Source organism: Helianthus annuus, chromosome 13 (genome assembly GCF_002127325.2).
Source record: "Helianthus annuus cultivar XRQ/B chromosome 13, HanXRQr2.0-SUNRISE, whole genome shotgun sequence".
NCBI lineage: Eukaryota > Viridiplantae > Streptophyta > Magnoliopsida > Asterales > Asteraceae > Helianthus > Helianthus annuus.
This window is the reverse complement of record NC_035445.2, coordinates 155,775,015-155,900,997: the sequence shown is the minus strand read 5'-3', so window position 1 is coordinate 155,900,997 and position 125,983 is coordinate 155,775,015. Positions and strand designations below refer to the sequence as shown.

Genomic DNA, 125,983 nt, shown 5'->3' with positions numbered 1-125,983 from the left:
GTAATGCTGCACAAACTTCGAACCAACCTCTGAGATGGTGGTTCGAAGGTATGTGGAGGTTTCCCATCCTTTAAAGGTGGCTTTTCTTCATACCAATTGTTGAATTGGTGCATGAAGAAGAAAACAAACTTTTGGACCAATCTTTGAGACTGGGATCAAGAGTTGTTGATGCTTGCAAGTGCTTTGCTCAAGCTCTATGTTCAGCATCTAGTTATGAGACGACGATCCCTTTTTTGTTGGGTTTTCGTGTTTATCGTCATAGCTCTCTAGTAACTGCACGTTCTTTGCGGTTACCTCGTTGCGTCATTGTTGGCCATGTTTGGTCGAACAATGTATATTCGTACTATGGATAAATAAACATGGTCATAGGCAAGGGTATGCCCACCATTGTTTATTCTATGCGGCCCATAGTCGGGCTAACAAAGTCATAAGCAGACTTGTTACCGCTGTTCGGACGCTTGTTGTTCGACGAGGGTTTATTTAGAGCGCTGTTCTGCGTTCGTTTTGTAGCCACTTACCTTCCCGCTCCAATACCGAGTTTGCCTTGCAGTAGCATTGTTCGGTGATGTGGAGTGAGCTTGGCTCTTCCGTAGCAACCACTCTGCGGAAGCTACGGTTATGTCCGTAGCTCCTCGTGAGTGTCTGTGGTTTTGCATTACCACATTTGCTCGAAGCGGGTGTGGCTCAGATGTAGCTCTTGAAGGTTCAGGAGACAGGGTTGCTGATGTGCGTTCGCGTGCATTCACTTCCTTCTTGTTGTTAAAGAAGGTGTTCATGTACCCTCTGCGGTTGTGAACCGGACATGAGGGATTTGAAGCTTGAAGAGAATGAAGGCAATGCGGTTCTCCTGTGTCCGAGATGCGGTTCAGTCCAACGGCCAACGTTGGTTCTGAGCATCTGACACACCTGAACGGGCTCGTGTGTGTCATGTCCGCATATTCCACGTGTGCTCGTGGGTAGTGCGGATAGGTATTATACCCCCTTATAGTGTAGAGATATATATTTTTACCTATTTTTAGGGGTATGTTAAAAAACGACATGCGGTATGGGTTATGGTGCGGTATACCAGAGAAACCGCATGCCGCTTATAAGTGGATAATGTAGTCGCTTTTTGTTGCATGCGTGGCTGATCGCACGTGTGAGTTGGTGGAAGTTGGTGAGATCTTCCTGGCATGTGCTGAAATGAAAGGACGTTTGCACTGCCCGAGGCATTAAATGCACTGTAGCGAAGAGTGTAAACGTCTCTTGTGTCAGGCGCGTGGGCGGCCACGCGCGCGTGATAACCGTCAGCGGAAACGGCGCTCGACACGTGGTGTCATACGATTCGCCCTTTTTGAACGTGATCATTTGTTTTCTCCCTCCGCATTAATTGCGATGGGTATATAAGGGGAAACCGTTCGTGGTTTCCCCTCACTTGTTTGAAATTTCAAAAAATTTGCCGGTGAGAGAAAACCTGTTCTCTGTCTTCTCCGACGAAATTCCTTGAAGTTCCAGTGAGGGTTTTGGTTTTTCGACTCACGTTCCTCCATATTTTTGATATTTTCTGATGGCTGAACCGTCAAATCCACACAATGTGGAGGGTGAAAACCCTGAACAGCCGGTAGTATCGGCTGATGAAGACGAAGATTATGACGTTGACGTTCCCGGTGGTGGGTTACCGGTGTTGAAGTGGTCAAAGGGTGGTTTTAAAACCCTGATGGCCACTGTGCAGATGGCCAAAGACTGGAATGCTACTTACCCACAAGTGGGGGACACCGGTGCCGATGCTCCGGCCGGTTATATAACCTTGTGGGCTGATTTTTTCAACGACGGCAACCTTAGGTTGCCGGTGACGGTGTTTGTGGCGGAGGTATTGGAGTATTATCACCTCCATATCTCCCAACTTAGTCCTTTCGGAATGTTCCGAATTCGGAATTTTGAATACACATTCCGTGCCCATGGCCTGCCCATTACAGTGGAGAATTTCCGGCGGTTCTACCAGTTGACGGTGAACACCGGTTTTTTCTCGTTTACTCAACGGCATGGGAGTCTGAAATTGATGACGCCCCCTAAGGGTGTGACAGGCTGGAAGAAGAGGTTCTTCTACGTGAAAGCCTGTGCGGTCTATGCTAGCATGTCTTTCAGGAATGTCAACGTTGGAGTTTCTGATGAAGATATTCCTGTTGCTTCCGCGAAGACCGTGGACTGGTTCTCTAGGCTGCGGCCTATTGAACTCAAGAAGTTGGATAATGATCAACTGTGGATATTGCGGATGATGCTCTCCAGACCGGATAGGAAGGAAAGGCCCGTTTTGCGGGAACAGGGTGGTGGTAAGCTCTTTACACCTTGTTATTTTCCTTATTTCCCAAGTCTTTGTAGTAACTTGCATGCATGTATCAGCGGATGCGGTTGGCTTGTGGAGGATGTTTGAGCCCGATTTCAAGGGCCAGGTTGAACTGATTGCGGTTGAGCTGAAGAAAGGTTTCAACCTTGAAATTCTGAAGAACTTCCGCGTGCCGTCGAAAGCGGTGCTGGATGCCCCGGTTCCGGAGGACGCAAGAGGTACGTCTTACGTGGCATTAGTTTTTTCAGTTTATCTTTTTGACTGGTTCTGTTGATTGTGTTAATCCAGGTATCCTTGCGGATTTGGGGAAGTTTGAGAAACGCGTCCCCAAAAAGACTGTGGAGAAGAAAACGGTGAAGAAGACCGTGCGGGGTCGTGGTAAGGGGAGTGTTGAAGGCTCAGCTGCCCCTTCTTCAGTTTTTGAAGCCGCAGGTACCTATCAATCTTGTTCTCGGGGATATACCGATTACGTCGTAGTATCTGACACCCTTGAGGGTTTGGGTGTTATAGGTAGTGGTGCGGCTGCGGGTGGAACTGCTGTGGTTCCCCCCGTTGTTGGAGAGAAAAGGGGGCCAGAGCAGAAAGCTGCTGGTGGTGGTGAACTGAAAAGGCAGAGACTGCAGACCAGGAGAGTTGCTCCGGTGCAGAAGAAACCTGCGGTTGCTGCTGGTAAGTATATCCCTTTTCCTTGTTTTGTATGTACAATGGGTGGGAAATACTCATTGAATACTCTTTGTATTGCAGAATCCCGAGATGCGGGGTATTCTTTTTTCGACTTCCCTGCGTCTCCTCCGCATACCGCTGCTGCGGGTGCGGGTGTATCGAAGGAGACGGTCGCGCCCAAGGAGCCTACGGCCCCTTTTGTTGGGCCGGTTCGCGATCCCCCCTTGGAGAAAACGGTGGAGACGACTGCTGACCGGATTTTTGACACTGTGGATTCCTCGGACAATCTGATCTCTCCTGATGAGGGTGATGGATTGAACTTGAGGTTTTCAGATGCCGGTAAGCAGAAGTCTGATGCTGAGGTGCGGCAGCAGGATGCTGAGCCGCAGAAGTCTCCTGCTGGGGAGAAGGGTAGCGGCTCGTCTGCTGGTGGTGCGGGTTATGACGGGCCTCCAATTCAGCCTGGGGAGTCTGAATTGGAGTATTACTACCGCACATACTCCCCGGGTCGCAGTATGGTGTATCACCGACCCCCTGGACTGTTATGCAGGGGGACGATATTTCTAACGACCATGCGGCATGTAGGGAGATTCTGGGTGGTCTGGGCACCCCTTTTGAAGTCGAGCGTGCCCGTGTCGCACCCCGAGAGCTGCGTATTAACCAGCTTTCATCAATGCTGGTAGGGACTTCTATTGTGGCAAATGCCATTTTGGAAGATTATAAGGTGCTGGGCCGCCGCGAGGAAGAAGCTGCTCGCATGCGGGCCGAGGCGGAGAAGTTGGTTGAGGCTGCTCGTGCGGGTGCGGAGCAGCTCGAGAAGGACAAGGCTGCTTTTGAGCAGCAGAAACAGACTTCTGAATGGGCTGCCGCTGCCCAGCTGAAACAGGTGCGTACCCTTGCTAAACTTCTTGCTGATGAGCGCAAGAGTTGGAATGAAAAAATGTCCAATGAGCGCAAGAAGTGGAATGCATCGTGGGCTAAGCAGAATGACATTCTGTTTCATGCTCGGCAGGAGTTGACAAATGCCAAGGCAGCGAACGCAACCTTGAGCCAGGAGAAGGCTGCGGCTGAGGCCATTTCTGTTAAAGCGCTGCAGGCGAAGGCCGACGCCCTGAAGGCGCTTGGAGAGGCCAAAGAAGCCGGGGCTCGTGCCTCAAAGGCCCTTGAAGAGGCCGCAGAGAAGGGGAGCCGTTCTTCCAAGGCTCTTGAAGAGGCGAATGCGGAGCGCATTCGTTTAGGCAAAGTTGTTGACAGTCTGCAGGTACGTTTCTTTAACTTTGTTACTTTCGTCCTCTATTGTTTTGAAAATACTTATCGAGTGAACTGTTTGCTGTTTTTGTAACAGGCTGAGGTTCAGGCCCGGGAGGTCGAGGTTACAGACCTTACTGCCCGCGTGTCTGCTGCGGAGAAGCGGGCTGACGCCGCTGCTGAGGCCAAGGATGCCTTGGTGTCCTCTTTTAACCAGCTGGAAGCTGACCGTGAGTGGTTGCGGACTCACGGCATCGCGCGTGTAAGTATCCGTTGCCTTTGCATTTGCTTAGGTTAGTATCCAAGACTTATGATCTTTTTATTGCAGATTGTTGAGGCTATCATGAATGCCCCTGAGACCGCATCTGGTTTGGACCTGGTTAAGGAACGTGCGCGCGATGCTGGCTTTAAGGCTGGTTATAACCGCTGCATTGGGCATATCAATGTATTATCCGCAGGTGGTTATACTGATCAGGCATCCGGGTACCGTGATGTGGATACCGAAGGTCGCCTGAAAGCGGCCGTAGCCTCCTTTTATGATACGCCCCTTGCCTGTGTAGGGGAACTGGACGATTGTTTGGAGGTTGCGGACTATGTTGACCGCTTGCGGATGCTTTATCCGGATGTGGAAGAGGAAGAACCCGCTGGTGGTGCCGGAGGAGATGCGGGAACCAGCGGTACAAAATAGGGTTTAGGTTGGCTATTGTGCCTCCTTTTTGTATTCCTCTTGTATAGGATAGGAACTTTATGTAAATTCATTTAAGCATCATGTTAGGTGCTTGAATTTTTTGAATACAAAGTTTCTTTGTTCAGTTTATACAAGTGTTTTTAATTCTTGCATATCTGAACGTATGTATGCGTAACTTTACCCATTTATGAACGGGGTCAAGTATACTTCATACTTTTGTTGTATGAGTACGCGTCAATTCTAGTATTTACCGCGTTGGGGTTCTTAGAAGTGTGTAAGCTTTGTAAAAACTTATATATCTGGAACTCTACCCATTCGTGGATGGGGTCAAGTGTACTCCATACCTTTGTCGTATGAGTCCGCGTCAATTCCATTGTTTGCCTTTTTGGGCTCAGGAATTGTGTTTAAGTGTTTAACAAAAACTTGTTTATCCGGCCGGATGATCATGCAAGTCTTTTTGCCTTTTGATGGCCTATTACAATATTTGTCTGTGGTTACCACTTTGTATGGGTATCGCGAATGAAGATTTTGCCAATCTGTTTTTGGGATACCGCAAAGTGGAACACGCATTTGTAATAGTAATAACAAACAATAATGTATAAAGTTGCTTATTTATTTATTTGCAAATGGCCTGCGGCCCGATAGGTTACATAGAGAAATGTAAGAACATGGCTTACATATAACAGCGTCGAAGCTGTTGTGCATTCCATGTGCGTGTGATAGGTTCGCCTTCTAGTGTTTGCAATCTGTATGCGCCTTTCCCTAAGACCTCTTTGATGAGGTAGGGTCCTTCCCACTTGGGGGCGAGTTTGCCTGGGCGCTCGGCATTAGATGCCTCATTGTCGCGTAGGACGTAGTCTCCTGGGTTGAAAGTACAAACGCGGACGCGCGCGTTGTAGTACTTTTCAAGTTTGGATTTATATTTGGCCTCGTTGATGGCAGCGTTTTCGCGCCTTTCTTCCAAGAGGTCCAAATCGATCCTGCGTTCCATGTTGTTGTCTAGTTTTTCAATAGCCAACATTCTAGGAGAGGGGAGACCTACTTCTGCGGGGATCACCGCTTCCGAACCGTAGACTAGGCTGAAGGGTGTTTCCCCATTGCTTGTTTTTGGGCTTGTACGGTGAGCCCATAAGATACTTGGGAGTTCATCGACCCAGCCACGCCTGGCCGTTCCCAACCGTGCCTTGATCCCTTCGACTAGGCTTTTATTGATACTCTCAACTTGGCCGTTCCCTTGCGGGTGTGCGACTGATGAGAATATGTGCTCAATATGTAGTTCTTCTAGCCATTTTTGAAATTCGTCGGCAGCGAAGTTGGTGCCGTTATCGGTGACAATGCACATTGGTAATCCGAAACGGCAGATGATGTGTTCCCAAATGAACTTTCTTGTTATCATAGCAGTGGTTGAGGCGAGTGGTTTTGCTTCTACCCATTTGGTGAAGTAATCAACCGCTACTATGATAAATTTAACCGCACCTGGGGCGTCAGGGAAAGGTCCCACAACGTCAATTGCCCATTTCTGAAAGGGCCATGCGGTTGTGACGGGGACTAAGTTGTTTTTTGGCCGCAAGGTTTTTGGAGCATGACGTTGACAGTCGATGCACTTGCGCAACTCTTTGACGGCGTCCAGGTGCATGCCGGGCCAGTAATACCCGGCATTCATGATTTTGGCCACTACCATGCGTGGTCCAGCGTGTATGCCACATATGCCCTCGTGTATCTCTCGAATGAGGTATGTGGCATCCTGGGGGTTGACGCATCGTAGTAGTGGCCCGAGGTATGATTTGCGGTATAAGATACCGTCTCCCATTTGATAATGGCACGCTTTGTATTGTAGTTTGCGTGCTTCCGATTTGCTTTCGAGAGTCACACATGATTGTAGATATGCGATAATAGGTGTCATCCATGATGTTGAACCGTATTGAATGACGTTGACTTGGCGCAGGGGTACCGAAGGATTTTGCAGGATTTCGATGCGTATCTCCTTTACCAAGTGTTGGAAGCTGGTAGATGCAAGTTTCGATAGTGCATCCGCGGACTTGTTTTCGCTTCGATTAATATGGCGAATATTGAACGAAGCGAATTTGGATTTTAGTTGCAGGACTTGCTCGAGGTAGAGGATCATGATATCCCCCTTTGCGGCATAGTCGCCGCGTACTTGGCCTGCAACTAACAAAGAGTCGACGTGGGCTTCCAGATGTTGCACGCCGATTTTGACTGCTAAACGTAGCCCCGCTAACAGAGCCTCATATTCTGCCTCGTTGTTTGTGCTTTTGAATTCGAGGCGGATTGCATATGTAAGTTCTTGGCCGTCAGGGCTGACGAGTCGCAGACCTGCACCCGCCCCTTCGTCGTTGGAGGCACCATCTGTGAAGAGTGCCCATGTCTCTGAGGAGGGTGGCGGTGGTGCAGGAGTTTGTGCTTCTTCGCATTCTTGGATGCGATTCACCGGTACTTCGGCGGCGAAATCAGCTAAGATCTGGCCTTTAATCGCGGGGCGCGGTTTATAATGTATCGTGTGCGCGCCCAGCTCGATTGCCCATTTCGCTAATCTCCCAGAGATGTCGGGTTTGGAGAGGATCGGGCCGATCCTGTAATTGGTTAGCACTGTGATGACGTGGTTTACGAAGTAGCGTCGTAACCGTCTTGAAGCGTGCACTAATGCTAGCACCAATTTCTCCATTATTGAGTATCTCGTCTCTGGGTCGTTGAGCATCTTGCTGATGTAGTAGATGGGTGTTTGAACCCCCTTTCGCTCCACTATTAATACCGCACCCACCGCATTGTCCGCGGCGGATAGGTATAGTATGAGTGGCTCATCCTTGCGTGGTGCGGTTAAAGTTGAGAGTTGTATCAAACACTCCTTCATTTCCCGGAAGGCCTGTTCAGCCTCTGCGGTCCACTGGAATTGTTCTTTCTTTGAACAGCTCCGCAGGGTCTTGATGAACGGATAAGACTTAGCTGCGTGGTTGGCTAAGAATCTGTTGAGTGCCGCTAGCCTGCCGGCTAGCCGTTGCATATCCTTCATCGATGAAGGCGATGGCATGCGCTCGATCGCCTGGACTTTCTCCGGGTTTACCTTGAATCCATCTTTAGTTACGATGAATCCAAGGAATTTGCCTTCTTCCATTCCAAACGAGCATTTCCCTGGATTGAGCTTTATGTTAACGCTTCGCAGAGTTTGGAATGTTCTTTCAATATCTGTGAGCATGGCATCTTCTTCCATGCTCATGACGACCAGGTCGTCCATGTAGATTTCGACACTTTTGCTTATTTGGCCGCGGAAAGTGTCGTTCATCAACTTTTGGTAGGTTGAGCCCGCGTTGCGCAACCCAAACGGCATTTTTGTGTAGCAGTAATTTCCGGTGGGAGTCCGGAATGCCGTTTTGTCTTCATCCTCGATTGCCATTTGTACTTGATGGTATCCTTTGTAGCAATCGAGGAAACACTTCCACCTGAATGGTGCGAGATTATCGACCTTTTCGTCGATTTCTGGAAGTGCGTAACAATCCTTGGGGCAGGCTTTGTTAAGGTCTTTGTAATCGACGCACATGCGCCAGCCCCCGGACGGTTTTTCTACCATGACTGGGTTGGACAACCAAGTCTGGTATTTGACTTCCCGCAGGATGCCTGCGGAGAGCAGTTCTTCGATCTGCTCTTGCATCGCCTGATTTTTAGCTGACCCAAGGTGGCGTTGGCCTTGGATCACTGGCTTAATACCTGGCATGGTATTCAAGTGATGTTGCGCAATATCACGTGGGACCCCGGTCATGTCTGCGGGTGTCCACGCGAAGATGTCTTGGTTACTGAAGAGAAGCTGCTTCAGTTGCGCTTTGGTGGTCGGGGACAAGGCGTGACCCAATGTGACCTTTTGTTCTGGGTATCTCGCGTTGAAAACCCATTTTTCTGGCTGGTCGTTGGGAGTGGGCCTTGCGACCTTGGTCGGACGTACTTCGTCCGACATCATGACGTCCCTGCGGGCATAGATTATCGCGACCCCCAATTCGGTTGGGAAACCAACCGCAGAGTGGGGGACCGACGTAATCATATTGAAATCTCCTTGGGATTCTCTCCCGAGGAGTACGTCATATCTGGAGGTGTGAGGTAAAACCATGAAGTTTACCTCTTCTGTCCTTGTGCGGTTTCCGCTGGAAAGACGCACAGGGAAAGTAATCTGGCCTAGGGGAAAGACAGTTTCCCCTGCGAACCCGGTTAACGGGTAATCTACTGCTTGCAACTCCTCCTGGTCGAACTGGTTGAAGCATTGTTCGTAGATTATATCAGATGTACTGCCCGGGTCGATGAATAGACGCTCGGTGCAGTAGTGTGCCAGTTGGCCTGAAATGACGACGCCGCGCCTATCGCGCGGTCCGCCTCGGACTTGTGGAAAGACGACTTGCTCGTCTTTCCAGTCACATTCCGGCCTTCTTGCCGCTTTTCGCGGCCTGCCCTTGCCTCCGTGGATCATGTGGGTGGAAGCCACGTGCATGGTTCTCTTCCCGGAGGAGGTACCTTCGCCATGAGGGGTAATGCGCTTGGTGGGTTTTTGCCCACCTGGCAAAAGATGTTGCAGTTTCCCCTCCTTTAAGGCGCGCTCAATCTCCAGTCGGAGACTGATGCAGTTGTTGGTGGTGTGGCCCGAGTCCTTGTGGTACTCACAGTAGAGTGTGAGGTCCTGATTTTTCTTGGACTTCATTGGTTGGGCAGGTCGCAAGAACTGTGGGTCCGCAAGGAGGACCTCACTTGGCGACATGGTGATCTCGGTCCAGTTGCGGTCCCGAGATTCTTTTTTTGACGCCCGACTGTCTCGGGCGGGGTTGTAGTTCTTTGGGTCGGACGTGTTGGTTCGCGGGAAGTATGGTTTGGAAATATCGCGATTTCCGACATCCCGGTTGCGTTTATTGTTACGCTTGGACCCTTGTTGGGATGTTTCGGCTTGGGGTTTTGCCTTTGCCACATGCGGTTCGAGTGACCGCTGTGTCTGGGCGTATTTCTTGACCGCGGTCATGACATCTTCCCATTTTTTGGGCAAGCCCTCCTTGCCAGAGATGGTCAAGATCATCTCTCTGTCTTTGACGGCCCGGATGAAGTGGTTTCATGCCATCTGGTCTGCCACGTCACCTATCTCCAGGCACTCTTTATTATATCGGACGACGAATGCTTCGAGCGATTCGTCGTCCCTTCGCCAGATGTTCATGACGTCACACGAATCTCGTTCGTGGCGTCGCTGCTGGCAAAAATGTGCGAGGAACTTGGTACGCAAGTCCTCGAATGAATCCAGTGATCCCACTAGCAAAGAATCGAACCATGCCCTGGCCAGGCCCGTAAGGGTCTGGGGGAAAAAATTACACCAAGTGGGTTCATCCCACTGGCCGTTGATGCCCGCGCCCATGAAGACATTCATGTGGTCGTCCGGGTCGGTCGAACCACTGTATTTCCCAACGTTGAATGGGAACTTTGTCGTGGTGACATGGGCGTTGGCAATCCGAGGGCCGAACTAGGAATTTTCGGCCGCTGCCTTTGGCCTGTATGGTTCGTTCGCAGGGCGTTTTGCCGCCCTAAGATATGTGTTGCGGGGATGACTGGGAGGAACATAGTTGCGTCCTCCCGGTCTGCTACTGGTGTCATGCGAATCACCGCGGTAGCTATGGTCGTCCGGGTCGGTATGACCGTATCCTTCGGTGTATGGTTGTGGGCCCAATCGGCTCTGAATGCCTGGGCCACGTCTGGAGGTTGATCGCCTCCTGTCCTCGCCATGGGGGCCAAGGCGGGTATGTACCGGTCCTCTGGTGTGGGACCCGTATGAGGAATCATCCTCGTTGAGGGTGTGGACCGAACAGTAAGACGATCCCCGTTCTTTGCGTCGGCTTCTTGAAGCCGGGCGTGAATGTATCCTGCCGTCGTATTGTAAAATACGCTCAACAGGGGTGTGCGGTGCTGGGGGAAGCCCAGCTCGTATATTCGCTTCAGTACAAGCGCGGTTGTATGCTGCAGTCAGCGTGGCTGCCTGCTGCTCGTACCAGGCATGAACGGTCATGCCTGGTGGGATCACAGATGGGAACTGTGATAAGTCATGTCCGAACATAAAGGAGGGGCTCCTTTGTGTGGACGTGCCAATGTGTCCGGGTTGGGAGGTCGAAGCATTGACCCCTACCGGGTTTGGGATTGGAGGATTTTGGTTATCCGCAGTGTTGTTTTGGTGATCAGTCATGATCGTGAGAGAGGAAAACGGATGGTTTAGAAAATGCTAAGAGTAGCGGTGGGCGCCAATGATGAAACAATGGTTAACCGGGCAGGGTTAACACACTGGTCTCGTCAAGAAGGGTTAATCCCTTCCTCTCGAGGATCGCTGGCTGGATCACCGGTGGTTGATCTCCTGCACAAGGAAACAAGCCGTGACTCGTAACAAGGAGGATGGGGTGGGGGGTGCTCCTTGTTACCACTCTCCGGCGTGAGAATCAGTAGTTTGCTTGGGAAGCAAAGTAAGATAGTAGTAGTAGTGAGAGAGTTGTGAGAAGATACCTCAAACCTGGTTTGGGGTTGGTATTTATAGCCGAGGAGTGAAGGAGGATGATGATGGATGGACTGACGACGTGCTGCACCTTTTCAGGTGTGTCAGGCTCGTCGGTTATGGAGGTTACGCCACGTCAGTCCATTGCTTACGTAGCTCTGACAGGTAACTGCCATTGGTGCCACTTGCACTGTGGTGTCAGTACCACTTGCTTGAGTGCATAGGATGCGGTGCAAGCCGCATCGCTACGTGCGGTAACATCTGAAGTTACCGCGTCTCCTACTTGTGATCAAGGAATACGCGAGATGCGGTGCTAGCCGCATCGTCGTCTTGCCTGCATCCCTTGTCGTGACGAAAATGTCCGTATGGTGTGGTGTCAGCCGTACCGCTACGTTCATCTTCTTCTATGCCTAAGGTAAGGCTTTCCTGTATTGATAGAAGTGTTCACTGGATGCCGTGCGATGCCGCATCGCTGTGAATACTTCCGTTTTCATACACCAGATGTGATGCTATGTCGCATCACTCTACCGTTCTCATGTCCTATGTAAGTCCTCCTCTGTTACTAGATAGATTGGATTCAACCCTTGTGTCGACGCGTTCCCGCATGGGCACAAGTAGGTTGTTAACTAGTGGGGGTTTTGATAAGGGTAATGGTCACTCGCGGTCGATGCTGACGCGAGATCTGGGACCATACCCCTTCACCAAGCTTACCTTTCGAGCTTTAACACGATGTCAAGGTTGGTTCCTTATCTGGTGACGCCGGAACCAAAAAGAATAGCTCGTTTCATAGGGGGCTTAGCTCCGGAGATAAAGGCTAGTGTGAAAGCCTCTCGGCCAGCTACATTCAGGTCAGTAGCTGATATATCCTTATCCCTCACGCTGGATGCGGCCAGGCTGAGATGAACAAGGATGCCGAGAAGAGAAAGCACGATGATGACGACAACTCGCGTCGATCGAATAAGAAGCACCGTGGAAGCAATGACCACAAGAAAGGATCTGGTTCAAGGAAAGATGGGCATCAGCCTGGGGATAAGCCCAAGTGTAAGACTAGCCAGAAATACCATTTTGGGAAATGCAGACTTGACTCCAAATCCCAATCTCAGTCGATACGTTGTGGGATTTGCAAATCCACGGAACATAAGACCCTGGAATGCAAGAAGCTGAAGGACGCAACGTGTTACAGTAGCAATGAAAAGGGGCACATTAAGACAAATTGCCCAAAGAATGCAAAGAAAGCTGATGAAGGAAAGAAGACTAATGCTAGGGTCTTCAGAATGGATGCAAAGGAAGCTGTGCAGGAGGACAATGTGATCACAGGTACCTTCCGTATAAATGATGTCTATGCAAGAGTACTATTTGATTCAGGAGCCGATAAATCTTTCGTAGACAATAAGTTTTGTAAATTGCTGAGTTTACCTGTTAAGACTTTAAGTGTGAAGTATGAGGTGGAACTAGCTTATGGCACCTTAGAAACCGCCTTAACCATTTTAGAAGGATGTTCCATATCTATTAAGAACCACTCTTTTCCCTTGACCCTACTTCCTTTGAAGTTAGCTGGTTTTGACATAGTTTTGGGTATGGACTGGTTATCTCATAACCAGGCCCAGATTATCTGTAAGAAGAAGCAAGTGGTGATCAAGACTCCGTCAGGTGAATCACTTACCATTCACGGAGATACACAGTATGGACTGCCTGAGCAAGTGACTATGCTCAAGGCCTCTAGATGTTTGAAAAAGGGTTGTGTCATCTATATGGCACAAGTAACTATCGATGAGCTGAAACCCAAGATTGAAGATATCCCTGTCATTTCTGAATACCCTGAAGTTTTTCCCGAAGAACTACCTGGTTTACCCCCAGATAGGCAAGTGGAGTTCAGGATTGACATTATCCCTGGGGCAGCACCTGTTGCAAGAGCACCCTACAGATTGGCACCAACAGAGATGAAGGAATTAAGAACACAACTGGATGAATTGCTAGCCAAGGGTTTTATTAGACCTAGTTCGTCTCCTTGGGGAGCACCAATCTTATTTGTCAAGAAGAAGGATGGATCGATGCGTCTGTGCATCGATTACCGTGAGCTTAACAAGGTCACTATCAAGAATAGGTATCCATTACCCAGGATCGACGATCTGTTCGACCAACTTCAAGGGGCAAGCTACTTCTCTAAGATCGATCTGAGGTCAGGTTATCACCAATTGAAGGTTAGAGATGAAGACGTACACAAGACTGCATTTAGGACTCGTTATGGTCATTACGAGTTCCTAGTGATGCCTTTCGGGCTCACTAATGCACCAGCGGCATTCATGGATCTCATGAACCGTGTCTGCAAGCCATACTTGGACAAATTTGTCATCGTCTTCATAGACAACATTCTCATCTATTCGAAGAACCAAGCTGATCATGAAAGGCATCTTCGATGTATTCTTTCACTACTTCAACAAGAAAAGCTTTATGCCAAATTCTCTAAATGTGAATTCTGGCTTCCAGAAGTCCAATTCCTTGGACATATGGTTAGTGAGTGTGGTATTCAAGTGGATCCCACCAAGGTGGAAGCTGTCATGAATTGGCAAGAGCCGAAGACGCCCACATAAATTCGCAGCTTCTTAGGATTGGCAGGCTATTACAGACGCTTTATTGAGAATTTTTCAAGGATTGTTGCACCCCTAACTTCTTTAACTAGAAAGAATGTTAAGTTTAACTGGGGTCCTAAGCAGCAAGAGTCCTTCGATATCCTTAAGCAGAAGCTAAGCAATGCACCTGTGTTGACATTGCCGGACGGAATAGAAGAGTTTGTAGTATACTGTGATGCATCACACACCGGGATGGGTTGTGTGCTTATGTAGAAAGGCAAAGTTATTGCCTATGCTTCACGTCAGTTGAAAGTGCATGAAAAGAATTACACCACCCATGACTTAGAATTGGGTGCCGTTGTATTTGCACTAAAGCTATGGAGGCACTATTTGTATGGCATCAAATTCGTGATATATTCTGATCACAAGAGCCTCCAGCACCTGTTGAATCAAAAGGATTTGAACATGAGGCAACGACGGTGGATGGAGACTTTGAATGATTATGATTGTGAGATAAGATACCATCCTGGCAAGGCGAATGTAGTCGCCGATGCCTTGAGCTGAAAGGAAAGGGTGAAGCCTATTAGAATCAATGCCAAGAGCATTGAGATAAAGAATAGTTTGAATGAAAGGTTGTTAGCTGCACAGAAAGAAGCTGTGCTAGAAACTAACTATCCTAATGAAAAGCTAGGGGTAACTGAAGAACAATTATCCTATGGCAAGGACGGAATTTTAAGGTTAAATGGACGAATATGGGTTCCAGTTTATGGGGGACTACGAGATGTTATTCTCCAGGAAGCCCACAGTTCCAAATACTCCGTTCATCCTGGAGCTGACAAGATGTACCAGGATTTGAAAGCAAACTTTTGGTGGATAGGCTTGAAGAAGTCCATAGCCACCTATGTTGCTAAATGCTTGACTTGTGCACAAGTCAAAGCTGAACATCAGAAGCCGTCAAGTTTGCTGCAACAGCCTGAACTTCCCGAGTGGAAGTGGGAAATGGTGACGATGGATTTCATCACCAAGTTGCCAAACACAAGGAAAGGAAATGATACGATATGGGTAATAGTTGATAGGTTGACTAAGTCAGCACATTTCCTACCCATTAAGGAGACTTATAGCTCCGACATGTTAGCCCAATTGTACCTAGATAAGATTGTATCTCTACATGGCATGCCTGTGTCTATTATCTCTGACAGAGATACTAGATACACGTCACATTTTTGGAAAAGTTTCCAACAATCTTTGGGCACGTGCTTAAATTTCAGTACGGCTTACCATCCTCAGACGGACGGACAGAGTGAGCGTACAATCCAAACTTTGGAAGACATGCTTCGTGCATGTGTGATTGACTTAGGTGGTAGTTGGGATAACCACCTTCCATTAATCGAGTTCTCATATAACAATAGCTACCATACGAGCATTAAAGCTGCTCCTTTTGAAGCCTTGTATGGTAGAAAGGGCAGAACGCCCGTTTGTTGGGTGGAAGTTGGAGATGTCCAATTGACAGGACCTGAAATAATCTTTGAAACGACGGACAAGATTGTTTCAGATTCGTGACCGTCTGAAAGATGCCCGTGATAGGCAGAAAAGCTACGCAGACTTGAAGCGTAAACCTTTTAACTTCGAGGTATGTGGCAAGGTATTGCTTAAGGTATCACCCTGGAAGGGGGTGATGCGATTCGGTAAGAAAGGCAAGTTAAGCCTGAGATACATAGGACCCTTCGAGATTATCGAACGTGTCGGATCAGTTGCCTATAAGTTAAACTTACCCGAAGAGCTCAGTGGTATTCACAATGTATTCCACATCTGCAATCTGAAGAAGTGTTTCGCTGATGAATCACTAGTTATACCACATACAGATGTACACATCGATGAGAGCTTAAAGTTTGTTGAAAAACCTGTGTCGATCGAGCATCGACAGGTTAAGAAGCTTCGAAGGAAGTATATACCGATTGTAAAGGTTAAATGGGATGCCCGTAGAGGTCCCGAGTACACGTGGGAGGTAGAGTCCACGATGAAAGAAAAGTACCCTCATTTGTTTCAGTAAATCTCGAGGTCGATATTTCTTTTAAGGGGGTGAGGATGTAACATCTCGAAAATTTGCGTCCTATAAAGTAATGACACGTGTCATAAGTTTGCACGTGGTAATAAATACTACAGAGGGACTAAAATTGACAAACATAGAAAGTATGTGAATTTAATGGTTCAAAATGTCAACAAGGGATAAATATACTTTACAGTAACCCTACATGATGCTCATACCTTCAAACGAATGAATCATGGATCATAGGGAACAAAATGTGGAAGAAAGTGAGAGATTACAAACTACAGGGGTTAAATGTGTCAACATGTTTAAGTTATACCTCTGAGTGACCCTTTAACAAACCCGAGGCTTTGTAACGGTAAAATATGCTCACTAGAATGCACGATATAAATTTCATCAAGTTCCGTTATTAAATGAGAAAGTCATGATCAAATTCGCACATGAGGGGTTGAACGCGTCAACATTGAAAGTTAAGACTTTTCAGGTAGTAATAAAGTAACCGAGGACATAGCAAGACGGGTAAAAGCCACGAGGCCCTTATACGTAAATAAGAAAGGCCCAAAATGCAAAGTTACCCCTCCGTAAAACCAAGAGCCAACTGCAATAATTGAAAAAGATTTGAAAAATCTTACAGCAGGTCTCAGGCGGGCCGCGTAAGATATAGCAAGGGCTTGCGCGGGCCGCGTCGATAGTGCGAAGATTTGATTTCTGCCAGTGAGATTAAGGCGGGCCGCATAAGCCTTGTTAAGGTCTTACGCGGGCTGCGTCAGACTCCCAGATGCAGAATACGTGGGCAGCAGCACTGTTTGGTGTTTTAACCGACTTTAAACATTATTGCAACAGCATGGGCGCCCCCTAAATGACCTCTAGGCCTCAGAGACACTTGTTGATGATCTGGTTACACTTGTAGACTTGTGTGTCATGATCTAATGCATCCATGATCACTATAAAAGGCCATGAGATGCAACCGTTGTAACCACACCTTCATTCAACACTTCTGATCATTTCTGGAGCTCAAGTGTCTTCACTAAGCATCTCTGGTCGTGCATAGGACTTCAGTAAGTGTACTTAACCCTTCTTAGTTAAGTTTTTGCTTAGTTTTAGCTTAAAAGTCAATCCGTCGTAATTAACAGTTGACTTAACGATTAATCACAAATGGTCCAGTGATTAGTGATGTGCGTGCAGCGTAATATAATTTAGATGTATATTTAAGCCCTTTTTACACTTTTAGCCAAGTTTTAAATTTATAAAACACGATATTTACTAACACTAAACACACATATGGGCAAGTGCACCCATCGTTGACGTAGTATAGTGTTGGTAAGATACCGAGGTCGTCCAAGGACACAAGAGCTTTTAGTACCGGTTTATCCTCAACGTCTAATCAAATCAAAATGTTAGAAAAGATTTTTAAACTAAGAAACTAACTAAATGCTGAAAATAAAATAAAAATAAAAACAGATAGACAAGATGAATCACTTGGATCTGACTCGTGTATTAGTATAACCTTTGATTATTTTCGCACTTTTGCACTTGTTTAAGAGATTATCTTAGTTATTGTTGTAGGCCCCTCTTTTGAAGGCGACGTTACCCTCAACCCAGTAGTTTGAGTCAGCAAGGATACAATCCTAAAGGGTCGGATTATTGAAAGATAATGAATTAAGTTATTAATGCAAATTATGGTAGGCCCCTCTTTTGGAGGTGACGTTACCCTCGACTAAGTAGTCTGAGTCAGCAGGGATACAGTCCTAAATAGCCGGGTTATAGTATTAATAGTAGTTAACTTATGAGGGGGTCAAAGAGTTTGGATCCCCGCCATCCAATACCTATGGGCATTGAAGGAGATCCTACTAAATTTGACCCAGGTCCCTTGCAGGACCTCTAAACACTGAACAAGGGCAAGACCCTTACCAAACCGTTCCCTTAACCCCCGACCAGGTAGCCAACATACCTCCATATAGACCGTGGAGATATGAATGGTGAAAATCTTTTATTTTATATAGACAGTAAAATAATGCCAAGACACCACGGACAAACGATAAGGAAAAGTCACCTTCAACATAAGCAACTAGTTATTAAAGTCATTAATACAAAACCAAATAAAAAGTGCAAAAGATTAAAAATAAAAAGTATTATACTAAACACTTGTCTTCACCAAGTGATGTAAGAGACTTAGGCAAACATGGCCTTGATTGTCAAGAACTCTTACGATCAATCTTGGATCCCGAGACGACTCACACACTCTATGATGGACAATGGATGATGGTGGTGGATGATGGTGTAGTGATGGTGGTGGATGATGGTGTAGTGATGGTGGTGGGTGGTGGATGAAGTGTGAGAGAGGTGGTGTGCCAAGGGATGAGTTGCAATGAAGCCAAGCACTCCTATTTATAGGCTGAACACAAGCCTGGGCACGGCCTCGTGTCCGCTGCACACGGCCCCGTGCCCGTTTGAAAATCTCTCTCCTCATTAATTGTAATTCGCAATTACAATTAATGCGCCTGCAGTACTTTCGCCACGCCCCCGTGTCCGCTGGGCACGGCCCCGTGGTGGGCAACAGAAGCTTCTATCACTTTTGTCTTTTCTGCCAGGGTTGACCATCCTGGACACGGCCCCGTGCTCGCTGAGCACGATCCCGTGTTGAGCTGGACATGCCCCGTGTTGAGATGGGCACAGCCCCGTGTTCAGCTGGGCACAGCCCCATGCTCAGCTGGGCACAGCCCCATGCTCAGCTTTCTTCTTGTTTTTGCTTTGGGAGATGCTGTCGAGGAGTCAAGCATGCCACGTTTCTTCCTTTTCTTTGTATTTATGTTGGATTTGGCTGCATTTTTGCTTCTTTTGTTCATTTAAGCTCTTTTAACCCTGAAAATACAAAAGGAAGACAAAAGCACACTTTTTCCAACATTAGTACTTAAAAAGGGTTAGTTTTATGCCTCATTTGATGTAATTTATATGTTGCATTTTACACACATCAACTAGTCGAATCAAAGTTAGTTATATGTTGGTAATTATGTGGGCATTAAACCCTTAAAAGGGCACCCTCTGATTCCCACTCTAACTAGTTCAAATGTCGGGTCAAAGTTGCTTAGAAAAAGTCAACAGAATGCTAATTTTCGATTTAACGCATAATTAACAGTGTAGATGGCATGTAACCTGTTTTATCACTCATATAACTTGATAATAAGTATAAGAACTGGTCTAAGCTTGTTTGATCCGACCATTTACTGTTTTGACCCGGTTCGGAACCGAAAGTCGCAAAATTTTGACTTTTGCTTTGACTTCAGTTCTGAACCGATTTGGTATAACTTAGATATGCCTTATTCCTCTCTTAGGACTAGGTTACATGATGGTATAACCCTCTGTGGCTGGTTCGTTATTTGTCCGAGTCGTTTGCACATTTTCCGTTATATGCTTAAAGTTGACCATAATGCCCTTTTGACCTTAAAACGAGAATTTTGGATATGTGAAAGGACAATAACATTAGTTACTGATTTCTAAACATGTCCCTAAAAATTTCATGTCAATTCAAGGTCAAGAATAGGAGTTATGCTAAATAGCGCAATTAAGAAAACTTTTGTAATTAAACGGCGCAATTAACATAAAGCCTATCTAAACCCAAAATTTCGACACCAAACCTTTTACACACTGATGTAAAATAATATTTTGGGATTTTTAAAGATTTTTAATTATTTTTAACCTGCTCATAACCTGCGGTTATGGCGTTGATTCGGTAAATACCGAATATACCCTTTTCGGACCTAAAATGAGTTCTACATAGTATTTTGACACGAATCCAGTTGCCACTAATTTTAAATAGTAAATAAAGTATTTTGAACTTTATAACTTGGTCAGAAAACTCAGATTTCTTGTTTAACCCGGAAATCGCTTAAAACGACTTTATACGCGAATTAAACGCATAGTTTGAGTTTAAAACCATTTTGTCAAGTAAGACTTATTACCTACTGATGTAACTTGTTAAAATAAGTGGTTTTACTGATTTATTCAGACCCGAATATCAGAAGTATAAATAATCTCTTTTATTATCTTTAAAATGACCAAAATACCCCTACGGGGCGTATATTGGGATTAAACTCGTTATGGGCATAATGGAAGGTATCCTACTGATATCACAACCTCTTTAGAGCATATTAACTTAGGAAACCTATGTAGAACTCTTACGGTTACCCGTTACGCCATTTACGCGTTCGGTTCGGTTTAGGTAACTAGTTTACATAAATTAGCCGAAACGGGTCAAACCTTGTTGTCTTTATCTCAAATCCAGAATGTGATTGGATTACCCATATTAAACAAGTCTTCAAACTTGTCGGGTCTAAATCACATTTTATTCCGGTCTTCGCTTAATCATGCGTTCGAACCGTATCTTTCGTTAAAACTAACCGGTCTAAGTTTAAGCTTAATCAAAGACCCGTTAGGATTCTAATAGGTTATTTTAACCTTCGTTCCAGAATAGGAGACCTGGTAAAAGCTACTTGCATTAGCTGTTTGTGAATTATACTTGCGAAGGTAAATACTTTTAACTTATTTCCCTATACGGGCTTGGGGTACGGTATATAAAATACCGCTTGGTCGGGCATTTGATCTTAATCGATTAGTGTTTAAGTATTATCAAGATGACCCGTTAAAAATTTGATTTGTTTGCTTAAAGCCTTTGGGGGGTTAATGACCATGTCCCGGATATCCCTGGCATCATCTTACGAGATGGCCACGACCTAAGCACGGGGTGTAGGCGTACACCTGACAGCTGCATATGAAAAATGGTATCTCACTTAAGGATTAACCTTGTGGGTATTATACCTGTGGTGTGTCTATTAGTCTTTAACCCGGTCTACGGAACGGGCTACTGAACGCAAAGAAACATGTAATTCTTTACAAGTATTATATTAAATAATTATCCCAAGTTATAAAAGTTTGTGCCACGTGCATTCAAATCAATCTTATTATACCTTTTACAAAAGTGTCAGTTGAATGTATTTACCAGTGTAAACTGACGTATTTTCCCAAAAGGTTAACTGCATGTACTAAACGAACTAGGCTGGCTTTCTCCTAGAGTCCACAATAAGTCTCGCAAGCTTGGACGTCAAACTGTTGAACAATGTTCCTATTTATTTTTTGATCCCCTGTGGATTATTTCAACTATTTGTGATACATGATATTACATTAACATTCAGTTGAAATATATCTATCTTTTGCTTCCGCTGTGCATATTATATATTGTGTTGTTTGACTGTATTGTTGCCAACTACGTCACGGTAATCCCCCACCGGGCCCACCGGTGAAACGTGTGGAAATCGGGGTGTGACAAGAATGAAATCCAAGTCCTGAGTTCATACGCCCCAAACAACCTTTATATAGACATTAGGTTGGGGCTATTGACTTGTTCGGGCGGATCACCTCATCCGTACGGATGAGTCACTTATCCGCACGGATGTGTCTCGTCCGTCCGGATGTATACATTACAAAACCAAGCAATTCTAACATTCAAGCCCTATTACATGTTATACTATCCTATAAATCAACATGACACGACACAAAGACATAGACAATAGACATATGTACTAACCATCCATATCATCATCGACCACATACGCCCGTAAAATCAAACAATCTAAAATAAGCAACAAAAAAGTGCCAATTTTGACCCCTAGACTACTACTCCATTTTTACATACTAACACATCCAATTTCTATTGTTCCAATTTTACCCTTGTACCATATATATTATTATTATACGTTTTTAACATATTAATTTTTTTTTACTAATTTAATTTTGTTCAGTAACTTTCTTTCACTGATTTCGTTTTTTAAGAACTATTTTATAAAATATCATTTTGACTTCCTCAGGTTTTTAAAATTTTGAACTTACCTCTTTTGTTCCTTTACTTAAGAAAAACTAATTTTATGTGCGTATTTTTATGTATGTGTCGGCTTAAATCCGAGTCTGTCTACGTTTCGACGTCAATTACTTTTGGAAACAAATAAGGTCGAATATCATATATTTTTATGCTTATTTTACGTGCGTTTCCAATTGGTATATGTTTTGACGTAAATTTTGTTCTGAACCAAGTGGAGTCGAGTATAATACATTTTAATTGACGGTAACACGAGACGAGTAAAATTGGTATTATATTATTTATCTATGCTAAAACTTAAAGTTGATGTTTACCCCTTCTAACCTTAGTTTTCTCGCTTTGCAAAAACACTCATGTTTATGTTTAGTGAGTTTGTCTTATTTTATCATTTTATGGTTTCTTTTTAAAAGCTCTAGTTACTCCTTTTTATTACACATTTTAGTTTTTCTTTTTATACACGTTTTATGTCTCTTTTTATATATTTCCTATGTATGAGTCAGTTCACTTATAATATGTTATGATTGTACGGTATAAATTCGATTTAATTTACGTTTTGATCCAACCGCAATACTTATATATTTTACATCTAATTAAAACAAATACGTTTTAACAGACATTTTCATATAGTTAACGCCAATGTTTTAAAATCCGGTTTTTAAAACATTTGTTAACACATCACATAATACCTGTACTAATCCATACGATGTTTACAACGGGCTCACGACATTTCACCCGCCGGTCATATTACTAGTTTATATAGTATGAAAACTTTAATTAACTTTATATAGGATTGGATTTCGAAAGGGTTAAAGTTTAAATAAGAGAAAATGTCATAGAACAGTAACTAAGTTTTAAAAGTGTTCTAACTAGGTCACTCGTATCGTTTTTCTCCAAATTAGATAACTTAACATTCAAATCGAGTCATGTCCTTTTTTCCACGTGTAAAAAAAATGGAGCATGTTGGGGTCAGATTATTTTAATATATGAAATTATATTTATTAAAAATAAAAACACTTTAATTACATTAAAAATTAAAAAAAAAAAAAAACAAGTTACAATTTAGGTCTTCACGGGAAAAAGAAAAAAATCCACTAACACCACGGTTACCTATGAAATTAATAAAATTTTAATGAAAAATCAACGTTAAGTGACCTGGAACACTTATAAAAGTTACGTAACCGATTGAATGAAATAGTTTTAAAAGTTAATGTTTTATTTATTAATTATTAATGAATATGGATATGGATGGATATGGATATGGATATACGTACAAAAATAATTTGAATGAAACATCTTTCAGAGTCTGTTCGGTTGCCAACTCATATATAAAAACACACCAGAACTCTTTGCAACATCATAACTCAGGCCACTGCAATTTCTCCCCCAAAATCGATATCAAATACGCAATCGTTCGCTTTAAATTTTGCTTCTCTTATTGTTGTTGTTTGTGCGAAATTGATATCATTCGTTAAATAAGGATGTTTCCCGGTATGATGGATCCGGAGACGATCAGACTCGCTCAAGAACAGATGAGTCGCATGTCACCCGAAGAGTTATCCAGAATCCAGCAGCAGGTAATTAATTGTTTTTTCTATAGTTTTATTTAATTGAGAGAACATTTAGGCTTCAGTTTTGTATACGTGAAAACACTTGTGAATTAACGTTACTGCTTTCTACGTTTCGATTTGAAATATTTGTATGTAATTTTGTTGTGGCGTCAGAATTTAGGGGAATTTAACGGAAAAGAGTAAATACTATTCAAGCTGCCGATAAGACATGGAAATTAGGGCCTATATATTCTTCGTTAGAAAACTACAAAATCATAAAACACCACAATTTCAGTCATAAAACACATTCAAAACCCACAAATAACATAGTGAAGATCACTAAAACATAATATCCCAACCCTAACAGTCCATAAAAACTTCAAACACACCATTGTAGAACTATGAATATAAAACATGATAATCAACATAAAACACACTAATGTCAGTCATTCGCTAGTCAAAGCCATATCATCCAAAACACAACACAAAACCCACAAATATGGCGTTTTAGTAATCTTGACTTTGTTATTTGTGGGTTTTAAGTGTGTTTTATGGTTGACATGATGGTGTTCTATGACTTTTTACACTTTGTAGGAAAAATGGACTTTGTAGCCAACTCCCACCCTATACATATATATTGTATATATGTAGTACTACATATATTGCATATATGCAGTATACCATATAATGCTTAGTACTACCATATATGTAACGTAGTACTACATATGTTGCATATATGATGTCTGATCTTGAGTTTTCTAGTTTTCTCATGAACGTATACACATGTCTGATTTTTTTGTACATTTGTGATTGGTATTTATTTATTTATTTATTTTTGTAAATGGCATTGTTTATTTAGGGCAATTGACTTAGCCCTTTAGATCCTAAGGTTGGTTGATATACTTGGTTGTCACATATATCATTCACTGTTTTTTGCGATCGAGTTGATTCAACAATATAGTTTTATACCGTTATAAATAACCCTCTTCATTACAGCTTGTTTTTAAACATAATTCTTTCTATGAATCCTCTTCCATATGATCATCTAGAGGTGAATTAACCTTTTATAGGTTCACAAAATTAAGATAACCATGCTAGTTATTTAGATGATGATTTCTCTTTTCTTCTGTGGATTTGTATCTTTTATACTTACTTTCTTGAAATCTATTTTGTGTTGTGTGTAACTGCAGATGATGTCTAATCCTGAATTGATTAAAATGGCGTCTGATAGCATGAAAAATATGAGACCTGAAGACTTGAAGCGTGCTGTAGAACAGTTGAAGTCTACTCAGCCAGATGTGTTGGCTGAAGTTGGTGAGAAGATGGCAAATGCAACCCCTGAGGAACTTGGTGCTATGCGAAATCGAGCAGATGCAAAAATAAATTATCAATTAAATGCAGCCCATATGCTCAAGCAAAAGGTAATATTCTTGAAGGTCCTATATACAAAACCATAACTTTGGCAGGAAAAAAAACATTTTTATGTTACATTATGATAGTTTATCTTGTAGAGTTAATTACTGTTTTCGTCCCTGTGGTTTGTCAAAAATCACTATTTCAGTCCATTAGTTAAAAAATTGCGATTTCAATTGAAATGGTTACGAAAGTGAAACCACAGGGACTGAAATCGCGATTTTTAAACTAATGGACTGAAATAGTGATTTTTGACAAACCACAGGGACGAAAACAGTAATTAACTCTATCTTGTATATATGCAGAATATGTTATGATGATAGCCTGATGATCAAATGTACATCTTTAAATCCAGAAATATAGAACTTATAATCTAAAACAATCAACTTTATACTTTGGAGAATCATATCAATTAATGTAACATTTTATTTTATTTTATTTTTATTTTGGCAGGGGAATGAGCTTCATAGCCAAGGAATGTTTAACGAGGCATTAGAGAAGTATTTAATGGTTTGAAATTCTAACTTCTTTTTCAAGTTGTTTTCGATATACATATTTAGTTTCATTTGTAAGTTTGCAATGCTAACTAGTTAATCTATTTTTTTCCGGTCGAACAGGCAAAAAACAATCTAAAAGATATACCTGCATGTAAAGGGGAAACTCTTCTCTTAGCTTGCTCTCTTAATTTGATGTCATGTTACTTAAAGACAAACCAGTTTGATGAGTGCGTTAAAGAAGGTATTGAGGTATGGTCATCACTCATCAGCTTAAAGTTTTTGTTTCAAATCATTGAGATATCAGACGTAAATCGTTGACGATATAATTTTAAAAATTGTGAGATATCAGACTTAATCGTTGACGCTCATATACTGGAAAATTTTCAGGTATTGGCAACTGATGCAAGAAATGTTAAAGCTCTTTATAGGAGAGGTCAAGCATATAAAAGTTTAGGGCAACTTGAAGTAAGTTCTTTAAATTGTGGTTATATCGTTATGTTAGCTAAGTTAGAGTAAAATGCACGGATAGTCCCTGTGGTTTGGTGAAATTTCATCTTTAGTCCCTAACTTTTCAGAATTACACTCTTAGTCCCTGTCAGTGGCAAAGCTTGAAATTTTTTACAGGGGGGTCAAAAACGTATGTACCCAAAAAAATTCTATAGAACCGGGGGTCGAAAGCATATATACCCAAAAATTTCTATACGAAAACTACATATATAACACTACTGGCCGAAAAGTTCGGGGGATCGGGCGCCCCTCCCGGCCCCTTCAAAGCATCGCCCCTGGTCCCTGTGGTTTGACAAGTTGTTACTCGGATAGTCCCTAAAGCGAATGAAGGTTACTCGGATAGTCCCTGTGGTTTGACAAGTTGTTACTCGGATAGTCCTTGTCATTTCACACCCACTTAACCAGAAAAACTAACCTCTATCCGCTTTGGGGACTATCCGAGTAACAACTTGTTAAACCACAGGGACTAAGAGTGTAATTTTGAAAAGTTGGGGTCTAAAGGTGAAATTTCACCAAACCACAGGGACTATCCGTGCATTTTACTCGCTAAATTATTATATCTATCAATTTGAAATTTGATGGAATATATGAATCATCAGAACGCGGTGTCGGACTTGACAAGAGCACTTGATGTTTCTCCTGACGATGAAACTATTGCAGATGTATTAAGGTTTATGATCATTCACTAGAAGTCTAGATTTTTCTCCTTGTGCATTTTTATTTTATTTTATGTATTTATAGTTTTTTTCTCTACTAATACAGGGATACTAAGGAAAAGTTAACTGAAAACAGTTACAAGGATACAGAGAGGGGTACTTCTTTTTGCTGAATTATAATTAAATATTGACCAATTCATATTATTCTGTGTCTTCTAAGACTTTCTGCGCATGTTAACAGGCTTAAAATTAGAGGAGATTGCTGATGAAGTCCCGACACCAGTATCTGCAATGTATGAAACTTCGTCCTCAGAATCTTCTTCCGGAAACACAAAAGAAAGTAGCGAACAAACGGTTTGTCAAAGTGAGAACACTAGTGGTACTAGTGTTCTTTCGGCCAATACCGAGCATCTTCAGGCTCTTAATAATGATAAAGATTCTATCAGGTCTGCATCTTTTGTTAACATTTTTTTTATGTTTACAAATAATTAATGTGTTAAAAACTAGAGTAAAGTACGCGGATGGTCCCCGTGGTTTACAAAAATATTGGATTTGGTCTCTAGCTTTCTAAAAGTACACAAAGTGCAAACCACAAGGACCATCCATGTGCTTTTGGAAAAATCTGGGGACTAAATGCGTTACAAACTGCAAACCATAGTGACCATCCGTGTACTTTCGGAAAGCTAGGGACCAAATCCAAAATTTTTTGAAACTACACGACCATCCACATATTTTACTCTAAAAACTACTATAAGAACTACATCGTTAAAATAATATATAGTTTGTTACTTTGTTTCAATTTTAGTTGAGTTAGAATTTTGGAATAGGCCCATTTGATCTGTTGGAGTTGAAACATAACCTAATTACCCAAATCGACTCGTTTTAATGTAAACGGGTAGAAATTGCTACCTTCACTTATTGATGGTTTTTTTTTTTTTTTTTTGGGTAGATCGTTTCAGAATTTCATGGCTCGAGCTGATCCAGAAACTCTAGTATCCTTGGGTGGTGGAAAACATGAAGGGATATCTCCTGATATGGTGAAAACTACTTCAAATTTAATTACCAATATGCCACCTGAAGAATTTCAAAATTTGCTCGAAATGGCTTCTTCCTTCCAGGGGAATAACCCATTAAACAGCTCAAACCGTGGGCCAGGCATGCCAGGTGCCACACCTGACATGCTTAGAGCCGCGACTGATATGATGGACAAGATGCCACCAGAAGAGCTTCAAAATATGTTCAAAATGACATCGTTAACAGATGGCGGTATACGATCAAATGAATCCAGATTGAATACGAATTCAGACGCTCGAGAAAAATGTGAGAATACGACACTTAGTGAGGATATTGGTGAGAGTAGTACTTCTACAGGGGTTTTGAATTCAACAAATGTTTCTCATCAACCTAGCTTCCCTAGTTCAAGCTTTGATATGCAAGAACAAATTAAAAACCAAATGAAGAATCCCGCTATGTGTGAGGTACGCTGGTTATTTCAGATTTTCAGTACGGGTTTAAACGGGGCGGGTTGGGTTGATTTAAAGCACCTTTTTAGCTATTTTCTGTTTTGTAAACTACTAGTGTGTCAATTAAGATTACCAAAGTTATAGTTTTCAATAATGATCTATGTTTCTTAATAAAGTGCTTTTAGGGGCTTTATGCATTTATAAATCACTTTGGGCGACTTGAAAGTTAAAACCTCTTCAACAATGTGAACAGTTATGTTTTAAGCAAATTTTTTTAAACGAACCAAACGTCCGGCGAACAGTTCGTGAACCGTTCGGCGGGAAGTTCGTTTGTGTGTGTTCGTTTATTAAACAAACAAACACGAACAAGAAATTTCGTTCGTTTTGTTAAATGAACAAACATGAACAGAGGTCGTGTTCGTTCGTTTATGTTCGTGAACATTCGGTAACGTCTTCGTTTGTATTCGATAGTTCACCAGTGTTTTTAGTTCTTATATTTATTTAAATACTTCAAAATTCTAACAAATTAAGTATCCAATAAGTGTCGGTGTATTATATATTCTGTTCATGAACGATTGTTTGTGTTCGTTTGTTTCCATTTGTGTTCACGAACATTAGTTTGTGCTCATTTGTGTGCGTCAACGTTCGTTTTTGTTCGTTGCCTAAAATTAACAAACAAACACAAACGAACATGAACAAGTTCATTTTCTTAACAAACGAACAAAAAATCTCGTTCGATAAGTGTTCATGAACAGTTTGCGAACACATATATTTCTTAACAAAGGAACACAAACACGAACAAGGTCTTGTTCGTGTTCGTTTGGTTCGTTTGCAGCCCTATTTGGACCCATTCATAATAAATGGGTCAATTAAGGTTGTAACCTTTACTCAATATTGTGTCTTCTGTATTAAGTGCTTGGTTAAATCATATAATGTAATATCACGTATTATTCTTGAACTTATTTTTATTGAACATTTACAGATGATGTCATCAATGATGAAAAACATTAGTCCCGAGATGATGACAAACTTGAGTGAACAATTTGGCTATAAACTATCACATGAGGATGCAGAAAAAGCGCAGCAAGCAATGTCGTCTTTATCACCTGAAAGCCTTGATAAAATGGTAAACATCATGCTTGATTAACATGTTCATTGTACCCTGTGGGTCCCATGAGAATGGGATTTTTGTTGGGCGAAGGGCATAAAGATTAATGGAAGTGTTGACTATTAGTCAAATGTCTTGAATGATTAACAGTGCTGCTTGTGTTTCAACAGATGAAATGGGCAAACAGAATGCAACGAACCGTTGAAGGTGCAAGAAATACAAAAAATTGGCTACTTGGAAGGCAGGGGTTAGCAATGGCGGTAATTGCGCTCTTGCTTGCAGTTTTCCTGCATTGGCTAGGCTATTTTGGTCATTAAGCAGTAGTATATGGTTTAGTTAAAAGATACAGTATGGAAGTTGAGTAAATGTTCTTTAGGTGAAAATCAATCAAACTGGAACACATGATCTTTGTCATATATCCTATGTACTGCTGGTCTATGCTTCGTGGCACGTGACTGTTTTAAGGTAGTAGTGATGAAGTTCTTTACTCACACTGTGTACACCCATGAGTTGGACCGAAACCGATACATAATCGGTCCACTTGAGTACTCTTAAACTGCCTTGTTGGACTGGTTCAACATGCTAACAGGACTGAAGGTAATTTGGATATTCAAAAGGAAAAGTTGATCTTTTCCTTCCAGAGTCTCATTTAGACCATCACGTGCAAATGTTAAATACACCTACAACTGAGTTCAGTTAGCTGTCAAACCAGATTTATCTCTGAGCGTACAAACGTTTTTTTACCAATACTTACATTTACACATTATTATCAATTTTTACACTGTATTTTTAATACTCAAAATCTTTTTTTTTTTAAATAATCAGTTTCCTATACTGTATTATTAAAAAATAAAAATACTTATGTATAATTTTTAATTAAACGTAATTAAACTTAAACTATTAAACCTTGAAACTAAACACTGCATAAACTAGAATTATACAGAAAGATTAAAGATACGACAGCAACCCACATGTGCACAGTTCAAAGAATATGATTACTTCAATAGCAACCCCTATTATTCGGTATCATAGGCTGTTGAAAAAGAAAATGTATTAGGCTGGGGGTGTGGGGGTTGGGGGGTTTTGCTCGACACGTGGCGATTGTGGGCTTTATCAGACCACCCAAAAAAAGTGTGGTGTGGAAGCCGCATGGGTTAGCGGCGTTGGGGTGCCATGTTGGCTGGCTTTATTTTTTTATATACTTGAGATTTATAAAATAAAGAGTTAATTACTGTTTTCGTCCCTTTGGTTTGTCAAAAATCACTATTTCAGTCCATTAGTTTAAAATTTGCGATTTCAGTCCCTCTGGTTTCACTTTCGTACCCATTTCAGTCCACCTCGTAACAATTTCAGTCCCTGTACTTTACTGCATAATTGATTGAGATGGTTAAAAAAGTGAAACCACAGGGACTGAAATGGTTACGAAAGTGAAACCACAGGGACTGAAATCGCAATTTTTAAACTAATGGACTGAAATAGTGATTTTTGGCAAACCATAGGGACGAAAACAGTAATTAACTCAATAATAAAATACAAACTTATATTGTTTTTAACAAAATTACATAACATCCGAAAAATTTTTGAAAAACTACTTATTAAATCCTAAAAACTTAAAAAAAAGTTGTTAATAATTCTTAAAAAATTACAAAGTTCTATAAATGTTAAAGTGTTAAATTCCGAATTCATGTCGTGCCTCCACTCGATCTTCGCGATCTCCATTCGATCATCGTGGCTTAGGTCCCCCACAGGGACACGGTCGAAACAAGCTTTAAACCGATCCAGCTTCGGTTTTAGGTCACGCCACTTGTGTTAGCAGGCGTTTAAATTGTGGCGATTGTTACCAACGTGTTGTTGGTATTGTTGGAACGTTTGTCCCCAATACGCGGTTTTGGCCGCGTTGTAACGTACGTTGTGCATCGACGATCGAAGTAACTAGCGCGATCTCCTCTTCTTCCATCCAGTACACCATTTTCGGTTTTGTTGTTTAGTTGAAAAAAAAAATGAAAGTTTGGTGTGAGATAGGTTGAAGAAGTTTTGTAAAAATTTGTAGGTGGGGGGGGGTATTTATAGGTAAAAATTTGTAAGGTTTTTTTTTTAAATTGATTTTTACCATTAAAACCGCCATGCCCAACGGCTATGGCTAACGACTATGGCAAACGGTCCAAAATTGAACATCTAATCCTAGCTAGCCAGCTCACCCCGTCCCACGCCTGGCTTCAAAGCGACGCTGGCTGGGCAACGCAAAGCCAACGCTGGCCTGGAGTGGGTTAGCCAGCGTTGTCTGGCTTCCCCCGCCCCATAAACACCCCCACTCCCCACAGCCTTAACCTTATTACCATTTAAATTAAACTAGAGTCGTAGTTACCCGCGCGTTGCGTAGGGACGCGGTTAGAATTCGGAACGTATTGCACACCATGACAATCGATAAATAAATTTATAAAATTAATTAAAATGATATATTAATGGGTTATGCTATTTACGCCGTAACTCGACTCTGAACATCAAAATAATAACAAAAGGTAAAACGTTATAGTAAATAACAAAGGTAAAATTAAGGTAAACGAAAAAAAAAGATAGAAACTTGGTCGATTTTGACGCGCTCGTTATAGCAAAGAAAAAAGTTAAAAATTATGTTCAAAAGAGCATCGGCGTGTTCTTTAAAAAATATTAAAATAAAAAAATCTTTGCCACACTCGTTATAGCAAAGCAAAAGAAAAATAAAAAAAATATGTATAAAACAGTATTAACGTGTTGGTTAAAAAAATTATTTAGGGGTAGAAAAATAATTTGGTTAAAGTAAAAGAAAAAAAACAATAGTTAAACTACATGGGTTGTAAATGAAAAAGTTTACACTAGATTACAAAATAGAATAAATGACAAAAAAATTGATGAAGTTGTAAAACATGTATTAGACCACCCGTAATCGTTCAATTTGTGGTTACGCCAAAAACGCCCAAACAACGCCCCTCGTCGGCCACTGTGGGCGTTATTTTGAATTTTTTTTTGTGTTTGGCGTTGGATTTACAACGCTCTTGCCCGTTTGAAAGTTTGATTCGGTCGAGATTTTTGACCGTTTGACAAATACTTTAAATATATTTTTGAGAAAAATGCCCGGATAGTCCCTGTGGTTTCGCCTTTTTTCACCTATAGTCCCCAACTTTCTAAAATTACCTGAATAGTCCCCAAGTTTTCAATTTTTGTTCCCGGATAGTCCCTAACACGGATGGAGGTTAGTTTTTACAGTTAAGTGAGTGTGAAATAACTATAATGCCCTTAAGTAAAACAAAATGAATTAATTCAGTATTTTTCTTAAAAGATAAAAACCAAACTCATCCACCCACCCCTATCCCCACATAAGTCTGTCTTCATCTTCATCAAACCTTCAGGCCCCCCCTCTCTCTCTCTCTCTAAACCACCACCACCTTCATCTCCACCACCACCATAAAACCCCACCTCTATCACCAACCCATTGCCCTCGTCGCCTTTCACCGCCATAGCACTCAGCCACCACTGCCACAACCACCCCCGCCACAACCACCACAGCGGCCGCCATCATCACCACTGTTTTTAGAGAAGAAAAGATCCGACCAGAGTGGGAGTAGATTGATAAGAAAGAGAAAGAAACAAGTGGCGGCTGAAAAGTTGTTAGAAATTCATTAGGGTTTGTTTATTAATTTATGTTGTGGACTCATAAGATAGAAAGATGAATTTAAATTTATTATTGCTTTGGGTGTTTGTTAAATCTAGTTCAAAATAGCTGGAATACCCCACATGGCAAGACATAAATTTCCCCTTTTCATCCCACATTCCACTTCTTCACTCAACAAATTATCTCAATCGAATTTGCAAATCTTTATTTAAATCAAAATTCAATTTTTTATGCAAATCATCTTCAACGATTCAAGGTTTGTCTTCCTGTTCCTGCTATTTTAATCATTAATATGTTGATTTTTTTGTTGTATATTCATCTATATAAAGATGATGGGTTATAGTGAAGGTCGGGTTAAGGTGGTGGTTATGGTCGCATGGTGTGGTGGCGGTGATGGTTGGGAGTGGAGGTGGTTTCTGATGGTAGGTTTAGAGAAAGAAAAGGATGAGAGGGTGATGGTAACTAGTGGGGTTTGGTGGTGGTGGAGATGAGTTGCAGAGGTGAGGGTGGGGAAGGGCCCACAAGGCTTTATTTTAATTAAATTGTTGTAGTTAATGGTGGGGCTCATAAAATTTTAAATGTTAGTGTTTAATTTTATTTTTTAAGTAAGGGTATTTTTGTAATTTCACACCAACTTAACTGAGAAAATTAACCCCTATCCACGTCAGGGACTATCCGGGAACAAAAATTGAAAACTTGGGGACTATTCAGGTAATTTTAGAAAGTTGGGGACTATAGGTGAAAAAAGGCGAAACCACAGGGACTATCCAGGCATTTTTCTCTATATTTTTTTTTCAACTTTAAACACTATATATTTCCCACTTTTCATTCCATTTTTATAAAACTTTCACATCTTCTCTATAATTTTTTAAAAACTTCTCCACTTTTCACCCACAATCATGAATCCCTTCCGACCGGCATTTAGTGTACCTTCGAGACCCGATAACCCCAACGCGTATCGGCCGAACACCACACAATCCCAACCGAGCTCTAACCTACAAGACATGGATCCTAACGTATTCGCGTACGCTCAAATATTAGCATCGGCTGGTTCCCAACAATTCTTTCAAGTTCCTCAAACTTATCAAAACATGGGTGGTTCGCAAAGGTCTCCAGAAATAATACACAACCCGAACCTGAGCACGTTGTCGAGGCATCCAAACGATCATCGTCGAGAAGGTCTCACAAAAAAAGGAAACAAGCGGTCCTCGTCGAAAAGGAGACTACCTTGCATGGATGAAAGACGAGGAGTACGTGTTGGCACGAGCTTGGCTAGATATATCGGAGGCCCGATGTTGGTGAGTTTTTTTAAAAATTTTATTATTATTCTCGGCCATCGGCGTTTACAAAGTATCGAGGAAAGAAACGCCGAAAACAAAAGGTTTGTCGCGATACAAGAATCGAGACAAATGGAAAAAGATATTGAATTTTTGTCTAAACCCATCGACTATCTCACAGGTGATGCGTTGATCCTAGCCCAAGTGCGTCGGGAACAAATCCGTCAAAATACGGACTCTGGCTTTGTTTCGGTTTTTTTTTTAATTTATTTGTTTCGGGTTTTTTTTATTTGTTTCGGTTTTTTAATTTGTTTCGGTTTTTTGTATTAATTCCAGATTTTTTTAATGTAATGTTTTTTATTTAATGAAATTTAATTAGTTTTAATTAAGAAAAATAATGATTGTGTAATGATTGACGAGACATTATTGCCCGTTATCACCACTACGCCCCTTTGTGAATAACGCCCCTTTGATGACTAGGATTACACGTGTCGCAAAACGCCCTAGGGTGGGGCATTATTCACCCCAACGATTACGCATGGTCTTAGATGTTGTAAAACACTATTCATCTTCTCTTCTTTAATATTATATAATATATAGAGTAGGGTTCGCACGGGAAGTGTGTTTTTCCTAGAAAATCTAGGAAGCGATCTGGTCCATCCGATTGGTGTGTTTAATGGTTGAGATTAAATCAATGGAAATCGTGTAATATTTGAGTTTAATTAATTGATTGTTTTAAACTAGTGCTAATACCCGCGAACTTCGCGGTTTTATCAAATAATATGCGTTCGAGGTGTTGACAAAGAACATTATGCGTTTATAATCATAACGAAATTCTCCGAAAGATATTATTATGGAACTCTCGTGTTCATAAGGTAAATAAAACAACCAACTTACTATTGATATAAATAAAGCACATGCTATGGATATAAGTAAAACGAAAAAAATAAATAAATGATAAAATGAAGTTTTTGTTGATTCACATAAGAAATACAAATAACATGAAAATTAACAAATGTCAACACAGATTGTTGATTCACATTAACAAAGACAAATGTAATATCTCGCTTGGGCTTTTTTTCACATTCCTTCTAAGTCTTGACTTATAGCTTGATCCATGTTGTTCACATGTTGCATCTCTTGCGCATCATAGGCTAGGTGTATTTGTATCAACATCGTTGACCTCTATCGTAAAGTGGTTAGACTCACCCCCTTGCTCGTTGTTAACAACCACCTAATGTAACATGTCAAAAGTAAATAATAATAAGAAAAAAAATTAAAAAAAAAACAACTTACCTTGGTTCACTACAGTAGTACACCTGAAGAATATATAACAAATATAATTAGATTAAGAATAAGTCTCAACTGAGTTTAATCCTATAAAAAACAATTTGTTTTTGACTTTTGACCAAAAAGTCAACTTATAACCAATTTGGTCAACAAACACAATTAAGAAATTAAAAGATCAAACCCCATAACATACTTATGCACATTCACAACATGAATCAAGAATCATGAACAATTTTAACTATAATCAAGTAAATTAACAATAATACCACATTCAGTATTTACACTTCGGATTAGCAAACAAATTTAAATGACTTCCAGCTCAAAACTTTAATGGATTGCGAAAACATAATAACTTAACAATGAAATAAAAAATCACCTATGATATATTTATGCACAATTCAGTCCATGATTCTCTGTTTCAAGGTTGGACTCAACATGATCCTATCGCTAACTAAAGTTTAGTGTGTGATGAACAATTGAGTGCTTAGTGACATTTTGTTTACTGGTGTGGCATCTTTGGTTCTAAGGGCATACTTTATAACACTCAACTTATATAGATATAAATATAGTACCGTATTTATAATTGTATCCGGAAGGATAAAAGTTCAGTTACTTTTTCCTACCACATCCTACCCGACAACTTATAATAGATGGAGATTATGACATAATTACTAACAGTAGGATTATTATACCTTATGGATAAATAGCAATTTCATATAATAATCAACCAAAGCATCAAAGTTCTTTGAAACCGGATATTATTAAAAGACATAGATTAATCACAAAAGCTATTAATATTCTTAGGATTTTAACAGCTAAATAAAAGATGTTCAATTTTGCCTATTTTATTTACATAAATCACAAATGTAGAAATAGAAAGATATGATGTACATACCTTGTTTTATTTTCATCACTCTTTGAGGTGGCTATTTTGACCCATTTAGTTTGAACAAATCAATTTGTATGGAGTTTTTATCTCTAATTGGCGAAATAAGTTGAACGGGTTAAAAGTCACCCAAAGTATATCTATAATGCATGAAACTTTTTAATCATTTAATTATCAGTTAAGTTATTATTGAAACATAAAGGGAATTTAAACTGACTGCACCAATATAATATTGAAAACCTAACTTGATATTCATAACCATTGTATGTTCTAATTGTTCATCACAAGATAATAAGTTAAACTCAACCAGAAAAAAATAATACCTTGACAATAGCTCAATGATTAGCCTTAATAACTCTCTCAATCTCATCCTTCTTCTTAACTACATAGCCAGATTAGATTAGCTGCATCGAAAACCAAAAAATCTATACAAATGACTAAATAAAATAGTTAAAAAAAAGAATCAATTAGGTCAACAATTAAAAAAAAATTCTAAAGCAAAAAACCTTTTAAAAATAAGAAGTATGAAGTGTTAATGTAAGTAATATCAAAGCTTCCCAACTTTGCACAGATGGATAGAGAAATCTCTATATAGTTAATACATCATTTTTATTTGCACAGAGAATGTTCACATCATTCATAAATGTAACCATGTGAGCTATTTATCCCTATAACTATCAATCTAGCTACTCACAAGAAGTGTTTACCGGTTCATTTTACCCCTATAACAATAGCAACTCACAAGAAGTGTTCAGCAGTTTATTATTAATACAGCAAGATTATTCTACATCCTTTTTAACCTTTCTCTTTTCTAGTAATACATCAATATTACTAATGGTCCATCCGATTGGTGTGTTTAATGGTTGAGATTAAATCAATGGAAATCGTGTAATATTTGAGTTTAATTAATTGATTGTTTTAGATGAGTAGTGACAATTTTGTCAATGGCCGTGTTTTAAATTAGATAACCGCCTAGTTCCTAAATTCAAGCGATTTTCCCTCTCTCTCCAAACCCATCTTGGAAACCCCAATCCCTACCAAAAATAACTACAATCATGGAAGAAGATAACTTTAGAAACGATGGAGATCACCGGATCCAATTAAAACACTTCTCCAATCTCCACCATCTTCGAGTTCATCATCACCATTCAAATATTGTTCTTATCATCTCCGTTTTCTTGACGATGTGTTTTAACAGCAAGCAAATTAATACAGTTGTGTTTTAGCAGCAAGCAGATTCATACAGTTGTGGTTTAGCATTCAAATTCATACAGATGTGTTTTGACAGCAAACAGATTCATACAGTTATGTTTTAACAGCAAACAGATTCATACAGATGTGTTTTAACAGCAAGCAAATTCATAATGTTGTGTTTTATCATTCAGATTCATACAAATGTGTTTTAACAACAAACAGATTCATACAGTTGTGTTTTAACAGCAAGCAGATTCATACAGATGTGTTTTAACAGCAAGCAGATTCATACTGTTGTCTTTTAGCATTCAGATTCATACAGTTGTGTTTTAGCATCCAGATTCATACAGATGTGTTTTAACAGCAATCAGATTCATACTGTTGTGTTTTAGCATTCAGGTTAATACAGTTGTGTTTTAGCATCCAGATTCATACAGATGTGTTTTAACAGCAAGCAAATTCATACAGTTGTGTTTTAGCATTCAGATTCATACAGTTGTGTTTTAACATCAAACAGATTCATACAGTTGTGTTTTAACAGCAAGCAGATTCATACACTTGTGTTTTAGCATTCAGATTCATACAGTTGTGTTTTAACAGCAATCAGATTCATACAGTTGTGTTTTAGCATTCAGATTCATACAGTTGTGTTTTAACAGCAATCAGATTCATATCCTGTGTTTTACCATCTTTATATTGTGGGATTTATAAAAAAATTGACTTTAGCCCTGTAAACTGTTAAAACACAGCACCAAGAACATGCTGATAAATTCCAGTAATCTTCTGAACAATGGAATATGCGATGTAATGTGACATGGAATTTTAGTTAATGAACACATTGACTTCCAGATTTGAATTCGAAAATATTAAAAATTCCGAAAATCATGGAATTTTAGTTAATGAAGATACATTCCAAAAATAAAATTAAAATGTGAAATTACATGATAGCCCTTCTACTTAAAATCTCTTAATGACACATGTCCAATTCTTATCCCTTCCTAGACTTTCTAGGAAAAATAGACTTTCCACCCAACTCCTACTCATAATATATAATATATATATATATATATATATATATATATATATATATATATATATATATATATAATAGTTAACTGCCGAAATAGTCCCTGTGGTTTGTCGTTTTTTTCACATTTAGTCCTAAACTTTTCAAAATAGCATGTCTGGTCCCTGTGGTTTGCTCACTTGTTACTCGAGTATTCCCTATACTGGATGGGTGTTAGTTTGTTCAGTTAAATTGATTTGAAATGACCAAATTACCCTTTATTATTAAAACATTAAAAATCCAATTTACTCTTTGTTGTACATGAACTAGGTGTACACCCGTGTGAATACACGGGTTTGTTCTAATAACGATCTGAATCAAATACTAAAAACATATTATAATATATTATTTGAATTCTTTGTGTTTAGTTACATATCTTTATAAAACAATGTTAAAGACAGTATGTGTTAGTGTACATGTTTGATTAGGGGTGTTCAACATCGGATTATCCGCTTTTCGGATATCCGAAAATCGGATATCCGAAAATTTCGGATAGTGGATATTGACATCCGAATCCGAATCCGAAAGTTCGGATATCCGATTTTCGGATATCCGAACTTTCGGATTCGGATTCGGATATCCAAACGGATAATCCGAAATTAAAAAAAAAAACAAAAAAAAATCATTTTTCTGTGTAAAACATCAAATAACATTCAAATTTAAACATCTAAATTCAACCATCTAAAACATCAAATAACATTCAAATTTAAACAGTTCAGTAACCAATTCAAAACAAATCAAAGTTTCAAAACAAACCACAAACATTTAAAACAAGACATAAAATCCAAAAGTAGTTCGACAATTAATCAATAAAAACGATAAACATCCATAAGCGCTTGTAAACATCCATCCCTTTTAAACCTGCAATTCCACCTTTCAAACCTGCAATTTCGCAATAACATAATATATATAATATACACACACAATGTATCAATAATATCAAATCTAGTAAAGCATGTTACCTTATGAAGCAGAAATTGAAAGTATCCAGATGAAGATTTGAAACTCAAAAACCAAAGATTAGCTAAGTATCTACCATCAATTTCTTACTTTTACTGTAGTTTTTTTCGAAAAATAAAATAAATCAGAACCGTAACTTACCGTCGGACAGAAAGCCTTCGTTGACCAGAGATGGAAGGTGGAAGAAGGGTGAGATCGAAGATGGGAGATTGATAGGTGAGACTGCGACCGCGCATTATTTGTGAAAAAAAGAAACCCTAGATAGTGAAAGAAATAAGAATGGTGAAGGTTTGTGAATGCGTGTGGTGTACAGTTAGTTTAGGTTAATGTGTTAGGTAAAAAGGTAATGGATATTATATATTAATTAATATATATCTTTTTTCTATTTTTTAAGTTTCGGATTCGGATAATCCGAATATCCGAAAATTTTTAGAATTAACATCCGAATCCGAATCCGAACTTTCGGATTATCCGGTTTTCGGATATCCGAAAATTCGGATATCCGAAATTTCGGATATTTCGGATACGGGTTTCCGGATATTTCGGATTCGGTTTCGGATTCGGATTCTTTTGAACACCCCTATGTTTGATATAGAAATAAACTTAGTAGTTTATAATGTGCAAAGTTTTTTTGTAACACCCCAAAATTCGAATTATTAAATTCGTTAGCATGTTGCCATGTTTAATAAAACGATATACAATAACTAGGTTAATAAACCTAGTTAAATGCCTATTAGATAAGCTAAATGGTGAAACTTGTGGCATATATGATAGTAAGTTAAACTTGAGGGACTTGGAGTGCCAAACTTGGAAGTTTGGTTTACTAAAACAAAAATCACACACACACCCACACAAGGGTGCGTGAGATCGAGCAGGAGAAAAGAAAAAGGGGTGAAACCCTAGTTCTCAAGAAAGCTTCAAATTGACAAGGAAATAGGGCTCAAATCCGATGCATGAACTCGTTTTCTTGATGATCTAGCCCTAACAAACATGTGGTAAGTTGTATTTTATGATTTGATGATCTTGCTATGAAGTGGGTTATGGTCAATCCATGAAATTGTATGAAATTGATCATGTAGATGTGTTAGAATCACATTATAGAACATGAACTATGCAAGATTCTAAGTAATTTGATGATTTTGAATGAAACCCACTTGTGGTAGTGAAGATGATGATATGGATAATCATGCATGTTCATTAGTTGTGTAAGATTGATGTATGATGTTGTATGTAATGAGTAATGGTCAGTTAATTTGGGTATAGTATGAAAATTACATGATTCTAGTGGAATTTGATGATCTTGATATGAGTTAGTAAGAATTTGCAAAGAATGCTTGTACATAATGTTTTGTTAGTAGTACACCCGCCAAGTGTTCGATAAAATGCCTAAGAGAGCAAAATTTGTGAAATTGTATGAAAGTTATGTAGAAGGTGCTTATGGTGTAGCCGTTAGCAAAATAATAAGTTAAGTATGCTTAAGGTGGAGTCATTATGAGTATTCGGATTTGAATGTATGGTTTGGTAAAATTATGCATTAGGAACTTGTACCTTATGTCCCAATGATGTAATGCTCGCCATATACTTTATGCATTTGATTCATGGTGATTGAGAGCAAATGTGTACGAATATGTGATGCGTAGTTTATTGATAAGTGATAATGTTGGAATTATGTCGTGTACATATGTAAGATGATAATTTGATTGTGCGGATGTCGAACAATGCGGTTGTCGAATGTAGAGTTAAGAAAGCATAAGTATGTGTATATTGTGTAAGCGACTAGGCGATCATATAGTTGTATGTGTTATACGACATTATGTATGAAATTAATATGATGTCATTAATATGATCTAAGTGGTTGACAAATCATGTCGTATGCGTGTTAGTGGAAGTCAATGTAGATAAGAGTTGGAAAAATGTATGTTAATATGAATAAGTATAAATACTAACATTATTATGGCATGACGGCATGAAAGAATAGGAACCACACTAGCATGGACCAAGCATGGAAGGCTAACGGGTCAAGATGAGGCAAGGAAGCGGTTATGAACACGGATGCACAAGGTAAGTGATTTCCGTAATCACTTCTTAGTTCAAGTAAGTAATAAAGTGTTGAAATTAATTAAACATGATGTTTGAGGTTAAATATGTAGGAAAGTCTTTCGTCGTAAATGACGGGATTAAAGTTGACCAAAATGCCCTTGATGGGTATTTTGGGCAAACGATCTTAATAAGTAGTTTAGAAGCAAGTTATTGATTAGTGTGATGTCTTGGACAAGTATGGAAGCGAAGAGTATGGTCTTGGTATGTCATAAACCATTAACGCGCAAATACCCTTAACGGGTCAAAACTAAGTATATGAACGATAATGTGTTAAGAGGATGCAAAATGTCTAAGAACTTATTATTTTATGATAGATGTCACTGGTATTATTAGGTTTATAAGAGTTTATGGTAAAACAAACAAGTTACGTTGAAGAATGCATGAACGGGTCGAATTGTGGGTAAGAGGGTAATAAGCCGATAGTGTGTAAGTTAAGATTTTCCTTAAGGCGGTTATGGGATTTTAAGTTCATTTGATAGGATGTGAATTTACAAGCATGTAGGAAGAATATGTAGTAATACGGTACTTAAATGTGGGATCCTAAAGAATATGTAGCAATAAGGTACCTAAATGTGGGATTCTAAAGAATACATAGTAATATGGTACCTAAATGTGGGATCCTAAGGAATATGTAGTAATACGGTACCTAAATGTGGGATCCTAAAGAATATGTAGTAATAAGGTACCTAAATGTGGGATCCTAAAGAATATGTAGTAATAAGGTACCTAAATGTGGGATTCTAAAGAATACATAGTAATATGGTACCTAAATGTGGGATCCTTAGGAATATATAGTAAAATGGTACCTAAATGTGGGATCCTAAGGAATATATAGTAAAATGGTACCTAAATGTGGGATCCTAAGGAATATATAGTAAAATGGTACCTAAATGTGGGATCCTATTGAATGTATGTACATATGTAGGTGTGTATGTAGGTAGTATGTGTATGTGTATATATATATCCAAGTGAGTATGTACGAATGTGTGCACATATGTAGGGTTGTGAGAAGGCATGTAATAGGTATGTATGTAGACATGTATGTATGTATGTATGTATGTATGTAGGTATGCACGTATGTAGGAACGTACATATGAATGTAGGTACGTAGGTTTGTAAGTAGTTAGGTGTGAACGGATGCATATATGTAAGTATGTATGAAAGTATATACGCAAGTATTCAATGAAATTGAGTATTGACGATAATAATAGTGTGCCTTGTGAACGAAGTGTAACGCAGGTACAATGAGAAAGTCTCACCACGGATTGTACGATCAGATGGAAAGCTGGGATGTAAAGAGTTAACGGAATAAAAAGTAAACGTGAATAAATCTTGTATGTTTATAATGCGTACTAATGTTATGAATTTTATGTAGTGAGCGCAGGTAGTACGAGTCATGAGGATCATCAAGGAATAGAGATCGAGGATCGAGTCACTAGTGAGATTGTACGGGAACGTTGATGTATATAATGTAGTAAACATAAGCTATGTTTTTACTTAGTAAATAAGTCGATTGATGGATTTATGTGAAAGAGTTATGTTAAAGTTAATTTTTAAATAAGTTAAGGTGTTTATAATGAAAGAAAGTTTATGACTTGAACTTCCGCTGCGACTTTTAGTCTAATACGTATTAGGGTCTTACATTTTTCCTACATCTATATGTAAAATCTGATGTGAGTAAATAATTGCAAGAACATCACATTCGCATTATAGTTATGAATTGAGAATTTCAAATTTTATAAGTCACAAGTGAAGCTACAAAACATTCAGAAACAAAAGTCCTCTGTCTCTGTTTCAATTCCATATTGACCTTGAAACCATATCTGCAAGTGGCGTTGAATTTCTTGATTTCAAACCCCAACCTACCTAAAGTTGACAATTACTATCCAGTAAGTTTCAACACAATGTGATTGAAAAATCATATAAAACCATCTAAGTTTCGAGATGTATTAAGGAAAACTGTTACCTGAGATGTAAACGGAAAGAATGTGATGGCTCAATGGTTGTTACTTTGATTAGATGCAATGAGACCTCACAAAAAGAATGTGATGGCTTAAGAATAATTATAAGCTTATTAACAAATGAGACCATATTAATTTAAAATTTAACCTTATGATAACCAAGAAGCAATCTTGATATATTCTGAAACATAAAGCATCCTTGAACATGGGTCATCATCCACGGTCAAATACTAAAAAAACAAATTATATCCCTGCATGGAAAACAAAATCGATAAATTTAAGGAAAAAGGGTTTGAAAGATGATAACCCAACAATAGAGGATCTAATTCTACAGCTCTAATAAATGCAGGGGTGTTCTCAAAAAATGGTTCATAGATGTTTGAAAACCAACAAAGAACAACAAATGTCCACAGTACTGCTTCGTTGGACATTTGTCGGTCTTCAAACATCTAGGAAGCATTATTTGAAAACACACCTGAATTTATCGAAGCTGTAGAATTAGATCCTCCACTATTGCTTTATCACCTTTCAATCACATTTTCCCTAAATTTATCAATTTTGTTTTTCATACCTCGCAAAGCCACCTATCCGGCTGCAAAGAGATTGAAAAACCTTGAAGTATAACATGTACTTAGTTATATGGCACCGGATTCTCACTGATTCAAGAATCTCAATATCACCTAACAACAAAGAACGAATTTACAACCATTTTAATAACAATCCATAATTCATATTATTAACTTCTGAATGCACTAACCGGTTTTTCCTGAAGAATTGTTATCCTGTCTGTTTAATGTGGTGTCAATTGTATTGTTATTCCGCTTCTTCGCTGTATTAACACATTAAAATCTTAAAACATAAAAGCAAACAAAATGTTCAAAAAAAAAAAAACACAAATAGTTAGTTATATGCTACCAACCTTGAAGTGTAGCACCGCAGCTCCACATGTGTACACCAGTTTGTTGCTTATGAAACTAACCGTCATCGTAATCAGCAAATTGCTGTTATCATCAAAACAGGTTTAAGAGAAAAGTAACCTGAATGAAAAACAAACAAACAACATTGAATTCTATAAACATCATCTATTTCAAAACAAAAATCATCACCACAAACAAAACCTACCAAAAAAGATGAAACCTTTATGAAAAACAAATTCTTGAAATTACCAATCATGACTAAGAACAAACAGACCTTTCTACATCTTCAGGCGAAAACCTTTATGTACCAAAAAAGATGAAACCTTTATGAAAAAAAATTCTTGAAAAAAGATGAAACCTTTATGAAAAACAAATTCTTGAAAAATTTACCGGCGTCCTCGAATCCTAGCTAATTAGGCATCTCTGACATTTTGCAAAATCCATTTTCTTGTATAGATGTGACAACAATTATACACGATCCCTTTTCAAAACCTTAATCACCAACACAACGTCGGCGAAGGTCATTCATGGTGCAGTTGCAAAACATTTATATTGTCAAAATACCAGGCTCAGATTGTGCATAAAGATGACAACACCATGGCTGCAAGAGAGGTTGCATGAACAACTGCCATCCTACAACCTTGCTATACCATAATGCTATCTTCATTCAATTTTTGCTCAGATCTACAAAATCATCATAGCCTCATGTTGAAAGGACAAAAAAATGCACTTCGCATTCATTTTTATTTATCATCACAATCAACTCTAAATGATCTGCTAAAGTAATACAAATGATTTGAAAATGTCAGACCTCACGTATATTCGGGCAGACATTTCCTTCATCATGGTTTTAGACTCAGGTGAGAAGCATCTCATCAACATCATTGACTGAGTATCCCTTAGGTGACATCGATATAATTATCATCAACCAAACATCAATTAAACCCAACGCTACCTAGAACAGCCGCGAACGGCAAACGACAACGATTAGGCCATGTTGCATCAACACGGCAGATCTCGCCATCATAGCTTCAGATGACAAAAGGATCTAACATGATCAAAACTAAACCGATCAATTATCAAAACCAAAAAAATCCTAATTGAATGTTAATGTAACAACACATACAGGTTCAGTTAACACAGATAGAATTCAGATGATACAGGATCAGGTAATAATCTGTTTTTTTAGGAGGCAAAATTTGAAGTGCATAGGGAGTTGTTTTGGTCATTTAATGCACTCAGAAGTAATCATATCAGCTCTCTCTTTCTTCTCTATTCAAAATCAGAGGCCACATTACTATTTTTCTTCTCTATTCAAAATCACAGGACACATTTCTGTCTTTCTTCTCTATTCATGGTGAAGATGCAAAACATTTATATTGTCAGACTGTCAGGCTCAGATTATGCAGAAAGATGACAACACCATGGCTGCAAGAGAGGTTGCATGAACAACTGCCGTCCTACGACCTTGCCATACCATAATGCTATCTTCATTCAATTTTTACTCAAATCAAAAAATTATCATAGCCTCATGTTGAAAGCACAAAAAATGCACTTTGAATTCATTTTTATTCATCACCACAATCAACACTAAATGATTTGCTAAAGTAATAAAAATGATTTGAAAATGTCAGACCTTGCTTATATTCGGGCAGACGTTTGCTTCATCATAGTTTTAGTCTCAGGTGAGAAGCATCTCATCAACATCATTGACTGAGTATCCCTTACGTGATAACTGTAACAACTCTCACCAAAATTATTATTTATTAAATTATCTTGTCCAATAAGAAACCCTAATTGAGACCACCAAGTGATTCTGCACAAACCCTAAAATTTTCAGAACAATCAGAATCAGGATCAGGGCCCCTAAAACTCAGGGGGGGATATTCCCCACTTGACGATTATCCTTATAACTTGCTGTCTAAATTGAAATTCTTCGATCCGTCGACTCAGCTGAGCTACAAACACACGTGGCAACCATTTGATGAAATGTGACCCGTCGCGCCACGCGACGCCCCCAGGATGACCCCTCGCGTGGCGCGAGGAAGTCAAATTCTCAGTATAAATAGAGGGGTGTGGGTATTGCATTTCGGCGTTGGAACGACGATAAAACTCAATTCGTACGCCGAGTTATAGTCTGTTTACTATAAAAACACACACGATCACGAGATGCTGCTACGATACAGGGTATTAACTCGATCGTTGCTACGATTCAATGTCCGATCGATTGAAACTATCAAATGAATGTTTAAGTGCTGCTCAAATTGGGTTTATACTTTGTCATTCGTCATGATTCCGACAGGATATTTGAGTGTCGCCCGAACTCGGGCTATACTCTGTCATTCATTGCGAATCCGCTGGGTGTTTAAGTATCACACTTTGTCATTCATTGTGAGGGTTTAATCTCGTGAGTTATCGTAAATGCTGTATTAGTTATTTACCTAATTTCGTGTGCATTATCGCTTAAATTAGGTTATCAGGCTTATCAGTAAACTAAACACTACCCCATACACTTACAATCAAAGTAGATGCTAATTCTCAGAAGAATCTGAATCATGAAGCTTGTTAATTCAATACTGCATGCTTATAATGTGAGTCATTCTCTTTTTATCAACTGTTTTACAATACCTCAAATTATTTTCAAAGGTTATAATTACAGGGATTAAGTCGTGGTTATCTTGAATCACTGGCTAGTGGGGTATTGTGCATTACTAATTTCTCACGGTTAGGTTAATAAGCCCTAACACAGGTTAGGCAAATAAGTCCTAACAGTGATAATCGTCACTACTTGGGTGAAAGGACCCAATAGTGGCATGACCATTGTCACCAGGAAGTGACACCGGCGCCAGATAAAAATAAGATAGTGCCATTGTAATCGCTCTTATGTTGTAATTTATAACTAAGGGTCATTTTACAAAACCTGAATAAACTCACTCAGTATTTCTTGCTGACAAAACCTTTTTAAAATGCGTTTCAGGTAATTACAGTAGATTGGAGTAAGAGTTGGATACGGCACTGAAAGGCTTCAAGAAGTGGCTTGATTTATCAATTAAATTAAATTAAGAAAAGTTGTTTTATGTAATCAAGTTTATATTAAAAGCTACCTTTGTAAAACATGGGTTTATCCCATCTATTTAATAAATAAAATCCGGTGTTTTCCAAACTCTGATATTTTTCCTAACTCACGGTCATGATGAAATTTCCGCTGCAATGTTTTCAAAAATAACCACCGGTACCACTTGGCTGCTCGCGGCTTCCGATTCCGTCCAGGGTGGGTCGGGGGCCGTGATAATAACAATCTAATTATCATCAACCAAACATCGATTACACCCAACGCTACCTAGAACAGCCGTGAACGACAGCTGGCAACAATCTGGCGTGTTGTTGCAACAACACTTTTGTTAACAGATCTCGCAATCATAGCCTCAGATGACAAAAGCATCTAAGGTGATAAAGTTTTACACCGATCAATTTTCAATATCAAAAAAATCCTAAATGAATCTTAATGTAACAACACATACAGGTTCAGTCAACACAGTTGAGATGATACAGGTTCAGGTTAACAAAAAGAAACCCTCTGTTGTAGAAGCAGCCAGTGAGAATGTTTTAATGAAATTTTGTGGAGGGGTCGGTGACATTGTCGAGGGTTGTCAGGAAATGCTATCACTTAGCATTTCCTGACAACCCTCGATAACGTCACCGACCCCTCCACGTTTTCCACCAAAACACTCTCACTGGTTGCTTCTACAACAGAAGGTTTCTTCTTATTACCTTGAACCTATATCATCTAAACTGTGTTTGACACATCCTTTGTGTCTTCCTCTCTTCCTTAATAGCTAAGAACGTGACACGTAGGCAAATCGAGGTCATACTATAATCTCCCTTAATAGAATCCTGAATTGAAACCGTTACATAATTAACCTCTTTAAAATTTAATTTGATCAATTTAATTGATTTGAGATAAAGCAAAACATTTCAAACAACGTCACCTCTAACCTTATGTAATTTAAAGGGCAACATGACTTATCTCAAACTTATCGATTATGAATTGCTCATGGATAAAATCCTTTAACTGTTGGCTGGACATGCAATCCCTAAACACATGAAAGTAAAATAACTTAGTAAAACACATTTGATTTTCTTTTGGGCATATGACGACTTTATTTTTTTAGTTTTCTCTTTCAGTTGCTATATATAGCGAGTGTCAGTACTATAACGAACACAACCGATACCTACCCTGAGTTCCCGCCGCATATCGCGTGGGAAAACCACTAGTTATACATATTAATTTGAATTCGCGATGGATAGTGTTTTCAATTTTTTAAACATTCTTTATAAGTTTTTTAATAAAAAAATATTTATCATTTAGTTTATTTTTTAGTAACTTACTCATGTTGATTTTTTTTTAATACCACAAACATGTCTGGAACACACTTTCTATCGTGAAAATTAATACTATTGAGTTAACATGTTTAGATAAAAAAATAGGATTACCGACCTCCTAAGAAGCAGGTAAAAACTATACAAAGAGTATATATTTTAGTATTGAAACAACAAATTTTAATAATCTTAACTATTAGCTGTTGACTGGTAATGGTCCCAATTTTAAAAATAACAGTGTTGTTTCCACCTTTTCACATATTGTTATTTGCTGTTAGTAGAGATCCATTGGTTTACAATATGTGAAAAGATAAGACCACAACTGGTTATTTTTGAAGTTGAAATCATTGTCAGTCAATAACTAATAGTTGAAATTATTAAAATCCATAATTTTTTAAGTATTTTATTAAACTTAGGCTAACAATTATACTAACACGAGTATATCTTTTAGTATTTTACCAACCTAAAAATAGTGTGAACTAGGGGTGACAATCGTGTCGGGTTAATGGGTTGGCGGGTTACGGGTTGACGGGTTGAAATGTTCAACCCGAACCCTACCCTTATTATTATTTGGGTAAAAGATTTCAGTACTAACCCGACCCATATTAATTCGGGTCAACTCAAACCCGACCCGTTTAACCCATATTTTTAAATGAGTGATATAAGTTGACGATTTATAAACGAGTTGTTCGGTTTTAAGTGGGTTATCGATAACTTGTTAATGGTGAGTATGAGTGTGATAAATAAATAATATAATGTGTCAAATTTAATATTATTATAGCTAACCATGTAAAATAGAAACCGAAAAAACAAAAAAAAAACAAAAATATAAAAGATTTTTTATCTATATAGTTAACGGGTTAATGGGTCAACCTGTTACAGGTCAACCTGAACCCGATCCGTTTTTAACATGAGTCAACCCGAACCTGATCGATTTTTTAAACGGGTCATCTTAGTCGACCCAAACCTGTTTTTTTCGTGTCGGGTTAACGGATCGTGTCAAGAATTACCGCGGTGAAGTTGTTATACTGTTACCTATTTTATTTCGTCATCCCTTTTACCATCTTTCGAGACACGCATCTAGATTTGCGTTTTAGTCCACTCTCTTGACTGTTTTGACCTTTTTATTTCAAAAAGAAAAAAAGAAAAAAAGAAAAAAAGAAAAGAAAATCCTCTACTCCTCGTCACCCGATCATCAAACCCCAATAGAAACAAGAAGCCGGCGATCACTCTTTTATCTCCGTCACTCACACACTTCTCCGGTGGTCCAGCAAACACCAGATTACACCTCATCTCACTCTTTTTTTTCTAAAAAAGTTTCCACACAGTCAAAACCTAATTCAAAACTGAAAGATAAGCGGTTATTAGGGTTCTACACATCTCACTTCGATTGATTCGTGCAGATTGATTCCTATTTGTTCTGAATCTAGAGAACGATAAGGAGTTGTTACTTGTTAGGGTTTGAGTTTTAGTTACTCTCGTTTTCGAGTTTTTGTTGTGATTATCGAACTGAATCTGAGAAGATCTAAACCTAAACCTAGGGTTTGTGTGTTTAAAGTTGATTGAAGGAGGTTTTTGTCGAATTGGAATGCGAATTAGTGAATTCATTCATTTGTTTTCCAGTCTGATCTAGAGAATAACGGTTTTGAATTGGTGAGATTGTTGAGATTTTGAGAAATGGATGTGGATTCGTCGATGACGTCATCATTGGAGGTTGATCGTAGTAGCAGCGAGAAATCGGATAGTAACGGGCCTGCATCCGAGGCGGAGGTGGAGAAGTCGCCTGCTGTGGCCGCGGAGGAGTCTGAGGTTAAGCAGACAAGTACGGTGGGCGGGCCAAGACATGCGCCTAATTATTCTGTGGTGAATGCTATATTGGAGAAGAAGGAGGATGGTCCTGGTCCGAGGTGTGGGCATACTTTGACGGCGGTTGCTGCGGTTGGGGAGGAAGGGACGGCTAATTATATGGGACCGAGACTTATACTGTTTGGTGGTGCAACGGCTCTTGAGGGCAATTCTGCTAACGCTGGGACTCCTACCTCGCCAGGAGGTGCCGGAATACGTATGTTTCTTGCTCTGTTTTGTTTTCTTCGACTAGATGTTGATGTTATTGTTTGTTTTGTCAAAAGAATAGAGGAGTAGAAACGCATAGCAATGAAAAGTTTTGTTGTGTGTTGATTTAAGTTTTATATATGGTAGTTTGTTTTTATGCCAATAATATAAATTTTATGACTTTGGGTAACTATGAAGTTAGATTAGCAAGAAGACATATGTTTTGCTCAAATTTGTAACTGCATTCAGTCTATATGTATACTGCAGGACACTTATATCACTTTACGTTAGGATAGGTTGGGATTTCTAATGTAGGTTTCCCATTCAGTTGATGAATTTTCTTCTATCACTTAGTTAACTTTCTACATAGAAGAACTGTAGAATATGATTTTTGTTTCCATTTATATTGAAAAATCTTTGTGGTATATGATTACTTTCCTCAAATCTTGTTTCTATTTCTTTTTTCATATTACAGGTTTATCAGGGGCGACTGCTGATGTGCACTGTTATGATGTATTGACGAATAAATGGTCTAGGTCATTTTTTTACTTAGCAATCTATTAATTCTTGTCATTTTCTATATAATGTTTGTTCTCTAGTGAGATACAAATGCTCTACAATTCATTAAGCTACCAATAAATTTGCAGAATAACTCCCTTTGGAGAACCGCCTACACCAAGGGCAGCTCACGTGGCAACTGCTGTGGGTACAATGGTGGTTATTCAGGTGTGATAATTTGACAGTTCATGAACTCTATACAACTTTCTGTTTTCTGTTACATATATTTACAATTTTATTAAACGAGCACAGGGTGGAATTGGTCCAGCTGGTCTATCTGCTGAAGATCTCCACGTTCTTGACCTAACACAACAGCGACCTCGGTGGCATAGGTCTGACCGTCTGAACTTGATATATTTGACTATTTTACACATGGGTATATCCATCCATATATTGAAAGTTGTAGTTTTTGCTAATTCGGTTAGTAAAATGTATTTGAATTTTGTAGAGTGGTTGTCCAAGGCCCAGGCCCAGGCCCACGATATGGGCATGTTATGGCTCTGGTGGGGCAAAGATATCTTATGGCAATTGGTGGGAATGATGGTCAGTTTCTTCTAATGTACCGCTTCATGTATGGTGAATGTTTTTGAGTTCTTTTTCAGAGACTTAACACGTTCCCTGATTTGTAAACAGGAAAACGGCCTCTTGCTGATGTGTGGGCATTGGATACAGCTGCGAAACCATATGAATGGCGAAAATTAGAACCAGAGGGAGAGGGCCCACCACCATGCATGTATGCCTACTTATGTTCCTTTCACTTTTTGTAGTCTACTTGTCTGCTATACTATACGTAGTACAAATGTGTTAATATGCCTTAGCAACTTATGCTAAATAAGTTTGGAATCACATGTCTTTTCTTTAGATGAATCTGCTAATTTGGATATTTATAGGTTGCCACTTGTGTCTAATTAAGTTTGTCTCAACTAGTTACAAAAATGATGAATGTGTCACTCAAATGCAATACGGGATCTATTACATTTAGGAAATTATTTACATTCCAATTCGACCAATCAAGTTAATGTTTTTCCTCTTTCTATGTTCCGTTTGGTGACTGTGATTATGCTTATTTGGAAAATTCTTGGCTGCCACTTGTCTAATAAAGTTTGTCAGGTAAACATGTCACAGGGATATAATCATATATACAAGACCTCTAACCTATTACATTATGAAATTCTGATAATTGTTAATAAATAGATGAATATGTTACATCAGCTACATGCTTAGCTTTTTAGGAAATCTTTCACATTCCAATTTGATCAGTCAATTTAATTTCTTTCCTTCTTTATGTTTCTTTTGGTGATTTGAATTCTAGGTGATGATTCCTTTGATAGTTTGAATTATTTATTAGTTATCTTAAATCTCTATTTCTCGGTCATTATGCACTATGCAGATATTCTATATAGAACTTAGTCATAATTCACCATCTACACAGTACACCCTATCTCCCTATTGAGAATTTTATATATATTGGTTGTTTTTTCTGGGCTCTTTGTTTCTTTTTTTACTGTTTATAGCATACTTTTTTTTTTGCTGTTTTCTCATTTGGTTCTTCCATTTTGATGTAGGTATGCTACAGCAAGTGCACGTTCTGATGGTCTTCTTTTGCTTTGTGGAGGGCGGGATGCCAATAGTGTGGTGAGAAATATGTTATAGTTACACCCAAATTTGCCCATATATTTTCCAAACATTAATATTGAATTGACGGAATTACTAAAAAGTAAAAACACCCTGATGACTTGACTTCTCATAATTTACATTTTGTTCAAGATCTTTTGTTTTTTTCCTGATGGAAGTGTTGTAGTAGTTGATAGTTGTAGATTTAGTTATGTATTGTATTATCGCTACAACTGATAATTAGTACATATGCTAATTGCAGAACCTTGATGCTTTCACTTTAAAACTATTTCACCATGATAGATTAACCTGATTTTATTTTTGTTAATTATATCTGCAGCCTCTGGCAAGTGCGTATGGACTTGCGAAACACAGAGATGGTAGGTGGGAATGGGCAATTGCTCCTGGGGTTTCACCATCTCCTCGATATCAACACGCAGCAGTTCGTCTTTTTCTTCCAATTTTTAGTTATAGTACACACACTAACACGCACATGCAGAGTGCTCAGAGGTGTTCATTTGTTGTTTTTTAGGTCTTTGTTAATGCTAGACTCCATGTATCTGGGGGAGCACTTGGAGGTGGTCGCATGGTCGAGGATTCATCCAGTGTGGCAGGTCTGATTTTGGTGTATTTTTCACTCCACTTTATTTGCAATAAAGTATATCTGTTCATCTTTCATTGTATTTTAAAGTATCAAGTATTTGAAGCTGGAAACTGATTTTGGAAATACCGAAACACAGTAAGTTAGTAACCATGTTTTGGTTCTGATAGTCACACCTTAAAGGGCTTACTCTGGAGATATATGGTTCAAAGTAACTGTTTATTGGTGAGGGACAGTCCTATATGACTAATGAACTAGTTGCTAATAAATGAATCAGACTTTAGCACCATAATGAAACCTTATTTAAGATCAACCTGAAAAAATATAGGCTTCATATGTAATAACTGGAAAATAGTAAATTTGATTTTTTTATAAAGAATAGATTGTTGGGAATCAGTTACCAAGGTGTAATTTCATTTTGTTTTTGTTTTTGTATATTATTCTATGATCTTTTCACCTATGCATTTAATATCAGTTATATCACCGATATTATCGGTGATATATCGGTTATCGGTCCCCTGGTGAGATATCGGTGCAAAATATCTGTCAGAATACCGGTACCGATATTATCGGCGATATTGACCGATATTTGACTGATATATCACCGATTTTCCCCATATCTCTACCTTTCTTCTTACTTCGACCATTTGTCTTTCCTCTTATTGCTGCTATTAGTGTTTTAAGTATTAATTGTTAATGTTAATTGTTAGTGTTTTGCAAGTCGCAAAAGGTTAATTTGTTAATGGTAGAAGAGTATACTGAATTGTTAGTGTTTAATTGCTTTATATATAAATTCAGCATGATATTAAAATTACCAATATCCCACCGCGATTACGGATATCTTAAATATCGGTCCTTGACTGTTATCCGATTTTTTACTGTATTAACGGCTTAGTTTTTACATGTTTCTCATAACATTTTTCATTTTTTTTTGCGTAGTTCTTGATACTGCAGCAGGAGTATGGTGTGATACAAAATCTGTTGTAACTTCTCCAAGGACTGGTAGATACAGTGCTGATGCTGCTGGCGGAGACGCTGCAGTTGAATTAACAAGGCGGTGTAGGCATGCTGCTGCTGCTGTTGGTGATTTAATATTCGTTTACGGTGGTCTACGTGGAGGTAAGACTTGTTCATGCAACTTAGGTCAGTTTAATAGTTAGTATTATGGTGTCTTATTTACTCTGTTGGTTCTTTCACTGCAGGGGTGTTGTTGGATGATCTTTTAGTTGCTGAAGACCTGGCTGCAGCAGAAATGACATCAGCAGCATCACATGCAGCTGCTGCTGCGGCAGCCTCCAATGCACAGGCAGGGAGGCCCCCTGGACGGTACGGATTTGTTGATGACCAAACGAGACAGCCTAATTCTGAAGCAGATGCTGACGGTGCAGTTGTACTTGGGGATCCCGTTGCTCCACCTGTAAATGGTGACATGTATACAGATATCAGCACCGAGAATGCTATGCTCCCTGGCTCAAGGTAGTTTTACCAATTAGCAATTTTGTTTTATCTCCCTTAAACCTAGGGCTGTTTTTTTTTATCCAAAACCCTACCCGAATCTGAAGCCACCTGAACAGCCGAACACGAATTAGAGAATACCTAAAAACCCGAACTTTAAATGGGTCGGTTAACGGGTCACTTTTTCCCAACCAAAAACCCGAACAACCTGACCAGATAAACCCGAAACTCGAAACCCGAACATTTATTTTCTTTTTCTCATATATGCGTTTTGGTTTGTAGTGTTTTAGTATTTGGAAGATTAAGTTTTGAGACTTTTGAATATTATCATACCATATTTGAATTTTGATTATATTTTTTTCAGTAGCATGATGAATTGTTATGATATTTTGTAAAAAATAACTTTTTTTTCTATTCTACATCTAAACCCGAAAACCAAGTAACCCGACCCGAACAAACCTGAACCCGAATAAACCAAATCCGAACGACCCGAACTTTATAAGAGTTGGTTATCGGGTCACTTTTTCCTTGCCAAAACCTGAACAATCTGACCCAAGAAACCCGAAAAAATCGTCGAAGAACACCCCTACTTAAACCTGACCCATTTTGAGTATTTTGACACACCCAGTTAATGTGTTAGCTGAAGACAATATAATGAGTTTGATAATGAGCATATCATTGTTATGCAGGAGACTTAGCAAAGGAGTTGAATACTTGGTTGAGGCATCGGCGGCAGAAGCCGAGGCCATTGCTAAAACCCTAGCTGCAGCAAAAGCTCGCCAATCAAACGGAGAAGTCGACCTGCCAGATAGGGATCGTGGAGCTGAGGCTACTCCTAGTGGGAAACAAATGATAAAACTTGAATCTGATGTCATAACTAATTCTGCGCCAGCTGGCATACGGTTGCATCACCGAGCTGTCAGTATCATATTCCCAGTTCATTAATTTTTCAATTCTGCATGTATAACACATCTGATTTTATTGGATTTACAGGTGGTAGTAGCTGCAGAGACTGGTGGAGCATTAGGTGGAATGGTGAGACAGCTTTCGATAGACCAGTTTGAAAATGAAGGCAGGCGGGTTAGCTACGGGACCCCAGAAAATGCAACTGCAGCACGGAAGCTTCTAGATCGCCAAATGTCGGTTAACAGTGTCCCCAAAAAGGTAAGAGAACTTTCCAAACATAATCTGTATGTAAATGTATATTTTCTGTACATAAAAATGATTTTATTCTCTTTTTTCTTTTATGTTTCAGGTGATAGCTCACCTATTAAAGCCTCGTGGGTGGAAACCGCCTGTTCGTCGACAGTTTTTTCTGGATTGTAATGAGATAGCTGATCTTTGTGATAGTTCTGAAAGGATATTTTCAAGTGAACCTACAGTTCTACAACTTAAGGCTTCTATAAAGATATTTGGTGATTTGCATGGGCAGTTTGGAGATCTCATGAGACTTTTTGATGAGTATGGATCTCCGTCAACTGCTGGAGACATAGCGTAAGAGATCCTTCTACTACATCCTTATTGTTCATTATTGCTCCTGCTCACAAGTCACAATTGGGCCTGGGCCGAGACCAGTCTTAGGCCTGGTTTTCCAAAGCTCAGTTCAAGGACCAGTTAATTCTGAAAGCCTGATTTGTGGTGATATATTTTGTAAAGCAAAATCCGGCCCCGGCTTGGTCTCCAAAAAGACCTGAAAACCCTTTCCCTAAAAAAGCCAGATTAACCTTTTTTTTCATATATGCTTGTAAATTAAGTTAATATTGAGTCATTCTTTGGTAAGTCACCTAATTTATATGCATCATCTATCAGATACATCGACTATCTCTTCTTAGGAGATTATGTTGATCGAGGTCAGCACAGCTTGGAAACCATTTGTCTTCTGTTAGCTTTAAAGGTACTACTTGTGGCTCTTACTATTGTGGAAAGTTGAATTAGATTTGGTAAGCGTGATTCACCATGTATGTTGCAATAAATGACATTTGTAGGTCGAGCATCCACACAATGTTCATTTAATTCGTGGGAATCATGAAGCTGCTGATATAAATGCACTTTTTGGATTTCGAATTGAGTGCATAGAGCGAATGGTAATACCGTGTTCTTGCTTTTGGTTATGTAGTATTAGATTTAAGGTTTTCCTTTTTGGGTAAGTGGTCATTGTCAAACAGGGGTCAAGATGGTCTGAAAACCTATATATATATATATATATATATATATATATATTATATATAGGGTTAGGGTAAAATGAAAACTCCTACGAGTTGTGAGAACTTAGAGAACTCTGCCTTACAAAAGGTTTTTCAAAAAAAAAAAAATCTTTTACCAAAAATCCTAAACAATCAACTATTCTAAAAAGGTTTTTTGTTGATTTACACCACCCGTAAAAAACCCTTACAGTTGGTGTAAACGCTGATGTCAGCAGCGTAAAAAGGCTGAAAACACCGCTTCGATTTTTTTTACAGTTGTGTTTGTAACATTCTAATTCACGTGTGTGCATAAAATGGGGGCAAAACTCACATGGGAAGTCGGAGTTCTCTAAGTTCTCACAACTTAAGGGGGTTTTCTCTTGATCTTGATCCTATATATATATATTACCCTGAATCAACAGATTCCTAAGTGAATAGGTCGAACTCGAAGTTGCCACTAGTAACGATCATGATTCACAGGGTGAGAGAGATGGAATCTGGGTATGGCACCGGATAAACAGATTGTTCAACTGGTTGCCACTTGCAGCCTTAATTGAGAAAAAGATTATATGTATGCATGGTGGAATCGGCAGATCAATTAATCATATTGAGCAGATTGAAAACCTTCAGCGACCAATTACAATGGAGGCTGGTTCAATTGTTCTCATGGATTTATTGTGGTCGGTCTTTCTTCCTTCTATTGTTATAAATAATTTTTAATTGAATATGTCAGTACACATGTTCTAACCGTTCATCTTTCTGAACAGGTCTGACCCTACAGAAAATGACAGTGTGGAAGGACTCAGACCAAATGCCAGAGGTCCTGGGTTGGTTACTTTTGGGGTGAGTATTGTTTTATTTTAATTATTTAAAATGGAAAAAAAAATGATTATAAATTACGCATCATTATGACAGCCTGATCGTGTGATGGAATTCTGCAACAACAATGATCTCCAATTGATTGTACGTGCCCATGAATGTGTAATGGACGGCTTTGAACGTTTTGCTCAAGGACATTTGATTACCCTTTTCTCAGCCACCAATTACTGTGGTAAATCTTTTCATTCTTGATCCTGTTTTGGTAATTTTATGATATATATTTAGCGTGTCAAGAATGAGTTCAAATATCATATTAATGATTTAAATTTTTGAACAAAATGATTTAGGAGAGACAGTATGCTTTAAGAGTACACTTTATGTATGCAGCTTTCAATGCACTTATATCATATGTTGCCACCTTTACTATAATTATATAAATGTATTGATTATTTTTCGTTTTTTTTATGTTGTAGGGACCGCAAATAACGCAGGTGCAATATTGGTTTTGGGTAGAGATCTTGTGGTGGTTCCGAAACTCATTCATCCCCTGCCACCAGCAATTTCATCAGATGAAACTTCTTCTGAACGCCATAATACAGAAGATACATGGATGCAGGTACTGTTAAATCTTGTTTGAAAATCTACCATATTCATCACTTCATAATACTGAAATCGATGTTAACTTTCATATATTCTTCGTATGGTGAGGGTAGGAGCTTAATGCAAACAGGCCAGCGACACCAACTAGAGGCCGTCCACAAGTTGCTAATGATTCTGCCTCTGTAGCATGGATTTAGTAGAATTTTTATAGCATACCATCTCTAGAACCACTTGGTATACTTATTATGGTTGGTGCACTTGAGAGATTTCAAGAATCTGCGTAGCCATAAACACCCCAACCAAGCCCCGTTGTTTTGGTGAAACGTTCTGGAAATGAAGATTTGAGATCACCAAATGCCGGTTAGCAAACCGCTTTGTACATTGACAATTGGGGAGGTGTGAGCTATTGATAGTGTTGGTTTTTTTTCATCGTTGGTAGTTTCTTTACATGATTTTTGTTTCTTGGTTAGATGTATTATTTTGTTTATTTTTGTTAAAAGATAGAAGGAGGTGATGAATGTATCATAGATGAGGTGGTGTTGTGTTATGTACAATACATCATTTGTGTGAAGATAACATTTGAGCGAATGTTTCCTTGTTTTGGTAAAACTATTGTGTGGTTTGTTGCATCAAGAAACCCTTGTTTGAGGGTTTAAAATTTAAATGTTTGTTTCATTCCCGCATTGGTGGAAGTTTATATTAGACATTTGACTTTTAGACATTCGACTAAACATGAATGTGACAGAATGAACATTCGGGTAATAGATTATATGGATGAGGTTGCTTGTCGGGTTAAGTCGATTGTAATGTTCGCTTTTGTTCTTAAAACATGGTCGTTTGCGCACTCGGTATAAACTGTCATTTTGTTTACCCAAAATAAGCAGCAATATAATTTTGGCAGCAAAAGAGGTGTCTTGTCTCAGACCGGTTTAATAGCAACAATCGGTCTTTTAGGGGTTTATGGAAGTGATCCAAGGGTCCCCAGTTCTGAAGGATGAGTGGAACAACCACATCTCCTTGCTGGACCAGGTTTGGTTAACAGATGCTAAGGACAGATGGTCGTGGCTGGTCGACCGGGATGGGAGGTTCTCGGGTGGTCTGTGAAGGAGTTTCCGGTCAAAGAGGTTGATTTCAGCAACAGATATGTTATGTCTTGGTGTGAATGGGTGCCTAAGAAGTGTAGCATATTGCCTTGGAGGGCACAGCTAAACTGTAATCCGTCTATGAATGCTCTTAGGAAGAGAAATGTGCAAGTGGGGTACTTGAACTGTGTTTTCTGTGACTTGGAAGAAGAATCTCCGGATCATCTTTTCGTTGGGTGTTTGGTGGCTTCGGTGGTTTGGCAGCACATTAGCGTGTGGTGCCGGGTGGTCACTCCATTTTTGCTTTTTCGGTAGAAGACCTTTTGGAGCTCCACAGGTTTGTCGGTTTTAGTGACATGGTTAAGGAGGCTTTTCACAGTATAATACGGGTTGTCTATTGGTGCATTTGGAAGGCAAGAAATTATAGTAGGTTCTCTAAGAAATCATTCGAGATTGAAGATGTGATTTAAACATAAGTCTAAATGGAAAAATATCTCTTGGATGAATTGGTGTAAGTTTAATATAATCTCATGTAAATCGGTTTTGTGTTTGTAGTGTTGGTGGCGGCCTGTTTTTCGTGCCTGCCTAGGGTTGGCATACATGTCAACTTGACCTGTTAAGACACAGACGACCTATTATTAAATATATAAACTTTACTTCCAAGTTAGTTTTTATTTAAAATTATTAAATTAGGAGCCTCACATATTTCTTATTTAAATTTATAAACGTCATTAACAAGTCTTAATAGGTTAAAACATATTTAACCTGTTAGGACACGAAATTAAACAGGTCTTAATGTGTGGACATGTTATAGACGAAACCTGTTAACTTCATACAGGTTTGCGTCGTATTATCGTGTTCGTGTTGAAAGTCAATTTTGGATAAGGAACTTTTGGGATTGCTTTCTCTTTTTCCACCTCCTTATTTCCTTTTTTCAAAAAGTCACTCCTTTATGACTTTTCCATTTCTCAATTTCGAAAAATTAAAACTTACTCTTCAATCCATTACCCAAACATCATTTTCTAAAAAACTCAATTTCCAAAAAGTTATAAGTCAATAAGTTGTTTTATAACCGATCCCAAACACCCCAACTTTGTTTAGACATGCTTTCTAAGGTTTCTTACCAAACCAAATGTTTGTTTGGTTGAAGCAATAAACATCGATTCTGCTTTCTCTGTTGGAGACTCCAACTGTAACGCACCGCATTTTCTGACTTTACATATTTAGAAAGTTGTTATTTTACCAAACCACTGGGACCATCCAGTCATTTTACTCTAAGTTTAATTTAATCTCATGTTCTGTATTTGTAGTGTTGGTGGCGGCCCTGTTTTTGGTGTCGCGCCTAGGGTTAGCATATCGTGTCAACCCGATCTGTTAAGACATGAACATACCTGTTATTAAATATATAAACTTTACTTCCAAGTAATTATTAAATTAGCAGCCTCACATGTTTTTTTATTTAAATTTATAAATATGTCATAAAGGATCTTAACAGGTTAACATGTATTTAACCTGTTAAGACACGAAATTAAACACCAATGGGGTGGTGGTTTACTAGCGAAGACAAAGTCTTTAAACACCTAGGTTTGGGAGAGAAAAGATCTTGGGTTCAATTCGTGTCGTATTATCGTGTTTGTGTAGAAATTGTCAGCCCTAGCCCAGCCCGACCATATATGAAAGTCAATTGCCTGTGTATGAAAGTCAATTTTCAAATAAATAATTTTTTTGAATGGTCAACGAATCCTTCAAATGGGTTACCCTCACCTAGGGCCGAAGCCCATGAACACTAGCCCGAAGGCACGACAGTGCGGTGAGGTAAAACTCGCTCAGTTCTAGAATTGAACTAGCGATCTCCACCTATTCGCCTAGTCTCTTATCATCACCAGGTGCTGCAGAGAATAATGTGAATGGCAGGAATCGAACTTGGTTCCCTTAAAACACCAAGACTCTCCTTTACCAATCTACCACCACCTCCACATTGACTAATATTTAATTTTTAGAGCTTTGTTTAGACATGCTTTCTAGCGTTTCTTACCAAACCAAAATGTGTGTTGGGTTGAAGCAATAAACATCGATTCTGCTTTCTCTGTTGGAGACTCGGACGATGATGGCTCGCACAATTTCTCATCTTCGTGCTAACATCAGATTCAAAGGTGACTCCTTTCTTCCTCCTTTACAAAACCCTCTTTCTTCTTCCCGATTCAGTCCTCACGCCACTCTTTTAGCTTCTCTTCTTCACTCCATTTCCTTTTCAAATAATGGGGATCGTCCCCAATCTAGGTATCAAAAGGTTACCAACTTGGATCATGCCTTTAACCTGTTCGATGAAATGACACAGAGACGACCCCTCCCATCTGTTGTTCACTTTGCTCAGTTGTTAAATGCTGTTGCCAAAATGAAACATTTTTCTTCCTGTCTCGACCTTTTTAAACAAATGTGTCTCATTGGAGCGCCTGTTAACGAGTACTGTATCAGTATCGCAATCAAGTGTTGTTGTCAGATGTCTCGCACCAATGACGGTTTCGCCCTCCTAGCTTCTTGCTTCAGGCGAGCTGTTGTACCCAATGTCTTCATATTTAATACACTCTTAGATGGACTCGTCGTAGAAAATAGGATTGCTGAGGCAGAGAGACTCTTCAAGAAGCTCATTAAGCAGAAAATTTGTGAACCTAATGCTGTTACATATTCCACAATGATTAAAGGGCTTTGCAAGTTTGGTAATAATGATATTGCCATTGGTTTGCTTAGGCTCATGGATGAAAGAGGCTGTAAGCCTAATACTGTAGTATATAATACCATCATTGATAGTCTCTGCAAGGCCAAAATGATAGAGGATGCTTTCAAGCTTTTCAATGAAATGGTATTTGCCAAAAGCATTCAACCAGATGTCATCACATACACCTCTCTCATTCATGGCCTTTGTAACTTATGTCGTTGGGACGAGGTCTCTAAGCTGCTAAAAGAAATGGTGGAGGATGTAAGGATCTCTCCTGATATTCAAACCTTTAACATATTAGTTGACGCATTTTGCAAGGAAGGTAGGGTGGATGAAGCGGAGGCTGTTATAGACATCATTGTTGAGAGAGGTGAGGTTCCTAACATCGTGACATACAATTCACTTATAGACGGTTGCTGTCTACGAGGTGAGATGACCAAAGCAAGGTCGCTTTTTGATTCACTTACTTCTAAAGGTCTAGTCCCTAATGTTGTTACTTACAACAGTTTACTGAATGGGTATTGCAAGAGTTTGAAAATAGAAGAGGCCATGCATTTGTTTCATGAGATAACAAGAAAAGGTTTGAAACCTTGTATCGTCACTTACAGCACCATGTTACAGGGTTTGTTTCGGGTCGGACGTTGTGGAGCTGCACGCAAATTCTTTGATGAGATGCGAGCACAAGGCCTTATTCCAAATGAATGCACTTATGGAATAATATTAGATGGCCTTTGCAACAACCATCAAGTTGAAGAGGCGCTCTCTTTGTTTCATCTGGTTGGTGATAGCAAGCTAAATTCTAATATCGTGGTGTACACAATCCTTATTGAAGGTGCAAGCAAATGTGGGAAGCTTGATATTGCAAGGGATCTTTTCCAAGACCTAACTCTAAAAGGTTTGCAGCCTAATGTTCGGACATATACCGTGATGGTTAGTGGCTTGTGTGGGGAAGGTTTACTAAAGGAAGCAAAGCACTTGTTTCGTAAAATGGATGAGAGTGGCTGCCCACCAAATAGTGTTACTTACAATGTTCTTCTCCAGGGATATCTTAAGAAGCAGAATTACGATGATGTTGAGATGCTTTTACAGGAAATGGATGGAAGAAGGTACTCACTTGATGCTTCAACTTTATCGATGTTGATTGATGAAATCGCAGCTGGTTCAGTAGATAGAAGTATGCTTAAATTGATAGGTAAGCTTGTCCCAAAAGAAATGATGGATACTACTGCAGTGCCTAGATAACAATCTGGGAGAGAGACTGAATTAGTTGTTGTTGGTTTGAGGTATTTGTACTTTTGTAGGAAGAGAAATTAAAATCGGAAATTTGTATCGAATTACTTCTGGTGTTTACTTGTGGTATATTATATCTAATGAGTTTATTGTTCAACATATTTGTATTTATTATAGTAGCAGTCACATTTCATCGACTTTATATATGAGTTCCGGTTTGATATCTACAAAGTGGATATCACAGCGTTGATCACAAGCAATGTCTTGTAAAAACCAGTCCTGAATTAGAACATTACTGAATTCTGCAGTGGATGTGCCCCAGAATCGCCATACTTTACAAGATACATCAGATTTTCGTATAACTAGGATATCCATTGTAATCAACAAACAACAACCTTTGTGGCAACATAAAAAAAGGTAATTGAAAATATAAGTTTTTTCTAAAGAGCAGAAGGGTTACAGGACTTGTTAAATTCTCATAATAGCATAAAAAGCTTCCGGTGCACATGTTCTTCACTTGAACCTGTATGTGTATGTCCTTCATGATCATGGAAAATAAGTGTCAACATTCCAACTAAACAGAGTACAGATCCTACTAGAAGTCCGTTTGTGTTCGTTCGTTTGTATTCTATAGTTTGTTAGTGTTTGTAGTTCAAATAGAACGGGTCAGGTAGGCTAATCAAAACGTGTGTAGTACAGAGCAAATTGAGAGCAAGAAAGAAGTTGACTTACTAACCTTTTAGCCGTGCATGACAACTGCTCGAGGCCTTGAGTGGGTGATTGCCTTCAAACTAATCCAAATACAAAATATGAGATTGAAGAAGGAGATCTTTAATACAATAACTCTTAATCGGTAATAGTTACTTATTTTTTACTAATGTACAGGAATTTAAAAGTGATTGGAAAAACTCATGATAAAAATCACATAATGTGTTATGGTTGAAAAAAAAAATCAAATACACAGATAATTTTTTTTTTTCAGTTATCGTATTGATTTGGAACAATGCTTGTGACCTAGATTTCGCTTTTGCGTTGTAGAGGGATTTTGATTTTGTGATGAATCGGGTTCAATGTGGATTTGATTCTGGCAAGGGGCCTATTAGTAAAATGCTTAGGGGTCCAAAGATTTTTAGTTTAGAGTTAAATGCCATTTTAGTCCCTGTGGTTTGGGTCATTTTATCAGTTTAGTCCAAAGGTTTCATTTTTAACCTATGGGTCCAAAAAGGTTTCACAGTTGCCATTTTAGTCCACTGGGTTAACTTCATCCATTTTTTTTGTTAACGAGAAGGCCAATTCGCTTATTTTATATGAATGAATTGCCCTTTTAGTTAACAGAATTACATACAAAATAACCGAATTGGTCTTTTCGTTAATAGAAAAAATGGATGAAGTTAACCAAGTGGACTAAAATGGCAACTATGAAACCTTTTTGGACCCACAGGTTAAAAATGAAACCTTTGGACTAAACTGGCAAAATGGCCCAAACCACAGGGACTAAAATGGCATTTAACTCTGTATTTTAACTTGTGGGTTATTATCCGCGTTTCGTGGCGGGTTTGAAATGTAGATGAAAATATGCAAAATGCGAACATAATGATAAAAAACCACAACATTATATTCAAAAGTCACGTAAAAGTTATATCGTTGTATACAAAAACCAAGTTATTCAAACATAACTTACATCAAAACGTATATAAAGATAAACATGGCGGCTACAGATTACATTGTAAGTTATTTAACTTTATTGAACGTGTTTTGTGAGAATTACAATCGTATTGAAATCAAGTTTTATAATAAAACAAGCAATTATAGGGTGTGGTCATGTCCCTCATGACCACCATGATCCTCCACATAGGCACCATGTCATCCATCTTTAATTCACCATTTAAAACCACTACCCTAAAGGTGTGGTCATGACCCAAATCACTATCCCCTTTATTTTTTTAATTTATTTTTGTCTTAAAATTTTCAAATGGGAGGGTCGTGGCAATCGTGGTTTAATCCATGGGAACCACCATCAATCAAAGAGGGGGATGGTATACCATTTAATTAATGGTCCTATGTGGAAATAATATTCCAATCCATGACCCCACACCCATAGCTTTATAGTGGAATCCATACCAACGTGTCGAAACAAATTACTCGAAAATCAAAATTATTGGTTGTGTTTGTATGGAATGAGATTTAATGGTTTTTTGATTCGAGTTGTTTGAGTAATAAAATTATACCCAGGGAAACTTGGGTTGGATCCTTGAGTCAACGGGTTTTACCGGTAATTTCACCGTCGTGCCTACGGGCGAGTGAGTTACCGGGTTTTCCCCGGAATTGGTGGTGGACTCGGGTTACTCTCGGAGTACCCCATTTGTCCAGTGGGTGCCCCAAAAATGCTCAGGATTGTGTTTGTTGGCCGTTAAAAAAAAAAACCATTTTGCCAATTTCTTTTCAAATATGAAAAAAAAAACATTTCTTACCAAACCAAAATCAAAGCACACTAGTAGAGTGTTTAGTTAAAGCTAGAGAGAGGGGGGGAGAGAGAGAGAGAGAGAGAGGGAGGGAGGGAGAGAGTGTGTGTTTGGTTGAAGCAATTCACGTCTCTCTGTTGGTGTTTGGGGATGATGACTCGCTCCTCTTCACGTCTTCATTCTTTCTTCAAACTCAAATGTAATTTCATCACCAACTCTGTAACAACCCCTCTTTCGTCTTCCAGATTAGGTTTAGATTTCAGTCCTCACTCCACTTCTTTACCTTCTCTTCTTCACTCCACTTCCTTTTCAAACAATGGGGATCGTCCTCTGTCTAGGTATCAAAAACTTACCAGCTTGGATCATGCCTTTAACCTGTTCGATGAAATGATCCTGAGAACACCCCTCCCATCTGTTGTTAAGTTTACTCAGTTGTTAAATGCTGTTGCCAAATTGAAACATTTTTCTTCTTGCCTCCATCTGTTTAAACAAATGTGCGTTATTGGGGTTCCAGTTAGTGAGTACTCTATGAATATTGCCATCAGGTGTTGTTGTCAGATGTCTCGCACCAACGACGGTTTTGCACTCCTGGGCTGTTGCTTCAGGCGAGCTGTTGTGCCAGATGTCTGCACATTTAATACACTCTTAGATGGACTCATTCGTGAAGATAGGATTGTTCAGGCTGAGAGACTCTTCAAGAAGCTCATCAAACATAAACTATGTGAACCTGATGTAGTTATGTATTCCACAATGATCAAAGGGCTTTGCAAGTTTGGCAACAACGATATTGCCATTGGTTTGCTTAGGCTCATGGATGAAAGAGGCTGTAAGCCTGATATTTATGCATATAATACCATCATTGATAGTCTTTGCAAGGACAAAATGATAGAGGATGCTTTCAAGCTTTTTAATGAAATGGTATTTGCCAAAGGCATTCAACCAGATGTCATCACATACACCTCTCTGATTTATGGCCTTTGTAACTTGTGTCGTTGGGACGAGGTCTCTAAGCTGCTAAAAGAAATGGAGGATCTAAGGATCTCTCCTAGTTTTCAAACATTTAGCATATTAGTTGATGCATTTTGCAAGGAAGGTAGTGTGGATGAAGCGGAGGCTGTTATAGACATCATGGTTGAGAGAGGTGAGGTTCCTAACATAGTGACATACAATTCGCTTATAAATGGTTACTGCCTGCAAGGTGAAATGAGCAAAGCAAAGACACTTCTTGATTCAGTTATGTCTAGAGGTCTCATCCCTGATGTTATTACTTATAACAGTTTATTGAATGGGTATTGCAAGAGTTTGAAGATAGAAGAGGCCATACATATGTTTCATGAAGTAACAAGAAAAGGTTTGAACCCCGATATGATCTTTTACAACACCATGATACAAGGTTTATTTAGCGTTGGACGTTGTGGAGATGCATGCCAACTCTTTGATGAGATGCAAGCACAAGGTCAAACTCCAAATGAATACACCTATGGAATAATATTAGATGGGCTTTGCAGCAACCACCAAGTTGAAGAAGCGCTCTCTTTGTTTCATTTGGTGGGTGATAGCAAACTAAAAAATAATATTGTGGTGTATAGTATCCTTATTGACGGGGCAGGAAAATGTGGAAAGCTTGATATCGTAAGGGCTCTCTTTCATGAACTTCATGTAAAAGGTTTGCAACCTGATGTTCGGACATATACCGCAATGATTCGTGGCTTTTGTCGGGTTGGTCTACTAAGGGAAGCAAAGAATTTGTTTCTTAAAATGGGTGAGAGGGGCTGCCCACCAGATAATGTTAGTTACTGTGTTCTTCTCCATGGATATCTTAAGAACCAGCATTTCGATGATGTGGAGATTCTTTTACAGCAAATGGGTAGAAGAAGTTACTCACTTGATGCTTCTACTTTATCATTGTTAAAAGATCGAATCGCAGCTGGTTCATTAGATAGAGGTTTACTTAAGTTGATTGGTATGCTTGTGCCAAAAGAGTTGATGGACAGTTTTACAGGTAGGGAGAAGAAGCTGAATGGTGAGTGTGGGTTATGAATCAGGGGTACTACCTTGCAACATCGCGTGAAATAACGCGACTTGACTATTACAAGGCGAGTTTATTAAAGAAAATGTTGATCGTGTCGATGGAAATCTCCGAATGGATTTCCACAACAATGGGTCGAATCATTGGCGAAGCCACGCCCCCCCGAATGTTCGCGAAACCGGGGGGGCGGCAACGTATATACCTATACGAAAGTACTATTCATAACACTACGCATCGAAAAGTTCGGGGGGTCGGGCGCCCCCCCGGAGATACCTTATCCTTCGCCCATGGGTCGAATGGAGTTTGTTGGAAGTTTGTTTCTTTGTGTTTCCACTGTTTTCATGATCCTGTTACCCAGCAACGTCATTAAACCCGGTACTATCTCACTTCCTTTATTCCTTATCAAACCCATTTACTTTTAAAAATGTTGATTCGGGTATTTAACAGTTCAAAATAATTATGTAAAATGAATTAAGGCTTCATTGGTTACATATGCAAAGAATTGACACCATTTGTTTACCATTTAATACCACAAATAAAATGGTGTATACTGGTGTTTGCTTATATGGTTACAGAGGATGTTGGATTGTCACTTTCATACAGATTATCGCTCAATGGTCTTCTGTTTTGGGTTTTATACACTAGTTGCTTTGTTGAAAACCGAATGGTTTCGGTTGAGAGGATAAAACAGTTTACAAACATACCATCAAAAGCAGAATGGGTGAAGAAAGACAAGTCCCCTCCTCCAAACTGGCCAACTCATGGCAGTTTGGAGCTCAGAAACTTGCAGGTAACCCGCAAATTCTATCATCATGTAGAGGTTTTAACGTGTGGGTTTGGGTTATAATGGGTCAAATGGGTAAAATCAAGAAATAATGCTAAAAGGATTGGGTCGAACAAGTTGAAAGATGCCTAAAATGTATTCGTAATGCATTTAGATAGATTTATGCAAACTCTGGACAAAAAGTATTTTGGTTCAACCCCAAGAACTAGTCCTTTTTGAAGGAACTGTGAGAAGCAACATTGACCCTATTGGTCAACATTCTGATGACGAGATATGGAAGGTAAATGCAAGTTTGTTTGTTTTTTTCTTCTACTCCATTCGGGTAGATCCAGAGGTGGAAAATTCATAAGTCAACTCGGGTTTTAGTTTTCTTTAAATCAGGCCATTCTGACCCATTATGCAACCTGCCTTTAGTAGGACGGGCCCATCTTTTATCAACTTTGAAACACCAACCTGAGAACCTGCTTTGTAGAGTCTCAAACGCTGCCAGCTCAATGAGGTAGCTGCAAAACCTGGAAAACTTCATTCCGCAGGTATTTAAAATGGGCCCGGTAACTGTTTTTGGTAAGAAAAGTATTTGTCACTTATGTGTTAATTGGTATCTTTGTAGTTGTTGATAATGGCGATAATTGGAGCGTTGGACAAAGACAACTTCTCTGTCTGGGAAGGGTGTTGCTAAAACAAAGCAGAACATTATGCGTTGTGCGGATAAACAATAATTATGTTGTTATTGTATATGGTGAAACAAATCCTTACACTTACTGATACTAGTGCTTTGAAACGGCAAATATGATACTATAAGGATATATATGAAATTTTAAACTTTTGAGTGCCATTATGGAATTTAACCTGTGTTGTAACACCTGCCATTGAGGTCAAGTTAGTTCCTTTGAAGGTCAGCTAATGACCAACTTATTCTCTGTGTTGTAACAGGGTATGCAAAAGAATTTGACGAGCCTTCACGTTTGATTCAGAAGCCCTCTCTTTTTGGGGCGTTGGTTCAGAATTACGCAAACCGATCATCTAGGTTATGAACACATGTTTATACTCCTATAATCGAAGGGTTTAATTTTCTTTAAAGTTTATATTATGTTGCTTTTTTTTATATGTGATGACATGCAATTTGTAGGATTTCATATATATTTGCTTGTTGGAATCAAACTTTACAATAAAACAAGCAAATATATATTGAAATCCTTACAAACCGTTCAAAACAGAGAATTTAGAAATCTATGTTATGTATCATGTGTTTGTATGGGATGAAATTTATACATTTTAATGGATTTAATTCAAGAATATGTTTGTATAATAAAATTATAAAATCAACCAAGTGGCTAATGTTTCCAAGTATGAAAAATAATCATACCCTATGTTTTCAGTTAGTATTTAACACCCGTTAGCCTTAAGGACCTAAAATGTTACAAAATAAAAAATTAAAACCTTAGGTTGTTACTTTAAACTAGTAGGCTACAGGTATAAAGTCCCTAGGGGCTTTATCATGCCAACTCAGCGCCACGTCACAAAGGGGCTTTAAATCCCCTTCTTTTAATTTGCAGGGTGTACTATAAAGTCCACCTTTAACCTATAGCGCCCCCCTTTAAACAAAAATTGACCAAACATTCCTCGATCTCCTCATAGCGGCTCGTTAGCACCATGGCGGATGGTAGCGCCCCCCTTTAGCGGCGACGGTATGGCGGTTGGCGCCCTGGGGCGCTAAAAATGGTGATGTGGCGGGGTGGCGCCATACAACATCCACCGGCCTTATTATCTAATGTTGTTACTTTTCATAAACCATAGGGGCTAATGGTGTAGTTAACTTTTTTTTTATAAAATCAAATTCAAAATGAGCAGCTTCTTGTCAAATGGCATTTAGGGCATGCTCACCAAACCAAAATCAGCGACGATCGATGATGACTCACTTGAATTCACATCTTCATGGTTTCATCAAACTCACAGGTAATTTCATCATCACCTCCTTCCTTCTTCCTTCATCTTCCAGATTAGGTTTAGAATTCAGTCCTCACTCCACTTCTTTAGCTTCTCTTCTTCACTCCACTTCCTTTTCAAATAATGGGGATCGTCCACTGTTATCTAGGTATCAAAAAGTTACCAGCTTGGATCATGCCTTTAAGCTGTTCGATGAAATGCTACACACACGACCACTGCCATCTGTTGTTAAGTTTACTCAGTTGTTAAATGCTGTTGCCAAAATGAAACATTTTTCTTCTTCTCTCCACCTTTTTAAACAAATGTGCGTCGTTGGAGTTCCTGTTGATGCCTACTCTATGAATATTGCAATCAGGTGTTGTTGTCAGATGTCTCGCACCAACGATGGCTTTGCACTCCTAGCTTCTTGCTTCAGGCGAGCTGTTGTGCCAGATGTCTGCACATTTAATACACTCTTAGATGGACTCATTCGTGAAGATAGAATTCTTGAGGCTGAGAGACTCTTCAAGAAGCTCATTAAGCACAAATCATGTGAACCTAATGTAGTTATGTATTCCACAATGATCAAAGGGCTTTGCAAGTTTGGCAATAATGATATTGCCATTGGTTTGTTTAGGCTCATGGATGAAAGAGGCTGTAAGCCTAATACTGTAGTATATAATACCATCATTGATAGTCTCTGCAAGGACAAACTGATAGATGATGCTTTCAACCTTTTCAAAGAAATGGTATCTCACAAAGGCATTTTACCAAATGTCATCACATACACCTCTCTGATTCATGGCCTTTGTAACTTATGTCGTTGGGACGAGGTCTCTAAGCTGCTAAAAGAAATGGAGGATCTAAGGATCTCTCCTAATTTTCAAACCTTTAGCATATTAGTTGATGCATTTTGCAAGGAAGGTAGGGTGGATGAAGCGGAGGCTGTTATAGACATCATGGTTGAGAGAAGTGAGGCTCCTGACATCGTGACATACAATTCACTTATAGACGGTTACTGTCTACGAGGTGAAATGATCAAAGCAAGGACGCTTCTTGATTCATTGACGTCTAAAGGTCTCATCCCTGATGTGTTTTCTTACAACACCATGTTACAGGGATTGTTTAGGGTTGGGCGTTGTGGAGAGGCACGCAAACTCGTTGATGAGATGCGATCACAAGTCCTAATTCCAAATGCATGCACCTATAGAATAATATTAGATGGCCTTTGCAACAACCATCAAGTTGAAGATGTGCTCTCTTTGTTTCATTTGGTGGGTGATAGCAAGCTAAACTCTGACATTCAAGTGTACAATATTCTTATTGATGGTATGAGCAAATGTGGGAAGCTTGATATTGCAAGGGATCTTTTCCAAGACCTAACTCTAAAAGGTTTGAAACCTAATGTTCGGACATATAATGTGATGATTAGTGGCCTATGTAGAGAAGGTATGCCAGAGGAAGCAAAGCACTTGTTTCATAAAATGGATGAGAGTGGTTGCCCACCAGATAATGTTACTTACCGTGTTCTTCTCCAAGGATATCTTATAACCCGGCATTACAATGATGTAGAAATGCTTTTACAAGAAATGGATGGAAGAAGGTATTCACTTGATGCTTCAACTTTATCGTTGTTGATAGATAAAATCGCAGTTGGTTTGCTAGATAGAAGTATGCTTAAGTTGATAGGTAAGCTTGTCCCAAAAGAATTGATGGACACTCCTGCATAGATAACAGTCTGCGCAGATAACAACTTGCTGTTCCCCCCCCCCAAAAAAAAAAACACAACCTATATTTGTGAATTTAGGTTTGATGTATTTGTGGGATGAGAAATAAGTGTATGCAAAATGTAGAAATAATGAGATCTTTATCAAATTCCAACTGGTCTACATGTGTTTAGCCATATGGCATTTTTTGATTACATGTTTTATGCTTCTAAATACATGATGTTTCACATTTCATTGACTTTAATTGTTAGTTGTAGTTTATTTAATATATATATACAAAGTGGATGTCACAGTTTAATATGTATTAGATGATTCAAACATTTTTGGGTGCTATTGTAGCATTGCTTATGTAGATCAGCCCTAAAGTGATGCCATCGAATTCTGCAGTGGATATGCTGACAGAATCACACCAGTTTTTTGCAGTTGAGGGAAAAAATGGGTAATCACATTAGCTTCTAATTAAACATCTGTACACGTATATACGTGACCAATTGAACTCCATAGATATGTACTAGTTATCCCACAAATAACTTTTACCTTTTGTAATTTAATTCTTGAATTAGAATGTTTCAAGGTTACTTACTGAGCTCTGTTTTAGCATTTTTCCAAAGGGATCAAACGTTGATGTCGTCACAAAAATGGTGCCATATGTTGTGGACATTTGTTGCCACTTTCATGTGCGCATTAATCGTTTGGGTTTGCGTCTTAGGAAAAAGCATATTTCTTGTGAATTTTTTTAGCAATCCCGTATTTCACATAGTATGAGGGCACCTGCATATGATTATTAGTTTCCAATTTAACCTTTTTGATTTAAGTCATTCTTTGGTAAGTTGTCATGCTACTTTATATGCTTCATCTATCAGATCATATATTGACTCTCCTTTTAAAAAATTAGGGTAAATTACATTTCTCGTGCTTTATGTTTGTAGCGGGTTGCAGACTTTTTTAAAACTTTGCTTAGACATGCTTTCTAAGACCATCCGTAGTCATAAAGCCAATTTGGGGGCGTTATGCGACACATGTCATGCCACGTCATACATGGGCTTTATGGGGCGTTATGTCACTAGAGCCCGTAGTCATAAAGCCCCTACCACATCAGTGCTCAATTAATTAATTTTCATTTTTTAAATTAAAAACCATTACATCAAATAAAATAAGTTTTCATAAATGCAAGGACCAATTATGTTAAAAACCAATTTTAGAAACCAAGTTTTAAAAACAAATTTTAGATATTTGAGAAAATGCAGGGACCAAATGTGTTAAACCAAAAAAAAATCAAAATCAAATCGCCTCTGTCTTCTTCTCCGATTCTCCGGCAGGTTTCTGGCCGATTTTCCGACGGACTTGCAGTGACCAATTTGTCTTCTTCTTCGATTTGCAGGGACCAATTGTGTATAAACAAAAAATGTTACAACCATCACGCTGCTATGCTGATGGTGCTGGTTCTTTTTTTGTGGCCCAAAACGCCCCCCGTCGTCGTGTTACCGGTGCTATATGGCGCGACGCCATGGGGCAAAAACCCAGCCTCATACCACCCCATTACAGACGACCTAAAAATACAAATTTCATAAAGAGAAAAATGCCCGGATAGTCCCTGTGGTTTCACCTTTTTTCACCTATAGTCCCTAACTTTCTAAAACTACTTGAATAGTCCCCAAGTTTTCAATTTTTGTTCTCGGATAGTCCCTAGGTCTAACTTCAGTTACTTTTCTCAGTTAAGTGGGTGTTGAAATGACCAAAATGCCCTTTCCTTAAAAGGCCAAACCATAGGGACTATCCGGGTATCTTCTCTTTATAAAACCCCTCCACCCTTCATCTTCAACATTAAGAAACCCTAATACCCACACCCTGCTTCTCTTTAAATCCACTACCAAACACCCACTACCTCTTGTTTTCCCTACCGACGAGCACAAGGGAGTCCGACTGGACTCCGGTGACGGGTCTAACTAGTTTATCGGCCGGCAAGACACCCCAAACACCTCCCCTCGTCGAAAAATCGAAACACCACCGCCCGGTGGTGGTGAGCGATGGCTACGGAACCAGAGAGACAGAGAGGAAGAGAGAGAGAGGGAGAGAGATGGCGGAGGTTGGTGAGTGGCGGCGGGTCGCAGCGGTGGTGACGTCGATGGCGGATGAAGAAAATTGCGACCCCCCCCCCCGCTGCGGCGCCGCTGGAAGTGGTGGCGGCAGAAATCGGCAGCTCCGGCAGTGGTGATCAGGTAAATCTTCAACAACATCCTCTGTTTCTAATTTCTTTTCTTTCGGATCACATCTTTACGACAGTGGTGATCGAGTCCTTTGTCCTCAAATCAGTTCCATACGCAAACACGGTCGAGCCACCATGTTTTCGGACTAATTTACGGCTAAAATTGGATCAAATATCAGCTCGTTTTTCTGCCGAGAAGGGTTTGTTTTGATCAGTTGTTGTTGCAGGTTGTTTGAGATAAGTGAAAAAAGAATTGTTTCAAATCAAATTTTGATCTGTTTCGCTGTACCGTGTGTGCACTTCGGACATTTATCATTGAATTCGAACTGATTTCACAAACACAATCGGACCAAGAACTGAGTACTTTGTTTGAAACATATTACTGATAGAAATCGATGTGTGTGGCTGGGTTGAATTGATAGTTGCAGCTGGTTATAATGAAAGGAAATACGATTTTTATGATAGTTGAAGTGTTGTAAAAAAAATATAATAGAAGCCAGATAAGGTTTGTTGGAAGCCGGAGGCACTGGATGACCGGCAGCCGGTGATGGTGGAGGGTGGAGGAGGGTGATGGTGGGTGGAGGTTGAAGATGAAGTGTGGTGGTGGGGTTTTATAAATAAAAATGAAGAAGGTGCCCGGATAGTCCCTATGGTTTGGCCTTTTAAGGAAAGGGCATTTTGGTCATTTCAACACCCACTTAACTGAGAAAAGTAACTGAAGTTAGACCCAAGGACTATCCGAGAACAAAAATCGAAAACTTGGGGACTATTTAAGTAGTTTTAGAAAGTTAGGGACTATAGGTGAAAAAAGGTGAAACCACAAGGACTATCCGGGCATTTTTCTCTTTCATAAAACATCGACCTAAAGAGAGGGCTTTAATACTAGTCACTATGGTGACCAAATTGCACAAACGGTTGGTTGTCATGTAGAGAATAGGACAAAAGTGAAGGAAATTATTTTAATCAAATTATTAAAATAAGTAGACTACCAAGTTGGTGTGGCAACCAATGGTTTCAACCAATAACCAACATAATATTTAATTTTTTATTCTTTTTTTTATTATTTAACTTCTGTTTCTTTATAATATTTTTTTTCCTTTTTTTATCATTTAACTTCTATTTCTTTATAATAAAATATTAGTTTAGGTTAGGTTACGAATGTGGGTGAAAAATTAGATTAAGACCATGGGGTATGAGGCGGGGGTTTGGGCGTGGGTTGGGAGAAAACGCCCAAGCCACCACCCCGGGTGGGCTTGGGTTGGGGCGTGGCCCTTGGGGCTTGGGTTTCAAGCTGGGCGTGGGGCGGCCTTGACATCCTAGTTGGTTTGCTTTCATTCGCTGACCCCGCCATGTCATAGCAGGACATATGAAAAGTTTGAATTTTAAATTCAAACCGGTGCACCCAACCCAAGCCCTGCCATAACCCACGGACACGTAACCAGACAGTGAAGGGGCTCCCCTTCCACGTGTCAACAAATGTCTCAACCCAAGCCCAAACCCAACCCAAACCCCGCGGTCTAAGTTGGGTTATGCAGGCAGAAGAGAAAGAATTAGTATTTAATTTTTTATTCTAAGGGCATCAATACAGCAATCTTCTTGAGGGCTTTTAAGGCATCAATAAAGCGATCTTCATACAACCAAAATGTGTGTTAGGCGGTGTTTGGCTTAGCTTATTTTGGAGCAACTTATGACTTATTGACTTATAAAAGTTAATAAGTTGTTTTTGGAGTGTTTGGATAAACTTATTTAAGAAGATTTTGTGTGTTGAGAAGTTATTTTTGAGATATATAAGTCAATAAGTCCTTATTGGAGAAGGAATCCCAAACACCCTACTGTTAGGTTGAAGCAATAAACATCGATTCTGCTTTCTGGAGACGATGATAATTTCTCATCTTCGTGCTTTCATCAAATTCAAAGGTGACTCCTTTCTTCTTCCTTCACAAAACCCTCGTTCTTCTTCACGATTCAGTCCTCACGCTACCCTTTTAGCTTCTCTTCTTCACTCCAATTCCTTTTCAAATAATGGGGATCCTCCTCTGTCTAGGTATCAAAAAGTTACTAACTTGGATGACGCCTTTAACCTGTTCGATGAAATGACACAGAGACGACCACTGCCATCTGTTGTTAAGTTTACTCAGTTGTTAAATGCTGTTGCCAAAATGAACCATTTTTCTTCTTCTCTCCACCTTTTTAAACAAATGTGTCTCATTGGAGCGCCTGTTAACGAGTACTGTATCAGTATCGCAATCAAGTGTTGTTGTCAGATGTCTCGCACCAATGACGGTTTCGCCCTCCTAGCTTCTTGCTTCAGGCGAGCTGTTGTCCCAAATATCGTCATATTTAATACACTCTTAGATGGACTCGTCATAGAAAATAGGATTGCTGAGGCAGAGAGACTCTTCAAGAAGCTCATTAAGCAGAAAATTTGTGAACCTAACGTTGTTACATATTCCACAATGATTAAAGGGCTTTGCAAGTTTGGTTATAATGATATAGCCATTGGTTTGCTTAGGCTCATGGATGAAAGAGGCTGTAAGCTTAATGTTGTTGCATATAATATCATCATTGATAGTCTTTGCAAGGACAAAATGATAGAGGATGCTTTCAAGCTTTTCAATGAAATGGTATTTGCCAAAGGCATTCAACCAAATATCATCACATACAACTCTCTCATTCATGGCCTTTGTAACTTAGGCCGTTGGGACGAGGTCTCTAAGCTGCTGAAAGAAATGGAGGATGTAAGGATCTCTCCTGATTTGCAAACCTTTACCCTATTAGTTGATGCATTTTGCAAGGAAGGTAAAGTGGATGAAGCGGAGGCTGTTATAGACATCATGGTTGAGAGAGGTGTGGTTCCTAACATAGTCGCATACAATTCACTTATAGATGGGTACTGTCTGCGAGGTGAAATGACTAAAGCAAGGGTGCTTTTTGATTCACTTACGTCTAAAGGTCTCGTCCCTGATTTGTTTTCTTACAACAGTTTATTGAACGGGTATTGCAAGAGTTTGAAAGTAGAAGAGGCCATGCATATGTTCCAAGACATAACAAGAAAAGGTTTGAAACCTGATATAGTCAGTTACAGCACCATGTTACAGGGACTGTTTAGGGTTGGGCGTTGTGGAGAGGCACGCAAACTCTTTGATGAGATGCGATCACAAGGCCTAATTCCTAATGAATGCACCTATAGAATAATATTAGACGGTCTTTGCAACAACCATCAAGTTGAAGATGTGCTCTCTTTGTTTCATTTGGTGGGTGATAGCAAGCTAAACTCTGACATTCAAGTGTACAATATTCTTATTGATGGTATGAGCAAATGTGGGAAGCTTGATATTGCAAGGGATCTTTTCCAAGACCTAACTCTGAAAGGTTTGAAACCTAATGTTCGGACATATAATGTGATGATTAGTGGCCTATGTAGAGAAGGTATGCCAGAGGAAGCAAAGCACTTGTTTCGTAAAATGGGTGAGAGTGGCTGCCCACCAGATGGTGTTACTTGCAATGTTCTTCTCCAGGGATATCTTAAGAACCAGAATCACGATGATGTTGAGATGCTTTTACAGGAAATGGATGGAAGAAGGTACTCAGTTGATGCTTCAACTTTATCGATGTTGATTGATGAAATCGCAGCTGGTTCAGTAGATAGAAGTATGCTTAAATTGATAGGTAAACTTGTCCCATAAGAAATGATGGACACTCTTGCCTAGATAGCAATATGGGAGAGCGACTGCATTAGATATTGTAGGTCTGAGCTATTTGTACTTTTGTAGGATGAGAAATTAAAATCGGAAATTTGTATCGAATTACTTCTGGTGTTTACTTGTGGCATATTATATCTAATGAGTTTATTGTTCAACATATTTGAATTTTTTATAGTAGCAGTCACATTTCATCGACTTTATATATGAATTCCGGTTTGATATCTACAAAGTGTTGATATCTATATAAATGAATTCTGCAGTGGATGTGCCCCAGAATCGCCATACTTGTTCAGTTTTTGCACATTCTTCCTGCCCAACGGTTGTGGGTAGTCACATTAATTTCTATTTCTACATATGTACCCATACGCATAGGCATTATGAATCTGCAAATGGTTGTTAGTTGCTGAGTTCGATCAGACCTGAGCTAAGGAAAAAAGGAAGGAAGTAAATCATGATTGTGATTATCATAATGGTGATGCGAACCGATGGGCTCGAGAAGCAAGAAACTAGGTTGCCGAGAGGGCATAAAAAGCAAAGAATGATTCTTATTAGCAGGTACAAGAGATCAAGGATCATGAAGCGATCAGTCAGTGGCAAAGACGGATCTTGTTGGGAATTTAAAATTTAATAATAAAATAATACTTGTGTTTTTATGTTTAGGTTAAAGAATTGTAAAAGGATTTGTTTTAATATGTTTCTTTATTGATAGGGAGTAGTATTTCTTTAGGTAGCTTAGAAAATAAGTTAACAATTAGTATCAACAGAGGGTTTAGGGTCATTGTAAATAAAATGTGGTCTTTGTTGGTAATATTAGTTGAATCGTAAGTAGTGATTTGTTACATAAAACCGTAGGTGTTATTCAAGTTTGCTTGATCAAGTATTCCAACACTTACTTCAAACAGAACCAAAACCAGTTTCCCTTTTCATCAAAGATGCAATCAGTATAACAAGGATTTTGATATAACTAGAATTAGATTTTGAAGAACTTTACAAGATACATCAGATTTTCATATAACTAGGATTTCCATTGTAATCAACAGTCAACCACCTGTTACAAGATACTCGTTTGGCGGTTTCATAGGTAAAGAGTGTCGCCGGAACAAGTTGCAGGTCGCCTGAAGAAGTTGCCGCGGTGTGTGGTGGTGATGGTGGTGGCAGACGGTGGTTGTGGGTGGTGGTGATGAAGGTGGTGATGGTGCCACGTAAGCTTCCACGTCATCATTTAACCAGGTTGTGTGCCACGTACGCAAAACACTAACTGGGTTATAGCCCAGTTAGTAAAGGTTTGGTGGAGAAAAATAGCTTGAAAGTTGGGACTGGAAGAAGGAATTTTTTAAGTTGAGATTATTGCCGGCCAATTGGTCAAAGTTTGGAATATTAAAATCTAATAACCCAAATTTTTTAAACTTCCATAAAAATAGTTTTTTATAAACTTTTTTTGTTTTTAGTTATTTTTATTTAAGTTACACATATATTTCATTAGGGATGCTAAACGGGTTGTGGGTTCGACCCGAAATTAACCCAACCAATTAACTTTATGACATAAAGCACATATCAAGAAATTAAACAAAAAGAGTTTTCGATAACCCAGATGCCTAAAATGCAATAGACAAAAAACAAAAAAAAATGTTTTTTTTTTTTCTAAAACGCAATAGACTAAAAACACAAAAGAAAGTGTTCTTTCTAAAAGCAATGGACAAAAAACACAAAAGAAAGTGTTCTTCCCTAAAACGCAATGGATCAAATTAAAATCGGAAATTTGTATCGAATTACTTCTGGTGTTTACTTGTGGCATATTATATCTAATGAGTTTATTGTTCAACATATTTGAATTTTTTATACTAGCAGGCACATTTCATCGACTTTATATATGAATTCCGGTTTGATATCTACAAAGTGGATATCACAGCGTTGATCACAAGCAATGTTTTGTAAAAACCAGTCCTGTATTAGAACTCATCTCCATATTACTCAAAACAGTACTGAATTCTGCAGTGGATGTGCCCCAGAATCGCCATACTTGTTCAGAAACATTCTTCCTGCCCAACGGTTGTGGGTAATTACATTCATTTCTAGTTCTACATATGTACCCATACGCATAGGCATTATGAATCTGCAAATGGTTGTTAGTTGCTGAGTTCGATCAGACCTGAGCTAGGGAAAAAAGGAAGGAAGTAAATCATGATTGTGATTATCATAATGGTGATGCGAACCGATGGGCTCGAGAAGCAAGAAACTAGGTTGCCGAGAGGGCATAAAAAGCAAAGAATGATTCTTATTGGCAGGTACAAGAAATCAACGATCATGAAGCGGTCAGTCAGTGGCAAAGAGGGCTCTTGTTGGGAATTTAAGAAATGGATTAGGGATCGGTTTAAAATTTAATAAGGGTGCACGGGGTGCCTTCGGCAACCCCATGCGGTGACCCCTTTTCCCGCTCGGCAAGAACACCGCCATCCATGCGGTGAGTAGAGAGAGGAGAGAGAACCGGTGGCGGCTCACCGAAGAGAGAGGGAGGAGAGAGAGAGGGAGTGACCAATCAATGCTTTTTAAAAAAAAAAAAAAAAAAAAAAAAAAAAAAAAAAACCAATTCACCTAAGAGGGGAGTGCCGCCATCAATTTAGGGTGTTAGGGGAGTTTAAGAGGGGAGTTGACGTGGCACACGAGGATTGGTTGGGCGTAAGAGAGGGGACTCACCTCTTAGGTGAGCACCCCTTACACCCTAATATAATACTATTTGAGCTGATGTATCTCAATGCCTCTGGCTAGAGGATATGGTGATGGTCCTCCAAGGGAGGATGATCCGCCACGTAGGCGCCACGTCATAGTCCTCCCAAGGATGGTCACTAGAGGGTATGGGAGGATGATCCTACCCCACCACTTTTTTTTATTTATTTTTTAATTTCTATGCCCTATGTACAAGTATTGAAGCCTAATGTACAAATCTCATTCACAAACAAACAAAGTTGGGCCCACCATGTGGATCGTCCTGGACGTCCATATCTTGACGTTGAAGACGCGGGGGGGGGGGGGGGGGGATGGGTCGACGCCGGCGCCGGACCGAGACGGAGGCGGGGGACGCTGCCATACCGTGCAGCCTAAGGCTTTATATATGCTTGTATGATTGTTTACCTTCACCAGTCCATTGCGAGGTGTTGGTGTTTCTATAAACCTAACGGCTAACGCCTAATGATAGAATAAAAACCATGGATTTGAGTTGGGTTATTCGGGTTTTTGTATATGATATAGCATCCGACATTCAATTCGTATCACAATCGGGTTGTCGAGTTCAGCCTGTTTGGTTATTGGGTTCATTGGGTCGGTTTATTCAGGTAGTACGGGCTTGGACATATTTGTTAATACTCGATTCTGGGTGTTGATTGGGCGGGGAATGATTATGATAAAATAAAAAGGGGAAATAGAGGGTTAGATGAAAAGACGCTTCCACAACAAATCACCGCCTGACGAAAGTCGGATCGCGCTTAGTTCTTACTCGGGTAAGTCGCGTTACCGATGTTGGATTTCCCTAACCAATATCCGAACAGAAAATTACTGGATTAATTTTCTACCCAAAGATGCCTCACCCGATACTCGATCTAACCATCCCGTTCAACTTAAATGGATGAAAAACAATATTAGCCTGTTTTATAAATTCATTCGACTCTAAGGGCTTGTTTGGCTAAGCATATTTAACTTAAAAATGATTTTTTTTTGTGAAAAGAACTTATTGACTTATAACTTTTTAAAAAAGAGTTTTTAAAAAAGTGTTTGGATTAGCTTATGGGTTGAGAAAAACCAATAAGTCAATAAGGTGTTTTTTAAAAAGTGTTCGTCTTAGCTTATTCATGTAAAATGACAAAAAGTCATAAGCAGCTTCAAAAAGTCACTACTTGCTAACTTTTCACAACTAACTTTTCCTCTCGAGTTAATAGCCAAAATGGTCCCTGAGGTTTGCTCACTTTTGCCACTTTAGTCCAAAATCTAAATTTTTTAAATCTGGGTCCCTGAGGTTTGCATTTTGTTTTCATTTTAGTCCAAATTTCAAAAAAGTCTAATTTTGTCAAAAAAAAATTTAGAATTTTGTCTTTATCCTCATTTCTCATAAGGGCAATTCTGTCATTCTAGATTACTATAAAGTAATTTATATTAAAGAAAATAAAAAAAAACCTCTTTAAATACCCTGATCAAAACCCTCACATTCCCCATCATCTTTTTCAACTTTGCAAAAGTAATCAAAGATCAAATTTTTATACCATTACCAGCAATAACGAAATACGGCCTTCTTTGATATCCCAAAATCGGAACAACATCAGTAAGCAAACAGACCCCAAACAGGTTTAATAATCCAAGGAATGTTAGTGATTCCTTGATAAGCCTGTGCTGCAGAAGGTTGAACTTTCTGCACATCTTTCATGTAATACTCTCTACCCACCCTACCAAGAGCTCCACCAAACCCTTGATTTATTCCATAAACCACCACAACCCCACTAACAAGACTCCAATGTGTTTTTCTTGATAACATACCACAAAAGCCCCTCTTTTTGGGCCTCCATTTTCATTCTTCAACAACCTCTTTATTGCAGGTTTCATGGTCTTTTCCTTCTTCCACCATCAATATCAACTTTTTTTCACAAGAAAAGTGTTTTTTTCTCAAATGGGTATTTCAAGATTTATTCTTTTGAGACTAAAGGGTATGGTTTGGCTCATCCCCACGGGGATGAGCCTCCACGTAGGCGCCACGTAGGCGGCTAGCATGGGATGAGCGAATTTGAAGATGGAGGGGGTGGAGGATGGGGCCCCACCACATATTTTTTATTGTTTAATTCATTTTAATTCTTTAACTTTTATTTCTTTAACTTTTTTTTTTATAAAAAGTATTCAACATTTATATAAAAATACTACTAAAAGGAAGATAATAAAATCCATTACATAACATAAATAAAAATTACATAATCTAAAAAATAAAAAATTACGCTACCTAAAATTTGAAAAAAAAGACTAGATTTAAAAATTTAAAACAAACACACTACTCGTCTTCGTCTTCGGCTCCGTCACCGTCCACCATGTTAACGTTGTTCCAAATATGTTCTACCAAATCTTGTTGAAGGTCTGCATGCGTGAAGTCGTTTGTTAGCGAGAACGAGTTTAAATCCTGTTGTGGGGGATCAACCGGGACAGTGTTCCCCCAAGCTGCATTCTCATCATACTCACAAATCGCCCGACCTTCGTCTTCAATAATCATGTTATGGAGCAAAATGCAAGCGTACATACAAAGACGCAGCCTTTTTGGGGTGAACGCACGTGCCGGTTGTGCAACGATGGCCCATTTTTTTTGTAAGACACCAAAAGCACGTTCGATGTCTTTTCTTGCAGCTTCTTGACGCTTGGCAACTTTTTTCCGTTTTTCGTCCTCGGGATATGGAATAGTCTTCACAATTGTAGACCAAGACGGATATATCCCGTCAGCAAGATAATACCCACGTCTATACTCAACCCCAGAAACTGTAAAACGTGTGTCCGGTCCCGTTCCATTAACGACATCGGTAAAGATGGCCGATTGGTATAACACGTTGAGGTCGTTGAGTGAACCAGGGAGACCAAAGAAAGAATGCCATATCCACAAATCTTGTGATGCCACAGCTTCAAGTATCACGGTTGGATAGCCGTGATCACCTCGCGTATATTGGCCGCGCCACGCAGTCGGGCAATTATGCCACCCCCAATGCATACAATCAATGCTACCAAGCATTCCCGGAAACCCGTGCCTTGCTTCATGAGCTTGGTACAACTGTTGAACATCATACGCGTTTGGTTTCCGCAAATATTTTTTGCTATACAGTTTCACCACATTATGGCAAAACCGATACAAACATTCCCGCGTAGTTCTTGCCGACATCTGTAAGTACTCGTCCAAAGCGTCGGCCACTGTCCCGTACGCCAGTTGTCGAATGGCCGCAGTACACTTTTGTAACGTTGTAAACCCTTCATAATTTCGAGCATCAGGACGTTGCGTGAAAAACGGGTCTAGCCCCGCCAAATCATTGGCAATCCTTGTGAATAAGCGGCGACTCATTCGGAACCTGCGTCTAAAAATGTCGGCGTTGTAAAGTGGCTCATCCGAAAAATAATCGTTCACCAATTTGTCGTGCGCTCCTGTCGTATAAAATATATAAGTACGAGTTAAAAAAAATAAGGACAATGAAATTTTGTAATGAAAACCTTGGCGGTCTCTGTTAATGCGTATTCGTCTGGTAATAACATTTTCAGACGAGAATTCTTCCTCTTCCTCTTCCTCTTCCTCTTCGATTAAAATCTGTCCCGCCCGTAGTACAGCGTTTGCGAAAAACATCTCCTCTTCGTCATCCGAAGACGAGGGCCACCAAGGATTAGAAGCCATTGTGGGTAAAAAGATATTTTTTTTATAAAAGTAGGGAGAAATTGGTATAAAAGTGAGAGGGTTTTGGGTTGAAAGTGGGGAAATAATATTGAAAGTGGGTGATTTTATAGAAAAAATGAATTTTTTTTTATTAAATAGAGCCGTTTGTAACGGCTATTTTTTTGAAAGGTGGAGCGGCACACCCGGCGGTGGGTGGCCGTTTGTGACGGAAGCCGGGCCAGGAGGGCGGTGTGGGGGGCCAAGCCGGGCCAAGCCGGCCCCCATACCTTCCAGTCTGATGTTAACATAGTTGAAAAAGGATTGAAACTTTGAAAGCCTTTCAAGAAACCTCAAAAGTCAAAGTCAACGTTTGTAAAAATTGGATCTTGGGATCCGACTACAAGGTCTGTTCTAGACTTCTTGACAAATCTTTGAAATGGGTTTTGAATCTTTTGATTGATTATTGCAAGTGCATCGTCATAACCCCATCTGCCAGTAATAAACAAAAATGTATAAAAATAGAATATTGAAAATGTCTGCTGCTCAGATGGGTGTAAATTACACTGAATCTTGTGAAAGATTTTCAAATCACAATGTGATAATCTTGTAACTGTTTTAAGTGTAAGTGGATAAAGTTTTGAACTTTGATGTTTGGGGGATGAAATATTGAAAGCTCCGAGGAATCCAATGGTGAAATATGAAATTTTTGGAAGGTTAATTGTTGACCAGAATCCTGGTGAGTATGGGTTCCAATATATTGGCTAGAATGATTTTTTTTTTAAAGTACAGCAGTAGGAGGGGAAGGGAAGCAGGTGAGGAAGAAGATGATGGGGAAAGTGAGGGTTTTGATCGATACAGGGTATTTGGGTATTTAAAGAGGTTTTTTTTTCTTTAATATAAATTACTTTACAATAATGTAGAATGACAGAATTGCCCTTATGAGAAATGAGGATAAAGACAAATTTCTGTAAAAAATTTGACAAAATTAGACTTTTTTTGAAATTTAGATTAAAATGGCAACAAAATGCAAATCTCAGGGACCCAGATTTAAAAAATTGGATTTTGGACTAAAGTGGCAAAGTGAGCAAACCTCAGGGACCATTTTGGCTATTAACTCTTTCCTCTCTATGCAAAAAGTCATTTTGAAAAGTGCTTATCAGTTTGTCAAACATTTTTTCTCCTTATTAGCTTTTTGTAAAAGTCAATAAGTTATAAGGAGGTGTTGAAAAGCTTAGCCAAACACCCCCGAGTTGTGTATGTTGTCTTTAATGGGTTTTTATATAAAATCATACTTTATTCTTTCATTGACTCGTCAAATACTTACCTTTTATTAATCCACTTTTTGTTTCGAAATAATATAATACACATCTAAAAACGTTCCAAAGCCATAGTTGTCTAACAATTTCACACATTTGACTTTTCTTAGTCGAACTTGTGCTTCAAATAACCATTTTGATATCTAGTGTAATGAATGATGAATCACAATCTTACGCTGTATGTTCATACAAAGAACATTTAGTTATGATTGTTACTAAATAGAGGCGAGAAATGACGGCTACAGTTAGAACTGTGAAGACTCTTACGGTGGAGGGGAGGAGCAGAGGCATAATGAAACTGACTTGAGAGGAGCGAATTAAGCAGGATTTGTTGCATTTGCACCTTTCTGAGGACATAGTCAGTGATAGAAGTCCGTGAAGACACAAAATTAAGGTTAAAGACTTTTAGGAATAAGGTACGGTTTGTTCTTTTAGTCTTATCCTACAATGCTAGGGATTTTATTTTTTTTGTGGGGGGTAGCCTTTGCATGCTATAGCTTGTTTGTATGTCTTGCTGATGTGGTACTCCGTACTTCTTTATGTTATACATTTTGCAAAGGTACAATTTTTAAGTCGCTAGGTACAATCGTTTTTGTTGGAAGTTTAGTGTGAATGAAAGTCTCAAGTTGGTAATTCACCTTGTCCCACATCGGTGTGGGAGTGAAAAGATAGGCTATTTATAAGGTGAAACCTTAATGAAGCCTTTGAAGTCTTATGACATGTTTTACCACAAGTCCTACCCGCGCGCACGCAGGGGGGGGTGCAAAAAATGGAACCAGATTTAGTTGAACTCGTGTACGCCCGCACGTCCTGCGGACACGAATGCAGTTCCGAAAACCCGGGTCCGCGTGGACCAGTTTTTGCACTCTTGACTTTCTGTTTTTGAAACCGAAATGAATGAATGATCATTATTTCAATTAACTGATTTATGCTTTGAAACTGAAATGAATGAGAATCATTATTTCATTTTTCAAAATGATTATCAGTTTCGTAACTGATATTCTAATGACCATTATTTGGTCTTTAATTTGCTGATTTCGGTTATAGTTCTGACACTATAAATCAAAGGCAAAGCTGATCAGTTGAGACACACAAAAACAACTTCTCATCTCTTCTCTCTCGGTCTCTACAACATCATTCCGGTTTACTTTTCAGGCAAGTGCTCAAGTCCGGCAGTGCGCGGTGCTGCTTCGAACCGGCGTACCCTGGGAACAGACGACGAATCTGTTTAAGGGAATTGTGTCAAACACAAGCCCGGTTCACTCGTTAACTATTTCTTTCTGTCTCTAATTATTTTGCAGTTTATGCAGCGGTAATTTTCTAACAAACTTAAACAGATTTTATTTACTGATTGTTCCTGTTTACTTTTCAGAATGGAAACCCCAGTGACCACTGCTGTTTCTACAGTCGTGACTGCTGTCATGACTTCCGTTGTTGCTGTAACAACTGGTCTAGTGACACCACTGCCTAATGCAGTGTCGCATGCTGAGAAACCAGAGAAATTCAGTGGTGTGAATTTCAAACAGTGGCAGCAAAAGATGTTCTTTTATCTGACCACGCTGAATCTGGCAAGGTTCTTGACTGAACCGAAACCCCATGTTGAGGAAGGGGAGATAGATGCTCAAACTATGAGCGCGATGCATGCTTGGAATCATTCGGATTTCCTGTGCCGCAACTTTATCTTGAATGGTTTGGTGGACACATTGTATAATGTGTATTGCAAAGCCAAGACTGCCAAAGAATTGTGGGAGTCTTTGGATCGCAAATACAAAACAGAAGATGCGGGCACTAAGAAATTCGTGGTGGCTAAGTTCTTGGACTTTAAAATGATAGACTCAAAAACTGTCATGAGCCAAGTCCAAGAATTGCAGGTTATCCTTCATGATATTCATGCGGAAGGAATGATGCTTAGCGAGACATTCCAAGTTGCTGCAATGATAGAAAAACTGCCACCAAGTTGGGTTGATTTCAAGAACTATCTCAAGCATAAGCGAAAGGAGATGACCATTGAAGATCTCGTTGTTCGTCTTCGAATTGAAGAAGATAACAAAGTGGCCCTAAAAAAGGTTGATGGTCCTGAAACTGTGAAGGCCAATCTTGTTGAACATGGGCAATCTTCGAAGGGAAAAAACAGTGGAAAGGGCGGAAAGAAAAGACATGGGAAACGCTCCAACCTTGGTCCTAAGGGGGTAGTTGGGAAAAAGAAGTTCCTTGGAACTTGTTATAATTGTCAAAAGCAAGGCCACAAGGCCAGTGATTGCAAGCTTCCTTAGAAGGAAAATGATCGACAAGTGAACATGGTTCATGAAGTCGACAACCTTGTTGCCATGGTCACGGATCTTTCGATTTTGGTGACCGAAATTAATTTGGTTGGGCAAAACAACAAGGATTGGTGGGTTGATACGGGGGCTACCCGTCATGTGTGTTCCGACAAAAGCCTTTTCAACACCTTTAAGGAGGTGACTAATGGCGAAAAGGTGTTTATGGGAAACTCCGCCACAGCCGAAATTAAAGGTGAAGGGAACGTAGTTCTAAAGATGACTTCGGGAAAGGAACTCACTTTGTCAAACGTGTTGTATGTTCCAGAAATTCGTAAGAACCTTGTGTCGGGGTGGCAGTTGAACAAGTTTGGGTTCAAAATGGTGATTGAGTCGGATAAGGTCGTGTTGACCAAAAATGGTATGTATGTTGGTAAGGGCTATGCCCTAAATGGAATGTTCAAACTAAATGTAATTGTCGCGAATGCAATGAATGAAAACACTACTAGTTCTACTTACTTGATTGAGTCGTCTAATCTTTGGCATGGTAGACTAGGTCACGTAAATTACAATTCTATTCGTCGTTTAATCAAACTTAATTGCATACCAACATTCGATATCGACTCAAATAATAAATGTGAAACTTGCGTAGAAGCAAAACAAACGAAATCGTCATTCAAAAAAATGGAACGAATCACCGAACCCCTCGAGATGATCCACACTGATGTGTGTGATCTAAAGGCAATTCCTACTCGTGGTGGGAATAGATACTTCATCACGTTCATTGATGATAGTACAAGGTATTGCTATGTGTACTTACTTAAGAGTAAGGACGAGGCTATTGACAAGTTTATCTTGTTCAAGGACGAAGTTGAGAATCAACTAAATCGGAAAATCAAAGTCGTAAGGAGCGACCGAGGAGGTGAATATGTTTCACCTTTTATTGACATATGTGCAAAGAGTGGAATCATCCACGAACTCACGGCTCCTTACTCCCCTCAATCAAATGGCATAGCGGAACGGAAAAATCGTACTTTGAAAGAAATGATGAATGCCATGATGATAAGTTCTGGTGTAAACCAAAACATGTGGGGGGAAGCAATCTTATCGGCAAATTATGTGTTGAACATGATACCCAATAAGAAAAAGGATGTAACGCCTTACGAATTATGGACGGGAAAGAAACCACCATATAAATCCTTGAAAGTGTGGGGGTGTTTAGCTAAGGTGGTGGTCACTCCACCTAAGCGCCTACTAATAGGACCCAAAACGGTGGATTGTGTATTTATAGGATACACCCGTCCTTATGGTCCTTATCGTTTTCTTGTGCATGATTCTAAGAATCCTGGAATATGCAAAGGCACTATAATGGAATCTAAGGATGCATCGTGGTTTGAACATATGTTCCCATGCTTAGATAAAAGTGAACCGAGTTCTTCTAGACCGGTTGAGGATATTGTTCACGAGGGAGAATTTGGAATTGATGAACCTCGAGAACAATCTAAGACTGAGGAAGTTGAAATCAGGAAAAGTAAACGGCAAAGGACTGAAAAATCATTTGGCCCTGAGTTTCTTACCTATATGGTTGAAGACGAACCTCAAACGTACCAACAAGCGGTGCATTCCTCAGAAGGACCTCAGTGGAGGGAGGCAATCAAAAGTGAGATAGACTCTATCTTACAAAACCATACTTGGGAACTAGTGGATCTTCCTCAAGGATGTAAACCACTAGGATATCGATGGATCTTCAAGAAGAAGATGAAACCAGATGGGACCATCGATAAGTACAAAGCAAGGTTAGTGGTCAAAGGATATAAACAACGAGAAGGTTTAGATTACTTTGATACATATTCGCCAGTTACGCGAATAACATCCATTAGGTTGGTGCTTGCCATTGCCGCCATTAGAAATTTGGAAGTTCACCAAATGGATGTGAAAACAGCTTTCTTGAATGGAATTCTAGAGGAAGAAATCTACATGGAGCAACCCGAAGGCTTCACAGCTATTGGGCAAGAAAAGAAAGTTTGTAAACTTGTAAAATCCTTGTATGGATTGAAACAAGCTACAAAACAATGGCACGAAAAGTTTGATCATGTCATGCTTGATGCTGGGTTCAAAATCAATGAATGTGACAAGTGTGTGTATGTGAAGGACACATCTGATGGATATGTCATTTTGTGTCTATATGTAGATGATATGCTCATTGCTGGAAGTGATGACAAAATCATAAAATCTACAAAGTACATGCTAAAAGCAAGATTTGACATGAAAGACATGGGTCTTGCGGATGTGATTTTGGGGGTCAAAATCACGCGAACCCAAAATGGACTTGTTTTAAGTCAATCCCACTATGTGGACAAAATTCTTGAGAAGTTCAATACAAATGACTCTAATGAAGCTAGAACTCCGCTTGACACAAGTCAACATCTAGCCAAGAATAGAGGTGAACCCGTAAACCAATTGGAATACTCAAGAATTATTGGTAGCTTGATGTATCTTATGAGTTGTACTAGGCCAGACATAGCATTTGCTGTGAGCAAGCTAAGTAGATACACAAGCAACCCAAGTTCAATGCATTGGAACTATATCACTCGGTTGCTTCGCTACTTAAGATACACTCGGGAATACGGGTTGCATTATAACAGATATCCAGCAGTTATAGAAGGACACTGCGATGCAAATTGGATATCTGACACGGATGATTCCAGAGCAACAAGTGGGTATGTATTCACACTTGGAGGTGCAGCGATATCGTGGAAATCATCAAAACAAACGGTTATTGCTAGATCCACGATGGAATCTGAGTTCATCGCTTTAGATAAAGCAGGTGAAGAGGCAGAATGGCTACGTCAATTCGTTGAGGATATACCAAGATGGCCTAAGCCGGCAACGGCCATTTGTATACATTGTGATAGCCAATCGGCACTTGGCAGAGCTCGTAGCACAATGTATAATGGTAGGAACAGACATATCAGACGTAGACATAATACGATACGACAACTAATCTCTACAGGAATTATCACTGTTGACTACGTGAGGTCAAAGGATAATATTGCGGATCCGCTGACAAAAGGCCTAAGTAGAGAGTTAGTACAGAAGTCGTCCGTGGGAATGGGACTGAAGCCCTTGAAAAATGAAGTTCATATGATGGAAACCTAACTCAATAGACTGGAGATCCCAAGAATTGAGTTCAATAGGAAAACCTAATTGTATGAATAAGCAAGGTCACTGTGGGGGGGATAACCCTACGCATTCAATAAGGTAGTTTATTATAAAGATTTATAAACTTCCTAGTCCATTCCTAAAAGTGACAAGTGTGAGGCTAAGCCTATGGCTTTTAATGATTCGACTAAAGTAAACATACATAGTGAATCACCTATGTGAGAGAGAAGTGGGGTCGCTTCGAAGGGTATTGTTGGGGCACAATACCTAATGGCTCTCGCAGAACCAGGCATCATGTTCATGACCATAACGAACATAACTATGAGGACTTGACTTTGTCAGGGAGAGTCTTGTGTGAAGTGCATTATCGTCTACACAAACGGCAGACGAGTTCAAAGACATCGAGTTCTACTCAGAGCTAGTGGGCTAAGTGCATTTCATGAGCGAAGGTTCAAAGGGTAACACCTACCTATCGTATGCAAAACTCAACTGCTAAAATGTAACAAGGAATTATGTTGTTTCTGAGATCGACCTCCATTCATGTGGGGGATTGTTGGAAGTTTAGTGTGAATGAAAGTCTCAAGTTGGTAATTCACCTTGTCCCACATCGGTGTGGGAGTGAAAAGATAGGCTATTTATAAGGTGAAACCTTAATGAAGCCTTTGAAGTCTTATGACATGTTTTACCACAAGTCCTACCCGCGCGCACGCAGGGGGGGGGGTGCAAAAAATGGAACCGGATTTAGTTGAACTCGTGTACGCCCGCACGTCCTGCGGACACGAATGCAGTTCCGAAAACCCGGGTCCGCGTGGACCAGTTTTTGCACTCTTGACTTTCTGTTTTTGAAACCGAAATGAATGAATGATCATTATTTCAATTAACTGATCTATGCTTTGAAACTGAAATGAATTAGAATCATTATTTCATTTTTCAAAATGATTATCAGTTTCGTAACTGATATTCTAATGACCATTATTTGGTCTTTAATTTGCTGATTTCGGTTATAGTTCTGACACTATAAATCAAAGGCAAAGCTGATCAGTTGAGACACACAAAAACAACTTCTCCTCTCTTCTCTCTCGGTCTCTACAACATCATTCCGGTTTACTTTCCAGGAAAGTGCTCAAGTCCGGCAGTGCGCGGTGCTGCTTCGAACCGGCGTACCCTGGGAACAGACGACGAATCTGTTTAAGGGAATTGTGTCAAACACAAGCCCGGTTCACTCGTTAACTATTTCTTTCTGTCTCTAATTATTTTGCAGTTTATGCAGCGGTAATTTTCTAACAGTTTTTGACCTCTATGTGTGGTTTTGACTTTGGAGTTTAGGGTCTCATTGGAAATAGTCTCTTTATCCCTAGGATAGAGGTAAGACTTGCCTACATTCCATCCTTCCCAGACCAACTTTCGCTATGAGTGAGAAATCACCGGGTATGTTGTTTTTGGTTATGATTTCAAACTATATTATTTAATGTAATTAAAACTGTTTATCGAGAATTACAATCTTGTTGTATGCCAATGAGGTAGTGGTGAAGGGCGAATACGGGTGGTGCCGGTTCGACTTGGATGGGAGGCGAGGTTTTACCGATTATTCCACTATCATGCTTTCAGGCAGGTGGAGGTCAGGTTTCCGCGCATCTAGAGAGAGCCAAGGCGCTGGCGGCGGTCGAGTAGTCGACCTTGGCCACAGCGTCCGGTGTCATGGTGATTGGCACGTCGTTCCTTGCCGTTAAAAAAACAAGCAAATATATATTGAAATCCTTATAAACCGTTTAAAACAGAGAATTTGGAAATCTATATTATTTATTATTAGAGTCTCTTATTATTATGTGTTTATATGGGATGAAATTTATACATTTTAATGAATTTTATTTCAAGAATATGTTTGAATAATAAATTTATGAAATCAACTATTTGGCTAATGTCCCCAAATATGAAAAATAATCATAGTTATGAAATTTGATTTTTGGAGGTCAAGAAGAAGATGGTGTTCAATGAGACCATGAGCCTAGAGGATAAATGATATTAATATGAGATCACAACTCCTAAGTGATGAGAAAATTATACACACTATTTTAAGACTTTGAGTGGAGGATTAAATGAGGTATTAGACCTCAAGAAAATATATGTAGTACTATTAAATTTGTAAATGAGGTCTTGAACCTCGGGGATATATTTAGTACTATCAAATGGATAGTAATGCTAGTCTATTGCTTGCAATGTTTTTGTAATTTTAAGAGATTTAGTTACAATAAGATCATAAAGTTGAAACGGACGTATCACAATAAGTGATAACTTACCAATGTTGTAAAGCTTTTGTATATGAGTTTTAGATAAGGTTACCTCTTTTAAATAAACTAACATAAAGAGCATGAATGTTAGAAAAGTTATTATTGATGACTTGCCCTAAAGAAGGATGTTGAAATGATGTTAATAATATAAAAAATCGAGTAAAATGCTCGGATGCTCCCTGTTGTTTGGTAAAATAACACATATAGTCCTCAACTATTGGAAATTACATGTATGCTTCCTATGGTTTGCTTGTTTGTTATTCGGATAGTCCATGAAGTGGATGGATGTTAGTTTTCTCAGTTAAGTTCATATAAAATGACAAAACTACTCCTTGCTTTACTAAAATATAAAAAATCCGATTAATCATTTAAGATATCATTGGACCCCACAGTTAATTATTAATATAACACATAAAAAGGGTGGACCCACATTAATTTGTTTTTTTATCATTAAGGGTAAGTTTGTCATTTCATATCTACTAGACTGAGAAAACTAATGTCCATTCACTCCAGAGACTATCCTAGTAACAAACGAGCAAACCACAAAAAGCATACATGTAATTTCCAAAAGTTGGGGACTATATGCATTATTTTACCAAACCACATGGAGCGTCCAAGCATTTTACTCTAAAAATCATAATATAAATGATGTTATATTGTTCCAGACTTCGCTAATAGAAAGAAAGTAAAAATATTTTTGTGTTCTAGAGTTTTATTTAAGGAAATAAAAAAAGGGAAAATAAAACATGTTATGTTCTCAAGTTTCATTTACTAATGAAAGGAAAGGAAAAGAAATAAAAAGAAAATAAATATATTTTGTGTTTCAGAGTTTTATTTAAAAAAGAAAAAAAAAAGGAAAATAAAACATGTCGGGAGGCTAAATTCTTTATTGGTTTTTCTTTTCTAGAATGGAAATGGAAGAGAATGGCATTTTTGCCCTTTCTCTTCCTTTCTTTTACCAGGGCATGCTTTCTACATTTCTTACCAAACCAAAATCAAATCAGTGTTTGGTTCAAGCATCAATTGACGTCTCTCTGTAACGGAATCATCGACGATGATCACTCCATTGAATTCACGTCTCCATTGTTTCATCAAACTCACAGGTAATTTCATCACCACCTCTTTCCTTCTTCCTTCATCTTCCCGATTAGGTTTACAATTCAGTCCTCACTCCACTTCTTTAGCTTCTCTTCTTCACTCCGCTTCCTTTTCAAATAATGGGGATCCTCCTCTGTCTAGGTATCAAAATCTTACCAGCTTGGATACTGCCTTTAACCTGTTCGATGAAATGATCCAGAGAACACCCCTCCCATCTGTTGTTAAGTTTACTCAGTTGTTAAATGCTGTTGCCAAAATGAACCAATTTTCTTGCTCTCTTGACCTTTTCAAACAAATGTGTGCCATTGGAGTTCCTGTTGACAAATACTCTATGAGTATTGCCATCAAGTGTTGTTGTCAGATGTCTCGCACCAACGACGGCTTTGCACTCCTAGCTTCTTGCTTTAGGCGAGCTGTTGTCCCAAATGTCTTCATATTTAGTACACTCTTAGATGGACTCATTCGTGAAGATAGGATTATTGAGGCTGAGAGACTCTTCAAGAAGCTCATCAAACAGAAACTATGTGAACCTGATGTAGTTATGTATTCCACTATGATCAAAGGGCTTTGCAAGTTTGGCAACAATGATATTGCCATTGCTTTGCTTAGGCTCATGGATGAAAGAGGCTGTAAGCCTAATATTGTTGTATATAGTACCATCATTGATAGTCTTTGCAATGACAAAATGATAGAGGCTGCTTTCAAGCTTTTCAATGAAATGGTATTTGCCAAAGGCATTCAACCAGATGTCATCACATACACCTCTCTGATTTATGGCCTTTGTAACTTGTGTCGTTGGGACGAGGTCTCTAAGCTGCTAAAAGAAATGGAGGATCTAAGGATCTCTCCTAGTTTGCGAACCTTTAGCATATTAGTTGATGCATTTTGCAAGGAAGGTAGGGTGGATGAAGCGGAGGCTGTTATAGACATCATGGATGAGAGAGGTGAGGCTCCTGACATAGTGACATACAGTTCACTTATAGACAGTTACTGCCTACGAGGTGAAATGATCAAAGCAAGGATGCTTTTTGATTCACTTACTTCTAAAGGTCTCATCCCTGATGTGTTTTCTTATAACAGTTTATTGAACGGGTATTGCAAGAGTTTGAAAGTAGAAGAGGCCATGCATATGTTCCATGACATAACAAGAAAAGGTTTGAAACCTGATATAGTCAGTTACAGCACCATGTTACAGGGATTGTTTAGGGTTGGGCGTTGTGGAGAGGCACGCAAACTCTTTGATGAGATGCGATCACAAGGCCTAATTCCAAATGAATGCACCTATAGAATAATATTAGACGGTCTTTGCAAAAACCATCAAGTTGAAGATGTGCTCTCTTTGTTTCATTTGGTGGGTGATAGCAAGCTGAACTCTGACATTCAAGTGTACACTATTCTTATTGATGGTATGAGCAAATGTGGGAAGCTTGATATTGCAAGGGATCTTTTCCAAGACCTAACTCTAAAAGGTTTGAAACCTAATGTTCGGACATATAATGTGATGATTAGTGGCCTATGTAGAGAAGGTATGCCAGAGGAAGCAAAGCACTTGTTTCGTAAAATGGGTGGGAGTGGCTGTCCACCAGATGGTGTTACTTACAATGTTCTTCTCCAGGGATATCTTAAGAAGCAGAATTACGATGATGTTGAGATGCTTTTACAGGAAATGGATGGAAGAAGGTACTCACTTGATGCTTCAACTTTATCGATGTTGATTGATGAAATCGCAGCTGGTTCAGTAGATAGAAGTATGCTTAAATTGATATCTACAAAGTGTTGATATCTATATAAATGAATTCTGCAGTGGATGTGCCCCAGAATCGCCATACTTGTTCAGTTGTTGCACATTCTTCCTGCCCAACGGTTGTGGGTAGTCACATTAATTTCTATTTCTACATATGTACCCATACGCATAAGCATTATAAATCTGCAAATGCTTGTTAGTTGCCGAGTTCGATCAGACCTGAGCTAAGGAAAAAAGGAAGGACGTAAACCATGATTGTGATTATCATAATGGTGATGCGAACCGATGGGCTCGAGAAGCAAGAAACAAGGTTGCCGAGAGGGCATAAAAAGCAAAGAATGATTCTTATTAGCAGGTACAAGAGATCAAGGATCATGAAGCGATCAGTCAGTGGCAAAGACGGATCTTGTTGGGAATTTAAAATTTAATAATAAAATAATACTTGTGTTTTTATGTTTAGGTTAAAGAATTGTAAAAGGATTTGTTTTAATATGTTTCTTTATTGATAGGGAGTAGTATTTCTTTAGGTAGCTTAGAAAATAAGTTAACAATTAGTATCAACAGAGGGTTTAGGGTCATTGTAAATAAAATGTGGTCTTTGTTGGTAATATTAGTTGAATCGTAAGTAGTGATTTGTTACATAAAACCGTAGGTGTTATTCAAGTTTGCTTGATCAAGTATTCCAACACTTACTTCAAACAGAACCAAAACCAGTTTCCCTTTTCATCAAAGATGCAATCAGTATAACAAGGATTTTGATATAACTAGAATTAGATTTTGAAGAACTTTACAAGATACATCTTCATATAACTAGAATTTCATTGTAATCAACAGACATCCATCCACCTGTTACAAGATACTCGTTTGGCGGTTTCATAGGTAAAGAGTGTCGCCGGAACAAGTTGTCGTGGTGTGTGGTAGTGATGGTGGTGGCAAACGGTGGTTGTGGGTGGTGGGGATGAAGGTGGTGATGGTGCCACGTAAGCTTCCATGTCATCATTTAACCAGGTTGTGTGCCACATAAGCTGCCACGTACACAAAACACTAACTGGGTTATACTTATAACCCAGTTAGTAAAGGATTGGTGGAGAAAAATAACTTGAAAGTTGAGACTGGCTGGGGGAATTTTTTAAGTTGAGAGTATTGCGGGCCAAATGGTCAAAGTTTGGATTATTAAAATCCAATAACCCATATTTTTTAAACTTCCATAAAAATAGATTTTTATAAACCTTTTTTGTTTTTAGTTATTTTTATTTAAGTTACTCATATATTTCATTAGGGATGCTAAATGGGTTGTGGTTCGATCCGAAACTGGTCCAACCAATTAACTTTATGACATAAAGCACATATCAAGAAATTAAACAAAAAAAGTTTTCGATAACCCAGATGTCTAAAACGCAAGGGACAAAAAACACAAAAATGATTTTTTTTTTCTAAAACACAATAGAATAAAAAAACAAAAGAAAGTGTTCTTTCTAAAAAGCAATGGACAAAAAACACAAAGGAAAATGTTTTTTTCTTCTAAAACGCAATGGATCAAAAACACAAAACAAAGTGTTCTTTCTAAAACGCAATGCACTAAAACACAAAAGAAAGTATTTTTTTTTCTAAAACGCAGTGGATTAAAAACACATAAAAATGTGTTTTTCTAAAGCACAATGGATTAAAAACATAAAAGAAAGTGTTCTTTCTAACACGCAATGGACAAAAAACACAAAAGATTTTTTTTTCTAAAACGCAATGCACTAAATACACAAAAGAAAAGGGTTTTTTTTGTTTAAAACGCAATAGACTAAAAACACATAAACATGTGTTTTACTTAAAACGGATTAGACTAAAACACTTCAAAATGTGTTTTTGTAAAACTCAATGGACCAAAAGACACATAAAAATGTATTTTTTCCTAAAACACAATAGACAAAAAACACAAAGAAAGTATTTTTTTTTTCTAAAACGCAATGGCCTAAAATCACATAAAAATGTGTTTTACCTAAAACGCAACGGACTAAAAACACTTCAAAATGTGTTTTTTAAAACGCATTGGACCAAAAACAAATAAAAATGTATTTTTCCTAAAACACAATTGACTAAAAACACATAAAAATGTGTTTTTACCTAAAACACAATGGATTAAAAACACAATAAAACGTGTTGTTTCTAAAACACAATGGACTGAAAATACAAAAAAAATGTTTTTTAATTCCTTTGTAAAACACAATGACTCAATTAAAAAACGCAGATCGTAAAAATACAATTTAGTTTTTTTTACATAGATTGAAGTCGATTTCTTCAACGATTGACGAAATTTGAATGCTAGAAACACTCATCAGCGATTGATCGAACGAATCGAGTGATTCGCTTCAAAATCACGGGAAAAATGAGATATTGTATGAAATTAAACTGGGTTTTCTTTCAAAAAAAGTTGAAGAACATATTGATTGGGTGTTTGAATCATTGACTGGTGATAAAAATCGTACTATAATATAGTGATTATTGAGATAGAAAGTGAAGAAAGTTGAATATAGTGGGTTTTGAAATTACAGGGGAGAAGATTGGATAAATTGACTGAAATACCCTTCTCCTTCATTTTTAAATTTTGACAAATATTATAATTGTGCTTTCTATTCTTACTACTCAAACTAAACTTTCTATTTGACTCCCTCCTTATGAAACAATTCAAATAAACAAACTGATATAAAAGTCAAACTTAAAGACAAGTCAATGAAATAAAGGAAAAGTCAAATTTAGCGGGATGGATGGAATCTCATGTGGAAAAGTCGAAATCAACGGCTAGGGAAAGAGATAATATTTGGGATCTCATTAATGGGTTTGGGCCTAACAGTTCACACTCTTATCGAATTCCAGAGATAAAAAAACAAATACGAATTGGCAAGTGTGTTTGTAACATCACTAATGAAATCCCACATTCAACATTATTGGGCTCATCAAACATTTCGATCCACCCATGGGCATTGTGCGACACGTGTCATCCCAGTAAGCAAAGGGGCATTATGGGCGTTTTTCACAAATGAGCGTAGTGGAATAATGCCCAATAATGTCCAATCAATTGATTACATAATTATTTTAAAAAATAAAAATAAACTAAATAATATTATTTGGAATATTCTTATTGGCCAAACAAGAATTGAGAAAGCATGCAACGGCGTGTTTTAAAAAACGCAGGTGGCCTTCTTTTGTCGAATATAACGCCCAGGGGGCGGAAGCCGGCGTTTTCCGGTGTGTTTGGTGAATTTTTTATTTTTTTTTATTATTTTTTTTACAAAAAAGCCCCAATTACCGGCGGTCTTAGGAGCAGCATCATTTGTATTTCTTACCAAACAAAAGTGAGTGGTTGGTTAAAATTGATGCTGCAATTTTACCCTTCATCGATTCTGCTTCTCTTCTCTGTTGGATCATGATGACTCGTCGTGCTTTCATCGAGCTCAAAGGTATTTTCATCACCAATTCTTTAACAACAACCCCTCTTTCATCTCCCCAATTAGGTTTACAATCCACTCTTTTAGCTTCTCTTCTTCACTCCACTTCCTTTTCAAATAACGGGGATCGTCTTCTTCACTCTACTTCCTTTTCAAATATTGGGGATCGTCCCCTGTCTAGGTATCAAAAAGTTACCAGCTTGGATCATGCCTTTAACCTGTTCGATGAAATGATTCAAAGACGACCACTGCCATCTGTCGTTAAGTTTAATCAGTTGTTAAATTCTGTTGCCAAAATGAAACATTTTTCTTCTTCTCTCCATCTTTTCAAACAAATGTGTCTCATTGGAGTGCCTGTTAACGAGTACTCTATCAGTATTGCAATCAAGTGTTGTTGTCAGATGTCTCGCACCAATGACGGTTTTGCACTCCTAGCTTCTTGCTTCAGGCGTGCTGTTGTACCAAATGTGTTCGTATTTAGTACACTCTTAGATGGACTGGTGCTAGAAGATAGGATTATTGAGGCTGAGAGGCTCTTCAAGAAGCTCATCAAACAGAAACTATGTGAACCTGATGTAGTTATGTATTCCACTATGATCAAAGGGCTTTGCAAGTTTGGCAATAATGATATTGCCATTGGTTTGCTTAGGCTCATGGATGAAAGAGGCTGTGAGCCTAATGTTGTTGTATATAGCACCATCATTGATAGTCTCTGCAAGGACAAACTGATAGATGATGCTTTCAACCTTTTCAAAGAAATGGTATTTCACAAAGGCATTCTACCAGATGTCATCACATACACCTCTTTGATTCATGGCCTTTGTAACTTAGGTCGTTGGGGTGAGGTCTATAAGCTGCTGAAAGAAATGGAGGATGTGAGGATCTCTCCTGATTTGCAAACCTTTAACATGTTAGTTGATGCATTTTGCAAGGATGGTAAGGTGAATGAAGCGGAGGCTGTTATAGACATCATGGTTGAGAGAGGTGAGGCTCCTGACATAGTGACATACAGTTCACTTATAGACGGTTACTGCCTACGAGGTGAAATGATCAAAGCGAGGACGCTTTTCGATTCACTTACTTTTAAAGGTCTCGTCCCTAATGTTGTAACTTATAGCAGTTTACTGAACGGGTATTGCAAGAGTTTGAAAATAGAAGAGGCCATGCATTTGTTTCATGAGATAACAAGAAAAGGTTTGAAACCTGATATAGTCAGTTACAGTGCCATGTTACAGGGATTGTTTCGGGTCGGACGTTGTGGAGCTGCACGCAAACTCTTTGATGAGATGCGATCACAAGGCCTAATTCCAAATGAATGCACCTATAGAATAATATTAGCCGGTCTTTGCAACAACCATCAAGTTGAAGATGTGCTCTATTTGTTTCATTTGGTGGGTGATAGCAAGCTAAACACTGACATTCAAGTGTACAATATTCTTATTGATGGTATGAGCAAATGTGGGAAGCTTGATATTGCAAGGGATCTTTTCCAAGACCTAACTCTAAAAGGTTTGAAACCTAATGTTCGGACATATACCGTGATGGTTAGTGGCCTATGTAGAGAAGGTATGCTGGAGGAAGCAAAGCACTTGTTTCATAGAATGGATGAGAGTGGCTGCCCACCAAATAGTGTTACCTACAATGTTCTTCTCCAAGGATATCTGAAGAACCAGAATTCCGATGATGTTGAGATGCTCTTAGAGGAAATGGATGGAAGAAGGTACTCAGTTGATGCTTCAACTTTATCGATGTTGATTGAGAAAATCGCAGCTGGTTCAGTAGATAGAAGTATGCTTAAATTGATAGGTAAACTTGTCCCAAAAGAAATGATGGATACTACTGCAGTGCCTAGATAACAATCTGGGAGAGAGACTGAACTAGTTATTGTTGGTTTGAGGTATTTGTACTTTTGTAGGATAAGAAATTAAAATTGGAAATTTGTATCGAATTAGTTTTGGTCTTTACTTGTGGTATATTCTATCGAATGAGTTTATTGTTCAACATATTTGTATTTTTAATACTAGCAGTCGCATTTCATCGACATTATATATGAATTCCGGTTTGATATCTACAAAGTTGATATCACAGCGTTGATCACAAGCAATGTTTTGTAAAAATCAGTCCTGTATTAGAACATTACTGAATTCTGCAGTGGATGTGCCCCAGAATCGCCATACTTTACAAGATACATCAGATTTTCATATAATTAGGATTTCCATTGTCATCAATAGACAACCACCACCTGTGTGACAACATAAAAAAAGTAATCGAAAATAAAGTTTTTTTTAAAGGGCCAAGGGTTACAGGACCTGTTAAGATTCTCATAATAGCATAAAAAGCTTACGGTGCACATGTTCTTCACTTGAACCTGTATGGGTATGTCCTTCATGATCATGGAAAATAAGTGTCAAGATTCCAAATTAACAGAGTACAGATCCTACTAGAAGCTTGTCATAACGTTCCATCCGGTGAAACTTGAGCTGACTAAAAACATAAATCATCCCTTTTTGTAAGTGTGGAATACTTTGCTGTATTTAGAGCTGCAAACGAACCAAATGTTCGGCGAACAGTTTGTGAACCGTTCGGCGGGAAGTCCGTTCGTGTTCATTCGTTTATTCAACAAATGAACACGAACAATAAATTCCGTTCGTTCGTTTATGTTCGTGAACGTTCGATAACGTGTTCGTTTGTATTTGATAGTTTATTAGTGTTTTTAGTTTTTATATTTATTTAAGGAAAAATTACACCTTTTGTCCTTTATCTTTATACTTTTTTTTTTCAGGCGGTGTACTTTTCAACGAATTTTGACAGGTTTTGCCCTTTATAGGGAAAATTGTTGCACGTCTTGTCCTTTAGCCCTAACCCAGTTTGTCAACTTTGAAAAAATAAATGCACAGGACTGCATAAAGTCATAAACCATCACAAAACAGAACCTATTACAATTTCATGGAAGAGATGGATCTTTATTTCAAGTCAAATATCATTCTAACTTCTGCCAAAAAAAATAGTTGGGTATGATATATTTACCACAAAGACATAGATTCCATAGATGGCCACTTTATGGACTGCTTGAGATTAATTTCAAGTGAAGCATAACTTCTTCACTTTTGAGTTGATCTCTTCTGACTTCTCAGTTTCCCACTTGTTGTCAATGGGAACCTGAACTGGTCCATGTCCAGTCATGGTTTAGTTGGATGCAAGCAACCACCATTTCCGTCAGGCAGTTGTCTGGAAGTCCAATGACTGCAATCGCAGAAATCCCAGGATGTCTTAATATCACAGTTTCTACCTACGTTTAACACAAATTTACATATTAACACCTGGTTATGTCAAACTGAATACCGTTAAATTTCAAACCTAACTTATACCAGTTAAATCAGCTTTTGTAATTTGATGATGCTTACCTCTTCAGGATAAATGTTTTCGCCTCCACTTTTGATACGCCCTTTCATGCGCCCAATGAGCCATAGATTACCATTATCGTTTATCCGCCCAATATCACCAGTTTCATGCCAGCCTTCATTGCAATGATTTTCTTTCTTTTGAATTTGGTCCCAATATCCAATCATTAGGTGGCCCCCCTCGTTAATATATGTCCAACATGAGTTGAATCCTCGGTTCTGATCTTTAACTCCACATGTAGCGCAGGCTTTCCAACGCAAACACCCTCTTGTTCGTTTTCCACATCTAACTACTTTTCGACAGTTATTTGCTTTGTAGGATCTTTAAGGGTCATAAACGTTAGAGATGAACAGCCCTCCGTCATACCTTTCAATACAAAGAAAAAATTAAAGATAAATTATAGTTTGGAGGACATGAAAAAAGATAGAAATAGTAATATAAACCGACCATAAGCTGTGAATAGTCCAGCATTAGGGAAAATGTCAGTTGCATTTTTAATTTGTTTGTTTGAAAGATTGCCACCGCCTTTCAGAATCTTCTTAACCGTGGGTAACTCTTTTCGTGTATATTTGGTCCTGAAATCTGATATAAGATTAATACAATACTTTCGTGCGAAGGTAACATGCATTCATAAATATATACCTGATTAAAGAGATTATATCGGACATAATTGTGGGAACTGTTATTAAAGAAGTCACACGATACTCTTCAATAGCTTCAAAAGCCAACTTAGCTTCAAATTTGGGCATCAAGACATGACATCCTCCCACCATTAACATGGTTAAAGCCGACGATAGTCCGCCCACGTGGCCTAACGGAGCAGTATGCATATACACCTGCATATTTTAACAAGTTACATCCACAATTTGTTTAAAGTGGTGTTTGGCACATGAAGTTAAAGGGTAAATATGTACATCATCCTCGTTATAACCAACTGTAGCGATTTTGGCCGGAGATTGTACGATTAAAGCTGAATGGCTTAACATGACGCCCTTTGGCTTCCTAGTAGTCCCTAAAAGCGAAATACGTTTAATCGGTTTGTGGATGTGAGACAGAACGAAAACCATTATCCAAAACCAAATACCTTAAGTGAAGCACACTATGGCTACTCCATCGCGATTTGAAGTGTAGTTAAATGAATGGGGTCTCGGAGAAGGCATTTTAAGCATACTGGTGGTTGTAACTACAAAAAGATAACATGAAAGTATACAAATATATAAAGTTTTTTTATGGTCAGAATTCATATAAAAATTTAATAACCACAGACAATGATAAGAGAAAACGACCGCAAAGTACATATATATTCCGAACAAGCTGTTTCTACAGGCCAGTAAACATTCGAACAGACATCCGTCTATGCTTTTCCGGTAATCGTAATCGCCAATGATGGCATGGCATACCAAATTTATGCCCTAAGTATCCCACTAATAGAGTAACATAAAAACTAAAACGTTAAATTACAGATTCACAAAATGAGTTGAACCAAAATATAAAGAATCTATAATTATCATGGAGTTACAATGTACAATTTTGACAAAAGAATGAAAAATCATACCTCAAAATCAATCGTGTGAGCACCAGGAACGTCAAAAGTTTCCACTCCGAACGAATCAATCTTCGGTCCAGTGTGAATAAACTTCTGGTGCAAACTATCTTCATCATCCGAATCCATATCAATATGCAACATGATATCCTCTCCATCACCACCGTCATTGTCCTTTAAATCGACCTCATAATACTCCTCGTTCTCAAGCACCCGCCGATAAGACTCCACTGAATCCATCGAACTCATTCCTCTGTTTCGCTTACGTGTGCCCCCTCTCACTGATCCGAATTCCGCCATTTGTAATTGGTTTCTGAGTGTGGAATCAAGGATGGTAATCATTGAAACCTAATTGACGGTCTGCGCATTGAAAGGTTGTAACTGACGATTATTGTTCATTTGGAATCAACCATAACTAACAGAAGATTGAGGCCGATTAGGGTTTTCTTGATCTCCTGAGGGCATAGAAGGAAAGGATTTGAGGGCAGCTATGATTTTGAGTGAGAATGAAGAAGAAGTGAAGGTAACGATGAGACATGATGGAGACCTGGAGAGTGATTTGATTAAGCTTTTTTAACAAAGCTTATAGGTTTTTTTAGATGTCGTTTCAATTGATTATGCGCTCCATATTTTCAATCGACTTCAATGATCAATTTTGTAACTGACCGCCCTTTAATTGACATTGATGAGTGCAGTGCGCACAGCAGGGTAGGCTTCAAGTGATTTCATTTTAAATCTCTAAAATGCCCTAAACTGTCTTAAAATTTTGAACATTACCTCTCTAAAACAGTTTGTACACTCTTGTACGTAATGCTTCAAAGTTTATACGTGTGTAAAATTACCAAAAGGGTAAAAAACCCAGTTTCTTTAATATAGTAGTAAAGAATGGTTACCCAAGAGTATTTTGGCTTTTTACCTCTTTATTTAATAAAATCTATACTATCTATAATAAGAGACTTTGGGCTGATGTAAATCTGCTTATGTGTCAACTTCTAAGCTATGACATATGTCAATGATGATGTCATAATTCCGTTTTCAATATTTATATCTATATTAATCTATCTAAATTATATAATCTGATTTTATTATTAGGATTAAAATTGTTTTGTTTTGGAGGGATTTTTGAAATGCATGGGGAGAAGAAATTGACATTTAATGCACCGAAACAAGTAATCATATCTCAACTCTCTCTCCTTCTTCTTCACACTTTCTTATTCACGTTTCTTCTCATTTAAAAATTCAAAATTTAAACAACTGACCTATAAAAAGCTCGCTCTCTAAAATTCAAAATCTGAGCTTCACTTTCAGAAATCAATCCATTTCTCTCTCAACTCTCTCTCTCTAAAATTCAAAATCTGGGCTCCGATTAATCCTATCTCTCTCTCATCCAGATCTTTCCATCAGTGCACAAGAAATCCGGTTACGGTGTTGTGATGAACACGATTTGAGATTGTGATGAACACGATTAACTCTTTCTTATTTCATTTCATTCAAATCCCCTCACCCTCTCTCTCTCTCAAATCCAGAAGACGGTACAATTGTTCCGAAGGTAACGGTTGTGGTTCCGCCGATGACGTTAATGGATAGTAATAACTTCCGGCAATTGGTGATTCCGATGTTCCTGTACTCATCTTCATCCGATGAAGAAATCGTTGAATATAAAGTGAGTTTTGGTTTTAAATTGATTTGAGTTTCTGTTGATTGGGTTTCTAATTTAGGTTTTGTGTTTCTATTGATTGGGTTTCTAGCTCCAGTTGTGTTGCAGACCGATCAACGGCAAATTCAGCAGCAGCAGTTGTTGATGCAGGAATATAAAGATTGAATTTGTGAGGTTCAGTTAATGATCGACTGATTGAAATTAAATTATTTATTGTATTCACGATTGTTAAACCGAAATGATTGAATTTGTGAGGTTCAGGAATATGAAGATTGAATTTGTGAGGTTCAGCAGTAGCAGTTGTTGATTCAGCAGCAGTAGTTGTTGATGTAGGTGAGTTTTTCACAGGTTTGCGGGTTGAAATTAAATTATTTATTGTATTCACAATTGTTAAACCGATTGTGCTTTATGTTTATGATTTGAACTTGTGATAATTTGTGCCTAATAATCGATTGGTTGAACGGATTGTGATTTTTAATTAAGTTTATTAATGTGAACCAAAACTTTTGATAACTTGTGCCTAAATTCAGTAATATGAGCTGTCGTGGAAACCTTCTCAAGTGGATTTGATAACTTGTGCCTAAATTCAGTAACTTGTGCTAAGCATTTCGTCAGAAGCTGTTCAGATGAGTACCCAGATATTATAATATTTTTAAAGGTATCACATGTAAATGGATTGATTTGGGTTTTGTTTTCATCTCTAATGGGTCAAATAAAAGCATGTGCTCACTTTGCTGCAAGGATCTACATAACAAGGTATGTACTCTCACATATTCTTGGTTACAATTAATTTCATAGGATGATAACATCTTCATTTTTATTATCTAGTTTACGGATTGAATTTTGTGTAGAGATGGATGGAAGAAGTGGGCGCTTGTTTCATCGGACGAGTTTCGGTGTTCAGAATTCGTTTCGAATTTGAAAAATTCGAAATTTGATTAATACGATTCAGTGATTGTGTATGGTATTTATCCTCCAGTGTCATAGTTTCAATAAAGCTAGATGGTTTCTTATTTTATTTTATTTTATTTTATTTCTGAGTAGTGGCATGGTATTTATACTTTGTAGATGGAACTATTAGCAGCGAAGAATCTTATTGGTGCTAATCTGAATGGAATGTTGGATCCTTATGCAATCATCACTTATGGTTCAGAAAAGCAGTTTAGGTAATAGATAGTATAAATTAAGTTTGTTGTGAAACATGTATTTGGCAAAGGTCTGTTTTATGTTTGAAACCTCTGTTTGTTGTGAACAGATGTTAGAATATAAAATAGATGTTTTAAACCACTGTTGGGTTAAACAGTGTTTTGTGGAGAAAAAAATGGTTGAAACTATTGTTGGGTTAAAACGGTAGTTGAAACCATTGTTGGGGTTAAAACGGTGGTTGAAACCACTGTTGGGTTAAAACGGTGGTTGAAACCACTGTTGGGTTAAAATGGAGGTTTGAAACCATTGTTGGGTTAAAACAGTGGTTGAAACCACTGTTGCGTTAAAACGGAGGTTTGAAACCATTGTTGGGTTAAAACAGTGGTTGAAACCACTGTTGGGTTAAAACAGTGTTTTGTGGAGAAAAAAGTGGTTAAAACCACTGTTGGGTTAAAACGGTAGTTGAAACCACTGTTGGGGTTAAAACGGTGGTTGAAACCACTGTTGGGCTTAAACCGGTGGTTGAAACCACTGTTGGGTTAAAACGGAGGTTTGAAACCATTGTTGGGTTAAAACAGTGGTTGAAACCACATGTGTGTTGAAAGTGTTTGGATGTGTTGAAAGTGTATGATACTTGATTAGTCAATAACCAGAGCCAGTTAATCAGGTGTAAAGGTTGCGTTGTAGAATAGTATTTTGATGTACTTCCGCCGTTTGGAGCAGTAATAATGTAACACCCCGTGTTTTCAAAAGTCAAAGTCAAGATTGAGGTCAAAGGAAGAAAAGATCGCTAATTCCGATCTGTCACTCCTTGCTCAATCCCTGTTTTGACTTCTTTGACTTATAGTTAGTCAAATTTATCATTTACGTTAGTTGTATTATGTGGAGTGTCTATTAATAATCGAACTTTGTTCGCTATTTATCGCTATTTATCCCATATGTTATCGCTTATCGTAATCGCGCTCGCAACTCGAAATACACATATTGGTTACTGTTATACGTGTGTGTGTGCCTTACGTGTTACCTGTGCATGTTTATTTATGTTATTTGTGGTAATTAATCAAATCGCAATCGAACTCAATCGAAATTGAATTATGATAATTAGTGGAGAAGAGATAGCGCGAGATATGAATAGCTGGGATTAAAAGTAATTTGACTAGGAAACTCCATCGCATCGCACTGCTCGTAATCGAAATCGAAATATCAAAAATCATCGCACCAAACACTCGAATCAGGCAACTGATCGATCAGGCTACCAGCCGATCGACCAGCCGGCCGATCGGACTGTCACACCCCCAAATTCCACACGCGGAGTACCACCGCTTGGAGGCGTGACATGACCAGGATCAAGCCACCAATCATATTGAACATATATGTAAATAGTAAATGTCATTCATCAATACGAAAGGTGTTTTCAAAACCAAACATAAACAAGTGTGTAGCGGAAGCATTAATGTAAAACCCAACATAAGTATCAAGTTCTCAAAATGAAAATGTCTAACATGGAACTCAACAGTCAATGTGCCCACAACGAGCGCGCCTTCCGTGCAAGCTCCATGAGTACCTATGGTCCTGCAAGGCATGTAACAGAAAGTCAACAACTAGTTGAGCGAGTTCACAGTAAGTAAGTTCGTTGCATCACCATGCGTTATAAACTAAGTCAATTGTATGTTCATTTAGTGGGGGCTCCCCATGCTTGTACGTTCAGTTAGTGGGGGTTTCCCATGTTGTAGGTACTAGACTAGTGGTAACCATATGTGTTCTTCTTAACCCGAGAACAGGAGTACGTACGAGGTTTATGTAGGTTTTACGTAAGTGCCCTTCTTAACCCGAGGACAGTGGTACGCAGGGGTTTACGTAGGTTTTACGTAAGTGCCCTTCATGACCCGAGGCAGTAGTAAGCATAAGGTTACGTAGGTTTTACGTAAGTGTCCCTCGAACCCTGAGGACAGTAGTAAGCGCATGTTTACGTAGGTTTTACGTAAGGGTCCTTCCCAACCGAGGACGATGGTAGATAGTCTAGTAACAGTGTAAGTCCAAGTAGTTGTACAATCCCATTCCTTCAATCCCATTCCCTACCCACCGGGAATCCCATGCCTTGGTAAGGGTGTGAACTCACCTTGGTTTGCTCGGCAGATACACAGAAAGGTTACTTGAGCTAAGGGGTCAACCACGTCCTAACATGGTTACCATACAAGTCAGCTTTTGGTTTCAAGTAATGCACGTATGTTTACGCATAACTAACAGGTTTCGAGCACTTATGGATCATGGCAAACACATAACAGTCACGAGCAATACACATTCATACTTGTGCGATTCAAAAGAATGGGCTCGCACAAGCCTAGCAGCCTTGTGCGATTCACTTGTTGTAGCCCAAAAATACCCGGCCCAAATAATATATTAGTCCAAACATATACACGGCCTAACAGTTAATCGAAAAGTAAATTGTGCCATCCAATTAGTCTTGTATGATCCGGACGACTTGTGCGATCCGGATAACTTGTGCGATTGGGATTGGGCTTTGAGGCCCAATCAACATAATAAGGTCCAACAGTATGTGTGTGTGGCCCAAGCCTTGTGCGATCGGCACTGTCTTGTGCGACCCACAAGGTCTTGTGCGATCATGCATCATTAAAAAGTACCTAGTGTATCATCAGTTGTACCTTAGCATATTCTAACTTGTGTGATTCACTTGTGTGATTGGGCTCTTGTGCGGTCAGAGCCCTTGTGCGATTGGTTTTAAATTCCGAATATTATGGAAATCAGTTACATAACATTTATCTTGCAAATCAATTACAAAGTTTCCATTTATTCGATCAATCAATCACAATCAACAGTTTCAAACTTAATCAATATTCGATTAAACAAGGGTTTTTATCACAAAATTCATATGAACCCTAATCATAATCAAAGCATGAACAAGAATCATAACACTTAAACATATTAACATGATTCATATTCTTGATCACTAGCATGCATACTAACATAACAATCCCCCTCCACAAATCATTCGAACAGGAACATATCACAGCCGATTATCATTCAATCGGTTCTAGATCATTAGCACATAATTATCATTCTACATAATTCAAAACATGTTACACATATGAACCGATTTCATGAACATCATACTTCATCAGTTTTCATTACAATCAAACGCATACCATCTCTAAATCATATGTAAAACATATAAGTCAACACATCGTAAATCATGAAATCAAAAGTATTACACTAACCGGTTAAAGAATGGAACGAGGATTGATAAAGCTTCGAGAGAGATGAGATGTGGCTGCCGTCAAGTTTGAGAGGAGAGAAAGAGAGTAGGGTTTGTAAACTTGTGTAATTAGGTAAAGTGTGGGATTTATACCAACACCCTAAGTGTTGTGTGAGTTGATGAAGTGGGCCGAACCCTCCTAATGGGCTGCCCTTTATGGGTTTCGAGTACAACAAGGTGGAGCCCAAATGGACTTGTGCGATCCGTTCATTATACACAATAACATATAACATAACATACATTCATTCAATTAATAAAGTTCACGTAATCACATAACGTTACACAAAGATAGGTTCGAAATACGAGTTGTCACATTATCCCCAAGTTGAAAGAAATATCGTCCCGAAATTTGGTACGTACTCACTGAGGCAGCTAGTTAAGTTGCATGGTTTTCCTGAGGTGTCACATCCTCCCCCCGTTGATCTGGAATTTCGTCCCGAAATTCTGTGGTAGCTTCAGCCTCAGTAGTGGTTGTACTATTTGCAAACAATTGGGGATACTTTTCTTTCATTTGGTCTTCGCGTTCCCAGGTGAACTCTGGGCCACGACGGGAGTTCCAACGAACTCGAACAAGAGGTATTCTGGTGTGCTTGAGGACCTTAACATCCCGGTCCGTGATTTCAACAGGTTCCTCGACGAATTGTAACTGTTCATCGATAGTGAGCTCCTTCAAAGGAACTATGAAGGTCTCATCTGACAGACACTTCTTTAGATTCGACACGTGAAAGACGTTGTGAACTGCACCGAGTTCTGCTGGTAGGTTTAGTTTGTAGGCCACTTTGCCTATTCTTTCTATGATTTCGAACGGTCTGACATACCGCGGATTGAGTTTGCCTCGTTTACCAAAACGAACTACACCCTTCCAGGGTGAGACTTTGAGTAGCACTCGATCCCCAACCTGGAACTCGAGTGGTTTCCTGCGCTTATCAGCGTAGCTTTTCTGACGGTCACGAGCCGTCGCCATGCGTTGCCGTATCTGTGCAATCCGTTCAGTAGCATCAACTACCATTTCTGGACCTGTGATTTGACTATCCCCCACCTCTGCCCAACAGAGAGGTGACCGGCATTTACGTCCGTACAATGCCTCGAATGGAGCGGCTTGAATGCTGGTGTGGTAACTGTTATTGTACGAGAACTCCACCAAAGGGAGATGTTTTTCCCAGCTGTTGCTGAAATCGATAACACATGCCCGAAGCATGTCTTCTAGAGTCTGGATAGTGCGCTCAGACTGCCCATCCGTCTGAGGGTGATAAGCTGTGCTCATGTCTAATCGTGAGCCAAAAGATTTGTGCATTGCTTGCCACAGTTCTGAAGTGAATCGTGCATCCCGATCCGAAATAATAGAGGTTGGCACTCCGTGCCTCGAAACCACTTCTTTCAAGTAGACGTCTGCTAAGGTAGAGAGCTTATCCGTTTCTTTTATAGCCAAGAAATGAGCAGACTTTGTGAGTCAATCCATGATCACCCAAATAGTATCGTTCCCACGCTGGGATCTAGGTAGGCCAGTAACAAAATCCATGGAAATTTCCTCCCATTTCCATTGTGGTATCTTGGGTTGCTGAAGTAGACCTGATGGTTTTTGATATTCGACCTTGACTCTCGCACAAGTCAAACACTTGCCGACGTAAGTCGCGATGAGGGCTTTCATGCTGGGCCACCAATACGTAGTTCTGATATCGTGGTACATTTTATCTGAACCCGGATGTACCGAGTAGCGAGACTTGTGTGCTTCATCCATCACGAGTTCTCGTAAACCGCCATATAGTGGGACCCAAATATGCCCCGTTACATAGAAGGCGCCGTCTTCCTTTTGTTCTAATCGCTGCCTTGAACCGCGTAAGGCTTTAACCTTGACGTTTTCTGGTTTCAATGCTTCTACCTGAGCATCTCGTATCTGTGCAGGAAGATTGGATTGGATAGTGAGCTGCAATGCTCGTACGCGTCTAGGCGTAGTGTCTTTCCGACTGAGGGCGTCAGCCACAACATTGGCTTTGCCTGGATGGTACTTGATGGCACATTCGTAATCGTTCAGTAGTTCAACCCATCGACGTTGACGCATGTTCAATTCCTTCAGCTTGAAGATATGCTCGAGACTCATGTGATCGGTGTAAATGGTGCACTTGGTACCGTACAGGTAGTGTCGCCATATCTTGAGCGCGAAAACAACATCTCCCAGCTCTAAATCGTGCGTAGTGTAGTTCCGTTCGTGAACTTTAAGTTGGCGCGAAGCATATGCAATGAATTTATCCCGTTGCATCAATACACAACCAAGACCTTGTATTGATGCGTCACAATAGACCACAAAATCGTCCGTGCCCTCTGGCAATGAGAGAATAGGTGCGCTGCAGAGTCTATCCTTTAAGTGCTGAAAAGCGGTTTCCTGGGGATTACCCCAACGATAGGTGACACCCTTCTGTTTCAGTAGCGTAAGCGGCTGCGCAATTTTTGAGAAGTCTTTGATGAACCTTCTGTAATAGCCTGCCAAACCCAAAAATTGGCGTATTTCCATTGGTGTACGTGGTGCAGGCCAGTTCTTAATCGAGTCTACCTTGGATGGATCAACATGAATCCCATCCTTGTTTACCACATGGCCTAGAAAGTGGACTTCACGAAGCCAGAAGTCGCATTTTGAAAACTTGGCGTACAGCTGTTCTGTTCGAAGAAGTTCCAAGATAAGTCGTAAATGTTGTTCGTGTTCCTCCTGACTCTTGGAGTAGATCAGAATGTCGTCGATGAAAACGATGACGAACTTGTCTAGATAAGGCTTGCACACTCTGTTCATAAGATCCATAAAGACTGCAGGTGCGTTTGTTAACCCGAATGGCATGACTAGAAACTCGTAGTGGCCGTAGCGAGTTCTGAATGCTGTTTTGGAGACGTCCTCATCTCGGACTCTCAATTGATGATACCCTGACCTCAGATCTATCTTTGAGTAGTAGCTCGACCCTTGCAGTTGGTCGAATAAGTCGTCAATACGTGGAAGAGGATAGCGGTTCTTCACGGTCACCTTGTTCAGTTCGCGGTAATCTATGCACATGCGGAAGGTACCGTCCTTCTTTTTAACAAATAATACTGGAGCTCCCCAAGGCGAAGAGCTAGGACGGATAAAACCCTTATCCAAGAGTTCTTGCAGTTGTTTGGACAGTTCCTCCAGTTCCGGCAGAGCTAAGCGATACGTTGCACGAGCTATAGGTGCTGCTCCAGGAGCTAGCTCAATCTGGAATTCGACCTGGCGGTGAGGCGGTAGACCAGGTAAGTCTTCAGGAAACACTTGAGGTAAATCACGTATAACTGGGATATCCTCTAATATCTTCTCTTTCGTTGATGCGTCAGTAACAAGTGCCATAATGGCAGTGTGACCCTTTCGCAAACATTTCTGAGCCTTCAAAAAGGAGATGATGCCAACCACGGCACCACTCTTGTCGCCTTGAACTTCGAGAGTTCTTTACCAGAATGGGGAATACAAACTATCTTTTCCTTGCATAAGATCTCTGCTTGCTGTTGGGATAACCAATCCATACCAATGACGATGTCGAAACTACCTAAAGCTATGGGAATGAGATCGATAGAGAAAGTCTGACCAACGAGGATAAGATTACAACCCTGAACTATGTGTGTGGCCTCTAGACTTTTACCGTTGGCTAACTCTACGACATGTTTGGTGTTTAAGGGAGTTGGTGTACGTTTTAACATTTGACTAACTTTCAAAGACATATAACTGGTATCTGCAGAATCAAATAATACAGTGACGTAAAAGTCGTCGAGAAGAAACTTACCCAGAACCACGTTGGGATCATTCCTGGCATCACCTTGCCCCAACACAAAAGCACGACCCCTAGCGCCGTTGTTCCCATCATTGTTATTTCCCCCGTTGTTGTTTTCATTGCCCTGATTATTATTGTTGTCGTTGTTCTGGTTTCGGTTTAACTGAGGGCAGTGTCTTTTGAAGTGACCTTCAGCGCCACAATGAAAACATCCCTTGACCCTGTTGCTGATTCTGCGGTGGTTGCTGCTGCTGCTGCTGCTGATTCTAAGTTACAGGCCGTGGGCTGCTACAATCCTTGGCCTCATGACCCATCTTGAGACACCTCTGGCAACGTCCCTTGTTACACTGGCCACTGTGTTGTTTGTTACAATTGTTGCACCTGGGGTGATTTCCTCGATAAACTCTCTGCCCGCGACTACCAGAAGACTGCTGACTAGGACTCTGGTAGTGGTCAGTCTTTTGCTGCTGAACCTGAGACTGAACTGTAGCTAAACCCTTGCTGGAATCCCCCTCCCATTTTCGCTTGTTGTCACTGGGATTAACAGGAGTAGCTGAAGTGGTAGCGGTAGTAGTAGCGCTGATACGTTTAAGCAGCCTGTTCTGTTCCACTGCCTGATCTTCATATCAAAGGCAACATAAGTAAGAGAGGTTCGCGAATAGTGCGATGACAGAAGAGAGTAAGCACACAAGTGTTCTCAAGCAATAGCCGCTATGTGTATCTAAGCATACCCTGAGCAAAGTTCTATGTAATCTAGCGAGTAGGCAATAAATCATAAACCATATTACCTAGGATGTTGAGTCTTGCACGTGGAGCGAGGCGTCGTTATGGATCGTTGAGCACTGTTCTGGTTATAGTCTGGTCTTAATAAAAAAAAACGTTTTCCCCTTATTAAAACCGAGTTCTCTATAACCAATGGCTCTGATACCAATCTGTCACACCCCCAAATTCCACACGCGGAGTACCACCGCTTGGAGGCGTGACATGACCAGGATCAAGCCACCAATCATATTGAACATATATGTAAATAGTAAATGTCATTCATCAATACGAAAGGTGTTTTCAAAACCAAACATAAACAAGTGTGTAGCGGAAGCATTAATGTAAAACCCAACATAAGTATCAAGTTCTCAAAATGAAAATGTCTAACATGGAACTCAACAGTCAATGTGCCCACAACGAGCGCGCCTTCCGTGCAAGCTCCATGAATACCTATGGTCCTGCAAGGCATGTAACAGAAAGTCAACAACTAGTTGAGCGAGTTCACAGTAAGTAAGTTCGTTGCATCACCATGCGTTATAAACTAAGTCAATTGTATGTTCATTTAGTGGGGGCTCCCCATGCTTGTACGTTCAGTTAGTGGGGGTTTCCCATGTTGTAGGTACTAGACTAGTGGTAACCATATGTGTTCTTCTTAACCCGAGAACAGGAGTACGTACGAGGTTTATGTAGGTTTTACGTAAGTGCCCTTCTTAACCCGAGGACAGTGGTACGCAGGGGTTTACGTAGGTTTTACGTAAGTGCCCTTCATGACCCGAGGCAGTAGTAAGCATAAGGTTACGTAGGTTTTACGTAAGTGTCCCTCGAACCCTGAGGACAGTAGTAAGCGCATGTTTACGTAGGTTTTACGTAAGGATCCTTCCCAACCGAGGACGATGGTAGATAGTCTAGTAACAGTGTAAGTCCAAGTAGTTGTACAATCCCATTCCTTCAATCCCATTCCCTACCCACCGGGAATCCCATGCCTTGGTAAGGGTGTGAACTCACCTTGGTTTGCTCGGTAGATACACAGAAAGGTTACTTGAGCTAAGGGTCAACCACGTCCTAACATGGTTACCATACAAGTCAGGTTTTGGTTTCAAGTAATGCACGTATGTTTACGCATAACTAACAGGTTTCGAGCACTTATGGATCATGGCAAACACATAACAGTCACGAGCAATACACATTCATACTTCTGCGATTCAAAAGAATGGGCTCGCACAAGCCTAACAGCCTTGTGCGATTCACTCGTTGTAGCCCAAAAATACCCGGCCCAAATAATATAGTAGTCCAAACATATACACGGCCCAACAGTTAATCGAAAAGTAAATTGTGCGATCCAATTAGTCTTTTACGATCTGGATGACTTGTGCGATCCGGATGACTTGTGCGATTGGGATTGGGCTTTGAGGCCCAATCAACATAATAAGGTCCAACTGTATGTGTGTGTGGCCCAAGCCTTGTGAGATCGGCACTGTCTTGTGCGACCCACAAGGTCTTGTGCGATCATGCATCATTAAACAGTACCTAGTGTATCATCAGTTGTACCTTAGCATATTCTAACTTGTGCGATTCACTTGTGTGATTGGGCTCTTGTGCGATCAGAGCCCTTGTGCGATTGGTTTTAAATTCCGAATATTATGGCAATCAGTTACATAACATTTATCTTGCAAATCAATTACAAAGTTTCCATTTATTCGATCAATCAATCACAATCAACAGTTTCAAACTTAATCAATATTTGATCAAACAAGGGTTTTTATCACAAAATTCATATGAACCCTAATCATAATCAAAGCGTGAACAAGAATCATAACACTTAAACATATTAACATGATTCATATTCTTGATCACTAGCATGCATACTAACATAACAATCCCCCTCCACAAATCATTCGAACAGGAACATATCACAGCCGATTATCATTCAATCGGTTCTAGATCATTAGCACATAATTATCATTCTACATAATTCAAAACATGTTACACATATGAACCGATTTCATGAACATCATACTTCATCAGTTTTCATTACAATCAAATGCATACCATCTCTAAATCATATGTAAAACATATAAGTCAACACATCGTAAATCATGAAATCAAAAGTATCACACTAACCGGTTAAAGAATGGAACAAGGATTGATAAAGCTTCGAGAGAGATGAGATGTGGCTGCCGTCGAGTTTGAGAGGAGAGAAAGAGAGTAGGGTTTGTAAACTTGTGTAATTAGGTAAAGTGTGGGATTTATACCAACACCCTAGGTGTTGTGCGAGTTGATGAAGTGGGCCGAACCCTCCGAATGGGCTGCCCTTTATGGGTTTCGAGTACAACAAGGTGGAGCCCAAATGGACTTGTGCGATCGGTTCATTATACACGATAACATATAACATAACATACATTCATTCAATTAATAAAGTTCACGTAATCATATAACGTTACACAAAGATAGGTTCGAAATACGAGTTGTCACAGGACAGGCTGTCCGATCGAGCTGCCTGGCCGATCGGCCAGCCATTTCCTTCTTTGGCATCCTATAAATACCCCTTGTCACTCTCCAACTTACTACTTTTGGCAAGTGACATCCGACCAGCTCGTGCTCCTCACCTTTTCTCAGATTTCTCTCGACTCCGGTAAGATCTCGTCCTAAATCTTGTACTTTCTTGATCTACACGCACTCCTACACCTTTCTATCTTTTAAATCTTAACTTTTAACCGTGAAATCATGAAGATTCAAGGTATTCTAGGATGACGTCATCATGTGTTCTTGAAGAACTTCATGTTTTGGCCCCAATCCACCAAGAATAACTTGGATCTAACCGATTTCCACATAAACAAACAAAGATCCTTCACAGATCTAAACATATTCACGGTGAAAGGGATTGAAAGATGGTTTTTCCAGCTTTCTTTCAACTCTTTTACACTCAATGCTTTCAAAACCGATAGAAACGGAACTTGTGCCGACTTACTAATCATTCCGGTGGTCGAGTGGCCCAAGATCCGGATTCTATCCACGAGGTTCACCGTTTTCGGGTTAAACGTTAAACATCGTCCCGAACCGTTCACCAACCGGATTTGGGTGATTCCTATCCGATCAGGAGAACCAAGTAAAGACGAGGTTTCCGTTGTTTGGCTCGTTATCAAAATATCTCGATAAAACGACAAACAATCAAAACAACCAAGTGCGAAGCGAACAGGCCGACCAGGACAAGGTGTTGTCCGATCGGACTGCTGTCCGAACGAACAGCCAGCCGGACGAACAGTCAGCCGAACGACTGGTCAGCCGAATGGCTAGCACATGGGTCCCACACTTAATCAACTTATTTGAAGGTTGAGTATTGAAACGAACTGCTATCCGAATGGACTACCATCCGATTTGGATTACTCTTCAGATCATGAGATACTTGACTTCAACACTAAATTGATTTTTCGACATGTTCAATGCACTAGGAATGCCACCCAATCGAACTACTCTCCGATTGAGTGACATCTTGCTGAAAACATGTTCTTCGCTGGAGTACTAGCCGATCGGGTTACCGGCCGATCGACCGACCGTCCGATCGACCGACCGGAAAGGTAAAGGTACTTCATTGTTTTCGAATGATGCAACAAAAACTTTAAAAGTCAAACCATCATACACAAACATATCTTACTCAAAGGAAGAAACAATCCACTCGAACAGCCATCCGATCGGACTACCGTCCGACCGGACCGCTGTCCGAACGGACTGTCAACCTCACGGTCAGCTGTCCGATCGGACTACCGTCCGATCGACCAGCTGTCCGATCCATCAGCACTTGTTACCGTTTTATGTGTACTTATCATCATGCTATCAAACCATTCAGGCTAACCCTACTCTCAAGCGCTCCCTTCAATCCATCAACCGCTGTGAGTATAGTCGAACTCTTTTTGCTTTCGCACTTTTGGGTGTTACATACGTTACTTATTCTAAATCACAATCGAACACACTACGCAATACATTTAAACGCTAACCGTTATCGCATGTATACGTGACTTAATGAATGCCTGTTTGTTATGTTTACACATGGAATGCTATCTACCTGCCTTAACGACGATAGTACTATAGTTTGGACTCAACATCCGCTCATGCGGGGGTTGTTAAGGACAATTATTTGCATGGATTACAGTAGTAATCATGTATTACGAACTGCCTCGGGAGGCAACCCGCAGTCATTGGTAACGATAGGTTCATGTCGACAACTAACATGCTTCGTTTTCCTCTGTGTACGTGCTGGTTATGCGTAAACTATTTCGAACTCTATATGCTATTATCAAACTTGTATACTCGCCTTTACACTATGTGTATTGAATTTATTTAACGTATGTGACAGGTGTTTAGGGTGCTTATCTGCTAGGAAAACGAGGCTAGAATAAGGCTCTAGAGTCCAACAAATAGTTGTCTGTACAAAGTGAATGAAGGGTCTCTAGAAGCAGATAAACAATTGCTATATTTAAATCTGAGTTGTCGGAACAAAATTAATTGCCTATATTTTTTGTCTGTAATAATTTGTTGACTGTTTGAGGCATGGTATGGGACATGTTATTTTAAATTAAATAGTAATGATAATTGTTATGGAAAGTTCTGGACAATCTGTTTCGCTCAGTGCCATGCCCCGATGATTCCGCCATCGGTTGGGGTGTGACAGATTGGTATCAGAGCCATAACTATAGGGAATTAGGCAAGACTCGACCTAGTCCGGGTCGATGTCTTAGAGACCTAGTCTATAGTTAGGACCCAATAGACCGACTCGTGCATGTCCATTAGGGATTATGTATGAGCTTACCGCTAATATTCGCCATTCTCATCTACACTACACTGTTACTGCACTCGAATTTTCATATAAAGACAAGTGGTTAAGTCGAGAATAGGTGTGAAAACCGCAAACTCTCGACCATAATCTGCTAAATCGACCCGCGCTTTTACTTACCAACGGGGAGAAGTATACCAAATCAGGAGTGAAATCCATATTTTGATGAATAATCTCCTCTATTTATTAAAATCAAAGGGAAGTTGTCAAGCCAGGGGTGAAACCCTAACCTTGACGGCTTATCCATGGTTTTTACAAAACTCTCACCAAAGTCACGACGGACTCCAACGACCTGAACGCACGATATGACAAGAGGGATATGCGCCGGATGCCCAAGATTCGAGGCAGAGGCCCAATCCTGAAAGTCAAAATGTGCACACCAAGTCCTTGAGAATAGTCGAATCACTTTGGGTAGTCAATGTCTAATAGTCGCAGACAATCCACTTCCCGATTTTGTGTGTTTTGATTCTGATCCCGCAACTGCTGACTCTGATGATTCGTCGTTTTATGTGTTTATACGTGAATTTACCTTTTTATGTGTTTAAACTTTTGGAGAATTGCTCGATCGACACGCACGACTCACACTGCACTTCTATCTCAACACGCGAACAAGTCGCTACAATATGGACGACCTTGTGCTATGATGTACGCTTATACTATACTAATCGATATGCTACACGCGATCGCTATGCTCGAACGACACGCGAACTTCGGATGATAGGTTTCTGTATTCTGACTGCCTCTGTGACTAAATGCGTATGTGTTTATGTGCTTCTGTGCCCTATGTGCTTACTTGCTTACGTGCTTATGTGCTACCATGATTACGTGATTCAATGATTTCGTGCTTATGTGTTTAAGTAATTATGCGACTGTGTTCCTGAGCTTTAGTAAGTGTTAGACATTTGAGGTGAGATTCGGTTATGACGTGTCTGAGACCTACGACAATGTCTATTGCAGACAATGTCAACTGGACCATCATCAGGATCCCGTCACCCACTTACTCGTTAAGAAAAGAGAGACAGGCGTCTTACTGCTATCATCGCCAAGCAAGTAGCAAAAGCTGTGAGTGATGTCTATGAGAACGCAGCAAGTCGTCTGAGGAGTCTAGAACAGATGCTCCTAAAGTTGCTCCCAAGACTGCTTTTAGTTTTAAACAGTTCAAGGCATGCGGTCCAAAGGAATTCACTGGGGAAGATGGCCCAACAGCGATGTTCCAATGGTTCAATTCCGTCGAAGTCACTCTGCGCCAAAGCGGATGTCCTGATAATCTCCGTACCCTCAATGCTACCGGAGTCTTCCAGTCCCGCACTTTAGACTGGTGGACGACCGAGAGAAACAAACGCGGGAATGATGCAGCTTATGAGCTGACTTGGGAAGAATTGAAAGCCATCATGATGAACGAATTCTGCCCTCCCCACGAACGCCAAAAGCTGGAGGACGAGTTTTAGAACATTAAGCAGAAGGATGGAGACAACGCTGCCCTGACTGCTCGCTTTAAGCAGCTCAGCATTATCTGCCCTGATCACGTCAAGACGTCTGATATGGCAATCAAGAAGTACATCCGAGCTTTACCCGACTGTGTTGCAGATTTTGTTCACGCCGCGAAGACATCATCGATTGAAGAGACTTACTTGCTTGCCGCTGAAATCAACGACAAGCGAGTAAAACTGGTTTTTGGGATAAGCCCCCCCAAGTCTCTGCATCAAGCTACCACTCCACCAACCGCTGAAACCGCCACCGCTCAACCGTCAAAGTCATCACGTCGCAAGAAGAAGAAGAACAACAACAGCTCCAGCAACAAGAACTGTGCTGTCACTACCACTGTTGCTCCTCTCCAAGCCGTACCGGCTCAGCAGCAATCTCATCACCGACCAGCACCAGTTACATATGCACCGCCAGCAAAGCGTGCATACACAGGCCCCCACCCGGTTTGCCCAGCATGCCCATATCATCATCTGGTGGGTCTTGCCTATCGGTTTTGCGCTCACAGCAACATGTACGGCCATTTCACTGCTAATTGCCGTACTGGTCCTCGCCAAGCCCCAGTTCAAGCCACTGCTCATCAAGCTCTACTCCCAGCCCCGCAAGTCCAACATGCAGCTCAGGCACCCGCGATCAACGCCCGAGTCTGCTTCGCATGTGGTGATCCCAACCACTTTGCGAACATGTGCCCGAACAGGGTTATGAAACAAGAGCCCCAGCAGCAGCAGCCTCAGCCGCAGCAACAAGCAGCACACGCCAGCACCTTCAACATCAACGTGCGTCAAGCCCTGGCTGACAAAAACTTGGTTAATGGTACGTTCCTTGTGAATGGTATTTATGCATCGTGGTTGTTTGATACTGGAGCTGATAACTGCTTTGTATCGTTTGAATTCGAGAGGCTCCTTAGTCGCAAGCGATCCCAACTCCCCTCAACGTTCGACGTAGAAGTCGCCACTGGAAGAACTGTCGTCGTAAGTTCTGTTCTTCGTGATTGTACTCTTGAGCTCAACAATCACATCTTCCCAATCGACCTGATTCCGATGCAACTCAGAAGTTTTGACATCATAGTAGGCATGGACTTCCTTCGCGAAAACCATGCTGAAGTTGTGTGCTTCGATAAGATGATTTGATTCTCGCTCGCGAATGGTGATTCTTTATGTGTGTATGATGAAACTGCTTTGAAAGGACTCAAGCTCATGTCATGTGTCCAGGCTAGCAAGTATCTCCACAAGGAATACAGAGCTTTCTTGGCTAACATTGTAGTAGCGGAGAAGGAAACGAAAGGAAAGACAAAAGTGAAAGACGTTCCTGTGGTTCATGAATTTCCTGATGTGTTCCCTGGCGACCTTCCCGGTCTATCACCAAGTCGTGATATCGACTTTCGTATCGACCTCATCCCTGGAGCCAACCCTGTAGCCAAAGCTCCTTATCGACTTGCGCCGTCCGAAATGCGTGAACTCTCGAACCAGCTCCAATAATTACTTGAGAAAGGTTTCATTTGCCCGAGCACCTCTCCTTGGGGGCGCGCTAGTCCTCTTCGTTAAAAAGAAGGATGGGTCGTTCAGGATGTGCATCGACTATCGGGAGTTGAATAAGTTAACCATCAAGAACCGCTATCCTCTGCCTCATATCGATGATTTGTTTGATTAACTGCAAGGTGCTACGTGTTTCTCGAAGATCGATTTACGCTCAGGCTATCATCAACTACGCATTCAGGAAGAAGATATACCCAAAACCGCTTTTCGCACTCGCTACGGCCATTATGAGTTCATAGTCATGCATTTTGGTTTAACAAACGCACCTGCGGTTTTCATGGATCTGATGAGTCGTGTGTGTAAGCCATTTCTAGACCGTTTCGTCATCGTATTCATCGAGATGTCTTGATCTATTCCAAATCGAAAGCCGAACACGCGCAACATCTACGTTTGGTTCTCAAGCTACTCCAGGGGAATCAACTCTATGCCAAGTTCTCTAAGTGCGAATTCTGGCTAGAAGAGGTTCAGTTTCTGGGTCACATCGTTAATAGTCAAGGTATTCATGTCGATCCCGCGAAGATTGAAGCAGTTAAAAGTTGGATTACGCCTAAGAACCCGTCTGAAGTCCGTTCTTTTCTCGGATTAGTGGGCTATTATCGACGATTTATCGAAGGATTCTCAAAAATCTCTGTGCCGATTACTGCTCTTACGCATAAAGACAAGCCTTTTGTTTGGGGAACCGAACAAGAGTCTGCTTTCCAAACCCTTAAGCACATGCTTTGCAATGCTCCTGTTCTCACATTGCCCGACGGAAACAACGACTTCATTATCTATTGTGATGCTTCCAATCTTGGTCTTGGTTGTGTTCTTATGCAGCGGGACAAGGTTATAGCTTACGCATCTCGTCAGCTCAAAATCCACGAAAAGAACTATACAACCCTTGATCTCGAGCTAGGCGCGGTTGTTTTTGCGTTAAAGATTTGGCGACACTACCTGTATGGTACCAAGTGTACGATCTTCACCAATCACAGGAGTTTACAACACATCTTTGATTAGAAAGAACTTAATATGCGTCAACGCCGATGGGTAGAACTTCTCAACGATTACGAATGTGAGATTCGTTATCACCCAGGCAAAGCAAATATTGTTGCCGACGCGCTCAGCAGGCGGAGTTATTTGCTCAGCATTCGTAATACCCAATCCCAACACGATCTCGAAACCCTCATCCGCGAAGCTCAGCACGCTTGTTTCAACGAACACACTTTGAAGAAGAAAAGAATCTATCACGATGGAGCTCAGCTTGTAAGTAAATCGAATGGGATCTTCTATTTTCTAGACCGAATTTGGATCCCTAAGCGGACCGATTTTCGAAAGATTTTGATGGACGAGGCCCACAAATCCCGATATTCTATTCATCCCGGTGCCGACAAAATGTATCAGGATCTTGAAAAGGGATATCGCTCTCTACGTCGGAAAATGCCTGACTTGTGCAAGAGTCAAAGCTGAACATCAAAGATCCTCTGGCTTACTCGAACAACCGCCGATCCCGATATGGAAGTGGGAGAGTATAGCTATGGACTTCATAACAAAGCTTCCGCACACGTCATCAGGTCACGACAGCATTTGGGTTGTTGTTGATCGATTGACCAAATCTGCTCACTTTTTGCCGATACGGGAAGACTACAAGGTAGAACGATTAGCCCGAATCTACACCGACGAGATCATCTGTAATCATGGTACACCTCGTGACATCATCTCTGACCGTGATGCTTGGTTTACCTCGCGATTGTGGGAAACGTTTCAAGCGGCTCTCGGTACGACGCTTAACTTAAGTACCGCATTCCACCCCCAAACCGACGGACAGACTGAAAGAACGATTCGTACTCTTGAAGACATGCTCCGCTCGTGTGTCATAGACTTCGGTGGTAATTGGGATAAATACCTGCCGTTAGTCGAATTCTCGTACAACAACAGTTGTCATACCAGCATCCAAATGACACCATTCGAGGCTTTATACGGAAGAAGATGTCGATCGCCTATTGTATGGCACGAGATTGGTCACTCGCAATTAACTGGTCCTGAGCTACTGCAAGAAACGACTGACAAAGTCCTACAAATCCGAGACAACTTGTTGAAAGCTCGAAGTAGACAGAAAAGTTACGCCGATAGACGACGCAAGCCTCTTGAATTTGACGTTGACGACTACGTACTGCTAAAGGTATCACCTTGGAAGGGTGTAGTCAGATTCGGCAAGAAAGGGAAACTAGCGCCTCGATATGTTGGACCATTTAAGATTCTGGAAAGGATCAGAAAAGTCGCTTACAGATTCGAACTACCGGAGGAACTTAGTAACGTCCACCCGACTTTCCACGTGTCAAACCTCCGAAAGTGCCTGGCTGAGCATGATTTAATTGTACCCCTCGATGACCTCCAAAT

General features: G+C 39.5%; 8 protein-coding genes, 1 long non-coding RNA gene and 1 pseudogene across 21 annotated transcripts; 7 read left to right on the top strand and 3 right to left on the bottom strand.

Moving 5' to 3' along the window:
- Positions 1–23,275: 23,275 nt before the first annotated feature.
- On the top strand, positions 23,276–29,597 carry LOC110899898 (outer envelope protein 61). Of its 2 annotated transcripts, XM_035981671.1 has the most exons (12): positions 23,276–23,493; positions 24,657–24,887; positions 25,333–25,389; positions 25,497–25,625; positions 25,764–25,841; positions 26,483–26,553; positions 26,646–26,695; positions 26,781–26,985; positions 27,489–27,576; positions 27,658–28,017; positions 28,985–29,128; positions 29,281–29,597. In XM_035981671.1, exons 1-12 carry the CDS (start codon positions 23,398–23,400, stop codon positions 29,425–29,427), a joined length of 1,656 nt encoding a protein of 551 aa, XP_035837564.1. In that variant the 5' UTR covers positions 23,276–23,397; the 3' UTR covers positions 29,428–29,597. The 2 variants fall into 2 exon arrangements, with proteins under 2 accessions (XP_035837564.1, XP_022002481.1); XM_022146789.2 differs by having other exon boundaries at positions 27,489–28,017.
- Positions 29,598–49,942: 20,345 nt separating this feature from the next.
- Positions 49,943–59,281, top strand: LOC110899897 (serine/threonine-protein phosphatase BSL3). Its single transcript, XM_022146788.2, has 21 exons — positions 49,943–50,852; positions 51,318–51,378; positions 51,490–51,568; positions 51,653–51,732; positions 51,849–51,943; positions 52,034–52,133; positions 52,966–53,035; positions 53,355–53,456; positions 53,547–53,628; positions 54,555–54,734; positions 54,818–55,091; positions 55,760–55,988; positions 56,064–56,234; positions 56,326–56,564; positions 56,880–56,964; positions 57,056–57,154; positions 57,734–57,933; positions 58,021–58,096; positions 58,169–58,304; positions 58,546–58,688; positions 58,786–59,281. Exons 1-21 carry the CDS (start codon positions 50,468–50,470, stop codon positions 58,867–58,869), a joined length of 2,970 nt encoding a protein of 989 aa, XP_022002480.1. The 5' UTR covers positions 49,943–50,467; the 3' UTR covers positions 58,870–59,281.
- A 2,493-nt stretch (positions 59,282–61,774) lies between these two features.
- LOC118479314 (pentatricopeptide repeat-containing protein At1g63330-like) lies at positions 61,775–63,859 on the top strand. The gene has a single exon (XM_035981670.1). It carries the CDS (start codon positions 61,859–61,861, stop codon positions 63,710–63,712), a length of 1,854 nt encoding a protein of 617 aa, XP_035837563.1. The 5' UTR covers positions 61,775–61,858; the 3' UTR covers positions 63,713–63,859.
- Positions 63,860–64,134: 275 nt separating this feature from the next.
- LOC110899896 lies at positions 64,135–64,743 on the bottom strand. Its single transcript, XR_002570625.2, has 2 exons — positions 64,437–64,743; positions 64,135–64,238 (listed from the first exon to the last, which is right to left on the bottom strand). It is a non-coding gene; the product is annotated as an uncharacterized LOC110899896 (long non-coding RNA).
- A 1,496-nt stretch (positions 64,744–66,239) lies between these two features.
- LOC110902050 (pentatricopeptide repeat-containing protein At1g63130, mitochondrial-like) lies at positions 66,240–73,210 on the top strand. 12 transcript variants are annotated; one of them, XR_004876406.1, is made up of 4 exons: positions 66,240–68,566; positions 68,767–68,981; positions 69,448–69,508; positions 69,586–70,230. XR_004876406.1 is itself a non-coding variant. In XM_035981669.1 (2 exons), exons 1-2 carry the CDS (start codon positions 66,313–66,315, stop codon positions 72,629–72,631), a joined length of 1,752 nt encoding a protein of 583 aa, XP_035837562.1. In that variant the 5' UTR covers positions 66,243–66,312; the 3' UTR covers positions 72,632–72,822. The 12 variants fall into 12 exon arrangements, 3 of the variants coding, with proteins under 3 accessions (XP_035837562.1, XP_022002479.1, XP_022002478.1); XR_004876405.1 differs by having other exon boundaries at positions 69,393–69,508; XR_004876404.1 differs by having other exon boundaries at positions 69,390–69,508.
- Positions 73,211–76,643: 3,433 nt separating this feature from the next.
- On the top strand, positions 76,644–78,695 carry LOC110902049 (pentatricopeptide repeat-containing protein At1g63330-like). Its single transcript, XM_022148787.2, has one exon. It carries the CDS (start codon positions 76,712–76,714, stop codon positions 78,518–78,520), a length of 1,809 nt encoding a protein of 602 aa, XP_022004479.1. The 5' UTR covers positions 76,644–76,711; the 3' UTR covers positions 78,521–78,695.
- A 4,842-nt stretch (positions 78,696–83,537) lies between these two features.
- On the bottom strand, positions 83,538–85,118 carry LOC110899894 (putative nuclease HARBI1). The gene is made up of 2 exons (XM_022146785.2): positions 84,755–85,118; positions 83,538–84,688 (listed from the first exon to the last, which is right to left on the bottom strand). The coding sequence occupies exons 1-2, from the start codon at positions 84,930–84,932 to the stop codon at positions 83,562–83,564; spliced, it is 1,305 nt and encodes a 434-aa protein (XP_022002477.1). The 5' UTR covers positions 84,933–85,118; the 3' UTR covers positions 83,538–83,561.
- Positions 85,119–94,820: 9,702 nt separating this feature from the next.
- On the top strand, positions 94,821–97,395 carry LOC118485503 (pentatricopeptide repeat-containing protein At1g63330-like). The gene is made up of 2 exons (XM_035981668.1): positions 94,821–95,038; positions 95,175–97,395. Exons 1-2 carry the CDS (start codon positions 94,860–94,862, stop codon positions 96,811–96,813), a joined length of 1,818 nt encoding a protein of 605 aa, XP_035837561.1. The 5' UTR covers positions 94,821–94,859; the 3' UTR covers positions 96,814–97,395.
- A 2,800-nt stretch (positions 97,396–100,195) lies between these two features.
- On the top strand, positions 100,196–102,070 carry LOC110902048 (pentatricopeptide repeat-containing protein At1g63330-like). Its single transcript, XM_022148786.2, has one exon. The coding sequence runs from the start codon at positions 100,196–100,198 to the stop codon at positions 102,068–102,070; it is 1,875 nt and encodes a 624-aa protein (XP_022004478.2).
- Positions 102,071–103,348: 1,278 nt separating this feature from the next.
- LOC110899893 lies at positions 103,349–105,799 on the bottom strand (annotated as a pseudogene).
- Positions 105,800–125,983: the final 20,184 nt, after the last annotated feature.

Coding starts and splice junctions, on each gene's coding strand:
- LOC110899894 (XM_022146785.2), bottom strand. CDS start 84,932: ATGGCTTCTAATCCTTGGTGGCCCTCGTCTTCGGATGACGAAGAGGAG. Junction 84,689..84,754: donor CATTAACAGAGACCGCCAAG/GTTTTCATTACA, acceptor TTTATACGACAG/GAGCGCACGACAAATTGGTG.
- LOC110902048 (XM_022148786.2), top strand. CDS start 100,196: ATGACTCGTCGTGCTTTCATCGAGCTCAAAGGTATTTTCATCACCAAT.
- LOC118485503 (XM_035981668.1), top strand. CDS start 94,860: ATGGCATTTTTGCCCTTTCTCTTCCTTTCTTTTACCAGGGCATGCTTT. Junction 95,039..95,174: donor TTGTTTCATCAAACTCACAG/GTAATTTCATCA, acceptor TCCTCTGTCTAG/GTATCAAAATCTTACCAGCT.
- LOC110902050 (XM_035981669.1), top strand. CDS start 66,313: ATGATGACTCGCTCCTCTTCACGTCTTCATTCTTTCTTCAAACTCAAA. Junction 66,413..70,979: donor TCTTTCGTCTTCCAGATTAG/GTTTAGATTTCA, acceptor CTTCCAGATTAG/GTTTAGAATTCAGTCCTCAC.
- LOC110899897 (XM_022146788.2), top strand. CDS start 50,468: ATGGATGTGGATTCGTCGATGACGTCATCATTGGAGGTTGATCGTAGT. Junction 55,092..55,759: donor GCTATGCTCCCTGGCTCAAG/GTAGTTTTACCA, acceptor ATTGTTATGCAG/GAGACTTAGCAAAGGAGTTG. Junction 57,155..57,733: donor TTGAGTGCATAGAGCGAATG/GTAATACCGTGT, acceptor CATGATTCACAG/GGTGAGAGAGATGGAATCTG.
- LOC110899898 (XM_022146789.2), top strand. CDS start 23,398: ATGTTTCCCGGTATGATGGATCCGGAGACGATCAGACTCGCTCAAGAA. Junction 25,626..25,763: donor GCGTTAAAGAAGGTATTGAG/GTATGGTCATCA, acceptor GAAAATTTTCAG/GTATTGGCAACTGATGCAAG. Junction 29,129..29,280: donor CTGAAAGCCTTGATAAAATG/GTAAACATCATG, acceptor GTGTTTCAACAG/ATGAAATGGGCAAACAGAAT.
- LOC118479314 (XM_035981670.1), top strand. CDS start 61,859: ATGATGGCTCGCACAATTTCTCATCTTCGTGCTAACATCAGATTCAAA.
- LOC110902049 (XM_022148787.2), top strand. CDS start 76,712: ATGATAATTTCTCATCTTCGTGCTTTCATCAAATTCAAAGGTGACTCC.